Genomic DNA, 144179 nt, shown 5'->3' with positions numbered 1-144179 from the left:
TAAATAACCCCCAAAGGAGTGAGGCAATAAGTCCCACAACAGCCAGGTCAACCCTAAAATCAGAACTTGGCAGAGAGCTCTGTAGGTTCCAAAGAGCTTTCACAAAAATGTTCTCCCTTCGTCCTCATAACAAGCTCATGAGGTAGATTGGGTAACTATCAACATTCCATTTTACAAATGGAGAAATCTAACTTCGGAGGGATGAAGTGGCCTACCGAAGCTCAGAACAAAAAAGTGACAGAGTTAAAAGCTAAGAACTGAAGCCAGAGCTTCACCTCAGCACGACGTAGCCACTCCAGGGTGAGAGGCCCAGGAGTACCCCAACCTGTGAAAGTTATCCGTCTGTTCCCCTCCTCAGAGCACATCTGTCATTTCACTTTCCAGTAGCAAAGAATGTATGCAGAAATGTTTTAAAAGGGGGTTCGATTATATGACTCAATAGAGTTCAGCATAGTTTTCTGCAAAAAAATTTCTTTTGTGTTACATCTATAAAGAGTTTGTTGTTCTAGTAAAAAGATTAGGCTATGTGTAAGGTGGAACAACCATACATAAAGAAAAATAAATCGCTTTTCCAGTCACATGCAAAGTTGTTTATAGCCAACTATTTTAAGGCATCCTGATGTTTTCACCTTTGAGATGGGCCTTTCTATTCCAGCACTTATCACAGTTTGGTGGATCATAAAACACACAAGTAGGTTAAATGCTGGCTATTTGAGAGTTCATTGAGTGGCCTTTATAATGGCTATAAGTTCAAGATGAAAAATTTTCCCAGTAAGATACCACTTCAACAGGTGTATAGTATATTCACATAATAATGTTAAGTGCTTTTTCTTCATGGTAGATTCACATGGCCAAACTTAAAACTAGACTGCTGGCCGGGCGCGGTGGCTCACGCCTGTAATCCTAGCACTCTGGGAGGCCGAGGCGGGTGGATCGCTCAAGGTCAGGAGTTCGAGACCAGCCTGAGCAAGAGCGAGACCCCATCTCTACTAAAAATAGAAAGAAATTATATGGACAACTAAAATATACATAGAAAAAATTAGCCGGGCATGGTGGCGCATGCCTGTAGTCCCAGCTACTCGGGAGGCTGAGACAGGAGGATCGCTTAAGCCCAGGAGTTTGAGGTTGCTGTGAGCTAGGCTGACGCCACGGCACTCACTCTAGCCAGGGCAACAAAGCAAGACTCTGTATCAAAAAAAAAAAAAAAAAAAAAAAAAAACTAGACTGCTAATATCAAACTCATTGCCAATCTGTGCAGTTACTTTCTTCAAACACATTGCCTGAGATGGTATTCGTGGCTTTGTGGACACCTACATTTGAAGGAAATGTAATTATAAGCAGCAATCTATCGACTGCCACTTTTAATTCAGATGCCACCTATTAAATAAAGTTTTGTCATGAGGTATCCAAAGCACCGTTCAGAAGCTGTAACATTTATCTGAAAGGCATCTAAATAATCAAAATAATGGAAAACCATCTGTAGCACTAATCATTTTCCAGGAGCTGCAAAGTTAAGAGTTCCATATATTGGAGTGGGAATTCTGAAGACAATTCTACTTTTTATCTAACGTTTATTCAGTCCTCCCCAATGTAAATGTATCTGATACAAAATACAATACTATGCAATACAATAAGATACAATAAAATAAAATAGTGTAGCTGTTAAAATTTTGCAACCATGTTATTCCTCAGTCTAATGAGGTGCATGAATGGAAGAGTCTCATGATCTATCTACACGGTGGAGGTATTTTAGGAAGAGAAGAAAAAAAATTATATTTTGCTATTGGGAAGATGAGTAAACATGGTAACATATGCTCTTTGATTTTATGATTTAAGTAATCACAAAGCACATTACCTGAAAAAAAATCAGGAGAGGGACCCCCCAAACTGTACAGGAAACTGTGGAAACACCCCAGTGAAGCGGTAAGGAGAGCTTATGGAAGGAACTCTTTCCAAGGGTGAGGGCAGGATTAATAGAAACAATAAGAATGGGGGAGTTACTGTGGAACTAGCAATGGAAGTGTGATAATAAATATATTTCTGGTCTTTGTCCCTAGTTTCTGACACAGAACTTCTAAAACTCTTGTAAGTTCCTGAGAGATAGGGGTGAGCAGTGCATTTGTTGTTAATTATAATAAGACCTTTTCAATCATCCTGACTTTATGCTGGGGAGGTGACTCTTGGTGGGCCCCTAGGTAGCTTCAGGATGGGGACTGGTTGCCAGAAGAATAAACAACCATGTGATTAAAGGCTTAGAACTTTCAGTCCCACCACCTGACCACCAGGGGAGGGGAGGAGCAGGAGATTGAGCTTATAATTGATCTTGCCAATAAGATAAAACTTCTATAAAATCCCTCAAACAATGACGTTTGGAGATCGTCCAGCCTGGTGAACAGATCAAGGTATTGGGTGCTGGAAGCACTCAGAGAGGGCGTCGGAGCTTAGCACCACTCTCCCACCCCTTGCCCTGTGCATCCTTTCCTTCTAGCCGGTCCTGAGTTGTATCCTATAAAGGATATATCCTAAAAGTAATAATAAGTAAAATGTTTTTCTGAGTTCTCTGAGCTGTTCTAATAAATTATTGAATCCAAGGAGTGAGTTGTGGGAACCCCTGACATTTTAGCCAGTTGGTCAGAAGGATGAGAGTTCTGAGACTTCAAATGGGCATCTGAAGTGGGACCATTCTTGTGGAACTGAGCCCTTAGCCAGTGGGGCTATGCTAATTCCGGGTAATTAATGTCATCATTGAATTGAATTGTAGGATACCCAGTTGGTATCTGGAGAGTTGGAGAATTGGTTAGGACAAGGAAAAAAGTCTACACACTGGGTGTCAGAAGTGTTGTGGTTAAAAACAGCTCAGAGGCAGGATCTACTATTCCAGATATTAAATTTGTTTATTGAATTATTTTTAATAAAACATTATATAGAAAGCACCCTTTTTTAAAAACCAATTATTTATTTATTTATTTTTTTAGAGACAGGGTCTCTGTCACTCAGGCTGGAGTGTAAACAAATTATTTAATTAATGGGAACAGTATGGCATTTCCTCCCCATGCCAACAAATTGCTTCTCCTCTATACATTACCTCATTACTCTGTTTACATTACTAGGATAGCAATTGCCAACTTGATAGGCTATTTTAAAAGTAAACATTTCCTCCTCTTCTAGATTGTGTGTTTCCTGAAGAGGGGATTATTTCTTTCCCAGAGCTAGAACTGAACTACACACAGGGTGGAGGTTACATTGATTTGAATATCAATATGAGTTCAATTTTGTGAACACATGTGTGTGGGCATGCATGTGTGGAAAAACACAAAGAAGAAGCATGACATTGAATGTGTCACATCTGACTCCCAGACTTCCATCTGGGGGTGGGGAAGAGGAGGACAATTATTAAAAGTATAGCAAAATTGACAAAAATAGGAACTCAAGTTATGTATTTAAATAGAAACGTGTCATGTGATAGTTCTACTTTGATACTTTTCACCCTTTCTCTGTTTCTTTTGCTTGGGGTCTAGACATACCCGGAGCATCCCATTTTCTTCCCAGCTCCAATTATCACCAGCCAGTTACTACAAAATAATTGTCAAATGGTCCCTTAACCCTACACTGCTTATTCATGTATTTTAGTCCCCTCCTGTTCCCTTCTCAATTACACTACCCACACCTCATTACCTTCCTACATCTTCTCCCAGTAAGATCCTCCAAGAGCCCCGGGACTCCATGGTTTTCATTCTCTAAGCGTCTCTCTGCTCCTGCCTTCCTCTGATTAAATTTCTTGGCAACTCTAACTGAGGATTTACACTCCAGCTAGTTTCTCTCTAGCTTTGATTTTCCATGTCCTTTCCTACCCAGTACCTGCTGCTGTTATTTTCTCCCAGATCCCCTGTCCTGGTATTTATGCTTCATACGTGATTTTGTCTGCTGTGTCATAACGAAGTTTCCTACCATTGCAGTGTTTCAAATTCTAGTTCACTCCTGTCTTCTCTTCATTTCCCTTACTTCTTTGCAGAGGCTTTCTTCCTCGCCTCACCTCTATTCATGTTAACTCCATCACTCTCACTGATTAATACCCTTTTTTTTTACAATGGTTGACCCAGGAGTGTTCTTTTATTTCCATGAAGATCATATCTTTCATTCTGTCCAGTTTCCCTCATTTCCTCCTGCGCCTCTCTGGCTATTTACTGACAACTCTCTCTGCCCTGTCGATGTCTTTTATCTGTTTGATTCTCTAAGCACTTCTTCCTCTCCACTGGCTACATATTTCATTGACACGCAGAGCAGAAGTAGTAGATTAAAGTGCCATTTTCATTGGGTCTTAAATTGATAGGATCACTTTTGTCCCCAGGAATTTTATAAAAGCATGATGCATATTTTGTTGTTTTGTTGGTGACAGGCAGATAGCTGCTATAGTGGATGTTGAATCTGAGAAAGTAGTAGCACTTTTTTTTCCCCAAAAAAAGTGGAGTTCTGCAAAAAAAAAATGAAGATTGAAGGAAAAAAGGAATATGTCAACTTATGTTTGGGAAATTTTTTATAATCTGGCTATAGGTCAATTTTTACCCATCTCTTTTAATATATAGATATATGTTTGTGTGTATGTATGTATAAGAATTCATGATAAAATCAATTATTTATAATATATATATACATATATATATATTTCTTTTTTAAGCTTCTGAGGCTTTTGCTCTCATGGTTTGCTTTGGCAGAGACAGTGTCAATGGCGCCGGGAGAGAATTTACTCATCCTCTGCAAACTCTCCACTTTTCTGCCAATATTTGATATCCCATCTTCTGTCTTGTTTGTTTGTGGTAAATTATCATTTTGGCGATGTGCCCTTGAAACAGATTTCATTGATACAAAAATGTGTCTGATCTGGCCAGCAGGAAAAGAAAGATGTATAATTCCTCCTAACAATGATTCTGGGGGGAATTCGGTAAAGGGCTTGGTTTGGATAATGAGATAGTCTTAACTCCAAAACCAATGCATATTCAATAGTCTTTGCAGTTTTGTCTCAAATTGTTTAAAAATCAGTAATCATTGAAAAAAAAAAAAGGTGCTGTGCTCACACTCATGAAGGGATTTGCACTAAAAACCCAAATAATGCTCAGCTGAAATGGGCTTCAGTATAAACTCATTTGGTCTGAAGAGTCTACAGTTCTCGTATAGGAAATCCCACCTCCAGTTATGGATGGAGTCATCTCAGAAATGTACCTAAAACAGTGGTGTGCACTTGACTAGGCACTCTGCAACATCTCATTGAGGAGGAACATTTAGAGCGCTCTTTTAAAACCGGGGTGTAGGGACATAGTGCCAGCATCAAGTGTTTTATGTATCTGAACAAAATGTTTTCAAATAGCAGAAGCAGCATACTTTGTTGCTTATATAAAACAGCCAAATTGGTAACAATTTGTCACCTGTCTTTATAATTACCATGTAGAAATAAGTAATGTCAACTGTGGCACACTGGCTTAACCAATGAAATGTTCAGCAATGTTGGATCAGCTCAGGTATGACGATCTAAATGTCTTCTTTTTTCAAAGCTGATATTTCAAACAGTGTAAAAACCTTATTATTTCTGCTTACCAAAAGATAAAAAATAAAATGAAGTATACATGCATTGTGAGTTTGAGGACTAAATTGCAAGCTGAAAACCACATATACTGAATTATGATTCCAGTTTTGATTATAATTTACTGAAACTTAATTCAAATAAAGGGAAAATAGTAGATTGGGTTGAATATTGATGTATATAATGCATTTATACCTCTAGCTTTCAAAATATCAACATACATCTAACCCTACAACTATATCTATTTTTCTATACTGGTATACATTTTAATTATATATCTGTTTCCATGAATAATCAGGCACTAAACAAAGCACATTGATATTTAGATTCAGAATATTTTATAACATTTGAATTTTTACCACATTCAAACTATAATTTGGGGAAGGGGAATTACAAGAAGTTAAAATCCCAAGATATTTCAAGTTGGTAAGTGTGTGGTGTGAAAGATGTTGATCCCAAGAGCACTGAGTGGAAAGCGGAAACCAACTTTGGATTTTAAATTTCCCTCAGTTGACCATAGAGTAACACACACATACACACACACATGCACTCACTCAATTTTCTTAGGGGTAACCAAATAAAAATCCTGTGGAACAGGTTACGTAGATTTCTTTTTTTGTTTCCAAATTATATCTGAGATTTAGTAAATTCCAGTAAAAAATAATAATTTCTGCCCTATGTTGTATAATTCAAGAAGCTGCTAAAAATAAACACATAGGACAAGACTTATGAGAAGCAATTTGGAGACCACATTTGAAATGAAGTTGAGATTCACTAATCAGGGATGCTTTTGCTTATCTTCTTTCTGTGAGTTCTCTGCTATGGTTCCAGTCACCATATTCCAATTCACTGATGAAAGAGAACATAAGAACAAAGCCACAAAGGAAATCTTCTTGACCTTTTACTATTATCTAATATTAGTATGCACCCCACTGTCTAAGACACTATTTATAGGGCCACTCTAAGAATGCGTTTCTTTTTCATTTCTAGTGCAAATAGTATTTGGAGACATAACATGTGAGATTATAAACATAGGATATAATAGCAAATAAGCATTTCAGGTAAATTTCATTTTATCATAAAATAAACAATGAACTACTGTTTATCAAAAATATAATTTATAAAAATTATTTTGTAACAAATTTAAAACTAACCATTTTCAAATTTTGTAATTATTATTTTTTAGAATAAGTAGCTTTTTGCTTTTAGCTTCCATATTTGATTTAGTGAAATTCATTTATTCATTTGAACAGCAGGTAGCATGCTTGGCACTGGAGATACAGCACTGACTAGGATGGATAAGATGTGCATAAGATCCAGCTCTCATGAAACGTACAGTCTAAAAATATATATATAATCAACAAACCATTGTCATAATTAAAGATGTTATATAAGATTGTGATAAGGGCTTTATAAAAAGAGTACAATGCATATTAAGAGGGAATAATAGAGATATATTACTTAGTTTGGGGATTATGTAAGGCTTCCCTGAAGATGTGACAATTAAGCTGGAATTTGAGTGGCTACTAAGAATTAACAGGGAAAAGAATGAGGGAAAGTTGCATCAATGGAAGCTTTGGAAGCCATTATCAGAATTTTTGGATGTTTTCTCTCTATCTATTGGAAGGTCTTTGAAGGGTTTTGCACAAGAATAGTTTTTATCAGATTTTTAAAAAATCATTACAATTATCATATAGTATATATAGTAAATTGATGGGTCAAGAATTGTCCTGTCAAATATGGTAGTCACTCTTGACATGAGATTACTGAGTACATGAAATAAGACTAGTATGAATTGAGAGGAGTTGTCTGTGTAAGAGGTGCATTACATTTTAAATACATTGTGGAAAAAAGAATGTAAATTACCTCAATTTTTGTAATGATTATGTGTTGAAATAATAGTTTGAATATATTTGATTAAATAAATATAAATATTTGATTAAATAAATATAATTTATTTCACCTGTTTATCTATTGATGTTACTATTAGACATTTAAAATTACATGTGTGAAGATTTCTGCTCTGGGAAAGATGGCACACACAATATTTTTCCTGCTTCACTCCATTTAGGACACCTTTAAACCCTTGAAAGAATGCAGGATGTAACCAAGTAGAGTTCTGAAGGAAAGAAAGAGTAGGGGTAATATTAGGGACTCCAACACTGGTAGTACAAAATAGTGGCAGGGTATGATAGAGACCCCATTCCACAGAATAAAGTGACACAGGCCCAACATTTTCTGAACCCCCAACCTACAATTATATGGTAGCCCAGAGACGTTCACTTCTCCCCACAATTGAATGGAGGACCAAGTGACAAAATCAAGGAATCTTAGCAGCACTACCCATGGACATTGATTGGGAGCCCTGCTGGCAATAAAAGACTAAGGGAAGAGTTCTCCTTTTCCACTGGACTTAAGACTATCCTCCGCCACCAAGAGACATTGGAAGCCTGAAGACAAAGGCAAACTAAGCTGGGAAGGCTTATGGTTCAGAGACTTTCTCCTTTTACTTAGAAGCACCAGGTGCCTCACCTAGCAAATCTCTGGCTTCCTGGGAAGCACCAGGAGCAACTGGTGAGAGCCTGAGTGGCAACCAATAAACCTACCAGACCAAAATAGCATCACAAGTTTCTAAAAATTAAATTTTCGCTAGAACCACAACTTAGAAAAGCAGGTTAATTTCTGAGGGCTAAACATAACAGGGTGACTGTTCAAGAGACTTCAATAGGGCCCATAGACTCTTTACATGATAGCCAAAGATGTCCAGAATAAAACTGAAAATCACCCATAATACCAAGAACCACAAAAATCACAACATTTGTGAGAAAAGGCAATCAATAGATACCAACACTCAGATGAATCAGATGTAATTGTCTAATAAGGGTTTTAAAGCAGCCATCATAAAAATGCATCTACAATCAATGATAAAGCTTCTTGAAACAGATTAAAAATTAGAAAATCTCAGCAAAGAAATAGAAAAGGAAGATATGATAGAGCAACATGGGGAATCGTGGTGATGATGTAACTATTCTGTATCTTGACTGTGGTGGTAGATACAAGAACCTACATGAGATACAATTTCATAGAACTAAACACACTTACGTACACATGCAGAAAAGAGTACAAGTAAAATTGGAAAACTATGAATAGGATTGGTGGATTACAATGCAATATAAATATCTTGGTTGTGCTAGGGTACTACAGTTTTTCAGAATGTTACAACTAGGAAAAACTGAGTACAGAGTGCATGAAATTATGAATCTATAGTCATTTCAAAACAAAACATTCAATATAAATATTACATATGTGGTTAACATTGTATTTCTGCTAGTCATTGCCAGTCTACAACAGTTAACAGAACAGTTTGATGGCTTTAGCAGGGGCCTGGATGAGAGGTGATGATGGAAAGTAAATGGATTTGGAAGAGAGAGAAAAGATTGAAGACTGACAGAAGTCAGTGATAACATAGAACTCTTTGAACAGTGATGCTACATTTTGCTGTATCAGGGTCTTCAAATGAAAGTGTCTTCAAAATTGAAAAAAAAAATCAAATGAGAGTAGAAACTCCTATTTCTACTCCTATTTCCTGTCTGGTATATAATAGGTTTTGAATGGTTCATTTCTGAATGGTATGAATTAAAAATGAATAATCCAAATTTATAAAGACAGCTTAGGAATGTAATCATTTGGAAGAATCATTCAGATGTTATTACAGAAAAGCTCTTCAGATGTAATTGTTTTGGAGAATTCTCAGCAGTACATGCTGACTGTCAAGACAACGCAGTATGGAAATCAGAAAAACCATGTCTGCATTTGAGAGAATAATCTTTGTGTATATGTGTTTCTATCTGTGTGTATGTGTATTTAAATTGATGTAAACTGTAAGAGTCCATTATTTATGAAATATTTTTTGAACAAAGTTACCAATAGAACAATGCCATTTTTAGACATTGATGTATGGATTATGAAGATGGAAGAAACTCAAGCTAAAATCTTCCATCCTGGAGATCATTCTCTGCTTGCTTCATCCTTAGTTAAGAAAAAGCAGTATAAGAATTACACTTCTGGAATGGTAGCTTGAGGTGCTGTGTAGACCTGTGACACAGTGAAATAGACATAATAGGCAAAATTATTTTTAAAAATCTACAGAAATTGTCCTAAAAACATACAATAAATGAAGAAACATTTATTCAAGAGAATCTACTACTAAATCTCTGTAAGTACAGCAACAGTCTGTGGTGTTTTAACCATGACCCACTCATTCCAAACTCTCCCTCCAGTTCAGCTTGATAGAAGCTCAACTCTGGGAAGGTGTGGCCAAGAAGATGGGGCTCCCTCTCCCCTTAATTGTCAATCAAGGGATACAATATGTCACCAGGTGAGACAGGCCACCAGCATGTCTCAACCCCTCCTGCTCTAAGATGCGAAGGGTAAATTTCTGGTGAGTGCAGTCAAGGGTTTCCCATCCTCCACCTAGTCACTACAAACAGGTCTGGGGATCAATCTCAAAGATGGAAGGAAAAGAATACTAGGTCCTTGATAGCCCTGACCCCAGCTGGCTTGTAGGATGCATGTTCCACCCCAGGAAAGGTGAGCTAAGAAGCCTCATTTAAAACTTTAAAATCCAAGAGCACTCCTGAAAAATAAGAGATTGTCAGGGTGAGCAATTAAGAAGTTCATAGTTCTATGAGGACAAAAAGCTAAACCATAATACAAGTAGTTTAACAAAGACAACAAGGAAAAGAGACACCTAAAAAGAGCTCTCCTGGGAACAGAACAAACTTGAAAGACTGGCCTCAAACACATCCCTACCATAATTTAGTTAGATCAGACTGTGAGGCAATTTATGTCTCAGGGCATTGTTGAAAATAATAGAGCAATCAGACAGCCATTAATGGGGCATAGTATCTTAGTGTAATGCCAAATAAGGCAAAGAGCTTAATGGAGATATCAGGGAAAGGGACAGTCAAGGAGAGCCCTGCCAAAACTGCTGGAATCCCAGGGTGACTGTGTATATGCCCAACGCTGTACCCTCTGAGGACTGACTTCAGAAGCTTCGTACTGTGGGAGAAATAGACTTCACTATAATAGCACAGCCAAGTCAGTAAACAAATTAAGAATAAAACAGTAACAAAAAAATGTTCTGGAGAGGGGAGTGGGAAAACATTATGCAGAATTACTAAAACACTAGTCAAAATGTCTAGTTTTCAACAGCAAAAAGGAAATGCAAAGAAACTAATTTTTAACCCACACACAGGAAACAGAGCAAGCTGACTTTAGAGAGCTCAAATGTTTTATTTGAAATTAAAAGACTTCAAATCAGTCAATATAAATATGTTCAAATAACTAAAGGAATCCATGCTTAAAGAAGTAAAGGAAGCTATGATGTCAAAGTGTCACCAAATAGATAATATCATAAGGAGACAGAAATTATAAAATGGGCCAAATGGAACCTTTGCAGTTGAAAAGTAAAAGAAACAAAATTAAAAGTTGACAAAACAGGCTAAACAGTAGATTTGAATTAGGAGAGGAAAGAATCAACAATAGAAATTATACAATGCAAAGAACAGATAGAAAATATAAAGAATAATTAACAGTGCCTCAAAGAAATGTGGGGTTTCATTAAGCATGAAAACATGTGTAACAGGAGGACTACAAGGGAAGAAGAAAGAGAAAGGAAAAAAATATATATCCAAATAAATAATGATTGAAACCTTAACACATTCATGAAAAACACTTGTCTGCAATGCAAGAAGCTGAACAAACTCTATGTAGGATAAATATAAAGAAACTCATACACAAACACACCATAGTAAAAATGGTGAAACACAAAGACAAAGAATGTGTATATATATTTTGAGACAGAGTCTCACTCTGTTGCCCAGGCTAGAGTGCCATGGCATCAGCCTAGCTCACAGTAACCTCAAAATCCTGGGCTCAAGCAATCCTCCTCCCTCAGCCTCCCGAGTAGCTGGGACTACAGGCATGCACCACCATGCCCAGCTAATTTTATATATTTTTAGTTGTCCATATAATTTCTTTCTATTTTCAGGAGAGACGGGGTCTTGCTCTTGCTCAGGCTGGTCTCAAACTCCTGAGCTCAAACGATCCACCCACCTTGGCCTCCCAGAGTGCTAGGATTATAGGCGTGAGCCATCACGCCCGGCCAACAAAGAATATTTTGAAAGCAGCAAGAGAAAAACAACATGACATACAGGGAAATCCCAATAAGATTAACAGATGATTACTCATCAGAAACAATGGAAGTCAGAAGGTGGTAGGATGACATATTTAATATCCTGAAACAAACAAAACAACAACAACAAAAACAATTATCCACCAAGGATCTTATATCCAGCTAAATTATTTTTTTAAAATGAAGGAAAAATAAAAGCATTCTCAAAGAAAAACAGAGAGAATCCATTGCTAGCAATCCCACTTTATAGGAACTACATCAAGTAATCTCTTCAGTCTGAAGGCAAGTAACCCAAAGAGTAATTCAAATCCACATGGAAAAATAAGGAGCATAATTAAAGGCAGTTATTCAATTATAAAAGACAGTAGAAATGCACGTTTCTTCTCCTTTTTTTTATATGATTTTAAAAACAACTATATAAAACGATATGTATCAAATAGTCTTGTTGGATCTATAACATTTAGAAATGTAAGATATATTTAAATATAGCACAGAAAAATACATGAGAGCAAAGCTTATTTGAAATAGAAAAATGTCACCTAGAATACAAATACACAAGAACAAATGAATAGAATCTGACATTTTGAATAAGAAGGTTAATATATAAAACTTTACATAAATATATGCTATATCTCTTCTTTCTTACCTCAACTTTTTTAGTAGACATAAAGTTATGCAAAGTAATAATTATAAGAATATATTGTTGATTGTTGAGTTTGTAACCTATATAGGTATAATATGTATAACAATAATAGCCTAGGAAGGAGAAAGAAGCAATATGCTATACAGAAATAACATTTCTATATCTGATTGGAGCAAGTTAGTATAAGTCTGAAGTAGAATCTCATAAGTCAAGATGTATATTATAAGCCCTAAAGCAAGTATTAAGAAAATAACTAAAGCATGTATAATAAAAAAATCATTAAAGGATTAAAATGTTACACTAGAAGATACCCCTTTAATGCAAAAAAGAGAATAGAGTAATAACAAATACATGAGGAACATAGAAAACAAAAAAATAAAATGCATACAAATATTCAAATATATCAATAACATTAAATGTGAATAGATTAAACAATTCAATTAAACGATAATTTTTCAGACTAAATAAAAGAGAGAATCTTATTGTATCCTATCTATAAGGAGATTCAAAGATAGAAATAAGTTGAACCAAAGGAAGACAAAGTTATGTGAATTGTGTGTTTTAGTTTCCTAAGGCTGTTGTAACAAATTATCCCAAACTGGATGGCTTAAAACAACACAAATTTATTCTCTGACAGTTTTGGAGGTCAGATTTTTGCAATCAATTTCACTGAGCCAAAATCAAGGTGTTAGCTAGGCTGTACTCCGGTGTATGTACAAGAAGAGAAACCATTGTTTGCTTCTTCCACTTTCTGTTGGCTGATAGAATTCTTTGACTTGTGACTACATAACTTCTATCTCTGCCTCTTTGGTCACATTGCCTCTTCCTTTTTGTGTGGCAAATCTTCTACTTCTCTTTTATAGGGACACTTGTGATTGGATTTAAGACCTACCTTGATAATCCAGGATAATCTCCTTATATTAAAATTGTTCATTACGTCTGCAAAGACAGTTTTTCCTCATAGAGTAACATTTGCATGTTCCAGATATTAGGTTCTGATATATTTTGATAGCTATTAGTTAGCTATGATCACTTCTCTGGTCCTCAATGATTTACCTCCATCCTACATCCACAATGCTCTCACCTCATCTCAACATTCTCATGCCTCAACCCATTTTATCATAAACTCAAGTCCAAAATCTCATTTAAAAATCATCATGTCAAAAGTCTCAGATTTTATCACCTATATTATTGAAATCAGATATGAGTGAAACACTACGTATTATCTCATAAGGAACAAAAATCCACATGAGAATGTTGGGGTGGGAGGAAGAGTCAGATAGACACCCAAGTTCCTAGCTACAACAGAATGTTGACAGTTGGCTTCTTCCCAACACCAGTATTCTCATTGTACTAATTCCATGGCAAATGATCTGAGTGAAAAACATGCTTATCCTATTTTTCTTCCTCTCCACAAAATGGGTTGAAATTGAGATAGTGTGGCCTCTAGAATTTGGACACAGGACAGGTTTTCTTTTAAAAGTTATGCTTACCTCTTGATTAAAGAGACACCCTCTTTCATCTCTAGCATATTGATTTTAGCCAAAAATTGTTTCAATTGGAAATATTTCCTCTCTTTTCCCTTATATTGTATTTCTCTTTGATGACCTTCTCATCAGTAAAGCTTTTGAATGATTTTATTTTCCTTATAGCTATTGTGAAAGGTTTTGAGTCTTTGATTTGATTCTCAGCTTGACTGTTATTGGTTTATAGGAATGCTACTCATCTGCGTACATTGATATTGTAGCCTGAGACTTTGCTGAATTTATTTATCAATTCCAGGAGTCACTTGGCAGAATCTTTGGGGTTTTCTAGATATAAGATCATATCATCAGCAAAGAACAATTAGTTTCACCTCCTCTTTCCCCATTTGGATACCCTTAACTTCCTTCTCTTTTCTGATTGCTCTGGCTAAGACTCCAGCATTATGCTGAATAGAAGTGGTGACAGTGCACATCATTATCTTGTTACAGTTCTGAGTGGGAATGATTTCAACTTTTCTCCATTCAGTATGATGTTGGCTGTGGGTTTGTCATATATGGCTTTTATAATTTTGAGATATGTTCCACCTATGACTATTTTGTTAAGAGTTTTTATCACAAAATGGTGCTGAATTTTGTTGAGTGCTTTTTCTTCATCTGTTGAGATGATCATATGATCTTTGGTTTTGCTTCTGTTCATGTGGTCAATCACATTTATGGATTTACATATATTGAACCATCCTTTCATCTCTGGGAGGAAGCCCACTTGGTCATGGGGGATTTTTATTTTTTTTTTTATGTGCTGCTGAATTTGTTTTGCTAGAATTTTATTGAGGATTTTTGCATCTATATTCATAAGGCAAATTGCTCTATAGTTTTTTTTTTTTTGTTGTTGTTGTTGTTGTTTCCTTTCCTGGGTTTGGTATCAAGGTGGTGCTGGCTTTGTAGAATGAATTGGAAAGGATTACTTCCTTCTTGATGCTATGAAATGATTTTTGTATTATATGTACCAGTTTTTATTTGTAGGTCTGATAAAATTCAGCTGTGAAACCATCTGGTCCAGGACTTTTTTTTACTGGAAGATTTTTCATTGCTGCTTCAATTTTGTTTCTCAGAATTGTTCTGTTCAGGAGTTCTATTTCTTCCTGATTGAGCCTTTGGAGGTTGTGTGTTTCCACAAATTTGTCCATTTCCTCAACATTTTTGAGTTTATGTGCATAGAGATTTTTGTAGTATTCACAGATGATATTTTGTATTTCTGTGGTATCAGTTATAATATCTCCTTTTTCATTCCTGATTGAGCTTATTTGGATCCTATCTTTTCTATTTTTTAATCTAGCAAGTTGGTTCTTTTCAAAGAACCCACTCTTTGTTTCATTTAATCAGCAAGTATTGTCAGTAATATGCCAATATTATTCTGCACTCTAATTCAAAACATCCTCTTCCCTGGGCTACCCTGGACCTGCCTAGCAACAGAGTCAAGTCTGTTCTCTCTGCTGAGAGTTCTGCTGTGTGTGATATCTCAAAATTTACGTGTTTGCTAAGCTTCTTTAAGGAGGATTGATGGCCTAATGATCTAAGTATATTTATTTCCTGATACCAGCACTTGGTCTGCTCTTACCCTATTCTAAACAAGAAACTACCTTAGTTTGCGTTATGCTGTCTCCACCAACCAATCAAGGACAAAAGTGTCTGTAGGTGGCCTTTACCTTTCTCTTCAGAAACATCAATCAGTTGCTTTAGGTGATCTAGCTGAAAAATCAAAGACAAATTCCACACTATGAGTCTAAAAGATCTATTTCTTCAGAGGACACAATTAAGACAATTTTTTGTAGGGTGAATATAGTGGGAGAGTAACTCATTTATATTCTTGAGGCAAGAAGAACTGATAGATGTATTGCTAACATAACTTTTTAAAAAATTTATATACAAATATTTTGTGAAGTTATTTTTTCAAGTAGTTCATCTGTATTTTTCCAGCTCACTCTCTTTTCCATGGCTAGTTGGAAATAACTGAAGTTTGTGGCAAATTTCTTAGATGTATTAATTAGTCATTTCTGAAAGAATTTGCAAAATTATTATTTGCTTTTTTGTTTGTTAAAATACAGTTTTCACTGAACATTACCTAATGATAATCCTCCATAGTCTATAAACTTGTACACTCCTGGAGCTAACTCCTTATTAAACCAGTGTTTTGATTCTGAATAGTGCATAATTCAAAACAACTGCTATTCCCTATCCAAATAAAATTTCTAATATTCTCAAACAAAATATCAGGAAATCCAAACTGGCTAATTGAAGCTTTTTCTTGTTTGTTTTGGTTCCTTGAACTTTAATTTTAATGAGGTTTTACAAAATTGGTCTTGCATTTTTCTGCCACAGATACAGATACCTCACATATGAATCCCTTTCATTTTTAAGTAATATATTAATAATTTGAATATTGTGCAGATTATCTTATGTTCTGATACAAACACATCTATGCATATACATACATGTATTTAAGCTTACACAATTTTGTAAATTTTAATGCAACATATTAATTTATTATTATAAATGGTTTGAGTCTTAACCAATCAAATCATTTAAGAGAACAGACATCTTCATGGTAGTCTTCATTCAAGAATTCCATGTTTCATTTGTGTAATATCTTGCTTAGGCAGAATTTTGCATATAATAGGTTCAGAGTAAATATTTGTTGGATATGCTAATTAATTCTGGAATGACAATTTGTTATAAGCAAAGTACCAAATTCTCTCCAAAAGACTGTAAAGTAGATGTCCTATGATAAAGATGAATCTTAATCCTAAAACAATGCCAAAAAACATAAGTAAGAAAAATAAAGCAGATCATGGCAAATGCCATATCAGATCCTGACAGAGAGTAAAATGATTATAGGAAAGAGAGAAATTAATTGTGGCTCAGGGAATTTTGAATGGTCATTAGTAAAATTGGTAAATTTTAGTGAAAGCAAAAAGACAAGATATAAAAGCCTATATTTACATTTATTAAACAAAGATAGAAAAAAACAGGTAATAAAGTTTAAGAGTCTACAAACGATTTATATGATGAGAAAAGCTACTAGTGGACATTTTCTGGAGCTTTTAGTTTTACATAACTATGCAAATATGAACTTCTCATGCTTGCTCTTATTCTACTGCAATCTATTCTTTCTTTCCTTTCTTTATTTTAACTGCTTGGCTTTTATTCCCCTTAAAAATGTCTTTTCCATTCTCATCATTCTATCCACAAACCATCCCAGGCAGCACCTGTTACAATCTAAAAGTACTTACTCATATTTTTCCATGCTTATCTGGTTATATAATACATGCATATGTGTAAACACACATAAATATTATGAAAATTAAATTATTTTATATATACATCTGCGTTTTACTTTTCACATTCAATAAATTTATGCTTATTTCTTCTGTAATCTGAAAAAATTAGTTTTATGCTACTGATATACTATAAATTATTGCAGAAACAATGGTATAATAGATTACTATATGCATATAAGTTTTTGACCTCAAGAAATTTTGTTACTACAGTATAAAAACGCTCAACACTGATTTCTGCTTGGCAAAAACATTCTAACACCTTCTCTTTCCACTAGTAATGCCCATACCCCCCAAGTCCCTGATAGCATCAGATGGTTAGTTTTTTTTGTCCCCTTATGTGGGGCAAAATGATATCTCATTTTTTCATTACTATGCGGTTCCATGCCTACTCCTATGGATTTATTCTTCTGTGCATATGAACATATATTTTGCCCATTTTTATATTATGTTGTGTTTTTTGGGGGGTTTGCTTGTTTGTTTTTCATTTTAAGAAGTTTGAATATTATAGATATGAGATATTATATTCAGATATTGAATATTATAGATATAGATAGCCTTTTATCTGTTCTGTTAGTGTTTTTTAACCTATTATCTTTTTAAATTGAATTTTGACAGAGAAATCCAGAGAAACTGGAGCTTTCGGGTTTTCAGCTCCAGTTGGAAGTTCTTTCCACCCACCTATGCCTGGCCCCTGGTTATTCTCTTGGATTTTCTCATAAGAGTTTTCACTTTTTACTTTTCTTACACGTGAGGCTTTAATTAATCTAGAATTTATTTTCACACGATATAATACTTGAGTACAGTTTTATTTCTCAGTTGATTCCAAGTGTGGCAGCTTCATTTACTATATAGTTTTGCTCTATATTCAGTCCCTGCTCCCCTATTTTTACTTGCCTAGAAGAAAGTGTTCCAGGTGTTCTGACTATGGGCCTGGATGTCAGACAAACTGAGTTATAACCCAGCACCTATTCTTTTGAGCTATGCGACATGGAACAGGTTGCTTATCTTCTACAACTTTTGACTTCCTCATTACTGGAATGTGCTTAGTGATACTTCTCAATGTTGTGAAGGTTACGTTGGATAACACATGGGAAAAGTTAGCACACAACCTGCTACATAACAAGTGCTCATTATGTGCCAATTGTAGTCATTTACTCTTTGTCACAATTAAAATCACCAGGTTATGCCTAATAAATACTAATAAGCAGCTAAAATGCTGCCCCAAATAAATGTAACCATTTAATTTAAATATTTAACTAGTGGCAACCTATGATGCACTGTGTGATTGTATCTATTAAATTTAGAGAACAGAATTCCTTTTTGCAAAATGCCCAGCTTCACCCCAAGAAAAAAGTCAAACCACATCATAATCATGATTTTCCTGGCCATGTTGATTTAGGAACAGGTTAAGGCTATCCCAGTGTTCCTAAGGTTATCCCAATGTTTCTAAGGATATTCCACTGTTCCAGAAACTACTCCACTATTCTTAAATCTATCCATATATCTTTAATATTATACCATTGTTACTAAGCCTATCCTAACATTGTAGGTACACACACTTTTTCTTAGTAATGAATATAGATACAGTTTTTGAAAAACTTTCCAAGATACACGTATTACCTCTAAACAATAACAACTGATAACAATGACAAAAAATATTTTAAAATATTGTCCCAACTGAAATTCGACTGACAGATATATTTTCAATTAGCCTCTATAAACATGCTTTTAAAACTTGCAATATCCCTGCAATACAATAACTATGCATGTAATTCTGGTTCCTTATATTCAATGTAGCAGAGGCTCATCATTAGAGCTTTTTTTGTAAAATATCAATTCCTTCTTTCTTACCAGACTATCCGAGAGGTAATTTCATCATAAAGAATCACAGCAGGCCGGGCGCGGTGGCTCACATCTGTAATCCTAGCACTCTGGGAGGCCGAGGTGGGCGAATTGTTTGAGCTCAGGAGTTCGAGACCAGCCTGAGCAAGAGCGAGACCCTATCTCTACTAAAAATAGAAAGAAATTATATGAACAGCTAAAAATATATATAGAAAAATTAGCCAGGCATGGTAGCACATGCCTGTAGTCCCAGCTACTCGGGAGGTTGAGGGAGGAGGATTGCTTGAGCCCAGGAGTTTGAGGTTGCTGTGAGCTAGGCTGATGCCACGGCACTCTAGCCCGGGCAACAGAGCGAGAATCTATCTCAAAAAAAAAAAAAAAAAGAGAATCACAGAAAACTCACAGTTTCCCCTTTGGGTTCTATGTTCATTAACATCTTCCCTCAATGATGACTAGAGCACAGTGTTAGTTAGTTGTCACATAAGGCTTTAGGATTATAGATAGCCAAGCCAAAGAAAGGACATACCCAAAGGATGAGAATGAATTAAAATCTCAGGTTAGGATTTCCAAAGAGGCCATAACTTGCATTTGTTGGCAAAAAGAGCCTGTAAACACTCTCAGGAGGCTTAACATCTGTTTGCTGTGCACACACTCCCGCCAAACTGACAGCTTTTCAGAGTCTATTACAACCCTCACAGCTCTGTTTCATGCTCCTTATTTGGGCAAAATTTCAGTTGATTTTGGAACCCTCTTAGGATCCCTGCTCCTGAATGGAAGTGCAGATTTTCTCTGGATACTTAGATTTGTGGATATTTCCATTTATATGCTTAGATAATAATTGTATCTAGTGTGGGGTGTGGACTCTTGTAAGTAAGTGTGTCACTGGCACAGCAGTTCAAGGACAGCACAAAATAACCACATGGTGAGCTCAAAAGGTTGCTCAAACCATCCATCCGCCTAGCCATGCTGGGAAAATCCTACCATTGCATTAGGCTGATAAAGGTATTTTTCACATTACTACCTAAAAGAATACACACTGAAATCTTACCTTAAAATTGTTCATATCAAACATAATTTTCATTATGAGGAGTATGGTGAATTGAAGATTTACTGGCTTGAACCAAAGGATTCTGGTGAAGTAAAAATGATTGACAGTTCAAATGATTGAATCTTCATACCTGAAATGATAATATGAGATACAATGAACTTTTTTTTTTTTGTATTATAGAAAGCTAGACTCTTTACACTCCCAATTTTGCTAAACACATTTTTGGCCATTCTTAGTGGGTCCCCCAGGTGGCATTTGCGATAAGGGTTTCCATGCAGGGAATTTATTTTGGAAAATGGTCCCAGAGAACAGGAATGGGGGAGCAGGGAGAGTAATACACATAAGGAAGAAAATCCAATGCAAGGATATGGTTTTAAGATATTCACCCCTGTGGGAAACTGGGGCTCAGCCCCACCAGAACCCTTCAAGAAATATATGAGCACCAGACTTGTTGCCTAGAAGGACTGAAGGAGATGCATCTATCTGTCAGTTCAAGGGCTGCCCCATGGGGCACTAATTCATTTGGACCTTCAGGGTGAGCCTTACCCTGGGGTCAAGACAACCAAGAATTAGAGAGTGACAAGTGTGCAGTGCTACATGTTACACACGTATGAGGCTGGTCACAACAGCAAGGGCTGAAGTCACAGGTCAGCAGAAATGATGTGGGGTGGAGTATGAGGTGTCCCCTTCATTGCCATGACTTTGTAAATTTTTATATCAACCATCTCTAAGATAAGCTTTGAAAATATAGTGACCTCCTGGCTGTCCACAACCTTGCCCTTGCATTATGCTGCATGAAATCCCCCTTTCAGAAAAGCAAGCCGGATTATAAATAATGCGATCTCAGCAGTTATTTTCCTCAAAGCGGAAGTCATGGAACATATCAAATCTGGCGATCCGAATTTAGGCTTACTGTTATAGACTAGAAAGGAGGTTTCTGACATTAGAGTGAATACTCTCTGGAGATGAGAGAACACTGGAGATGGGTGCCATCCACTAGACATCACAGGCCTTTGAAAGATAATCTTTCCCTTTCCTCTTGTAGTCTGTCCCTGATGTGGGGTGTTGAGTGGTGGGCGGTGGTTTGGGGAGTTATAAATCTTGGCTCTTCACTTCTCATCTAGATTACTAATATCCAATTTCTGGCAGTAACTTCCAATCCATTGTCATCGGACAATGCCCAGTCATAAAACAAAATAAAAAATTCAGATACAGTCTGTTGTTTCAGAAGGGCAGGAGTAACTAGCTATTCAACATATAAAACAGAGAATTCTACCTAGAAAAACAGAGCAAAAATTTTTCATGGTTCATATTGTGTATTAAAAATCAACACTCATCATATCTTATTTATGCATTAGGAAATGTCCAACGTATGGTGAGCTACAGAGAGCAATCCCATTAAAGAAAATAGCAAGACTTCTACTAGTAATTTAAGGCTCAGAGAAGCTTTCCAAAGTCCTGATAGTGGACTTTACTCTTTGATTTCAATGTTCTCTGTTCTTTAATAGCCTTAAAATTATCCAACTAGTTCCTTAAAAACTCATTTCCATCAAAAAGCATAATAAAATTAACAGCAATATCCTTAAATACATGTTTGGAATTGAATTCTGGAAATCTCATTGTTTTAAACATTATCTTCAAGATACTGTAGTATCAACAGTTTGCACAGAATTAAAATGCTTTTTCTAGATGTTTCTCAGAGAACACTCAGTGAAGTAGGAATCTAAGATATAATAGTTTTGTATTAGATATTGCTCTATTGAAGCCTCTCAATGTATTAGGCTTTTGTTTATAAGGGATCAATGAATATTACTCGTGTTTTGCCATTTCCACATGCCTTTATGGGAAATAAAAATTATTAGTTTCTTCACATGACCATATTTAAATACAAGCGACTTACTGTTTGAAGACTTGTGTGTATTACTAAGTTGAAACAAATTCTCTCACTGGCCTCAGTGAAATCTGCAGTCTCAAGTCCCTAGGAAATCATTACAGATAAGGTGAACTCAAATAAAGCAAAGCATAATTATTAGCTTTAATTCCTAAAATAAAATTAATCCATCTAAAAGTAATAAACATAACTCTGATCTAACAGCCTCCTCATCAAACAATTTCTCCTTAGTACATAAATAAAGGTGGCTTTTTATCCTTTTTTGTTCAGCTTTCCTGTTGCCTTGCTGTATTTGAAACCTCACATCAGATATGACCTTAACTTCATGAAGTACCACCTGCATTACAATGCATGAATTCATCAGTTTCTGTCTAAGACTCCTTTGACTTCAGACTTTCGAACAGGATGTGGAAGGATGAAGAAGTGAATTTGGAAACAGTGCATATTAGGACAAGTCCACATGATACTTTAAAAAGGTCATTCTTAAAAGTTTGCGAACAGATTTGTGCAAATGGAGCACTCCCGCTGCTGAATGGAACCTACTGCATGAAATGCTTTTTCTCACTGCAGGTGCATAGAGGCCTAGACATCAAATTCCTTTAGAGTTAGATTTTGCAGAGTTAAATTTTTCAGATATGGTATTTGCATTTTCTTCTATGACTCACCCTGCTTTTAAAACTTTAGCAGATTTCTAGTTCAAGATGGCAAAATGCATTTTCATCTACCCCTCCTCCTTCCAGAGTCAAGTTGAAAGGATAGAAAATTGCACACACACACACAAATGTATTTGTATATATGTGTGTGCATGTGTATATCTATATCCATACTGTGTATATACACACATACACTAAGACACGTATATACTGCCATAAATATCCATACTATAATGTATGTTCTCCTATATAATGCAAAACTACTCAAAAATAAGAAGTCTTTTAGCAAAATGAAAAGTCTAAGGAATTTTTAAAAACAAGATACATTCAGATTTGTCAAAAGTACAGAGCTATGAAATCCAAAGCACTAAAGGCAGGACTTTTTTTGCAGTGGAGGCTCAGAGAAGAACCAATCCCACAGCCAAGGCATGAGCCTCGGGGACATCATCAGCACAGTTATTGGGCCCTTCTCTTTCCCTGCCTGTCAGCTATAACTTTTATACTTAGGACAAAGGCCAGAGAGGAACATTTAAACCAAGAGAAGGATCACTATGAAAGTGCACTGATATGAAAGACTCAAAAATAAAGGAGTAACAGAAATAGAAGAAACTCAAGATTTCCCAATATGTATGGACGGAATGTGGTGGAGGAAAGGGAAGTAATGCAAAGGTAAAGGCAGCTCTACATAGGAGTGAAATTTAGTAGAAAGTTCTACTTTCTGCAAATGTATTCCTTAATTTGGTGACGTTGGGAATTCCTGGCTGGCTAGCATACACCCGCTGGCTGCACTACCCGAAACAGAATCCGTGGTTAACCTTGCATTCTGGAAAAGGCTTATGAGGAAAAAAATACCTCTAACTGCAAAGAAAACTCAACCTTATACTCAGTCCTGTGGATAAAGAGTGAAATGCAGAGTAAATAGGAATAATTAAGGAAACAGAAAAGAACAAGAAAAGGGTCAAATAAATGTTTTCAGAAATTCAAGGTTAATAAAATAAGATGCAGCTTTTAAAAGGGAAAAATTTTAGAACATTTACGGGATGTTTGGGTGTGGAAATAATGTGTTTTGCATGTGACAAGAACATGAATTTGGGGATGCCAGGGATGGAATGTCATGATCTGAATATTTGTGCTCCCTCCCCCAATTTATTTGTTGAAATTCTCACTCTCAATGTGATAACATAAGGAGATGGGAAATTTGGAGGTAAGTAGGTCCTGAGAGTGGAGACTTCTTGCATGAGATTAGTGCCATTATTAAAAGACCAAGAGAGCTGTCTGGCTTTCTTTCCAACATGTGAATGTATAGCAGGAAGATGGCTGTCTATGATCAAGAAAGTGGGTCCTCACCAGACACCACATCCGCCAGTGCCTTGATCTCAGACTTCTCAGTTTCCAGAACTGTGAAAAATAAACGTTTGTTGTTTAAGTCACCCAGTTTATGGTATTTTTGTCATAGCAGTCCAAACAAACTAAAACATCTTCCTTAGAGAAGAATTGCACATAATTTATTTAGATGCTTCCCACTTCAGGAGGGAGAGCTTAACCCTGGCACCTTATCCTTGACCATGAGGTGGACTCACTGAATCATTTCCAAAGACTACACTAGTGACAGAAAAAAAAAAAAATAGAAACTTTACAGTGGAGAAAGCTGTACACATCACTCTAGCCAAGTGTTTAGATGACACCAGTCATGCCACAAAATGATGTAATCAAAAAGGAACTTCACCTATGTGGCATTCTTTCAAAAAGTTCATAACCTCAGTCTAATCATGCGAAGAACATCAGACAAATCCAGATTGTAGGACATTCTGCAAGATACCTGGCCAGTATTCTTCAGTATTTTCTATGTTGAAAAACAAGGAAAGACTGGAAAACTCTCACAAACTAGAGGAGACTAGGAAAATATAACACTTAAATACAATATAGTATCCTGGAATGAATTCTGAAACAGAGAGATATTAATTTTAAAATTGGTGAAATACAAAGTCTCAAGTTTGCTTAATAGTAATATAGCAAAAATCAGTTTTATTTTAATTTAGACAAATGCACATGGTAATGCAGTTGTTATCAATGAGGGAAAAAATTGGTGACAGCCACACAGGAAGTCTTTTTACTATCTTTCAACTTTTCCTTAAATCTAAAATAATTCCAAAATAAAAATTTTATCAAAAATTGTGGTTGCCAAATAGAATTTAGTAAATTGACCAAACAATAGGAAGGACACAGAGTAGCTGAGACATTGAATATAGATCCAAAACAGTTATTACATATTTATTAGGAAATCTAAAAATAGAAAAATAAATCAATAGACAGGAGAAAACAGTCATAAGTAAAAAAAAGGTACCAATCTTCAGAATAAAATTGACATCAGGAAAAAAGAAAAAAATAAATAAACACTCAAAGACATTGATCTCTGTCATTTCTAAACTCAAGAATATAGTAAAAATCCCCCTGAGTGGAACTGCAGTAATGTTGACTAGGAACAGAATGAAAATCAAACGGAAGCCAGGCTTACAATGATCTGCAGTGATGACAACAGAGCAATGCTTTAATCATTTTAATTTCTGAATTCTATACCCAGCCAAACTCTCAATTAAGTGTGAGAAAAAAATAGATGAATTTGTAGATGTTTAAAGGGTGTATCAAGTTTAAAAACCAGAGAAACCTTGTGAAAGAATTCCTGAAGTATATGCCAGTAAAACTGAAAACAAAAGCCAAGAAAGTACAATATTTTTTTAAGAAATAATTACTTTAAAAAATATTTCAAGGAAAAATAGAGAGAATCAGAAAAGAAATAAACAGATAATTCATGTGAATTTGCCATGTCGGAAATTCTTATTTCAGCAACAGACTTGATGGCAAAGTTTTTATTTCCTTCTCTTCTGTCTAAGTACAGTAATGTAATACACAATAAATAAGTAATATGTTCTTAGCTGAAGAATGGAAGGTTTGTTTATTGATTTAAGAAATATTAGTACTAATTTACAGTTGATACATTGAAGACTTAGTTGCATTTAGAGCACAGAATGAAATGTTTATGTATCTTAAAAATATAAAAGTAAGAATGTGACAGAGAATTAAAGACTTAAAGAGTTCTGTTTTCCAGAAATTGTGTGTTTGGTTGAAGAGGATGGTCTTCCCTAACAGAGGAGGACTGTTCTGTTAAAGGTAGATGAGTAGTTTCATTATCCTGTTACAAACTCCAAGCAGGTACTCAAGGTCTATTCTTTTTTTTTTTTTTTTTTTGTTGAGACAGAGTCTCACTTTGTTGCCCAGGCTAGAGTGAGTGCCGTGGCGTCAGCTTAGCTCACAGCAACCTCAGACTCCTGGGCTTAAGCGATCCTACTGCCTCAGCCTCCCGAGTAGCTGGGACTACAGGCATGCACCACTATGCCCGGCTAATTTTTTCTATATAGATTTTTAGTTGTCCATATAATGTCTTTCTATTTTTAGTAGAGACGGGGTCTCGCTCAGGCTGGTCTCGAACTCCTGACCTTGAGCAATCCACCCGCCTCGGCCTCCCAGAGTGCTAGGATTACAGGCGTGAGCCACCGCGCCCGGCCTCAAGGTCTATTCTTAAGGCTTCTGATGTTTTCATTAATAACTTTATTAATCTTGAAAACCAAACTTCTTTTTCTTGATTAAACTAATTATTTAAGTATATATTACTGATGTTTTTCTTTAAAAGATGAGGATTAGGTACATTTATACTATTTCCCATCTCTGATTCACTTTTAACTCTTGGTTTTTATTAGATACAATGTGTTTAATCACATTTGCTTATATATAATATATTATAATATCTATTTCATACTTTATGAATTTTAAAAATATCTTTTATTTCCCTACTATGAAAGGTAAGTCAATTAACACTGTGCCATTTTTTTCCTTCTGCTTTCTGTTCTCTACCTATTTGTTTTTTTTTTAATTTTTTATTGATACATAATTATACATATTCATGGAGTACATGTTGTATTTTGATACAAGCATATAACATATAATGATCAATCAGGGTAATTGGGACATGATTCACCTGAAACATTTATCATTGCTTTATGTTGGGAACATTTGAAAACTTCTAGCTATTCTGAAATATAATAAATTATTGTTAACTATAATTGCTCTATTGCACTATTGAACACTAGAACTTTTTCCTTCTGTTTAACAGAATTACCCCTTCACCAACACCTCTTCATTATCCCTTCCCACCATCCTTACCAATCTCTAGTATAATCTACCTACTTATTTTGAATAGTTAACAACAATAGGTAAACTATAACAAAGTACTGAGTGCATTCTATGTTTCCTGATACAGGATCTCCTCAATCTATATAACTAATAATTCTATGCTATAGGTCTTCTATCCCCCTCCACCACTTTATAAATAGACAAATAGGGGCTTAGAAAGGCTAAATAACTCAATCAAAGTCTCAAAGAGTAGTCAGAGATGAAGCCTAGGTGCTGCTGTAGAAAACAGTAGCATGGTTCTTCAAAAATTAAAAATATAACTATCATATGATGCAGCAATGCCACTTTTGGGTATATAGCCAAAAAAATGAAGTCAGTATCTTGAAGAGCTATATGTACCCCCATTTTTATTGTAGCACTATTCACAATAGCCTAACTGTCCATCAATGGATGAATGGATAAATAATATACATATAAATATATTTACACACACATAAATATATACACACATACAATGGAATACTATTCATCTTCAAAAAAGGAAGGAAATCCTTTCATTTGTGACAACATAGAACCTGGAGGGCATTATGCTAAATGAAATAAAGCAAGGGGAAAATATCACATGATTTCACTTATATGCAGAATCTAAAAAAGTCAAATTCATAGAAGCAGAGAATAGAATATAGTTACCAGAAGCTGGAGGTGGAGGGAATTGAGAAGTTATAGTTAATAACAATGTATTGTATGCCTGAAAACTGCTAGGAGTAGATTTTAAGTGTTCTCACCACAAAAAAGTAAGTGTATGAGGTAATGCGTATGTTAATTTGGTTGATTTAGCTCTTCCACAATGTATACATACATCACATATATCATAAATATATATAATTTCATTTTTAAATTAAAAATATAATTAATAATCATAAAAAATAAAAGAATGCCTAAAAAAGTAAAATGTTAAAATATTAATAATTACTTCTGGAAAAAAGAAAATCAAGTAGAAAATTATTTTCTTTTTTACTTTTTTTTTAATGCTTTCCCTTTTTTCATTGGGTTTGTTAGTTTTATATTAATATGCATTTAAAAATATATCTAAGCTATGTCTAAAACTACTGTCTGAACTGGGAAAGAAATGTAATACAGCACTCCAAACATCCAGTCCATACAAAGGAATATATTGTGCCATTCGTGTATCTTTATTTTTTTCGTGTTCTAGCCTTTCTCATTAACTTAGGAGTTACAGAGAATGTAACCTGGTTGATAATATTCAATAGAGTATTTTTATTAATGGAATTAAAAAATTGCAAACACATCACAAATAACCTCTCCCAACTTGGCTCCACACTCTGTCTCCAAACTTTCCCCTCAAACTTATTTCTTGCTTCTCCTTAAAATGGGCAGTGTATCATTCATTCATTCTTTCACTTCATTAACATTGAATGTTGCAGATTTAAAATTTATGATAAACTTAGAGTAGAAGAAAAATACGCATGCAGAAATACCACTTACATAAAAATATACATGTGTTTTAATAACACAATGAAAAAGTATTATGTGACTAGGGAGCAGGGGCATCTAACTTCCTGTATAGTCAGGAAAAGCTCTGTAGAGAATATATGCTTGAGTTCAACTTAAAGGAGAAGAAGGAACTCCCGGTTCATTTCAGAGTTGGAATTGTTCAGGCTTAGTGTGAGAGTCAGCCCTTGCCCATCTCATCCAGCCAGTAAGTGACAGAATTAGGATTTGAATCCAGTTCATCCTTCACCACCATGCCTCACCGTCTGTGACCATCTGCCGGTTGTATAGTCATATATTTAGAAACAAAGCCAGAAAGATCATAATAATCAGAGTTAGACACAACTACATTTTTTTCAATACTATTCAATAGGTAATAATGATGATGGCATTACTAAGAAACTGGCAAACACTCGAGTCTTCATTTACAAAATTGGATGAGATAATGAGGAGAACTATGACCTCATCACATGCTTTCGCCAACAAGCCCACTTTATTCTACCGATCAAACCAGACAAACAACATGTTGCAAAGCTGAATCTGTTCCAGTACTTAAATCTGCTATTCATTTTAATGATGATCACATGTAAGTCACCTGCTCCATTTTTGAAACTATGTCATGGGGCTGTGGTTTCAATGTTACCTTATTGCACTTCTAGAGGTAAAACGAACAAATGCCAGTATTAGCCCATAGCTGCTAAACAGAAGCCTATAAATTCAGATGCATCTTTGGGACCAGCACAATGCTCCTTAATCACTTTATTCATTATCGCTTTAGCAGAGCACTCAAGGCAAAATAGACTGCAAAGGGTGGACTCTGTTTTGAGTAACTGGCATTGTGTAAACATGTGCAGCCGCAGACAGTCCCTGAGATATGACCCCTCAATATCAGATGTGCACACATGAATTAGGTAGAAGTCATGTGCAATATAAAAATATTTACATGCCTATTTTTACTTATTTTATGGGATTATGAAAACAAAGTAATATGCCCTTTCAAATCTAATATTTCAAGAATCAGTTTTAAATATGATTTAAAGACGTGGATATCCTTCATAACAAGAGCAAATCATTCACTTATTCATTAATTAATATACATATGTATAAACAATTGTGCTTGTGTACATGCGATTGTGTGAATATCTACTGAATGACAGGCATTATATTCCACACATCATGGAGTGATGAATTATACAGTGCCCTGGGGTAGCTCTCCAATCAGTAAGAGAGAAAAAGAAGTAAGTGGATAACTATAAAATGTCACGAAAGACCTGACCCTAAGGGACCCCAGGCTTGGCTTTAGGAGGAAGGGCCTCCAGAATTCAAGTACAGCTTTAACAATATCTATCGTGGGCCAGTGCAACTCAGTATTTACACCTCACCTTCTCTCGGTAGACCCCGGGTCTCACTTCTGCTTTGATGAATGGGCTTTCTGTTTGCTTGTGCCTTTGTGTGGTTTGGATCTTGATTTACCTGTATCTCTAACCTTGTGGATTCACTGCATTGTCTTCTTATTCACAGCTTGTCTTCTTGCTCCAAGTCTCTCAGCCAATTAAGAATGATGACATTGTGAATTGACATCCAGCCCGGCCCTACTGTGAATGGAAAGGGTAGAGAGTAGAGAGACAGAATTAGGTCCATATTAGATAAGGGCATGGTGTGTGTGTGTGTGTGTGTGTGTGTGTGTTTAGGGGAACACAGAAAATTGGAATGAGAGAGAACAAGAGAGCCCCAGAATATGCACACATTTATAATTTAGGAAATTTTCTTGGTGATAGTGATACAAAATAAGTTGAAGTGTTAAGCAGTGTTAAAAGAAAAATGTGTTTTATGTAGGTAAATATGTAGATACATGTAAACATAGATTCCTACTTTCCACAACATCAGTTTAAAACAAATAAAAGACGATTATAAATAGTTACTTTATGAATTTTAAAAATGAAGTTCATTATTCTCAGAATCCCTAAAATTAACTGAGGAAGGGCTATCCTTCTCTGCCTGTTCATGCAATGGGTCCAATTTATATTCCTGATGCAAGACATGTCCCTTTATTGGGGTTCAATCATTCACTCAATAAATATTTTTAACACCTACTACTATGCTAAGGAACTGTAAAGAAATAAAAGCAAGCAAATAAACAGTAAATACAACAAGTGGCAATATGTGCGGTGAAGGCAAGGTGAAAGAGTTTGGTGGGGTTGGGGTTGTATTTAGTTATGGTGGTCAAAGAAGTCCTCTCCGATGAGGTGACTATAGATATAAATCACATAAAGTCAGGAAGAAAGCCAGGTGGATATATACATATAGCAAAAGATAAGGACCCTGAGATGTAAGCATGCGAGATATGTTAGAAGAATAGCAAGGAAGCTGGAGGGGAGTAAGAAAGGACGACAATAACAAAAGTAGGGAAGGAGACTTTTGAGTAAAGACTTGAAATAGTTGAGGAGGTCCAATGTGGAGGGAAAGGGTTCCAGGCAGAAAGAATAGAAAGAGCTTCCTTCTGCGTGAAAACTCCTTGAGGTTGAGGAAGCGAAATGTTGGCTGAACAACTCAGGGTGAATAAGAGGGAACGGGCCAGAGTGGGGACAGGCAGAAGAGGGTGCTACTGAAGATCCCCATTTGGCAGGAGGTTCCAAGGTTGAGCCTGGCTACTGACTAGCTGTGTCACCTTGAAAAATGTAGCCCTTATGGAACTCAGCTTCTCTACTGATGAAACGAGTACAGTAAAAATGTATCCCTCAGAGGGTTGTTGTGAGGGTGAAATGAATGTATCCACATCAGCCAGCCTTCTTAATATTCCAACAGGAGCTTGGTGCAGTAAACAAGGCAGATCTCTAATGTCCCACTAAAGAGGCAGGATTGGGGAGGAAGGAGCCACATCTGGCACATTAAAGAGTATTTTCTGTAAAGAGGAGAAAAGAACCATAAGTTGAGGCGGGGCGGGGAAGGATACAGGGAGATACGAGGTCAAGAAATGTATTGCTTGTGTTTGTTGGACATGGGATAGATGATGATGTGTTGGTGTCCTGTTGGGAAAGATATAGTGAGGAGGGGACACCAGAAGCCAGAGGCGAGGTAGGAGACAACCACAGCCTGAAGATGTGAGTAGGTGAGAGGTGCGGCTCCGAGGCATGTGTGAAGGAAACCAGTTCTATTGGAATGACTGAGTGGTGAGAGTATATGGAAGAGCTCTTCTGGGTCTTTGGGTATTTTGAGCTACCAGCAATTATTTCTCTTCCTCTAGCAAAGCAACAAAAACATAATTTAGGCTTTCTGTGGTTTGTATTGTAAGGAATCTTTTATTTATTTATTTATTTTAATTTCTCAGCATCCTGAGAGCACAGTGAGTCCCTATCTAAATGATTATCATCTTTATCCTACTCAGGGAAAATCTTAGGACACTTTCTCCTATCCAAAGTCACCACTGGTCTCACATTTCATTTACTCTCCTTTGAATATCAGGTGTGCCAACCAGTCTCTATCCTCATCAGTATTTCTGGAGACCTGCAGCCATGTTGAGCTTGCATTATAATCAGCAGTACTTTGACAATCTGGTGAGGTCCCTGCAAAACTTCCTTTTAGGCCAGTGGTTTTCCAAGTATGGTCCTCAGAGCAGCGGCAGTGCTGGACACGTTTTTTAGAAACACAAATTCTCAGATGCATCCCAGAACTGCTGAATCAGAAACTCTGGATGTGGAGAACAGCACTTTGTGTTCTAACAAGCTCTCCAGGTGACTCAGAACTGAGTTCAAGGGTAAGAATCACTGTTTGGGGCTGAAGGAGAGAGAGAAGAATACATGTAAGGAGAGGAAATAAAAGCCACCTTTCATGCTACTGACACCTCCCTCTACTAAACACTAACTCAGAAAACATACGTAGCACATACAGACTCATATTAGAAAATTTGGAGACAGAGAAAATTAGAAAAGATTTTAAAGGTCAGTCAGGGTCCCATCACTCAGAGACAACCAGCATTAATCCTTTGTTCTTTTATTCCTAAAGTCAACAAAGTGTTCTTCGTATTTATCTGCTTGCAGCTGAGGTTAGCTACTTTCACTGGTGAGCTGAAGGCACTTACCGTATTGGAATTAACTTGAAGCTTCAGAACCATTCATATTTTTGTTTAGCGAAATGTGCTTTGCTTATGGCTTGCTTTTCTTGAAGATGTGTATCTCTCTGTGGCCAGGCATACGCTAGTTCCCTGTTTTCTATGGGCATCCACGAATTATTTATGCAGTCAATAAACATCTCATAAGTAACTACTCATTCAGGCTGAATTGATGTTTGTGCTAACTAGAAAAGAATGTTGGTTCTGGCACTTTGTTACCTTTGCACCTTATAAATAGAGGGGATTTAGTAAAGAAGCAAGGATGTTAGGGACTCCCTGAAGCTTTTTGCAAGAGAGGTATGAAGGGGAGGGAACCCAGAGCCAGGGACTAATTAGCACATCGACTGCCAATTCAGACACTCGGGCCTGGCTGGAAGGTGGGAGGTGGCTTGGGCAGAGACTTGCAAATGCGTCTATCCTGTTAGCCATCTCACTTGTTTATTAATTCTTGCCAATGCATTTCTTCCTTTCCATTCTTCCATTTCTCAGCAGTAATTGCTTCAGCACTTCTCTGTTCTCTCCAGTTTCCCTTTCCGCATCCCTCACTCTTCTGTAACTATGTCATCTCTCCAATGCAGAAAACACGATAAATATCTCTGCACCATCTCTCTTCTTTGCACTAAGAAAAAATACCCTATTTTGCATTTACATCTTTGTTCTCTTTTTCCCTCCTTGTAGGGAAAGACTGCATGCTTTTAGATTAGCTTGTGCAAAGGATTTTTCTAAAAATCCTTTAGAATTTTCATAACAGAACACACAATCAATTTTCTTTTATGTTAGTGATTTTGCCAAGTAAGATTTATAAAAGACTGAAAAAGAATAGAGAAAAAATCTTTTATAAAGATGTAGAAGAAATAAGTTTTCACAGCTAGTGCATAAACAAAATATATTTTTAAAAAATTTGCATCTCTAAATTTAAACATGCTTCTACCTACTCACCTGAGGTAGACACAAGGTAAGAAAGCAAACATAGAGCAAAAGAACCTAAGAAGAGTGAACAACAATATTTGTTACTGCATATTTTACTATACTATTCAGTAACAATAGGTAAATATATATGCATACTTTTTAAAACTGTCTTTTTTTAAATTTCAGAATATTATGGAGGTACAAACGTTTTGGTTACATAAATCGCTTTTGTACCATTTGAGTCAAAGTTATAAATGTGCCCATCCCCCAGATAGTGTGCGTTGTACCTGTTAGGTGTGAATTTTTAAATCCTGTTAATTACTGAATGTGAATTGAATGCAATACGTTTTATCTCAATTGCTTATTGATCCAGCTTCATTGGCTTTTCTATGATTTTAGAGACTTACTTATTATCCTTAATTTTCGTGAAATGGTGCTGTAGGTCCAGTAGTTGTAACAGCAATGTAATTTTCCAATCTAAATTTTGTCTACATTTAAGAAATAAAATATTTATATTTGTTTAAATATAGAACCAACAATTATTTTTCTAGTAGATTCAAAGTCAAGATACTAATAGTATCAGGTGGGTAAAATAAATTTCATCAGGCACCCTTTGCTGTTTTCACTGTACTCATTCTTCCTCTTCTCAGATGAAATGTCCTAAAATTAGTCATTTTAATCTAATATCAATAAAATTATGCTGAAATTAATGTCAGAAAATTGTATTAATTCATGGTGTCACATGAGTGCTTTCTGGTATTCACTTCAGCCCAGCCAATGCAGCCGGTGGTCTACCTGGCTGTTTCCCTGGTTGTCACCTTTCCCTCTGGTCCCAGATCAGGCTAATCAAAGTCAAATGCTTTGATATCCTAGTTCTGGCTTTCTTTTATTTACTAAGGGTACGGCAGACCGTGGCAGTGTGGAAGGGCTATGTGCTGTGCTCTGGACACAGTTTAAGAGTTCTCAATTTGTGGTCCTGTCAGAAGTATATTTTTGCTAGCCATGTATTTTTGTTTAAATATATTTATAATTATTATAATGTTCTACCCATATGATTTTTAAAATTTTGTGCTAACATATTTTGATTGGTATTACAATTTGGTGATACTAATGTGTATATGTCACAAAAGGTTCTTGTGACACATCTGCATGCCCTATATAGTGTATGTGCGTGCATGTATGTGTGTATTGGGGGACCGATACAATACTGGAAACTTGAAACAATGCGTAAGGAATTCAATGGTCTGGCAGCAAATTGGGACACTCAGGGGAGCAATTTGGAAGAGGTACTTAAGATTAAACACTTAGTACTTAACACGACTGCTTTACTGACTAACAGATCATTACCTCCTGGTTGACAAAGTATTTTTACAGCGATACCTGTCAATCAAGTCTACCAGCTCACTTTTTAATTAGAAAATCTTGAAACCACAACCACTTACTAGAGGGGCAGAGAGAATATGGTTAATTCTATCAATTCTATTTTGTTCTTTTCATTGTTCTCAAAGTATTCTACAGTGTATTTCTTCAGAAAAGTATTCTACAGTATATTTTTAAGAAAATGATAAATAAGAGAATAACTATTTTGTTTAGAAAATTGATTCACAATTTACTTGGTCACTAACAAATACAGAAACACATTTATGTGTGTGTAGCCATGCCATTTATTCTTGTTATCAGAGTGGAATATTTTTCCATGGCAAAAGAAGGTTAAAGGGTCAGAAAAATTTGAGGGATAGGTATTATGGCTAATGAATGTAACCAGAATGAGGTCTTGTTTTTTCCTCTTCTAAAATGATAATAATATTATTAATGAGCTTTTTATTTTTGTAGTACTTCCCTAAGTTTCCTTTAGTGCTCCTTGCTTAATGTATAGGTGCATACCTAAAATCATGGGTAAAAATTCTAATTTATGCTTATCTTAAAGCAAGTTTGGAAAAAGATGGGAAATAAAGCATTGCTACACATTCAAAATTCTAATTTCTGGCGGTGTCATCTACTCTCTTGGTGGATGTATCTTTGATCATGACTGAGATCCTGAATCGATTTCTCTAAACTATGGATACAAGGAATCGTTAGCTGAATGGTCAACTATGAATGAGAAAGTACAATGCTTGTCTCAGAACAAGCAGGTCTGAGTGTCACAGCATGCATAAATCTAGTCAGCCACCTAGATTTATATATGAGAGGACTCCTTTAGAAACACTGCATTTCCAAATCTCAGATAGATATATGGCATGATCTTGCACTATTGCTAGGTGGGTATAATGGCAAAATTTGGGTTGGATGCAAGTCTAGTTTGATAACTTTATAACTAATAAACTATTTCCATCATAACAGTGTTTAAAAATCTATTTCAACTAGGAACTTGGGAGGCCTTACCACTTGATTCTAGGCTGCTGAATATGTTTTAGCAATAATTTCTCTAGAGATGAAAATGCATGCTTATCTAATAAAATTTGGAATGATACAAAAGGACAACTAATATGTAGAAAAACAGATTTAAAAAAAAAACTTTAAAGATCCAGCATGATTCATTTTTAAATGCTAAAATGCAATGTCTTAACTTATATAGGGAAAAAAAAACTGTATGTTACTTGAGGACAGACAGTATCTTCTCTGATAACAACTGATGATACATCATCAGAGTTTCCAGAATTGTAGCTTTGATAGCTACCTCTGCAGTAGTCCTAGACATGCAGCAGCCAGTGAGATGGATTTGGCCTCCACAGAAGAAATTTCCCTCTGAGATAAGAAATGGGGAGAGGGGGAAAATCAAGTTACATGGAGATGTTGAGAAGAATAGGAGAATGTTAAAGGTGCTCATATCAGGTGGCATCTGTTGCCTTAGTGAGATAAGAGTGTAATTAATCTAATGGCTATCGAATAAAAGTGTATTTACTGTTTTTAAAATGAATCTTTCTATTTTATACCAAGAAAGAAATATAAAATGGGAGGTAATAATAGAGAGCCCTCATTTTTGAAATTTACTTTTCAAATATTGAGATGGTTTATTTCAACTCCTTCTTTACGGTCATTGGTTATTTCTTCTTATATTTCCATAAGATAATGTGGGTAGATTTGTAATATAGGTGAGAAAATATGCAGAAAGAACTCTTATTCTTATCTTATCAGCCAAATCCAAGTTTGGTTAACAATCTATTCAGTTCAATTGTAGGATTTCTATTTACCCCATTTGTTTCCTACTCTCACAAGCAGGATCCCAAATTTCCTCTGGTCTGCAGTGTAACTATGTCAGATCGTGGGAGGAGGGAGGATATCACTACTGATGAGTATCTTTACATCTCTGTTTCTAAAGGATTAATCCATAATTCTTATGATAAATCCCCAAAAGGAATTATGTTCTTATAAAAATATCTTTGATGAAATAGCCCATAAAAAGAATAAAAATAAATATAATTGGTCTAAGAACAGTTTCTTGATCGATTTAAAATCAAATTTTTCCAAAATACATAGCACAAATAAGCTGGTTATTAACTTTTTCCTCAACTCAGAGTAATCATAGGGCTGCTGCTGGTGGTGGTGCTTTTTTTAGGTTCAAAGGTTGTTCTGTGGGCAATGATTTCCAATGTGGATAAATACAGCTGAAGAGACTGATGTGTGACCTTTACTTTCCAAATCAAGTGCATGTGTAATCTGCCCACAGTTAATGCCTGCATCCATATTCAGGAGAGACATTGACTCCCCTTGGCCCTGGCCCTGGGCCTAAGTGTTTCTATGAATACTGAGCTGAAGATCCACAAAGGCTCTGAAACAGGCACGCTCACAGAGCTGCACTCGACTTCCCCAGTAAAAACACAATCTGTGAACTTGCTTTAAAAACACTTTATGTTGCCTTCTTCAGATCATCATGGCTCTGGGTTGGACAGCAGCATTTCAAGCAATGTGTTCTTTTTTTTTTTTTTTTCTCTTTCGAATGATAATACCCACTGCAAATGCTTATCAATTATTGACTGCCTTTATTATATTCTTAGAAGTAACGTGACAATAAGCAGTGTTACTAACTTATGACATCCCTTTTCATTATGAATGATTGAACGATTCCCACACATTTTCAACTCCAAATAAGGAGGTGGGGAAGGAGGCTGAAAAAAGAAAGGCAACCCACATACAGATTTCACCTCACTAACGACTTAATTGGCATCACCCCTGGGGTGAAATGTTGTAACACCCTACAACCCTTTATGACAGGAAGTGAAAATTCCATATCCAATTGGAGCTACAGGGATAATTTAGGGAGGCAGAATGCAATTATCCAATTAGGAATTTAGCCAGAACAGAAAGGTTAATCCCCCTTAGTCCTTTCAAAAGAGCCCATGGGATCTTTAATGACGACAAGGGGTCAGGACCTGTGTTTTACAACTCAAGCCAAAAAATTATTCAAACTTCTCTCTCACTTTCTCAAAAACAGTGAGGCTCAAATCCACCAAACTTCAGGAGAAATCTTCCACAATATCAGAACTTTTCAGAATTTGCAGATTTCCCATATTCTCTACTCTGGGTTATGAAACCACAACGTGAAAGTTGGTTTAGCTTAAAAAAGGAAGTTTAGTATTTGGCTAACAATGATTCGGTGGCTTGGGATGCTTTCCCGCACAGAAGACAGAGAATGGCATGGAGTTGGATGCTGACTCAGAGGTTTGGAATGCGCCATTGATGCCTGGCTGGGCTCCAGCTTTTGGCTTAGAATCTGCCAACTTGGCAGGCTGGGGAATTTGCTGTGGCAATTTTTCAAAATGGGAAGAATCAGTCCAAGGAGAGATTGTTTCTACATTTTAACTATCAGGACAAGTGACAGGGTCCTCTCTAACAAACAGTCTGGCCCAGGACAGAAAGAGAGGTTGTACTCAAAGGAGAACCGACGGCATATTTTCAAGAACCTCTTGTACAAGTAATATACCTTTTGGGCATTCATTCCAAAGTTCCGGCCAAAGGAAATATGAATTACAAATTTCAGTCTGGGAGGCACAGAACACAGACCTGCTGGATGCAACAACAAATGGTACATTGCAGGTCTTCCTATTAGACAGACAGTTATGTCACAGATATTTAGAAGTGAAGCAATTTTTCTTTGGATGCCAGCCAATATAGGATCATTAAACAGAGCTTTTTGGATTCTCAAATCTAATATGTCTAGAGAGAGAGAGAAGAAAAAGTTCTCAGCCAGTAACCAAGTATAGTTTTGCCATCTTACTCTTTTTAAATTCTTTAGCCTTTACTTGTCTTGATAAATTCCAAGTGACACTAGTATTTTGATGAAACTTGTAGAATGTCCCTGAATATTGTTTAATTTTCTAAAAATTCCAATTTGTCCCAATGCCCTTCAGAATTATTTTTTATAAGGCTTAAGAAGATACATGGAAAAAATTTAATATATCAAATATATATCTAATATGTCAAAGTATATATTAGAGGATTTGATTAGGTTTTGTGCGTCAATATAAATTAATACAATCATCTCAATGTGTAACTTGATAAGGTTACAGCATTACTACTTACAAATTAGATTGAAATTGATATTGAATTAGCATTGGAAAATCCTTCAAACTCTGTCTTATTCAGAACATTTAAATATTGTAACAGTATAAAATCAAATACATACAAATTTTATGTCACATTATAGATATTACTGTTGATTTTAGCTTTTTATTAAATTTTTCAGGAAGACAAACATTTTGTATATGGGAATTTGAAAATAATAAAAGTCTTTTTCTAGGAAATGAAAAAAGATTCTGTATACATAAGAAGGAAAGTTTTTACGTCTTGTACAATATTACATATTACATAAATTTACATTGAAAATAAAATGATACAAATTATTAACTGAAAGACATACAATGAATAAGCAACCTGAGATGCCCAATAGAATTAAAATTTCCTCTAGTGTACTTTTGTTCTCTCTTAAAATATTTAATTTTTAATTTTAATTTACTTTAATGTTAATTTTTCAAGCATAATGATATCTGAGGAGACAAAATCTAAAATCCACATATGTGTGCACAATTTATAGATTTTCTACTTATGTAGGCAAACTAAAAAAAAAAAATAGGTCATTGCATTATCCACTTTTAAGGTATTGTTTATTCCACTTTTACTCTCTTCAGGTAAATAGACATCTAAATCACCTTATGATTTCAGGACAAATGTTTGCCCTTTTTTCAATTCTGTTGGATTAGGGAGAAGATAGTTTTCTAATGAAAAAGATGTCCGAGAAGTCCAGGATTCGTCAGATATGGTGAGGCCAACGGATTGGGATATGATTGCCACTGAAAATATAATTCTTTCCTCACAGCTTCCAGGACAGGACACACCGTGCAGGTCCACATGAGGGAGCACCAGGATCCATCAGGGTCAGAAGGCGTGAAGACCAAATGTGGGTAAGAACCTTTATTGTAGTTTCTGTGGAAAGGAATGGATGAGGCAGTGTGAGCAGACTTATGAGTGGACAGTTTGAGTAACTGCTGCAAGCTCTGGCTAATAAGAGTGTCCCTAGTTGTCTAGTACCTGGCCTGGGGTGGTCAGGGCAGGGAATAGAGGCCCAGAGTGTGAAAGCCCAACACAGGAGGTGGTTGGTGATATGGATGCCGGATTAATCAGTTTGCATTCAAAAGGCACAGTCACAGGTGAGCCACTTACTGTCTCTAGGAGTTGACTAGCCCTGGGAGGGGCACTCTCTTCAGGTTGACAAGGTTCCAGATGCCAAAGCATCAGAAATACAGAAAATGAAAAAGCAAGACTAGCACAATAGGCTTTTCATTTTGTTTTAAGGCAATATGGCAATGAAAAAGCTTTCAGATTGCCCAATAAACACTTACTTTGTTTAACATATATCCATTTTCTGTGAATTTCACCGTAACCATAAAGAATTGTTTAACTTCTACTTGTGTAATGAAGTGACCCCTTCATTGGAATCTCTTTGCTGGGCTAAACACTATTATTTCCTCTGGAGTTAGACCCAAAATCAAATCCCCCCTTTGCCTACTTTCAGTTAAGTGATCATGCACAACTCACCTCTCCAAGCCTCACTTTCCTCATTGGTTTAAAAACAAAACATTCTTTTATTTCTTAATTTGAAGATAAAATGCAAAAATAAATTGAAAATGCCTATATAATGCCCAGAATTTAGAAAGTGCTCAATGAATGGAAACTCTTATTCTAATTATTACTTACAAAATTGATAAACTGGAGCCAATAAGATTCTGACTAGCCAATAAGATTACTTTTTGCTTATTCCTATCCATTTCTTTATATTTCCCTAGAGTTGCATCATGTAACCTCAATGAGTGTCAGTTCTTCAGCCATAAAATGGGGCTATTCTCACCTGCCTCTTAAAGATGAAACACCTAGCATGGCTTGTGGTAGGTAGCGAGTGTTTCATATATGGTATTATTGTGGCTATTAAGTCATTTTTATCATTTTAAAAGAGAGGTAAATTATACAGAAAGGTTTATTTCTATGTGGGGGGTATAAAGCAAATATTCAGAATTTTTTTGCTTGGGTATTCTAAATATTTACAGCAGAACACCATCAGGGTGTTAACCACTATTACCACTATCACAGCTCACAGAAGGAACCCTCCATACTCACTCTTCTATGCATTTTACACTATACAATATTTCTCCATGTATTTAGTAGTCTTTTCCCCCTTATTTTACACTTGTTTCTGAATTTAAGCTTGCCTTTGTATGGTTGTTTCCCATTTATCAAGAACATTTAAGATTTTTTTCTGCTTTCCAAGTAATTAGACAAGCCACATGACTTAATGTTTCATAATAAATAATATGATGAACCTGGTCTTGCTTATGCATCTCAGGCATCAATATCAATGACGATATCAAAGTTGGTGCCCAAGAGTTTAGGTGACTCTCAACCAATTCACAGCTCTTTCCAAGGCTTCAGAGGCATGACAGCCTAGTTTAAAGCTAAAGCATAGTAGCTTCTTTTTGTACACTTATTAAATCAAATAGGATTAGTTCACAAATTTGCAAAACTCTCTTGATAGTATCATTTTTTTATTTTCTCAAACATAATTATGCCTGCATATTAAAAACATGTATTTTAAAAAGCATGCTTTTATAAGAAAAATTTTAAAAGTTGAAATGTGATTTTCTTTTTTACTTCCTCCTTTACTTAAAGAAAAGAAGCTTCACATAACGAAATACAATTATGTCTTTTAGAATTGGGATATGTAGAAGATCTTATTCTCAACTGTTTCATATAGAATTACAGCACTCAGATTCTTAATTAGTTTTCTCAACATTCCATATTCTTCCCTGATCCTGAATTGATCCATATCTGATTTCAGCATTTCATCACAGGTCACATCAAGGTTCCTGCTGTGTAAAACTCTCTGTTCTCTCAGAGAAGGAGAGGTCCTAGCTGTAACTATGTTTCTCAGATTTCTCTGAGAATACCATCTCTAGAAAGAAAAATCATCAATTTTTTTTTTCTAAGTCTCTGAAACTCTACAATACCATGAAAGAGGACCTTTGACAGTTGGAAATGAAGATTTGGTTTTTCTGGTACTGTAGCTCAATGAATGCCTGGCTCTAATGACAGACCATAACTATCCAAACTTCTTAACTGTAGACATGAAGTAAATATTTACTGAATGGATTCTGTCATTCATAGTTTTTTTGCATGAAATAGTTATGTTTTTAAGATACAGTTTTTCAAACTGTAAAGAATGATCTAGTGAATGTCAAGTGATTAATATTTGTTGAAATTCTCATGCGCCTGAAGACTTTTTCATTTTCTTAAAATTTTGTTGACTCTACAAGTCAAGTTTATCCACAAGAAGTTTTATTTAACAGAACATGTACAATCTTGTATAGAGTTAATTACATGGTTGAAAGGACTAAGTGTTACATCAGCAGTCCCTAACATTTCTGGCACCAGGGACTGATTTCATGGAAGACAATTTTTCCAAGGGCTGGGGAAAAGTGAGAGTGGTTTCAGGACGATTCAAGCACATTACATCTATTGTGTACTTTATTTCTATCGTTATTACATTGTAATACATAATGAAATACTTACACAACTCACCATACTGCAGAATCAGTGGGAGCCTTGAGGTTGTTATCCTGCAACTAGATGGTCCCATCTTGGGGTGATGGGAAAGAGCAACACCCAAAGTGTGTCAAAAATCTCTGCTAATGATAATTATATTTGTGGCCACTCCCCAGCACTAGCATCACCGCCTCAGCTCCACCTCAGGTCATCAGGCATTAGATTCTCATAAGGAGCTGGCAACCTAGATGCCTCGTATGCAAAGTTTACAGTAGGGTTCGAGATCCTGATTCAACCACTGATCTGACGTGAGGTGGAGCTCAGACAGTGATGCGAGCGATGAGGAGCAGCTGTAAATGCAGATGAAGCTTCACTCCACTCACCCACTGCTCCCCTCCTGCTATGTCGCCCAGTTCCTAACATGCCATGGACGGGTACTTGTCCATGGCTTGGGGATTGGGGACCATAGTGCTACACAACCCTTCCACACAGGCAGGTGCTAACCTCAGGGATCCCAGACTTCCTTTCTCTTTCCTCTTCCATTGTTTAACAATGTTTGTGATTTCTCACCTGTCTTTTCCACCCCCTCTTTTTCTTCCTTAAATGCAGTCTGTAAGTTTCCAATATATTCTATATAACAAAAAGACTACTAGTTGATCCAGGGAAGGGTCTGAGGTGGTCTCAGGTTAGCAATGGCAGACATGAAGGTAATGAAGAAAAATGGAAGGGAATACTCTCTCACACCCTTTCACACTTTCCAGGACCCTGCACTTAGGAAGGTCCATGTAACCAGCTCTTTGACATGTGTCACTTCCTAATCAAGTCAATAATCAACTCTAAATGGTTCTCCATGCTCGCTGTTCCTCTGCTGGAATGATTCTGAAAATCACATGTTGAAGTGGTACAGCCACAAATCTTGAAAAGATTCCCACATCACTGTTTGAAAGGAAACTGCTGCAGAAAAACAGTTTGTTCAGGTACTTTGTGAGAATGGAAAGGGGTGTTTGTTTACAGAGATAAACTCAGTTATTTAAACCAAGATAATGCTCCATTCTCATTTGTCATCAGTGGGTATGAAGTATAAATATCTTCCATCTGTCTGGCACCACAAATTGAAGTTCTGGACATCTTTGTCCACAGAGTACACCAATACTATTTCCTTCACATATACAGAGGTGGACAAAAGCCTTGTTCTCTATTAAATCCCCAGCACCCAGACAAGAACCCTAAATGTTCACTAAACAAAATGAATGAATCTAACCATTCTGTTTTTACTGCAAAATGTACGTCAGTTTTCCAAACACATCAAATAAATACTGGCATCAGTGAGCTGCAACCATGCTGGAGAATGGATACAGTCACATGCCCTGGGGGTACACTTTCCCTGAATACCTGATGGAATTAAAAACTGAAGCCATTTGCCCATGACTATTTCTTTGTTAGTAAATGTTTAACTATAGATTCAAATTCTTTCATGCACATAAGATTATTCCAATTTTTTATTTCCTCTTACGTCAGTTTTGATAAGTTGTCTTTGTCTATGATTATTTTAGATACATTTACAAATCCAGTGTTATAAAGTTATGCAAAATATTTTAACAATCTTTTAATAACGGTGGGATTACTGTTATGTCCACTTTTTTATTACTGATGTAACTATTTCTTCTTCCTTTTTTCTTGCTAGGAGTTGATCAAATTTTTTGACAGTATTGAATCTCTATAAAATATGATGGTTTGTCCATTTTATTAAATTCTGTTTTTAATTATTATTTTTATTTTATACTTTATGTGTTTAATTTGCTGTTCTTATTCTTAGTTCTCAGGATGGATGTTTTCAGTGTTTCTCCTTTGTAACATATTCCTATATAAATATGGCTTAAGCTGAGCACAAGGTATATTATAATAGAGAAGTGGAATTGAAGAGATATGAGGAAGAATTTTGGCCAGGGAGGATGTTTTGGTATAAGTATGGCTAAAAGATTTTTATGGACAGAGATATCTAATATAATTTTTTTTCTTTCTTTTTTTTTTTTTTTTTTTGAGACAAAGTATTGTTTTTTTCTCCCAGGCTAGAGTGCAGTCCTGTGATCATAGCTCACTGCTTTCTGAATCTGAAGCTTAAAGATTTCACTATTTCTGGAAATTAGCCATTATAGACTCAAATACTTTTTGGCTCCATTCTCTTCTTGTTCTGGAACCCAAATTATACGTGTGTAAGGGCCACTGACCATATCTCAATATGTCTATTGTGTATTTTAATAAAAGTCTTTAATTTTATTATTTATTCTATGTACTTTCTGACCTAGCTGCCAGCTAACTAATTCTTACTTCAGCTCTTGCTAGTTAATAATTTTAGTTATTGTATTTTTTAGTTCTAGAATTTCAATTTTCTTCTTTTTATAATTTATACTCTGTCAAAATGTTTGATGTTTTTCTTCAATTTCATTTATGTATTAATTTTAGTTGTTTTAAGGTTTCTGATCTCATTCCATATTCCTTAGCTCTATGTCTGTTTCAATGGTTTGTTGTTTTACTTTGCTTTAAGGCATGTCTTCTCTTATGCATGGTGATTTTTTTTATTGAGAGGTAGGCATCACATGTGATAATTTGTAGAGCTGATTCAAGGCTTTGCATGATGCTGCTACCTTTGTCCAGAAAGGATTGACCTTTGCTTATGAGAGACATCAAGGCTAAAAATCTCGGATCACTTTAATCCAAGTAGGGATTGAGATTATTAGTAGCCAGACTTCCTTCAATGTATTTTGTAGTCTTTTTCTGGGTTAGCCTTACTCTTAGGGAGCAGCGATTTGGGGTTCTACCTGAAAGCCTTGGGTATTTACAGAACCAACACACACTGGCAGGCCTTGCTCTCTCTTTTGCTTTTTTTAAGCTCTGTCAGTTTGTTTAAAGATCTCGGCCTTTCTGTCTGAGGATTGTTGCATTGGCAGCTGTGTGGAGCATGAAGGTAGCTGCAATGGAGGGCTGGACTCTCTTGGCCACCTTCATCTCCTGGAGCTTGGCCTTGTAGTTCCTCGATACTTTGATATTCTTTTATGTCTTAAAAACTACTTTAAAACATTGCTCAAATTTCCTGGTTGCTTTCCGCATCAGATTTGGTCTGAATCTATTTAGTCTGCCATTCTTGTAAGCAGAATTCAAGGGGTTACATTTTAGAATAAACTTTCCTACCCCTCCCTGAATCTTGCCCTTGTCTTTTATCCAGCAGCTATTTGCTTCTTTCTGTTCCAAGCTGACCCAGGCATGTAACAGAATTCTAAAAAAATAACCACAAGCGATATACACGTGGAAACACCTTATTGAATGAAATTTGGTTTGGATGGAACTAAGATCACAGCACCACGCAGAAACTAACTTAAATATTATCACCAGGTGCAGTGGCTCATGCCTGTAATCCCAGCACTTTGGGACACTGAGGAGGGAGGATTACTAGAAGCCAGGCATTCGAGGTCACAGTGAGCTATGATCACAGGACTGCACTCTAGCCTGGGTGAAAGAACAATAACTCATCTCAAAAAAATAAATTAATTAATCAATAAATAAAAGATTGTATTAGATATCTCTGTCTATAAAAGTTTTTAGCCTTACTTGTACCGAAACATTCTCCCTGGCCAAAATTCTTCCTCATATCTCTTCAATCCCACTGCCCTATTGTAATATAACATGTACTGCAGATGCCCAGCTTTTCAAACACTGTAAAGTTTTGTAAATATTTGTCGCCAAAACCATATTACATCTTACAGATTCTATACTTTTTGGCATCTATTCTTCACTCATCCCTCCTGTGAAAGAGCTCTGCAGTAAACTATGCTATTCCAGATAATTGGTGCATAAGTTTATTTTTGTAAGGGAAATCATGAAATATAAATCAAATCATGAAATATAAAAACATTCATATGCTACCTTGCATTTAATCACAATAAAAATGCTTTTACCATGTGAGGTGGAAAATGTTTATTATCAAAAAAGAGATGATACACATTTTTCAGTAAAGACTGTTCATGAAAAAATTACCCCTTCCATATTGCCACTAAAGTTTTAATATCTAGGACATGTTTGAAGCTGGCAACAGGGAAGCAGCTTCCTAATTTTGCTCAGGACTAAGAGCGTGAAGAAGAGGCTCTCAGGCCTTCACAGGGAGATGGCATTTTAGCTGAGTCATGTGATAGAATTGAAAGAGAATATAATAGGCCTTGACAATTTCCTCTAAATATTCAAAAAATAAATTATCAGATGGTTAAATTTCAGTAATAATTTAAAGATAAAATAGTGAACTTTGAAAATCCATGGTAGCTATGTAAAACAAAGGAATAATACGTTTTATCGAATTTGTATTCAATAAAGGCTTTCTGTTATATACTTTACACAATTATTATATTTAATCTTCACTGCAATCTCTAAAAACTCACACCAGAATATAGAAAGACAAACTTCCTCGGTATTGAGTTGAACAAGCATATTAAGCAAAGTTCCAAATTTGACGCAGAAAGAGCATGGTAGCAATTGGATTTCTGGGTTAGACTTATTCCCAATATAAAGGTACTTGGGTGCTGATGATTAACCTCTTGTCTCTAAGCCTTGCTTGCATCCTTTCCTTCCTGCTCAGTAAGGCAGGTTTTTCAGCCTCCATTAAAAGCTTGCTTCTATTTATGTATAGACAATAAGAGGCACTAGTGCAACATCAGAAGCCTGGGGGAAAAGAGAAAACTTTCTTCTCTCTCTATCTTTCTCCACATGTGGTAGGTTCTCTGGAAGTGGTTTCATTCCATCATGAACTAGGCCTTGCTCAGGATCCTCCCTTGATCTTCTTGCTCGTTGTAGTGAAGGTTGCATAGCTGCTCCTCTGTGATTCTAGGCCAGCCCTGGCTGCACCTGCTCCACTGTCTTGTCGCTGCCCTTGGTGGCCAAGCGTCAATTGCAGGGCTCCTCCTTCAAGATATAAGCTGCACTTTTATCATATTCTGTGACTGGTCTTAGTTGCACCAGCCCTGCTTCCTGGTTTCTGGAAATATCACCTGCCCATATTGTTCTATTTGCTCTAGACATCCTGCTGCTACTAATATCTGAGCTACCACACCTTTTCCTCTCAGCCCTTCCAACACGCAGTGGCTACTATAGTTTATATTTTCTGGACAGAACCTGAATGATCCACCTGGAAATATACTACAGAGCCAATAGTTATGGGACAAGACTTGGAGCTTTATTGCTTAGACCACAAAAGTATGAATTCTGTTTCTCTCTTTAGGCAATAACAATGAATGTACTTTCCTAAATACAGACAATGAATAGAAATAACTCATGCTCAGAATAGTGATACCCAGGGCAGTATTTACACAGGAATGGCTTGGAGATTATTCCATACTTCTACACATCTTATCCAGGTTCCTGACCAGCCTACTGGTTTTCAGCTGATATTCTTGCTTTATAATATGTTAAAATAAAAATTGAGACCAATAGGAATAAAATACCTCAATGCCTGTCTCAATCAAATTACTCTACTTCGTTATGTATCCTTCATTCCAAGCCAGGCTCACGTCTCTTCCTGATTCTTTCTCCCCTCAAGCATGTTGGAAAGTTTGCTTAATTGGTTCTTCTCCCCTATATGTATATCTCAGTGACAGGCAGAATGGCCCTCCAAAGAAGTCCACACCCTAATGCTTGGAACCTGTGAATATACCTTACATGGCAAAAAAGACTTTGCAGATGGAATTGTGGTTACGGAGTTTAAAATAGGGAAATTATCCTGGATTAATCAGGTGGGCCAAATCTAATCACATGAGCTCTGAAAAGCAGGCGATAACAAGCAGGAAGGGAAAGTCAGAGAGATCTGAAGCATGAGAAAGACTCAATGTTCCTTTTCTGGTTTGAAGACAGAAGGGACAACCTGACAAGAAAAACACGTGACTTTTAGGAGCTGAGAGAGACTCCCAGCTGTCAGCAGCAAGGAAAAAGAAACAGGAGCCCTATAGCCACCAGAAATTGAATTCTGCCAACAACTTGAATGAGCTTGGATGCAGATTCTTCCCTGGAGGCTCCAAAAAGCAGCAAGGTCCCACCAACACTTTGATTTGGATCTTGTTGAGACAACCTAAGCAGAGGAATCTGAGCACTGCAGGGTGAGATTTTTAACTATAAGTTTGACGTAATTTGTTATGGCAGCAATGCATGGCATGATCAGGTAATTATTATAAATAATTTCCACTTTTTATAAAGAAACAAAGTGATGCATTAGAAATATTTTGGTCCCAACAATGGTCAATGAAATATCCAGAACAAGGACAATCATTCTACTATAGACTGTAGCCCCTCTGCAGGGAATGAGCATCTCTTCTACAGGCAGTCTTCTTGATGAGGAGCCTGAGAAATGAACTGAAATGGCCACATTACGCTTGTAATCTGATGTGGCCAATCGATCTTTGCCATTTTGGGCTTTGGGAAGAGGGGGAAAGTGATCGATATTTAGTGAGGGCAGCACCATTGTTCTGATCCCATGACACTAAAGTTTAGTCAGTCAAGGTTCAGGTAGCTGAGGGTGGGAGGTGCTTGGAAAACTAAACAAACGGGGCATAAAATGATCCCTACCTTAACTGTAATGAAGTAAGCTTAAAAAGGTTTTGTCTATGCTTTCTATTAAAGAAAATAACAAAATTAGGGATTGTTAAATAAATTAGGGCATTTGTCAGAGTTCTCTGGAGAAAAAGAACCAACGGGATATAGAGAGATTTATTTTAAGGGATTTCTCATCAATCGTTGGGGCTGACAAGTACCAATTTGCAGGGCAGCCTGGCAGGCTAGAGACCTAAGCAAGACTTGCAGTTCAAGTCCAAAGGCCATTCACTGGTAGAATATTTTCTTGCTTGGAGAGGTCAGGTCTTTTTATATTAAAGTCTTCAACTGATTAGATGAGGCCCACCCACATTATGAAGAGTCATCTGCTTTACTCAAAGTCTACTGATTCAGATGTTAATCTCACAATCTCACCTAAAAAAAAAAAAAAAAAGGAACTTTACAGAAACATATCAAATAATGTTTGACCAAATAGTTCGGTACCATGGCCTAGCCAAGTTGATACATACGATTAACCATCACAATCAGTTAGCTTTTTCTATGCCACAAACCACCAAAAAATACAGTGGTTTAAAACAGTAAACACATTGTACAATTGAGGCTGAGCTCTGACGGGGCCGTGATTCTGCTCTCGGTTTAGCGCACGGATACTTCCGCAGGCAGCTGCCAGCTTGGCTGCGGACTGGCTGATCCAGGATGGCCTTGGGAATTGGTTCTCTCCCTTCCATGTGGTCCCCCATTAAGCAACACATTAGCCCATACTTGGTCACGTGTCAGTGTCAGCCAGGCGGGGTTCGAGAGCCGGCAAGCTGAAGGGCAAGCGCCTGTGCCGGCCATGGCTCAGAACTGGCCCAACAGCCCGCAGCCTTTTGGACAGCGCGAGTGACAAGGCCAGCCAGGATTCAAGGGGCAGGGAAATAGACTCTGCCTCTTGGTCAAAAAAATAGAATGGTTTGAAGGAGAAGGACATAGAAAGGAGGAAAAGAGACCGTGAAAAAGTTTGTGACTCATCAGAAGTTGAAAAATGGGTTTCAAACTAGGAAAAGATTTAAAGAAATTCTAAATCTTTCTATCAAGTACTAAGTGTGTTTGGGGTGCTTGAGTTGGCCAGTCACGTATTACTGGTGCTCTAAAAATAAATAGAAAGGAGAGAAGGAAGGGAGGATGCAGGGAAGGGAGGAAGAGAGGAAAGGAAGGAGAGCGGGAGGAAGGAATAAAAAAGAAAGAAAAGAAAGGGAGTAAACAAAAAAAATAAACCAAAGTGATATGTTTAGTTATTCAATACCATTTCAAGGAATGTTTAATTAGAAATCTGAAAATACAGATATATTGTTTTTTTAAATTGTAGAAAATCTGAGAAAGAAGTTTACCCTGGATGGGAAAGACCACAGAAGGTAATTTCTCTCCCGCATGCGTTTTCAAAGGGCAAACAATTTGTGGACTTGGCTGCCCAAGTTTCCCTTCAGTCATTAACTCTGTGCAAATATTTATCCCGAGTTTGGGTACTAAGAAGCAGCACCCCTTACTCGGCAGTTGATTTTATGAAGTCCACTCCCTACCCCTACTCCACTCCTTAAATTTAGGTCTGCTTTCTTCTTATCTTCTTATATTTCACACCAGGAGAGTTGGAAGAAATAGGCATACAAAAGCCAAAGAATTAAATACTTTGAGAGAAGACAAAGGGTATAGTAATCAATTCTGAAAAAGTCCCAAGGGAATCACCAACTCGTTCGCTAACTCTGGACGTTTTGTTGAAGGCCGTATAAGCCATGCTGTGAAACTTGGCATCCGGATGACACGCTGCCCTCAGAGCAGCGCGGGGAGGCAATGGTTAAAGCTTTTAGTGCGGCAGGCCTTGGCCAGTCTGCAAACCTGCCATCATGTAGTCTCAGAGCATAGAAGTTGGCTGGTTCACAGCGGAGCATCCCGATATGAGGCTACCTAAAAGGCCAATCCATCACCTCTGGCTGGTGTGTGCTGAGCACGACAGGTGGGGAGCAAGAAGGGTTCCATCAGCCTCCTGCACTTTGCGCTCTGCACAGCTTATATCCCTCTCCAGGCTGAATTTATGACCTTTCTGTCAACTGCTTCTTTAATGCATAAGGCTAAATATCAGGAACATGATTCAGACACTCAAACGCTTAAATGCCTACTACCACTAGGACCATGCTGGGTGGCTGACAGTCAGCGTGAGATATTATAATTTACAGTCTAACATTCCGGGTGTCAGGTACCTCACTGAGCAGCTGGCATGCTTCATGCCATCTTTCCCTCTTATATTATATGTAAAAAAGTAAGGTGCAATGTGTCAGATCCCAAGAGAAGCATGGTGTGAGATAAGCAGTACTTTATATATATATATATATATATATATATATTTAATGAATGACTTTTCCTTTTCCATTTTTTGTGGGAATTCTTTTGTTCATCAAATATTAATCTATTACATAAAAGGAACTGTTGCAAAAATTTTTCAGGATCTTCATGTAATCAGGAATGTTAAAAGTTTTGCTATTAGGAAGATATAAAACCTAAAATTCCCCAGACCTTGCAGCCTTTAGGAAAACAGTTTGTGTCTACCGGTAGAAATGCAGATTGCAGCAGCGCCCGTTCCCCACTGCAGGTGGAAGGATCGTAGCAGCCGCACACTCCTCCTGAGATTTGGAGTGCAGGGGGTGTCTCAAATGTGGGCCTGAACTGTTCTTTCATGCTTTTAGATCCAGACCCCTTGTGGACATCTGCTGCCAGAAGCTGCTGCAGAAGGTGCTTCCCACTGTCACAGTTGACAACACTCCCTGGGCGCCCACTCAAGGTTTCTGCAGGGGCGCGTTGCCTGGGCTTGTCGCAGCACCACACCATCTCATTGCTAGAGCCCGGCGGGTTCTTGCCTCCTTGGCGGTGCTGAAACCAGGCTGCGGTCTGAGCAATGAGGAAAGAAGCATCTTCTCCCCCATCTTGCCTTACTTTCTCCCTGGACACCAAAGGAGAGATGCAGCCACGTCTATGGTTTGTGGGAGTCCCTTGTGAAAACAATTTCTTCAAGTTCTAAGCTGACTCCTCACTTTGAGGATTCAGACCAAAGTGCATGGGAGTGGTCAGAAGACCACTGATCTTATACAGATGTTGGTCCCATTTTGTTGTTCTCCCAACCTTCACCTCATGCCTTCCTCTACCCATGCTATTAAAACTTTGCCTTACTTCTCTTTCAGTGGAGAAAATGCTCAACCAACTGATGCACTATATAAATACAGAGAATCCCAAAGCGTGGATCTCATATGCACTCAAGGTTCAGTTAAAGTGCAATTTAAGACCACAGTTGCACCCACATGCATTTATAAATTACACAAAATTTCCGCTGGGCACCATATTTCAAAAAGTATGATTTATTAAAAGAAATACTCCTTGATTAAATAAATTTGGAACATGCTGCATTATAAATGACCTTTTGGGGATTTATAATGCACAAGACACACCTGGGGCGTAGAACTGATGCATAAAGAAAATCATTTGGCATCGCCTAAACTGGCTTTTAAACTTATTTGACAATAGGAATCCTTTTTATTTTATTTTTAATAATGTCTAGTTCCTGAGGAACCTACATTCCACAGAACAGAATTTGATAAACAGTAAGTACCTGAAGAAATTCTACACCCCTATTGTTAACAAAAACTTCTTACCATTACTTACTGAATTAACGCAAAGAAAGTCTAGTTCAGCCTTTGGAGTCGTTCATTTTCTTTCTAAATTAGCATCCAACCAGTTTCCACAGTATGATGCAGTGTGAGGCTACGGCTGCCAGAGCAGTCAGGGGCTCCAGCAAAGCCTCTAGCAGGGCTGGTGTGGAGCCAGGGTCCCGGCCCCCTACAAAGGGTGCCCCTGCCATGATTGCAGTATGTGGAGAAAGGTGTAATGTTGCAAGATCATGCCACTTCCAAGGGAAACTGATAGGCCTGGTGCGGTGGCTCATCTGTAATCCTAGCATTCTGGGAGACCCAAGTGGGAGGATCGCTTGAGCTCAGGAGTTCGAGACCAGCCTGAGCAAGAGCGAGACCATGTCTCTACTAAAAGTAAGCTGGGCATTTTGGCGTGTGCCTGTAGTCCCAGATACTCAGGAGGCTGAGGCAGGGGGCTCACTTGAGTCCAGGAGTTTAAGGGTGCAGTGAACTATCATGATGCCACGACACTCAAGCCCGGGCAACAGAGAGAGACTCTTGTCTCCAAAAAAAAGGCTGATAGACCAGTTTTTGGTGAAATCCCCTAATTTTTAAATGTTGACAATCATATTTTATTTTTAAAAAGGAGAAAGGAAGACATCTTACATGGATGTATCCCACCACTACCAGAAATACATTTTGAAAAAGCTTTTGGGTGGAATCTCACCCATGGGTTACTAGTTGCATTCTCCTATCTAGGCTCAAGGGATTGGGAATCCAGAGGGATGGGTAGAGGAGAAAAGAAAATTAAAGTTGTGTTCTTAAATTCTGTTCACTTTTAACTGTTGCATGTAGCCTCCTTATTAAAGTAAATGACATAGTGCTCGTCATTATTTTATTACATGCATCAGTTTATAATTTATCTCCAGTGAAAGGAAGACTTATGAAGTAGTTGTTCACAGGCACTTTGACTCCCATGTGAAATGTTTTTATCCTGTTAAGGTTAAATAATCAATGTTTTAGAGTATACTCCCTCTGGGGATATTAAAGATTAATTTTGGAGGGACCAAAATTTTAAAGAAATAGAATTTAGTGATAAACTCAGCAATCATGTTATTATTTTAAATGGCTGAATCCTAATACATTGTCATCAAGGATAAAAAGATCTTATTTTAGAGAATTGTACAATTCAAGGAAGGTTCCAATATTGGTTTGAGTCACCCGGGAATTATTTAAAGCCCTGGCAGAAAATGTGCATCAAAGGCAATTACCTCTCAATGGTCCATATGGGGCTATGCTTGACAATATTTTCACTGTGGATTGTTTGTTTCCACTCTGCCATTCAGCTCTGTACTCTGCCCCCAGAGAGTTCAGCCAATCTATATGTATATGTATGTGTGTGCATATGTATACACAAACACGCATGTATGCATACTCAGATGTGTTATATACATGCATATGTATGTATATTTATGTGTTACATATAATACATATATTTCATAAAAGTAATTTTATTTGACTATGACATGAGTTATGTATCAAATCATAGGACCCGTGCTAATGTCAATATGACATCCTAGATTAATTGCCATTTTTCATTAGCATACAGCTTACAATAGACTCTGATAACCTGTGTAATGTATCTATGCTTTACTTTTTTCTTCTAGAGAAAGTCAATAAAAAAAATCCTTTAAAAAACTAACTTTTATTAAGGTAGCTTGTTTTATATGATAGGCCGATTTTGCTACATTTTATTTGTTATCCTATTTTATAAAAGATGTAAGCCTGACAAGCTAACTATAATTTTATATTTTATAAATTGCATTATAGTTTTTGAGATTGTGGTGGTTAATTTTAGAGAAATGGTTTCCTTGTAACGAGAATAAATACACTCTGAATATATCTGTTTTAAGAGGCTGGATTTCACAAAATGAATTTATTGAAGTGGGACACAAAGGTATTAGATAAATACTTGAACTATTGTGGTAATTTTCGCCCTTGATTTAATGATTCTTCAATTTATTCTCTGTTTTCTCTACAATTTAAGGAAAAAGATTTTTGAAAGAGCAACAATCATCAACATTCCCTATCTTCTCTTCGGGGGAATAAAGAGTTTTGTTTTGTTTTTGTTTTTGTTTTTTTCAATCTAGAAGACATCAAAGAAGCAGTCAGGCAAGGGGAAGAGAAGGGCTGGCACAGTTAAGAAAGGATGGGAAGAGGCAGATTTTTGGCAGAACTGAATGTGTTAATCTGCAGTGAAATTAGCGATTTAAAAAAGTATTTCTCAGCTGCACATCTGAAAAAAAATTTATGGGTCTAATTTTCCTTTGGAAATTTAAAATGTTACAAACTCGTAAGATATAACTATCCAAGTTTTTCCACCCCACACTCACCATGCCCATAGAAAGGAGTGGGAATTATGTATGGATGTAAATGGGATGACTACTGCAAAGAATTTAGAAACATTTCAATAAACATACTTGCAAATATTTTCGGTATTTTAAAAAAGTAGGACACATATGTTAAACTCAAGGGAAGAGGGCCTAAAAGGGAATCTCCAAGTGCACAGTTTGCTTCTATATTTGTGTGAACCATTTGGTTAAGTATTTTACAAAATATCTACACTTTATTTTCCAGTCCTTCTGGAATTTTCAAAATACTGTATATCCTACAATAGACTTTTCAACATATGTGTAAGCTGTAGTGTGAAAATAATTGTGGAAATAATTCTAGATCTATATAATTCCACAACCTACTTGCCTTGAATTGGCTGCATGTGTTTTTCATGTAAGTATGCATAGAAAATGTTGAAGTGTTTCACACAAAACTCGTTTAGATCTAAAAGCATCTCTGCGATTGGTGAGGCTTTGCCAACCCCCAGGAAATTAGCAAAGATAACATTTAATAACAGCAACCAAAAGAACTCTTACTTTGTCAGATTTCTCTAAAATGATTAAAAAATTGGGTGAAATATAGAGTTGTTTAGTTCAAACACTCATCCTTTAAGATATTTGATAGTAGGGAATGCTCCGCATATTTGGGTTTTTAAAAAATTAATCAGTTAATGATCTTTCTAGAAAAAACAGAAAGATTGCCAGGGAGTGGCTCTTTTCCATTCCACCCTCTGTTAGGAAAAGTCTTTCTCAGTTTCTGAGGTCCTCTTCTACCTCTGTTCCCAAAAGTTGCTAAGAATAGTATTTAAAATAGCCAAGGCTTCTTTTTTTTAGCCTTCTTTTCCCTAAATCTCCTCCTCCTCTAGCTTTTTTTTTTTTTTTACCCATTTAAGATGTTACAAAAATTATTAAAGAAAAAACTAGCACTCAGCAGAACTATACACATGTGGGTGCTAAATAAATACTTTTGATGATGACGAATGTTGGCAATTCTCCATGGAAGAAAGACCTTACACAAAAGATGTTATAATTATTATGTTTAAATGATTATGCTGTAATTATTATGTTAAAAATCTCCCATGCTCTCAAAGCTGCTCAGCGGTGGCAGGGCTGTGACATCCCCATTAAACCTCATCTATTGCTAAGGCACTTGCCACCTTTGCACACCATATAAAGACAGGGGCCTGGGCTAAGCTAGAGCAAACCTGAGCAAGGGAGAGATTTCCTTGGGGGCTCTGCCCTCTCCTTTTTCCTTTCCCCACTCTGGGAGGCTCCCAACCCCTAAAGATACCATTTTCTAAATCTGCTCCAAGGTTTTATTTTTTTCTTAACCACTTGCTATAAAAGATCTTGGCAAATTCATTCACTCCAAGTTTAAATGAGACTCAAAATGTTGCCTACCTTTCCTGGGTTAACTAATTTTTTACAGAAAAGATGATAAAAGTTAAATAAATGTGATTTTTACCATTAGATGAGGTTTCCCTGGGGAAAAGCTTGGGTTTCTGGGCCGGATATTTGGTGATTTCCCGCGGTTCAGAGATGCAAACACCTACAAGCAAACATAATATTCCACCGAGGTATTTTTTCTTATTTTGCTTTTTTGGGACCCTCTATTGCTTCCTAGATTGAGAATGACAGGCAGGCTGGATGACTTTCATGGACTCTTGCATGCACATTTTACCATCCTCAGAGTCTTCTCCAGAACTGCGGCAAAGGCTGAGCTCAGCCAGGTTTTCAGTTTTAACTAAGGCAGCAAATACTTGAGAGTGAACCCTCCTCTCTTTGCAGACATATGGCAGGATTTCCAAAATGTGTCTGGATGAGGGCGCTTTGAGGTTATCTAGGATACATCAAAGTGTCATTTTGTTCTTGAGAATTAAAAATTCATTAATAGCCTTAATTTTTATTCATGTTAATATGATTTCGAAGAGAACACAAGAAGAGCTTCAATTTTGAACAATGCTCACTCACTGCCTTTATTTCTGACCTCAACCAGGATAATGCAGTTGTGGGCCCCGCAGGTTTAGAGTCATGGCTGATAGACCCCCATTCAAACACAACTCAGACCTACCCTGGTGGAATACGAAGACCGCATCACACTTCCTGGCATGTGGATGGTGCCTAATAGTAAATACTCCTACCAATGATCACCTTTAATAGTCACCATCAAATTTATGAAATTCTTTCCTGAAGACAGGAGTAAAGGGGGATCAGGGAGTAGGGTGATGTTGAGGGTGGCACAACAATAACCTGTTGCGAGGACTTTTAGTGAGCATGTTCCAACAGAAGGGAGTGACACAAGAGCAAAAAGACAAGTTCACAAACCAAAGTTGGAGGATTTGGGATTAATTGAAATCCTCAAGTGGCGCATGGTAAGTGACTGCCTATTTAGAGCCAACAGATAGTTTTCCGTGAGGGTAAGGAAGCGAAAAATCCCATACGAAGGTAGTGAGATGTTAAATTCTAATTAGAAGTGTTAATTAAAAAAAAAATTCCAATTTCATCAGTGAGAGTGCTTTTGTTGTTCCAATTCTCTTTGCTACAGTGAATCCTAAGTATCCTGACTCACTTTGTTCCAATATTATTTACCACTTCTATAAGGTAGAGAAAAGTTGACTCTGGCTGTAGGAGCATGGAAAATCAGAGTTCCCTCCCCAGTGCCGCCATGATAAGAAGCCTATTGGCATTTTCAAGGAAAAGTCCTATTTTTCAGGGCTTCATTCTCAGGCATAGGAATTCGGTGTGTCTCAAAATGTAGCAAAACCAGTATGGGACTCCCAGGAAGAAAAGTATTTGTGTAATTCTTCTTCATGACATCCCTTTGCCAATGTTTTCTGCTTTTTATGCCTTCAAAAAATCCAATAAATTTCCCAAATTGAGATTATTTTGTAGTGTGTATAAAGTTAACTATGAAGTGATAATATCATTTAACATAATATTTTTCAGACCATTAATCCAGAAGAAGGGTTAAACTCTTCAAATGAGCATACAAATATGAGCTGCCTGAAATTGTGTTTAAAATTAAACATTAAATTAAATATAATCCTAAATGTTTTCTATTATGCTTTCCATTTAGCTTGGATAGTTTCAAATTTCACATTAAACATTTTAGAAGACTTTGTAATATACACTATTTAAAGGGTGTCTCAAATAAAAACCTCAAGCATAGGAGGGCTTATTTAGTAAAATGTACAGTATCACGTTTTTACATCAAATACTTATTTATCCATAATAGTTATTTAAAACCATTGTAGTCAATATGACATATTTTTAGGAAATATCGATATGCCTCTATTTATTTAACTGCATGACTTTTCCATAATACATAATGTCCTTTCATCCATTTTTAGAGTGGTTCTTTCAACACTAATATATTGTAAAAAGAGAGGCTATAGTTAAAAGGGTCAAAGATACTATGTTTAAATCCCTAAAAGCCACCATTTCTACAGTGCAGCTCTTTAAAATCATCTTGCTATTCTGTACAATATGTAAAAAAAAAAAAAAAAAAACGTGAAATTTTATTTGCAAATTATTATGGAGTATATATAAAGTAACCCAAAGAAAACAGAAGCTAGGTACCATTTGTTCCAGCTCTTTGTTGTGTCCTACAAGCATATTCCCACCTTTACCATGATTCTTGGTGGGAGAGAAACCCCTCTCATTCTTCCATGCTGTCTCTTGTCTACTCAAAGCCCCCAGTTACACCAACTCGTTCCACCCTGCCAGCCCCACCCCAACCAAAGGACAAGAGTAGGCACTTCCATTTCCAGATTCAACACCAAAATATAACTGCCCTAGATTCCATTTTTCTTTTTTAGTTATTTTTTCTGTAATAGACCAGAAAAAGTCCAAATTTAGTTTCTTTTTGATTTTGTGGAAGTAGAATTTTCAGGGATCAGGACAGATCAGTGAGGCCCTAGACTTGCACAGTTTCAGAACATCTCAACCTATATCATATAGGGTAGATTCCATATGCTAGAAAATAAGACAATTAATTCTGTCATTAATTTCTGTTTGTTTTTATTCATCATTAATCATCATCTTTCAAATATATTTTGGAAGCCTCTCAGACTCTAAGATTGTTAATATACCTCTTTATTCAGGATTAAAATCATCAACATTTTAATTGTTGAAACTCAAATGCCTCTAGGAACAAAGATGGGAACTACTTTTTTGATCAGAATCCCTGGGTGCAGGAGGCTCCCTGCCACTGTGGCTGTTGGCAGGTGCCAGGGCTTGGTGGGTGATGGGCAGGCTGATTTACATGCTATAGGAAGATGGTTTGCTGGTCTTGCTTCCAAAACAGAAGAAAAATTAAGAGGAGGGAGAAAGAAGAAGATAGAGCAAAGAGTTAGGAAAAATAAATGGCAAGAGGCTCGAATTTGGTATAGAAACAGTGGAAATCCCCTTGTAGAAATGTGACCAGAAATTATAACTGTGCTAATTGTTTCCTGCAAAATTTCCTGTACATCGAGGATATCAATGTCTTCCACACAGGCCCCAGTAGAGCTTACTAGACTCCTAGAAGTTTTACCTGCAGGAGGATGTGGTGGGACTCAGAAGGGGGGGTTCTGTGTTTAAACGGGTGTGGGGTGCAGTACAGAACAGGAATTGAGCACCAAAGGGTAATAAGGAATCCGGTACCCAGGAAGAAAGGAAAGCTACATTGATGTAACCCCCTTACACATTTACAGAAGTCTAGAGGACACTGGCACAGACCATACTACTGGGAAGTAGAATTCAAGCCAATGTTCCATTACTATTAAGAAATAAATGTCTCCAGATTATATTTCTTATTGGAAAAAAATGATCATTATATATAAAGAAATTTTGATGAAGGTAATTTTACAAACATCACATATATTGATTTTATCATAGTGTTTGACAAGGTATTATAAATGTGTACATATGTATATGTGTGTACATATATAGAGTGTATACATATGTGTGTGTGTATATGTATAGATAGAGAGAGAGAGAGAGATTTGGATAAAGATGGATAATAAGAGATAACACGTTAGAAAATGAGAAAAATTCTGATGATTTTTCAGAGGGGCCAGGGAAAGCAAAGGGAAAAGATTTGCAAAGAATTCAAATACAGAGAGAGAGAGAGAAGGGAAGGAAGGAAAAATACTTAAGGCTGGTAGCCTTAGCTGGATTTGAATTTGGCAGACTTAACTTAGTAAGTTAAGTCTCTTAGAAGGATTTTATTGGGCAACTCACACCTGGACTTCAATCTAGGGAATATTATCTAGTCAATAACACTCTGAGGGGAGCAACTAACCAATAACTAAATAATAAGTAACATTTATTGAGCATTTTCAATAGGCCGCATACAAGTTCATTTTATTCTCATCAGAGACCTCTTAGGCAGGTACTGTGAGTATTACCACACTCAAATTAGGAAACTAAAGAACAAAGAAGTTAAACAATTTGCCCAATATCACACAGCTAGTAAGTGGTGAAGCTGGGATTTGAACCCCAATTATGTTCAGATTCCACTTTCTTAATCAATATGCAATATTGTCTCCCTAACAAGAACAATAAATGTCTACTAAGGCATGGCTTATGAGAAAGTATTGAGGGACCTAAAACTGTTTAGCTTGGAAAATAAAAGACTGAGGGAAAAGAAGGAAAATAGAATACGAGTAAAAACTAATATTTTTTGACACTGGAAATCAGACCTTCTGAGGATTAGCACAGGATTAGCTCCTTACTATTGATGTGATGCTCAAATTGTGTAACACCTTTGAACTTGAAACGCTCTGAAAAGTCTTAACCAACAGCAAAATGCCTGAGCCCTAAAACATAGAAAAGGAGAGAAAGCAATGTAAGACCTCACAGGTACCATCCTCAAGAATTGTAGGAGAGAACTTCTCCTAATGGGAAAATAAAACTAAGTTTAAATGGTTGCATACATCATCTAAAACCTGAAAAGTGGCATTGTGTTTATATGATTTGCTCTTCCAAGTACTCAAAATGTGTGTGGGAATCCAAAAAGTTAAGGCACTTCTGGATGATTTGCAGGATTTCTGAGCATCTGGGACTGAGGGTGATTGTCCTTGGTGTATTGGCCAAGGTGATAGTGGCCTAGCAGCTTCTAGCTACATGCTGACCTTGACGAGCTGTATCAGTTTTACCTATTACTATCAATCCACCCTATGCAAAACCGCCCAGAAAGCATTATTGCTTACAGCTTCCTAGTTCTGATCCTGTCCTCTCAGAAGGAGAGGATGATACATTCCCTATTTTGGCTACCATATTGTCAAACCCTCTTTCCTCATCTCTTAAGAAAACTGCTTTTATGAGAGTCTGATGTCTAATAGAAATACCTACAGCTTAGTGAGAATGCAAGAACATTTGTTACTTTTCTCATTAATGATCACACTTTACAAAGAATCTTAAATAGCTGTGGAATGAAAACATTTTAAGTGGAAGAAATATCTTAAGCAGGGATTTCTAAATCAAAGTGACCATGTGTGTGTTTGCACAGGCATACAAGAGAAGTGCTTTAGTTTACCATTCATAATTTTGAACATATGTATATTTTCATTCCATTTTTATTTTAATTCAGGTTTAGCCATTAAAGCAGATGTTTAGAAAAGCAAATATATACTGCAAAGTTTTCTGGTGGTGTTAGGAGCAGGATTCACATCAGAAGTGAAAGGATCTTGAGGAATACTAGGCACAGTCTTTGGACAACCCAAATGTGGAAGGACCACACAAAGCCATGCTAAACCACCAACTAAACATGGTAGATTGAACACATTCGTTTATCAATGCTCCTTTCCCCAGATCACTGTAATGACATTAAAGGAAGTAGAAATAAAAAGGTAGAAAGCAACAGGACCAAAGACAGCAATAGTTTTAAGACGTTAACAATAGGAATGCAATTGGAAAAGAGAAAAATAGAGACAGGTGAAATGTAAATGCCTGCAGAGGGCATTACTAATGAGAAGCCCATTCTTGTTGTGGAAACCTGGAGTTTTGGTATTAAGAATTTCAGGGCCGGGCGCGGTGGCTCATGCCTGTAATCCTAGCACTCTGGGAGGCCGAGGTGGGCGGATCGTTTGAGCTCAGGAGTTCAAGACCAGCCTGAGCAAGAGCGAGACCCCATCTCTACTAAAAATAGAAAGAAATTATATGGACAGCTAAAAATATATATAGAAAAAATTAGCCGGGCATGGTGGCTCATGCCTGTAGTCCCAGCTACTCGGGAGGCTGAGACAGGAGGATTGCTTGAGCTCAGGAGTTTGAGGTTGCTGTGAGCTAGGCTGACGCCACGGCACTCACTCTAGCCTGGGCAACAGAGTGAGACTCTGTCTCAAAAAAAAAAAAAAAAAAAAGAATTTCAGAAAGGATTCTGAGGATTGTCTGAAAATGCAATTTTAAAGCAGCCAGAGAGCAGATCTTCTTCTTTAACCAGGGTAGTGAGCCGCCACCTGGGAGAAGGGAGTTAATTCCCCCAAGAAATTCACTTGAAGAACATCTGGACTTGGGTACCATGGAGAACAAGCAAAGGTCAAGATGAGGCACAGGCCTGGACAAAAGAGATGAAGTGAGTCTATGTATCTGTCAGTTTGCTGATCTTTCCCAACCCAGCTCCTAACACCCTGGGTCCAGTCACCCTCTCCCTCAAGGCAGAGGTTAGGGGACTCTCCTGCATAGAGTCTGAATGTCCCCAGAGAAAAGTCCCACAGATATCAATCATTGTGTGTTCTTCCAAAAATGGCCCATCCAGTCACGTAAGTGAAACACCAATAGACCAGCCCATCATAAAGACAGTGTGTCCAGTTATCATTTCAATACCTTATTTCTGAACATTAATAACTAGCCAGGGATCTTTGAGAAAACCTTCAAAGTGAAAGGCCAAAAATAAAGGAGTAAAATTCAGAAAAAGAGATAAATGTAAATCAGGAAAAAAATAGACACTGTCTTGGATAGGAAACAATGCCTTAAAAAACTACAATATTCTAACAGTAACAGGAAAAGATATATCCATGAAATATGAACAAGGGGTAATAGAAATTTGGAATGAGCTCATGGGAATAAACATCATAAGTTTTACAAAGCAAGAGAATAATTTGAAGAGTAATTCACTTAAACAGAAGGCAGAACAAAATAAAAAGTAAAGATTGATAATGGGAGATATAACATGTCAGAAAATGAGAAAAATTCTGATGGTTTTTGAGAGAGACCAGAGAAACCAAAGGGAAAAGATTTGTAAAAAATTATATCAAGAATATTTCAAACTACACGTTTCTGGATTGAAAGTGACCACTGAGTTGCCAGCATCATGTAAGAAAAATATTTAAAAGGCATACTTATTGTTAAATTTAAGAATCTATTAATATGACACACACACACAAAATCCTAAAAGATTTCAAAGCAAAAATAAATATCATATATGAAAGACAAGGAAACATAAGAGCAATGAATTAAATAGCAACACAAGAATCCATAAAACTGACTAAAGTATCTTTAAAATTTTGGAGAAAATGAATTTCACCCTATAATTTTATCATCATTCCAAGTGCTATTTAATTGTGAGGGCAGAATAAAGTCCTCTTGAGACTACAGTCTCACATATATATGTATACCGCCGTAAATTCTTTCTTGCCAAACAATTGGGATATGTCCTTCACCAGAGTAAATTAAAAAATAGAAAAAACATGAGATCCATTCAACACAAGAAAGAGGAGAAAGGATTTTCCAGAATGTAAATAAAGGAAAGCTACAATGGTTGGTAACAGGCCAAGAGAGCATCCAGGTCAATTTGGAGCAGGAGGATGAAAAGCTGTGAGAGACAGTGTTCCAGGCAATAATAACAAAAACAAAGGGGGGAGGGAGGGAATGGGAAAGAGTGAATTATTACATGATGTGTTGAATATAAATGAGAAGAGTTTTACAGAGCTGCAGAATTTGTGCAAATTCATGATTAAGCGGTAAAAAACATAAGCAAATGAAAAATCTAGGCATTGTTAATTATAGGAAAAGAAAACATTTGCAAAAAAAAGAAGAAATGTAGTAAGTGTATATTACTTAGCTAAGCAATGAAAATACATATTCATAATAAGGTCAAAACTGAATATAGTTTTAAACAGAAATTTTATTGTAGCTATTATGCTTTTGAGGGTAAGAGGAGGTAGAGTAGTGTTATGTAAAATCCTCACTGTTTTACATAATAGGAAGATTTGTCTCCTCCCCACATCAGAAGAAAAAATACTGGACTAAGTCACATGACCACGTTTTTGCATCACTCATGCAAATATAACATGCATGTGCAACCATTTCAACATTATTTTAGAGAAAGACATTTCAGGTTTGAACTCTGTTTCTAAAGATTTTGTTGAAATAAGTAATACTGGTGACAATATTATGTATTATGGAAAATAAATTTAAAAGCACACATACATGCAACATTTTCTGTTGATACCCACACTCTGTATGAGATACGTTTATGCAGTCAGCCATCGGAATACTAGATGAATCCTATAGAAAAGCTTCAAGGAGCAATTTATCAGCAACATGATCCTGGGTGCACCTAGCAACCTGCAGTTGTAACCATCTTCCTCAGGTGTTTTTCATACTTAGAGCCACCTTTGTGTACCTTGGATTCATGCCAAGATAATTCCATGAGGTGGTTTTAAAACCTTTCCCAGTGAAGCCTGCTGGGCTGTCTGCAGAAAATGATTCATAGGTCATTTGCACTCTTTATGTGTAGACGGAACAACTTTCTTTTAAAGGCATTTGCTTATATTTATCCTTTTGGAAGTTCATATGCCAATTTTCTGCCCACTGACACAGGCCTTTGAAATATTTCTGCAGCTGGCATTTCACTGTCTGGCATTTCAGTCACTGTGAACTCACTCACCAGATCATTTATAACACTTTAAAATGAGGCCAGTACCCACACCAAGCTTTGGAAAAATTCACTACTTAATAACAATAAAGAAATACTGTCCTGCACCTACCCCCTGCTTACTGTCTCTAAACTAGGTCCCTATGCATGCCAAATGAGACTGCCCAAGCCTATGGTGGTGCTTTGATCAATTTAAAATAAGTTTATAGATTCAAATCATGTTCATGTTTTGGGCAATCCTTTATTTTTCAATACAGACTGCAGTAGGCCATCTTAGTAGTATTATTTATTACCGTAACTCTGGTTTGCATGTGACAGAAACTCAACCCAAACTGCTTGAATAAAAAGGTGGAACTATCGCATGGATTTAAAAGTATTGCATAGAAACCAAAAGCAGGAGTGAAGCCTGTACTCGAAAATGACCGGAACAGACAATCTTTACCCCATTGCTTCCATTTTCTTTTGTGTGCCGTTTTTATTTTTCTCTTGAGAAAATCATTTTGGCTTTTCTGGGCCATACCGCAGAATTTCTTTTCATTTCTTTTTCAAGTTGGTCAAACTCGTAGGCGAAAAATATAACATCACATTTTGATTGGTATTTTTGTTAATAATGAAGGTGAGCCTATCTGTTCACTCATCTTTATTTTTGCTATTCATAGTTATTTGTAAATTGCCCCTTCTCTTACTTAGGCTATTTTTTCAGCAGGGGTATTCATAATTTTAATACCTTTTTAAAAAAGTTATTTATGTTTCCAGGATATTAACCCCTTTCTGTGATACATATTCGTAGCTTGCTATTTGTCTCTTTAGCATTCTATGTGGTATTCTTTATAAAATTTTTTTTCAATGTTTCAATTTTTTTAAGTTGCCAACTTTTGCATCATTTTCAGAAAGTTCAGTGATTGTACAGATATTATTCTATATTGTACTTTAATAATTCTGATTTTTACAAATATTTAAATAGAAGATGTGTCTAGAATTTACATTGTAAGATAGGAGGTAGATAGAGATCTCTTTCTCAGTTATTTTGCTACTTGTATTGAGTACTTGCTCCTTTGAGAAGCAACTTTAGCATATTTACATACACACATGAACATGCACACACAGAGGCAGAATTTAGTCTGGGGTGCTACATGAAATAACTACCCAAAAGCTTAGTGGCACAAAATAAGCATTCCTCATGATGCCGTGGGTCAGAAATTCAGAACAGGCTCAGCTGGGTGGTTTGTCGCCACTCCTTGGGGCCTGAGCATGGTGGTTGGTGCTGGAGCACCCAATGCCAAGAGGTCGTCTTCTCTCCTTGCCTGGTGCCTCCATGTTCCTGGCACTCATTTCCTTTCACAAAACATGGCATCTCTCCCTGCAGAGTTTCTCCATGTGGCTCAAGTGTCTCATCAGAGGACAGTCTCAGGGCAGTTCCAGTGCTCCAAGAGGCAGGAAAAGGAGGCCGTGGGCCCAGGACTGGCTGGTACTGCTCCCTCCATATCTTACTGGGCAAAGCAATCATACAACCCACCTTTCTTCCCCACCCCCCAGATTCAAGACGACGGGGAAATAGATGACATTTCACTCTGGAGATGGAGACTAGGCAATGTCCCATTACTAAAAAACTGTGTGTAATAGAATATTTCGTGGCAACCATCTGTGGAAAATACTTTTGGGCACACACACAAACATACACACGCATACTCACACAAACTGAACTTTATTCAGGAACAGGAATATAGTATGTTCTTCCTTTCATTTTAAGTATTTACTTGAAATAGCAACTATTGGATGTGTATCATATGAGACCTCCTACCAGAGACAGCGGATAGAGTGGCAAACCTCACAGAGCACAGCCTTTTGGAGCTGGAGGATTTCTGCAGTGTTCCTCAGTAAAACTTTTATTCCTGTGCTGTTATACTATAATTCTTATATTAATGTACTTTTATTTCTATAAAAACAAAAATGTTCTTGTAGAAGTAAATATGTATTACCTTGTAAGGGCTATCCTGATTGCTGCTGTTGCGAATTGTCTGTCTTCTCCATTAAACTCAAATTGTTATTAATATATGAGACACTTTTGCAATCAATCATCGTATCACTCAGGGTTCCAGCCAAAAAGAGAGGGCATATTCAAAGGGTTTAGGGAGGGCAGTTTGATGGAATGACTATTTATAAAGGTGTGAGCTGGGTTAAGGGAAGCAGCAAAAGGTGTTGGGGGACCCAGGGATCAGAGAATTGGGGAAACCATTACCACTGCTAAGTCCGAAGGGATAAGGAGAGAACAAATCCAGAGAAAACTTGGGTCCATGAACAAAGATTTGCCTTTCAAGAGTGTTACCACAGCAGCAACTACAGCTAGAACCATAGCAGAGGGAGTAGGAGACATACTCCCGCCTCTCTTCCTTCTGACTGTCTCATGCCAGCACCTCCTATTAGTAATTCTAACCAGAAGCCAGAGGGCAGCGTTGCCTAGGTGGTCGAATGGATTGCTTTTAGTCACAGGCGTACAGCTGATTGGAGAATGCCCTGAGTTGATCTGGGGAATGCAAGAGATGGAGAAACACCACCCAATACCCATATAAAATTCATATTATTCCTAAATGTGTTAAAATCCACCCTCTATCATTTTCCAGGTAGACAGATGCAAACAATAAAAATTTTGCTTCTTCCATTTGTCATAATAAAGATTAAAATAAATTGAAATAGTAATTATTCTAATAATAAACATGCATGCTTTTTAGTTTTGGGGTTACCATCAATTCTTTGAGTTAAATTTACATTTTATCTCTATTTTATAGACTAGGTGCTACACAGTTCAGAGATGTTAAGTGACTAACCCAAGATTCTACTAGTTAGTAAAAGTTGGAGCAAGGAAATTAGTCTGGGTGTAGCTAATTCTAGAACCTCTTCTTAACCACTTTTCTATATGGCCTATTCTCAATTATTCCTGTCTAGTTGCATTCGATCAACTCTTAAATAATTGTAGTGAGAATGAGAGCAGGAAGTCTGTTTTGTTACTCATTTAATAGTAGAGTCTTGAATGTTTCACAGTAGACCATGATATGTGGGTTGAGAAAGACATGTTTGAAAATATTTAAGATAAACAATTCTATTTTTATGTATATTACTAACCTTTTTAAATATTAGGGTAAAATTCTTTGTCAAATTTGAAATTTACAGAATCCATCAACCTCAATATGCATGTGATTCTCTCTTTTCCTTATTAAGTGACTAGGCGTTCTTCCAATATCTGTTTTATCAGGCACTGTGCTAGGCATCAGGTCTCATGTAACAAATTATAGCAGTGGAATACATAGAATTCACATCCTATTTTGAGCTTAGGAAATTATTTAATCTTTCCTGGTCTCAGTTTGCTTGGGTGAGAGATGAAGTTACCTTAAGGGACATTTTAGGTCCAACACCCTTTATTACTTTAGGGGTCTATGCATGTAAAAAAGTGACCAGTGAATTGATTTTTGGATAGCTCTCAACTAAAATTTGGAGGCCCTGATCTTTAGATGCATTCCAGACACCTCTCCTGTACCCTATTCTTGTTAGTACTTAGCCTCTGAAATTTCATTTTGCTTACCCAGAAAATAAGGGAAAGAGACTTGATTTTATCATATGTTCTTTTTAATTATGTATATATGAACATCTATCTTATATGCATATATATATATACACACACATACACACACATACCATAGTTGACTATTATTCCAATATCTGTTTTTGTATTAACTAAACATCTAGTTTTTAAGGGCTGAAGTTATTACCACTCCCTGGGAATTACATTCAATTTCAAAAGGGACTCTGGGACTCATAAAACTCCTAAATATGGCAAGTAGTGATGTTTCAATGCATGAATAGCTACCATGGGGATTCCAGACTATGCACACGGAAGCTGCATTTGCTCCACCATTTTTATATTTATCAAGAATTTTGTCAACAGAAAGGTTTTTAATTCCTGTAACTATTCAATACAATAACCTACTCTCCTATCTGGTTGTACAATGTGATGTCATCATTTTAACTGTACCCTATGTTTGTGGTCTTCTGGAGGATGTGATATTCTCATAAGGAGAAAAAACATATTTAATTGCATATACATTAATTTTAATTTTTTGATTCCAGAAGAACCAACACATCATCTCCTAGTCTATTTCCCTGGAATGAGATAATTACATGGGAATCTATTTCATTTTTTAAACTCATGCATTCTCTATACCTTCTGTGAAAAATGGGAAGAGTAAAAGCTGCTGATATTATAATAATCAGCATCTTTTAAACAAAGTGTTATATATATATGACTAGGATGTGGGTGGGCTTTTTCTTTTTTTTAAATGCAGATTATGATCTGGTTCACTTGATTTAGAGTTAACCTTGTTTTAGACTTTTGCTACATATTAAATTGAAAGTAATGTGAAACCTGAAAACAATGAAAGTTCATCTTGTAGTGATAAAGAGCATCACTGATGTTTCAATTGCTTCTCTCCCACCGTTAGGGAAATAGGGTTGGGGACCTACTTTTCTGTCTCTGGTGTGAGTAACTGAAAGCATAGAATTATTTAGCTTACAGAACCTTAATGGTGCAGTTCAGAATTTATTATGTAAAATGCTATTTTAAAATACTATAGAGTGGTTTATTTTAACAGGTGAAAAAAATCATTAAGCTTTAAAAGTATTTTGTTTGAAAATACACAAGTCTTTTTGTCTCAGCCACAAGTGGCTTTTTAAAATTTCCTTTCAAAAGGTGAAACTTAAAATATTATCCAATAGAATTTCCTTTTGAACTGTCATATCAGAAAAGCAAAATGAGGAAACATAATATGGCTTAATCCTTTTTCTTTTCTAAGGCACTGTGTTAGTTCATTCAGCCTGTTACAACAAAATGCCATAGACTGGTCAGCTTATAAACAACAGAAATTTATTTCTCACAGAGCCGAAGGCTAGAAGTCCAAGATCAAGATGCTGGCAGATTTAGTGTCTGGTGAGGACCTGTTTCCTGGTTCTTAGACAGCATTTCTCTTCTCACCGAGTCCTCCCATGGCAGAATGACAAGGCAGCTCTCAGGGTGTCTTTTATAAGGACGCTAATCCCATTAGTACCCTCATGATCTAATCACCTCATTGCTTGGTGCTTAGGTTTCAATATATGAATTTTGGAGGGACACAGACATTCAGACCAGAGCAGCATTACCACATCTGTCTAATTTTCAGGATGCTTCATTTATTTTTAACATTATATTGTCCCCTTTCTCATCTCTAAGCAATCCTAGGGGATCCAAGTGACATTAGTCTTTAGGAAGCTTGCATAATCTAGATGTAGTTGCTTTTGAAGCAAGTGTTGTATTTTTCTACATTTGATTTTGATGGAAATGCCAGGCATTGTTCTCATGTGCTTTGTAATTATAATTTGTTTAATTATGATAACAAACCTAAAAGGTAAGACCTATGATTATCCCGGTTTTACAGACAACAAAACTGAGACTCAGAAGCAAAGTGACTCATCCAAGGTTAAAACAATTAATAGGTAATAGGACCTCATTTGAATGCAGGCCGTCCAGCTTCAGCAACTGAGTGAGCTCTCTGGCAACCTGTAGGGCAAGTCTTGTCACTAAGTGCAATTACTATCCTCCCCACTAATATGCACTATCAATTTTCTCTTTTCTTCCACTAGACAAGCAAATATATTTCTCGTAGACAATTAAATTGCTTTTCCTTTTCTGTGATTTTTTTTAAACTTCATAGTATAATTATAGATAATACTTTTCATTTCTTAAGCATACCTGAGTTTGAGGCTTAGACCATGTCCTGAGTCATAGGTCTGCTGACTCTCCTTGTGGTTGAACGGCTCTAGGCCTTCCTGGAGCTCCATTTTTCCTTGGCATCGTATGCCTACCCAACCTGTTGTTCCTCTAAGTCACTTTCTTTCTGAATTCCACCCTTGCCTCAGTCAATGTCCCTGTAATTAACTTTTACTCAAATGTTTTCTTGAGGCCATTCATTTCTTCTAGTCACTGTAAGAAAATATAAAGTTTTAGAGTAACTTTCATGGGAGTAGGCATCAGGGGAGAGTGTGGATTCATAAGTCAAACCTCGGGTACTTTTCTGATTTGTGCGTCAGAAATCAGAAAAGTACTCTAAAGTCCACTTTTGCCAAGAGTGGGTGCGCAATATGGGTTTAATAAATTTTTAAATTAAAATATTAGCCCTTCCAAGGGAAGCCATATTTAATTATATAAGATTAAAATTAATGTAATATTCAGTTGTAGAGCACAAAAGAAGAAGAAAAGAATTAAGAAAGTTCTATTTTACAATAAATATAGGGCAACCTCATATGCTAATGTGAATTGTGCAGAACAGAAATATTAGGGAGAGGAATGCTGACACCCAGAAGGACTAGAATGATAGGATAGTAGAATGATGGGGTAGTAGAATGATGGAATAATAGAATGATGGGATAGTAGAATGATGGGATAGAAAAATGACGAGACAGTAGAACAATGGAATGGTAGAATAACAAGGTAGTAGCATGATGAAGTAGAAGAACGACGGAGTAGTGGAATGATGGGGTAGTTGAATAATGGGGAAGGTAAAATGAGGAAGTAGTAGAATGATGGGGTAGTAAAATCATGGGCATAGTAGAATGATGGGGATGGTAGAATGATGGGATAATAGATAATGAGGTAGTAAAATGATGGGGTAGTAGAACAATGGGGTAGTGGAACTATGGGGTAGTAGAATGACATGATAGTAGAATGTGGATTACAGTGTTGGATACAGGCCTACACTCATATATATAAAATAGACCTGGATAATAGCCAACACTTGGCTCACAAGCCTGAGCTGTTATTTAGACCATATTAAAAGTCTCAAATTCAAGTGTATAGAGTATCAGAAGAGGGAAAAGTTAGTGAATCTTTGCTATGAGCTTATGAGTTATACAATACTCCACAACTATCTTTTAGAAATAGCCCAGTCACAGTAGGCAAAGGTTATCAGGAATCATGATATCACACAAGTTCTGGATTATAAGAAGTGCTGACAGAAAAAGGCCTAGCCAGCAGCTGTGAATCCCAAAGACAAAGATACCAATGAGCAGGTCTTTTACTTGAAAGAGCTAAGGTTGGGGAGACAACAGGGAGCCAGGGTCTATAGAATCTATAGAATAATAACTGGGCAGGTTTGGGGACCAGGAGAAGGAGGACAAGCACCCAGGAGATGATGGGGGCAGGGTAATCTTTGTGGGCACCAACAGTCTGGCTATCAGAATCCCAACATATCAGAGATGGTAAGTTACCTGACTGGGGCCACAGCAATGTCACGCTGATGGCACAGTAAGAAGGAAAGTGGAGTCCACAGGGGAATAAATTTTGCCTCAAGCCTGGGCCCTGCCACTTGGGGCTGTGTGCCCTTAGGCAGGTCACTTGATTCCCTTCTGTAAAATGGGAATGTAAGAGAAGAGTTTTATGAGAAATAGCGAAAGAGTACACGTCATTATGCTTAGAATCGTGCCTGGAGTATAAATACATAAGAGAATATGTATCTTCATTATTATAAATAATAATGGGAAAGGTTGGCACAGTTTAAATGTAGTTTAAACATAGGAAGTGGAGGCAGCTGATTAGCTTAAGATGTCAGCATTCCTTGGACAAATGCAAGAGGGAAGGAATGAGCAAGATATTTAGAAGGTGAAGGATAGGGGACATAACAAGTAGGACAAAGGCAGGGCCCTATATAATTATTACAGCCAATAAGAAATTCACAGTTGTCACTTTATTTAGAAATAAGGGTACTGTATAAGACTTTCTTGTCATTGAAGTCATTTAATGCAATTCCGCTAATATTATATCAAATAGTTAGCAAAGCCTTATAGTCACACAAAGGCCTTCAAGCTGTGTGTGTGTGTGTGCGTGTGTGTGTAACTATGTGTCTGTATGCCTGGGTATAAACCAAAGAAAGAGGGTGACTCCACATATGGGTAGATGGGATACATTGCACACCAGAGAGTGAGAAGGGAAAAAACAAAACTAAACTAATTTCTCTCTGTCAACAGCTTAGAGAGAGCAAAGAGTTTGGGATTCTATCATCCCAAGGGATGAGCAGAAAATTTGGAAAAGGTATTATACATCAATATTATCTAGATCTAGGAAAAAACAATCAAGGTGAGTCTAGCTAATATCTAACATTAGCTAATCTAATAATATCTAATATCTAGCTAATATCTGGGCTATAATTAATTCAACAAATATTTATTAAGAGCATTCTCTGTGCTAGAAATTTTGTTGATTTTTTTAATTTTTAAGTTTTTAAAAAATGTATATGTTGACAAATTATAGTTGTATATATTTATGGAGTACAAAGTGATGTTATGATTTTTAATGTAATGCAGAATGATTAAATCAAGCTAATTAACCTATCCATCACCTCAAATATTTGACACATTTTTGTGATGAAAACATTTGAGATTTACTGTCTTAGTGATACTAAAATGTACAGTACTCAATTATTAGCCATATTCACCATGTTGTGCAATAGATCTCAAAAAAAATCAAACATTTTTTCTATCTAACTAAAGTTTTGTACCTTTTGATTATTATCTTCCCATTCCCCCACCTCTGGTAACCGCCATTCTACTCACTGCTTCTATGATTTTGATTGTTTTATATTCCACATACAAGTGAAAACAGGCTGAAACTGGTGGGTTGACTTTATTACTTAATTTTTTTTCTGCTATTAGGTTTTATTCTTTAATAATGTTACTTATTTCTAAATTATAGCATATATTTTCATTAATTCTGAAATCAGTCATTTCATTTGCTGTTAATTTCTCCCCCATATCATGAATTTTTCTTAAATGTACACAAATTTGCATCATATTTTTTTCTCATAGATTTTGTAGTTAATAAATTCTGAACTTGAAAATGTGATATCAATCAATAATAGAGGTGTCATTGGAGGATTATTTAATTTTGTATTTTCTTAATTTTAGTCCTAGCTACTAAAGGTTGTAAGCCTTAAAGTTTTAAACTTTTTCTTGAATTAGCTGTATCTACAAATGTTTTCATTCATTTTCATGAAGCGGAAGGAGACAGGTCATTGTGTCTGTTTTTTCTTAATTTCTGTATTCTGAAGGGGTGCAGATTTAGAGTATGTTAATCAAGTGAGCAAGGCAGGATATGTAAAATATAAAGAGGAGCTGTATAAATCACAATATAGAATTATTAAGTTTGGGAACTGTAAAATGTACTGAATTTATATGGAACGCTCATTCTAGAAGTTGTCACACAGGCTGAATTGGAAGCTTCATGTCTGCATGAAAATTCCTATATTTTTAATGTGTATGACAGACTTAATTTTTCTTGAATATTAAAGTCTGCTGATTGCTAAAAAAAAAAAATGGATGAAAGAGTATTTTAGTCTGCCTAACGAAGGCAAGTTGACCAGATGATAAAATGCTTGAACTTTTACCTGAAACATAGATGTGCATCTCTAAGATGAGTAAGAGAGTAAAGGGGTATTCCACACTGAAGCAAAGGTGATTGAAAAGTTGCTATTCTAGAAATAGCAAAGATGCAAAGATGGCGAGAAGGTGGAAAGTATTTGTGGTAAGAATAGCAAGAAATATTTTAGATTGTAAAATCTCTTGTTACATGGTGAGGAATTTAAACCAAATTTCTTTGACCATGGTTAACCTTGAAGAGTGCAGAGCAGGACAATATCTGATTATGCTACTGGATGAACTGTTGTTCTAGGAGATTGGGCTTTCATTGGTCAGGAAACTTCAAGTTATAATGTTTTAAAAAATTAGTTCATTTTCTGGAGTCTTAGTCTGCTGTAGATTCCTAGCTCCACCCCAAACCTTCCAAAGGATATTTTCTGGGAGCTGAACCTGAAATTCTGCACTCTTGGCAAATATGACAATTGTTTCTCCTGCAAGATAAAGCTTGAGAATCATAGTCTTAGTACCATTCCACAGGAGCAACTCCACAGACATCAGTAACTGGGCTGTTGGGAAAATGAGAGCAACAGAAGTTGCAAAGCTGAGATGTGAACATGTGACATGATCAGATTTACCTACTGGAAGGATCACTGGAAGGTTAAAATGACGTCAGCCTGGAGCTAGGGAGCAGAGTGGGTGATAGAAATTGTCCATTATGAGGGCTTGAGTGAGAAGGACATGTAAGTGTTTTACTTAAACATTCAAGACATTTCATTAATGATTATTCCATGCTAGATGTTTTTAGAATGGAAAGAAAAGTTTATTTTACATCATTTAAAAAAATTTTTAAAGTCATCCTGTTATTTATTAATTCAATACTGATTTATTTATAATTTTCTTAACTCTCATTTCAAAGCTTATAAAATATAATAAAGGAGAGATTTTTCTTAAGGCTTCAATAATCCTGGAGAATAATTTCTAGTTATTTTTATTAAAAACAATATGTTTATGTGTAATAGTGGCCAACCTTTAGTGAACTCTAACAAATTATGTTTCAAGGAATAAGCTAAACAGTTCAATAATTAACATTAGTTCCTATTTTCTGCTATTTCCATGTAATAAGCCTCAATATTTTTAGGAAAATATGATTGTTAACTTTAACATGCTACTAAGACAATAGATCATAAATAGCAATTCTGGAATTAACATTTAAAAAATCAACATTTAAGGAATGATTGGATGTTTCTAACAATTTTGCATTCTCAGAAGGAAAATATCCTTCAAGAAAAGCTAAACATCAATTCAAGAAAAGCTAAGGTATTTTTAAAACAAGGATTGCTAAAATCATAAGAGCACAGGAATCCATAGTGGGAAACCAGCCATGGCGTGGGTGTGGGTTGGAGGGCACCCACTGACAGCACTACAATGTGAATAGCTGGACAGTCTGAATGTCTGGAGACAGGAGACCAACCCTGAGACTCCGCACAGTGAAAGGTCAGAGAGGAAGCACCCTTCTCCCATAATGCTGCAGCCAAAAGAATAAAATCTTCGGTGGATAAACTACAGGGGGATGGGAAACAGATCACACATATATTGAAGTTTCACATATGAGAAAAGTAGAATTCATTATGTGGAAAAAGGATGGACAGTTTAATGAATTGAGGTGAGATAATTAGCTGTATATTAAAAATAAAAATAAAGTAAAACTAGATCCCCAGTTCATATGACACAAATAAATAAAGATGGAATAAAGTAAATGTGAAAAGCTAATTTGTAAAGTTTTAGAAGTTTATATAAAAATAGCTCTATAGTGACATAGGGAATGATTTTTTTCAATAAGAAACAGTAAAGCAAAATCAATGTAAGAATAATATCAAATAAGGTGACCACATTAAAAACAAAAAATGGTTGCCATCATCGAAGTATGCAGAAAATTAAAAAAAAAAGAAACTGAGAAACTGTATCTGCAACATATAACCTACAGAGGGTTCATTAGTTCAGTGATCAGAATATATACATATATTTTTTTAAGACTACAATTCAATAAGAAAAATTCTTTGCAGTAAATAGATGGCACAGGAATAGTCATTTCAGAAAAAAAAGAAACATAAACAGCTAATAAACACATACAAACAAATTTAGTCTTATTAGTAATCAAGTAAATTCACATTAAATACAAGTGGAGATAAAATTTTCCACCAATCAAGTCGGCAAAAATTGCAAAATTGTACAATACTCAGTGGAAAAACTGTGGAGAAACAGAAACTTTTATACAGAACTAGAGAGAAGTCCCCTTGAGACAACCACTTTGAAAACTGTGGTATTAACTATAAAGTTGAACACATATTGATACAAACCCTATGACCCAACAGCTTTATGCCTAGGTATACTTATACTCTAGAAAACTACATCAGTACACCTGGCCCTATAATAAAATATTAAAATCTTGCTATTACTTAAATTTCATCCCCTATAACTGCTATTTTTAAGCTATAGTTTTTGGCTCTCAGAGAATGTAGTTTACAATATTTAATTTTATTTTTTGCCACTTATTACTTTAATGAATTTTTTCAGGATTGGTTTGATTAATTTAAGCACAAGAAGAAACCTTGAGCTTTAATCACATCAGTTTTGGTTTAACCATGTACCATGGTATGCACTAGTAAAATTTATTTAAATTATTCATGTGTATTTATTTTTCCAAAACAAATTTTCTTCCTTTCCTCTTTTTACACTCAAAGGTGAATTTTAGTCAGAGTAAATTTATGGAAATTCATTATTATTTCCTCTTTATGAGGACTTCATAATTTTCACAGAGATGTCAAAAAATGATTTCATTGTAATCAAATTATCATGTAAGAACACTTATGAAAACGCAGTTACACATCAGTTCTTAAGAATGAAGGCAGAGAGTTAAAGGCAGTTCTAAGGAAGCTTGCTAGCAGAGTAAAAATATGATGCTGATGTACTTTCATTCAACAACCAGTATTAGTTCTCATTTCATAATATTTACCTTAGAGATCTAAGTCACAATATTTTCTTTGAGTGAGATATCATTGTTAAACACACCGTAATGCGAAGTGTTGACATTTTATTGAAAACCACTCTATATTGCTAATCTGCTATGAAGATTGCTATGGCAGTAGGGAAAATCTGTCAAAATGTGTTGGACTATGTTCTGTCTTGGTAAAAAGGAATAACTTCTCATAGTTCAGGCTCTTATTTAATTGCCAAATTGCCATTCCTACTTAACAGTAAAAAATAAGTTATCTGTTTTATCCTTGGCCTTCTCCTACTTGACTCCTATTTATCCTGTAGATTTCAGCTGGAATGTTCCTTCCTCTGAGAGGCCTTCTTTTTGCCCAAAGTTAACGTCAGACTTCTGATGTGTGCTCACTTCATTGTCTGCCCTCTTTCTGCATACAGTTTTCACAGTTGGTGATTATGTTTTACCTTCCCAGTAGTCTATATTCTAAAATGTAAGTGGGTCCAAGTTTGTTTGTTTTTTGACTTTTCTATATCTATATATGTTGAATTTGCAATTGTCACCTGTATGAGATTGAGTTAATCACTTAAAATCATAATGTGCATTTTTTTATGAAAACTTGGGCAGTTGAATGGGACAAAGTATGAGACCTCATAAAACTTAAATCCATTAACTATTTTTGAACAGTTTCCTAATTCTATGTAGACTTTAAGAAATTGAAAAGCTGGAATGAATTATTTATCTGGGAAGCACAGGTAAATTATATCAGGTTTGCAAATAGTTTTCTATATTCAGTGCAGCCAATAAATGTATTCATTCACCTGTGCATTTCACTGCGTACAATTGGAACAATTCTTGCCCTGAGAATTTACCGCTGAGAAAGGCATAAAAAGCTACAAACACAAATAACTTCAAGTTTGTTAAGTGAAACATCTAATTTGTTAAAAGACATACTGAGTATTTTATCCAAAGGTGGTGCTGTTGCTTTCTGCTGGAGTTATGCCGAGTTCCATGAAGAAGTATCTGCAATATGTTTGGAAGAACAGGGAGAATAAAAAATAGTCAAAGAAGACACAAGATGGCATTAAAAGTAGAGGAAATAGCACTGTCAAAGCCAGTGGAAATGTGCTTAGGTATTCACTAGTGGGCCAGTTGGAATGGCTAGGGATGAAAGCACAGGGCAGAAAAGGACTCTAATGGTGGGGCAATCATTTCATCTCCAACATCCTATCCTAGGTGGTGAGCCTCCACAACCTACAAAGAAGGAAAGAAAGTTTTTATTTTCCAAATCCATACCACACTCTTCATTTCTCCTCATGCGCCCACTCCATGGAGCATGCCTCCTCTTAAGTCCTACTGAGTACAGTGTGTTCTGTCTGAGTTATACGGTAGTGCAAAGGAAGGGAGGGAGGATTGAGTAACACTAGTCAATGCAGTTAATGTTGCTAAATGTTGCTATTAATACTTTGTATTCCACACAATAAAAATTAATGAGTTCTATATAAGTATCCAGAAAAGGAGAGCTATTAATAAAAATGTTAAAAATCAAAACACAGGTGAAAACTTTCACCAGAAATCAACAACAATAACAACAACAACAACAACTCAAGAAACTCCCAGTCTCCTGGAAAAAATAGCTCTGTACACATGATCATGATGCACGTGGCAAGTACTCTAACTAACACTGTGAGTACAAGGGTATACAGGTAAAATAACCATTGGAAACCCAAAGAAATTATAATCTTTAAATAAATTTTAAATTCTGGTTTATGATTTAGTCTCTAAAAACCTGTTTACAACGTGGATTTTCATTTCATAAAAATCTGGCCAAAACAACCTTTGTCTCAGAAGTGGCCATTACTTAAATACAAAAAAAAAAAAAAAAAAAGACCTAGTCCTTTAAAACTGCATCCCCACTCCCAGGGTGCAGACCAGTGCCTTCGTCCACCACCTGGCCACAGAACTCCGCACCCACTCCCATCCCCACTCCAGTTCGTGGAAAAATTGTCTTCCATGAAACTTAGGAAGGCGGAGTGGGTGGCACACAGCAGGAGGTGAACTGTGGGTAAGCAAAGCTTCATCTATTTATAGCCGCTCCCCATCGCTGGCACCAGAGCCTAAGCTTGACCACAATCCCCACCCTGCCCCACATCCATAGAAAATTGTCTTCCCTGAAACCGTGGGGACCACTGCTTTAAAAAAGTCAAGTTAAAGTATGTCACAATCATTTGTCAATACAAGAGTGAAATTTACCTCATTTTTAGGACAGCGTTCTTTTATAGAAAAAGTCATATTTCTGATGTTTACTCTGTTTCACCAACAAAACTGAAGGAAATTTTTGTGTTTATTTCCACTGATTTGAGCATTTCTGTATTCATCCATTCCCCAAACATACTGAATATCTGCTGTGTGTACAATGCACCATCTTTTCTACTAAGCTTAATGAAACAGTGTATGGACGGTGTATATTTAAGAATATCGGAACTTTAATATGAAATATTAAACAAAATTTTAGTTGACTTAAAATATTTATTAGAACAATTCAAGAAAAAAAAATCCCAAAGCTGTTCTAATCATTGACATGTTTTGCATAAAATCACATAAAATCACATGAGATAATTGCTTCCTTCCTCTTCCTCTTACAAATACATGTCTCCATAGGATTTAAAATAATAGTACTAGTAACAATAAACAACATATTGAGTGTTATGTGCTAATGTTCTAGGTACTTTTCATATTTAGACTCTCTTAATACTCAAATTCTCTTTGAAGTAGGTTCTATTGTCATCAGTATTTTACAGATGAAGAAAGTAGACTTATAAGCATTTAGTTAGCTTGTCCCATACAATACAGCTGATCAGTGGTTAAGCTGTGCTAAACCCCAGCCATTCTGAACTGGAGGCAGCTCCTTAGACTGCTGTACTCCCTCTCAAAAATATTTAGCAGTGCACTCCTTGTTCCCAACATGTCTCTCAGTGAAAGAGGTATTTATTAAATTCCTAATATGTGGCCAGCTCGATGCTAAGCCTGTCACAAAAACTCAGTGCAGCTCTTACATCCGGCTTCCCCAAGTGTAGTGAGCTAAATTTGGATTGCTCCAGGGCTGTGAGTTTTGACTCTCCAAGCAAAAGTTCAGCTCCTAAGATCTCTTGTTTTGACATTTTGTGTCTCTGTTCACTATATATAGTAAAATAAAAATCCACAATATTGCAGTTTCTTTCTGATTTTTATTTTATTTTATTTTTTAATGAGCGTATAGTCTTAAAATTTTGTCTTTATTTTAAAACTGCCCTAATGCAACTTCTGTACTAGGCTGCATGATATATATGTATATGTGTGTGCGTGTGCACATGTGTGTGTGTGTGTGTGTGTGTGTACTGAAGGTTATTTTTCTTGGAGAGAGACAAATAAGAATAATTAGAAATTAGAAATAAGGTCAACTAAATTGTGGTCTGTGAAACATGAAATCTTCTATGTTTTTTTTCCTCCCTAACAAAATACTACTCAAAATGCAAGTATGTCTGTAACCTCAGAGATTAATAATTTTTTTTCTTTGATTGTTTGTTGTGGTTGCTTTCATTCAAGTAATGAAAACAGAACAAAGCTGCCTATGTTCAAACACCAATGATTCTGTAGTCTTTACAGATATTGTCTGAATCTAATTGGATTTTAATGAAATGATATTTCCTTTGTGATAAGTACATAAAAATTATGTTTTTAATTAACATCACAAGGTATAAGCTATAGATACCAAGTTTCAATAGAAGTAATATTACTTTAATGTTTTCTTCATTTAGAAAAGACAGAAGTAGTAACAACTTGGTAGGAGAAGTGAATAAATTAAATGGACAATGATTAGAATGATTAGTGCCTGGGCCTTCTCATCCTCGAGTTTTGCCAGACTGGCGATATCTATTTCTTTTTGCATTTAAGAACTTACTAGTAGGTTTTGTTTTTAAAGACTTTCTGAAATTTTTCTTTAATCACTGTTATTGACGTGTTTGCATAAGATTGCAAATAAGCTAAGTTCAGTTCACATTGTAAAAATCATTTTAAGCAATATCCATTATATGTACAGAACCCTAAATATAAGAAAGCTAAACTAATTTGTAACACAGGAAAGTATGTTTGTGAAATGCACCCCATTTTTCAAATGAGATTGCTATGTATTTGACTCAGAGAAGAATATTTGATTCTTAGGAAATAAATGTGAATAGGGAGTAAGATTTAGAAGATTCAGGAGTAAGTAGGAAAAGAGATTTTTCTGTATAGTTTCAAAAATGACATAAAAATACACTGGGAAGGGAACAAAGGACAACTTACAGTAAATCAAACTCAGTCAGTCCTATTGACCTGTCAGGTTGAGGTAGAGTGTCTTGCTCCTGTTAGTTATTAATTATATTTCCGTTACCTACCAGTGACTTGTATTAGTGATCTATAGAGTGATCACAGGTGCATTCAGTCACCTACAAATTAACAAAATTATTCTGCTGCTTTATTTAATGATTAATTACGGATTTTTTTTTCAAATTTTACCTCTGTGCATTGTATTTATGGACATTTTATAAATATTTTAAAAGTAGATTCTCTGATTTAAGTTAAGCATTACTGCCCATTGAAACATGAAAGTGCTTTTCACGGAAGCGCATATCAAACTTTGCAGTTTCCTCATAGAAATTAGATGAAAAGTGTGCCCCCTATGCTACAGCCCCAAACAGATGGTATTCTGATTAACTCTTCTTGGTTTAACAATTCTTCTCACCCAGTGTCTAAACCATTTTAGGAAAACTAAGTGAACATGTGGAATCAGAACTTATCATGAGCCTCCATAAGGCTAAAACTCTCAAATTTTCAATTAAAGGAGACTTTCCAAATTTCTGAATCCAATGAGAATATTTGTGTTCTTTCACTTTCTGTACAGCTGAAATAGCTGAAATAATCACGTTTTAAAACATTTTCAAATGTGAAGGAAGAATAAAATGGTACAGACACATGATTCATATTCAAACAATGCAGATCAGTGAAGGGCAAAGAGTTTTCTCACTGGATATTTCAACTAAACATTTATTTGCAAATACATAGATTTTTGCTTCACATTTTTCTTTAACGTTCTTAACTAAATATTTGACATTTTATACACTTTCCCATGTGCTATAAGTGATTCTGTTTGTTTGCTATTTGGTTATAGTTTTTTTTTGTTGTTGTTATTAAGGAATAATATACCTGGGTAAATTACATAAATCTTAAGGTAACAGCTTGATGAATTTTAACATACATCTATACCTGTGTTACCATTTACCAGATCAAGACAGAGAATGTTTCCAGTAACACCGAAGGCTTCTTATCACCTATTCCTGATCAGTAAACTCCAAGGATAACAAGTATTCTGACCATTGTCATCGTGGATTCTTTTTGCCTTACATGAAATATCCTATAAATGGACTAATACAATAAAATACTCTTTGGGTTTCTAAATTCTCTCACTCAGCATTCTATCTCTGAGATTCGTGCATCAATAATTTACTATTTTTCATTGCTATGCAGAATTCCATTCTATGAATATACCACCATTAATTTATCCATTCTACTTTTAATGAACATTTAGAGTATTCAAAGATTTTGCCTATTATTAATAAAGTTGCTTTTAACATTCCCATATAAGTCCTTTGGTAGCGAAGAACATTCACATACGCAAGTGGAATCGTTGGTTGTGGAGTCACAGGGAGTCTCTCCAAGGGCCAGAGAAAGAAGAACGAAAAGAAAGAAGAAAAGAGAGAAGGGGAGGAGGAAGAACAAAAGTAGAAGTAAGAGAAAGAGGAAGAGTAGCAAGGAAAAAGAGGAGGATGAAGAGGAAGAATGGGAAGCAGGCAGCAGCTACAACAGCTGACTGAGCTGAAGGTGATTCAGTATGTGCTTCCCTGCGGGGAGCCGAGAGCAGCATTCTGAGATTTGTGCGCTAAGAGTGGGGCATCAATGCAGGTGAAGCAGAAACTCAAACTGCCTGTGAAGTGAACACTCTGGGAGTGTGTGCTAAGTACAAACCTGCATTCCTGGCGAATGGAAACTCTCTGGGGAAGAAAGCAATCCCAACTTAAGCCCTTGCAAATTCTCACAGAATAATAAAAAGTGAACCTACAATTTTCAAAAGTATAACAGCAATACCAAACCCTACAAATAAATAAGTGAGCAGAAGTAAGAATCAGGAAAAACAAAAATGACAAAAATAGACCCTTGGGGAGTTCAGGTATCAAAATCACCCAATATAAAGGATAAAATAACTCTATATGAAATGTTTAAAATGTGGAACCATGTAAGTTTTCTATAACCTTTTGTAGCAAAAATATGGTATTTAGAAAAAAAATGTATTTACAGTATATGGGACTATATTGCTGGTCGGAATGTTAAATGGCAGCTTGATGGTGTATAGAGTTAAATGCACACCCACCTTTAGACCCAGTCATGCCAATTCTCAATCTTTACCCCTGAGAATCGAAAACAGACATTCACACAAACTCCTGTATTCCAATGTGCATAACAGTTTCATAAAATTGCCCAAAACTGGAAAAGACAAATTATCTACCAACTGGTGTATGGATAATAAAATAAATGATGTACATCCAGCCAATGGAACACTATCCAGAAATATACAAGAAATAGAAATTAATGATTCAAAATGGATCTATTTCAAAAGCATTACTCTAAGTGAAGAAAAGTTTCTCTCAAAAAAACGTATTTATTTATTTTTTGAATGAGCCCATAAAATGATTTCATATGAAAAGCTAGGAAAGGCAAAGTTATAGGGACTAGGGACACCACACAGATTGGCATTGCTGGGGTTGGGATTGAGGGGAGGGTATTCACTACAAAGGGGCATGAGGAAATTTCTTTGGAGAATTACGAAAATATTTTATATTTTTATTGCAGTGGTGATTTCAAGTCTGTATATGTTTGTCAAAACTCATAAAAATGAATATCTAAAAAGAGTAAATTTATGTTTCAATAAACCAGAATAAAAATATAAAAATAGAAAATGACAGGCAAATCTCCTGTCAAATGAGAAAGTGGCAGTTACCTAAAGCAAACAGTGACAAAAAGAAGGCAATAAATCCTAATAAGTTTAAAATTACTCTGAGAATGCAATTTGTGTATTTTAAAATGAAATAATATAGATTTTAACATTGAAGAATTAAAACAAAAATATAATCTTTTTAATAGATATAACCAAATCATTTGATACTTTTCTACATATATGTTTATATCATATATTCATTATGTAAACACTTATCATGAAAGAACAGAACAAAACTTCCTTAACTTGGTGAAAGTATCTCATAAAAAAGAAAATAAATAAAATCATATGCAATAATGACTGTAGATGTGGAAACATTTTAGAAACATTCCCTTTAAAAATCTCTTTAAAAGGCAAACCACAGACTGGGAGAAATATTTGCAAAAGACTTACCCAATAAAGCATTATTATCCAAAATATAAAGAACTCTTAAAATTCAACAATAAAAAAACAAATAGCCTAATTTAAAAATGGTCCAAAGATTTTAACAGACACCTCATCAGAGAATATATCCAAATGGCAAATATGCATTTGAAAAGATATTCCACACCATATGTCATCAGGGAAATACAAACTGAAACAATGAGATACCATTACACACCTATTAGAATGATCAAAATCTGAAATGCTGACACCACCCAATGCTGGGAGGATGTGGAGCATCAGGAACTCTCATCCATTGCAGGTGAGAATGTAAAATGGTATAGTCACTTTGGGAAACAGTTTGGCAGTTTCTTACAAAAGTAAACATACTCTAAATAGGCAACCTGGCAACTGGAATCCTTAGCATTTACCTAAAAGAGTTGAAAATTTATGGCCACACAAATGTTTACAGTAGCTTTATTTACAGCTGCTAAAACTTGAAGGCAACCAAGATGACCTTCACTAGGTGAATGGATAAATGGTGGCACATCCAGGCAATGCACTATTCTTCACTACTAAAAAGAAATGAGCTATCAAACTGCTGAAAGACAGGGAGGAAACTTACGTGCATATTACTGAAAGACACCAATCTGAAAAGGCCACATAACGTATGATTCCAACTGTATGATATTCTGGAAAAAGCAAAACTATGGAGACAGTGAAAAGATCAGCTGTTGGCAGGGATTTGGGGCAGGGATGGAGAAATAGAGGAGCACAGAGGATTTTTAGAGCAGTGAAACTACTGTAAGGGTGGATTCATGTCATTACACATTTGCCCAAACCCATTGAATATATTAATACACTACCAGGAGTAAACCCTAAGGTAAACTCTGTACTTTGGGTGATAATGTTATGCCAATGCAGGTTCATCAATTGTAAAATATGTCCCACTCTGGTGGGGGATGTTGATCATGGGGGAGGCTGTGTTATGTGTGGGGTCGGGGGTATATGAAAAACCTCTGTACCTTCTGCTCAGTTGTTCAGTGCACCTAAAATTTCTCTTAAAAATATATAAAAAACAGTAATAAAAGAATAAGAAATGGGCAAACACTTCTATTTAACATAGAAATGTTAAGTCCTAGACAGTGAACTGAGAAACAAAAAGGAATAAGATGTACAAGGATGGGAAGGAATTGGGAAAAAAAAATCATTATTCAAAGATCATATGGTTATCTGCACAGATAAATCCAAATAATATATAGATTATTAGACTTAATAAGACAATGTGGTTTGTGAGTCAAGTATATGATCTGTACAAAAGTGCATCGCCTTGTTGCATGTTCATATGAGGAAGAAGCATGACTTTTGTAACTTACTTCTTTAGAAATACTGTTAATAAAATAGGTACACGATTTCAAGATGAAAAAGCAATGATAATCAGAAATCATATTCAGTTAATTGGGAGAGTCATCTATTTATGAATATCATTCAGACCTAAATATCTGGAAGTAAACTTTTATGAATATATCTTATAAAAATGGCAATAAAAGTAGGTCTTCATGTCATTCAGTTTCACTGTGAAACATGCAGACTGTGAAGCCAGGTCCATCTGTGATTGGTAGAAGCCGCAGAGCATTTATGGAGAGGATAGAAGGAGACAAGTGCTTATAGACTCTCAGCCAGTACAGCCAATGCTTTCACAAATTAAATTAAATAGCTGTAAGCCTCACTTTAATATCCCCTTAAGAGTCAGACATACAGAAGCCTAATTTTTATACGACTGTTTTCTCAAATAAAATTTTAGTCTATTATGAATACTCATTTCTTCCTTGACAAACATTTTAACAAACTGGAGAAGTAGCATTTCTTGTGCATAGTGTTTTCAAAGCAAAAGAGAGTTATAAAAAATGAAAAATAGCTTTGGTCAATAAAGCATATCCAAAGCCTTGAAACATTATAAGTAAACCTATTCCCCAAAGTGTTCATAAAACAAGGCAGATACACATAATTAGAACCATGTAGTGAAATACCTTCCCTGTCTTGCTAATGATAGTGATGACTAGCAACAAATACCTTTGCTTAATCGGATAACATAATGCAGAGAGCAAGAACTGGTGTCAAGAAATAGACTTCTAAATGAAAACACAGGTCTTTGGAAAACAGACAACTGTGCAACAGAACATACTGGAGGAATGCTTCTGGCATCTTAGAGACCTAAGAGACAATGTCATCACACATAAAATACCACGAACAGGCAAAAAGTTAAAGGAATATCTTCACTAACAGAATGAAAACATATGATTGTAGACTCCTAATACTCATTTGTTATATGCATTGCAGAAGTGTGCAACACCAGGAAAACCTTAATGCTGAGAAATCTTTTGCCTTTATAAGAAGAATAATTTAAATTTGAAAAAGCTGCTTTTTGAGGATTTTGGAATTGGCTTCATGGCTTACTTAGAATCATCGCTCATGGTTTGTGACTTTGAAAGAGGCCCTGAAACTTCTCAGCTTGGCATCCATGGTTTTCCATTGCCAAATTCAGCTCGAACTATTTGTTCTGCCTCCCACTGTTCCCCGCAGTTAGCTCTTATTCCTCATTTGTTGTGTCAATTTTTCTCCTTTGTGCCTGGCTCAGAGCAAGGCCTCAGTCAAGGTCTAGTCCTACTCCTTGTTGCCCTTTCACTTATGTTTAATGTCCTTCCTACATGCAAAATATGTTGATGGTCTACTATACACAAAGCACTGTTCCAGACACTGGGGAGACAGCCATAGTTAAAAGAAACAAAACTCCTATTTTTAGGGGTGTACCCTCTACTGGAGGTGTCAGCAAACAAATAAAAAATTATCATATAATAGGTCAGTTGAGAAGAGTATGGAAAAAAAAATAAAGCAGGAGGTGGGATCTGAGATGTGAGAAGCTCTGCCATGTAGGATCTTTCAGGCCATTTTAAGGACTTTGGTCTTCAGATGAGATGAGGGAGCCATTGCACATTCATTGTAATACATTTGGAAAATTGCTTACAGAATTTCTCATAAGTCAATTACTTAATTTACCTTATTTCCCCCTAATATTTTAAAAGCCTCAAATAGCCAGAGCTATAATTGTATTTTCCAATATCGCACATGTGTGGTGCACAGCAGATCCGTGAGCTGCACTGAATCCCTGAGATAACTCCGAAAGTATTGCAAAGGATAAATAAAGACTTCAGAACATGTTTGACCTTTCAGAAATTCAAGCCAAAATTATAAGATATAATTTCTCCAATTTTTCTTCCATAAACATGAACTAATTGATAAATCTAAAACTAAATACATTAAGTCAGCACAATATCAGGATACCTGTATAGAAACAATAGAATCCAAAGTAAGGAAGGTTACTCAAAATTTTGAGTATCATGCTTGTTTCTGGGCTTAAGATTTAAAAAATAAATTGGCCAAATAGAGTTTCATTTGGCCAAAGCAACCAAAAAATTAAGGATTATATATCATAATTCAATATCATGTGAGATGTTTATAAAGGAATTTGGGGTTCTTTTATCTGAAAGTATAAGAAAAAAGGAAGGAAAGACATACCTATTTTTCTTAAGGATTGAAAAGTTTTACATGAAAAGGAAATAGGTATGTTTTAAATAGCACCAATGCCCCAAATCAGATCAACGGTAAGATACTATGATGCAGAAGACAAGTCAAATAAGGAAAAAAAGAAAGAACATTTGCATTGCTCAGCTTCCCAGAAATGGCATGTCTTGCCCCAAAAGAAAGCAAGGGATGGGTCAAAGGAAGTGGGCACAAAGAGATGGATTGCTTGACCACGGCAATTCTGCACTTGGTAGACCACGTAATAGGCTGTGTTTCCTCAGGAGATTTCTGTATATTTCAGTTCTGAGATCCTCTGGCTACATTAGCTGAGAGTGTATTTTGGACTATTTAAGGAAGTATCATCTGGGGTGCTCCCTTATTGATTTGAGTATATAAACAATAAAGCTTATTGGTCTGATTTCATTGGTTACACTGGCAGACTTTTAAGATAACTTTGCCATTAAACAACCCGTTTCATAGAGATGATTTTATAAAAACCTAGACACTGTATTGCCTTGGACAATATAGGTAATTCTAAACCAAAGTCTCTACTGTACACAGGAACATTTCACTATTTCTCCCTGCTCTATAAAAATCTACTTAATACATACAGTAAGTCCTCACTTAACATCATTGATAGGTTCTTGGAAATTGTAACTTGAAGTGAAAGGCTATATAGCAAAACTAACTTTACCATAGGCTAACTGATCTACATAAGATCTAAATAAGATCTAGATAAGAGTTACGTTCCTATTTCTGGTCATGAAACACCATAAAACTTTTAAATTAAGGCCAAAAACTTGTGATATTAAACATTGAAATGAATGTGAGCTCTATATATATTTAAGCAAGAATAATAATAAGCACAGTGATTGTTTACCCTTATTCCAGTTCAGGGTCGTGGGGGCCAGAGCCTCTTCCAGCAGCTCAGGGTGGGAGGCAGGAGCCAACCGTGGACAGGACTCTGTCCCCTCACGGGGTACACTCACAAACGCCCCCACACTCACTCAGATGGGGCCAATGTAGACACACTAACTCACCTAACATGCACATCTCTGGGCTGTGGGAGAAAGCTAGAGTGCCCAGAGAAAACCCACACAGACATGGGAGATGATGCAAAGTCCACACACATAGGGCCCCAGCTGGGAATTGATTTTTTTTCCTAACTGCATTATGACAAAACGATGTTGAATGGAACAATGTTACTCCAGGATCTGCTGTAACTACTAAAAAATAAAAGTGGCAATGCAGTCACAGAGGCCCGGTGGCTTATTATCTCAGATAATCACTTGTCCCCATAAGAGCAGGGCTCTATCCATTTTACCATTGCTTGACACCTCCCTCCCCAGTTCTGGCATGCATTTGGCCACGGGGAAATATTTATCCGTGGAGACCCGCTTCAGTTCATTCCTGTAGATGGACGGAAGTACCAAGGCCTCAGGACTTGCCTCTGGACGTCACAGTTTCCCCGACAAGTGGGTGCAACTTCCAACCCTCACACCTCATAACTTCTCCCGAACTCTCCAGCTTGCTCTGGAATTGATATGAACGCAGAAGAATTGCAATGGCCAAAGATAATAATTCTAAAGTTGAGGATAAAAAAAGGGCTAAGAACTGAGGAAGCAGCCGGATGAAGTAGGTTGTGCCTCTCTGCTGGAAGGACTGTTAAAGAAAGAGGGTGGGGATCCAGCAGTCCCCTGAGAGCCTCTCAACAGAGGCAGGAACAGACAAGCCTGGTGAACCCTGCCCCAGACGGAGAGCGGAAGCCCGCATTTTTATGGGCACACACACTGAGGCAGTGCCATTGCCAGCTCAGTCGCCAGCTGTCTCGTGAGGTTCTTTGGGGGAGAATGGCTCATCACCCCAACTGGCTACACACCACGGAGACAACTGCCCTCTGCTAATTGCCAGAAGTGCTGAAACGACACTTTGGTTCTGGGCAGGTGCTGGCGAATGTAATTTCCTCGTGGAGTGTCTACCGCGTAATTGGATCCTCGCAAATGCTTCCGCTGGCGCTGGTGTCCAAGCTGCTGCTGCTGAGACTGGCGATGATGAGTTAGGCACCGTCTCGGTGGGAACCGGGGCACACAGGATAACGCCGCAATCCGCAGAACTCAGCCCTATGTTGTGCCTTATAACATGGTCCATTTTTTCTCCCCCTGCTGAGCAGAAGCTGTTAGGAAGAGATTAGAAAGCCTATAACCATAATGGAATACAAGAGGTCACACAGATAAGGGGAAAGTAAGACCTAAAAGAAATAAGAAAGGGAAGATAGTAGAATCTTTGGGGAAAGTTTTATTACGAGTGGGTCCTTCATTTAAATTTACTTTTTGTTGAAGAAGCACGTCTCAAGGCCAAAGCTGGATGTAGTCTCTGCAAGGGTATCCCAGGGAGGGTCAGAATAGAGCTGCGGAAGCTCTGAGCACAGAGACCAGCTGAAACCCCTCGGCCCGCGGACCTGGTGGCAGGAGGTGTCTGGGCCTGGCTCCTGTGCTGGTCCAGAGACGGATGCGAGATTGGCACACGATTCTCCTTGTGATGTCTACGGGTCAACAGCATCAAGTAGACTGGAGATTCCTCTCAATGCCCCAAATGCCTCACAGGCTGCAGGAGCCAGTAATCTGACGTTAAAAGTCTTACTTTTTAGACATGATAGTTATTCAGTGAGAGAATGCAAAGTAAGGATGTCAAAAGAGGAGTAGGATGGCATTCATAGGGAATTTGAGTAATCCAAACCATTTCTTCCCTACGTTGGGATGTTTTAATAAGCTATTAATGAGAAAATGAAACCTTCCCTAACTCAGAGGGAAGTGGAACCTCTGTGGTTTGGTTTACCTCACACCCGAGGAGCTTGGCTGGCCTCATCTCTGGATGTGCAACACACAGGTCCCAGGTTTTGGCATCTGAGAGTCTAGGCATGCAGATTTGGTTTGGTGCTATTTGACATTTAAATATCCAGTTTCTTGAGAGACATAGGAAAGATAATTCTTTATTTTCATCACCGTGTGTTTCAATTGTCCCAGAATTCTGCTTTTGGTGGTGGGGAAGAGTGATGTGGAGAAAACAGCAAGGAGCTTAACATTTAAATTTAAACTTTTAGAAAAGATAGCCCCCAAATGGGCTTTCCCATTACTGCAGTGATTTTTGGTGACCTTTATGCTGAATCAGATGCTCAAATTGTATTTTATTAAAGTGATTGTATTCAACAAGTACAGTGCTAAGCAAAGCCCTCATCATCATTGGCCAAAGCATGGGCTCCTCAGTCCAGCAACACCACTGTGTGAATTAATCACAGCTAATGGCACTTTGTAACCCCATTGTGGATGGCAGTAGGCTGGAGCATGTTTGCTAATGGTATGTACTTGGACTCCTTGTTTCTGCTCTTTCATGGAAGCCAAAAGATACTGTGAGTCAGAGGGAGATGATGTTAAGCTTTCCATCTGTGGCCACATTTGTCAACAGGAATCAAAACCACCTTCCATTATGGCTCCAAGGGTGCCGTGCCATTTGGGTATGAATCACATATTAACAGATTGGCCATAACACCTCAAAGAATAAGTTTTAACTGCTTTAAAAGGCAAAAGCTCTGGGTCATGCCAGATTCACCCCATTTACAAAGCACATTAAGGCTGACTGCGTGTGGGTGTAACACCTTTGGCACTAGATGCCAGAGTTGGAAGCTCAGTGCCTTGAACTTGGATAAGTTCTGTGACAGATGGTTGTCACTCACAGCTGCTTGTGTCTTCAAAACTGCTGATAAATAATTGCAAGACATTCATCTCTGCAGTTCTGAAGAATTGTGTGTTTTGTATCCTCTAGTCATATCCTTTAAGGGGCTCATTTGTATTTGAGCCAAACTTTTGGGTGGGGTGTGGGGCTCATTCTGCACAAAAGTATATAAAAAGTAACTTAAAATGGGAAATAATCGAGTGGAATCAGGTTAGTTGTTCTGGATCCTTGCTTAAGGGCAAATGCACAGTTTATAAATAATTCCCCATTTTCCTACCCTTACATACACACACACGCACACACACACACACTGTTACACAAACACACACATATACTTTAGACCCACAACCTACAGCTCTCTTCCATATTACATCAATTAATGTCTTAATCTATTAGAGTCACAAAATGATTATGCATACAATATATACACATGTAAATGTATATATAAAGATACAGTGTGTGTATATATGTATTATCTTTTTTGGTATTCACCTCTGCTCTAGTTGTATTAGTCTCATAAGGCTGCCATAATAAATTACCACAAACCAGATGGCTTAGAAATAAGAGAAATGTATTCTCTCACAGCTCTGGAGGCTATCATTTAGAATTCAAGGTGTTGGTAGGGCCATGTTCCCTCTGAAGGCTCTAGGGGAGATGTCCCCCTTGGCATTTCCTGTGTCTCCTGGCTCCAGGCTTTGCTTCACTGGTGACAGCACAAATCCCATCTCTGCGTCTGGCTGCAGATGGATTTCTTCTCTGTGTACACTTCTGTGTGTTCTTTCCTCTTCTTATAATGACACCAGTCATTAGGCCCACTCTAATCTAGTATGACCTCATCTTATCTTAATTAATTACATCTGCAAAGACACTATTTCTTAATAAAATCACATTATGAAGTTCCAAGTCAACATGAATCTTTGTGGGACACTATTCAACCCACTACAGGAGTTGATATATAAAGGAGTTACCTAATTGGGACATTCATCTGTTCAATTATTGTAAGAGATGTAGGGAAATAAAAATGATTCCTTGCTGCTATGATGTTTTAGTTTTTGCTAGAATCTGAAAATCAAAACATGTCAGAAGCTCACACAGAGACATTTGAGTGCAGATGAGGAGAAGCATGAGGACAATGATGTACCACCAGTCCCCCAGCTCCTTAGTCATGTGAAATGGCGCTGGAAGGTCTGAACATGAAGGGTAATCATAACATTGAAAGATATTATTTCTTCAAGCTATTAACTTCTAGTTCAAGTTGTGTCCCGTGGAGACCAGCCACAAGTGTAGCACTGAAGAATTCCCATGTGGCCTACTGACTTCACTGTGGAGGGATGTCAGTAGGCCACACACACACACACACAAACTCTCAAGTTGCTGGAAGCCAAGTTGATCTTTTTCTTGCACTACTCCATTATTACCAGGGATAGTAGTCTCCAGATATGAGTTTCTGTACCAATAACCAAATCAGTGCAGCCAAACTCCTATATTAAAAATCCACAAACAAAAAACAGAGATCAGAAATATGAAAATGTATTTAACTCATGTGACTAATGTAGTTAATTATAGATTATGGCAAGTTATGATAATTACAGGAGAATTGGGAAGTTATTAAAAAGAAAGCAGAAGAAAGAAAGCTTGATGAGAGAGAGAAAAGAGCAAAAGAAGAAAGATGGAGAGAAAAATGCTTCAAACATTGATATAAGCAGGGAGAACTTTAGCTGAAAAACAAAATAAATTACCATATTATCATAAAACATAATAAAATATCACTAGATGAGTCAAATTTTGTCTGCGAATAATAATAAGTGATACTTGCATAGCAGTCACTAAATGTCAGGCATTGTTCTTGGCAACAAAACACATTCTCTCTCTCTCTCTCCCTCTCTCTCTCTCATTTAATTCTCACAGCAACCTGTAATCTAATTTATATATCCAGGAACTGAAGCACAGAGTTTAGTAAATTGCTCAGGGAACCCAAGCAGATCTTTTGGCCCCAGATTCTAAGCTCTTTCGTTAATTACAAAGTGCTGGTGGGGAGGTAGAACATCTGATATTCAGTATACAACCAGTAGTTGTATGTTGTACAAGAACTTTGAAACAGAGTTTGGCACTATCTAGTAAAGTTAAACATATACAGCTCCCTGGTGATCCAACAATTCCACTCCCAAAAATAGCCTCCAGCAAATCCCTTGTAAACATAGACCAGGTAGCACATACCTGAACGCTCATAGCAGCCTGGTTCATAACTGCACACTAAGGGGAAACAATCCATATGGTCATTGACAGTCAACTAGATAATTGAAGTGTGATTCTTTCTCACAGAATGATTCTGGTCAACAGTGAAAAATGAATGAACTACATTTACTTGCATGAGAATGGATGAATCAGAAATATTAGATTGAAGAAAAAAAGGTAAGAGATTTTTTTTAAAGATCAAATAGGAGCCACAATTAATAGCATATTTTTTGAGAAACATGCACTGGTAAAACTCTGAAAGAATAAAGCAAATAAGCAAGAAAAGGAAGAAAAAAAATCAAAATTCAGGAATTGGTTTCTCTGTAATGGGAAGCCAAGAGGTGGAATTGTGGAGATACAGTGAAATTAGCTTTGAGATAAAGAGTGGGCTCCTGTGTACACTATACTTTCCTTCTTTCAGACATAAAAATTTTGCTTGACAGGTGGTTAATCACCATCATTTTTATAATAAGAAAATGAATAAAAGATAACAGAGCAAAACTGGCTTCAAGGGGGAGACCACTCAGGCTGCGGGTATAGCTAAGTCAGAATTTGGTGAATAAATATTTCAGAAATAAATTATGGAGTGGTATGTGTTACATTATTTTTCTGGCTGTTTCAGTTTCAAATTATATGTTCGATTCAGAAGAACTTCTGAATATTCACTTTTGGCTTCAATACCTCGTGAGAATGAAATGTTCTAATCCACAAGGGGAGAAAAGGAACAATAAATACAAATGGAATGAACTAGAACAAATCAAAATTTAAATTATGGATAGGAATGTAAATATCATATCTATCAGAAAATGATTTTGGCTATAAGTTTGGCTATAAAGTTAATAGAGACTTGTATTCTCAATAACAACTGCAATTTGTAAAGTTGAAGTTCTCTGCAGAGGGTAAGTAAAAATCACATACAGGGAGTTAATGCATCTTGTAGCTTTTATTTAATATTGTATGGAATTAACAATGGGCCAAACATTCCAGGGAGGCTTTGAGAATTTATTTCAACATATTTTCTAGCTATTTTGGAAGAAAAATTCAATGAATATTAATCTCTTGCTTAATTTTAGTACTTGATGATGCTGAGATAATCTCAAAAATTTCTACCTCTACATTTTAACCTGATTTTCAATAACTATACATTAAGATGTCTATTCCAGAGTTATTACCCAGGGTGAGGCACAAGAGTAACTCAATATATATTTGTTGAATAAATGTATTACACAAATAAGGGGTCTATGAATGTGGGGTAGCTCTATTATACTCTGGGAATCTTTGATCTGTGTATTTGTCCTTTTTTGTTTATTCTAATAAGATTTGAATGCTATTTAGGGCCTAAAATTCATACACTTACTTCTCTAAACCTTCAAAATATAGTGTTCTCTCCTATATACCTGTTTATACCTAGTTTTCAAATTTATAGATCTTCCAAGGATTCTCTGGTTAACTGGAAAACACTGACAAGGACAAAGGAAGGAAGAAATCTGAACAGAGACTCTCTTTTTGGAAGGTCAATGTTCTCCTTTCCATGAATATAAAGTCATATATTTTGCTTATTTATTATAAAGGTAAACAGTATTAATTAGCTCCCACTCATCACATTGAAATAAGAAATAAGGTATCTGTGTAACTTGTCAAGACATGGTAATACTATAACTGCCTTTGTGTCCATATTGGAAAAGAAGCATGCTTTTTCAATTATTTAAATTTTATTTATTTAAATTGTATTTATTTGCAATGAAAATGAAATTTAAAATGAAATATAACAATTTAAATTTGCTATTTAATAATGTCATGGCTCATTATTTTAAAATTACTTTACCTAAATCCTTTTGAAGTCATAATTACCAATGTAAGAATAGATCTTGTGTCAAAGCACAAGATTTTATTAAGAATGAACAAAGAGGAAGGGAAACTTGCATTTTTTGAGCATAAGATATATGTCAGTGGTTCTCAAATGGATTATTTCATGAATTATACCAACAGGTCTCTGAAGTGTATATTATCCTTACCTAAAAGATCAGCAACGTGAGATTCAGAAAAGCTAACTAACTTGCTCACAGTCACACAATCAGATACCAGCAGAACCAAGATTCAAATGCTCTCCTTCTGGCACAAACCATGACTCTTTTGCTTTGTGACAAACATTTGGCCTCTATAACTTAAGCTATAAAGGAAAATGGCATTTTGACATCCTTTCTATGCAAAAAGACATTCATGTAAACCTTTTCATTATCGATTTTTCTCACAATTGGTAATTGAAGCTAGAGAGTTAAAGAGAGAGAATCCAAGAATGATACCATAGACAACAGAGAAGTATATTAATCATCATCATAAAATATTAATATAAAAAGCATAATCAATATAGTTTACAGTTAAATACAAAATAAGCATATAAATGCATACAAATTATGATTCTGTCACCTTGCTGAATGTCCCATATCTGTACAATATAGCTAGAAATCCATGACATGGTCTTAAAGAGAGATCAAGTTAAAATAATAATGATAAATAAACTAATGGTAAATAAAATAAAGTTCAAAAAAGTAGCACACACAAAAACCCCCTCAGCTACATCCAATTAAAAAATTGTTAAGGAAAATGAAATGAACAAAGATATGCAGGTGGAGCATCATGCTTTGATATCAAGATAAGCATTTGTTTCAGTTTGCCTAGAATATTGAGGCAGAGCTTAGAGGTAGACCAGGAGGCTGGAATACAGTGAGAAAGACTTAGACCAGCCAAACTTAGACAGGACAGACTTAGCACCATGGGAGAGCTCAATAGAACCAAGAAAAGGAACACTGATTTATGCACCTGGTGACATTAAACTGCAGGGTTATGTGATTTACTATGATTTCTTTCAGTTTTGGGATTGAAGGAGTAGAACAGTGCATGTATGTGTTGATCCAGGAGTGGGCATTTGGAGGGCAAGAAAGTAAGAGAGTAGGGCATACTGGCAGGAGTGGTTAAACTAGCAAACCACGCACTAGAGAGGGAACTGAAGGCAGCCAACAGTATATAAGTTCCATGTTGTCAGTGACCTTGCTAACTGTACATTTCTTTCTAGATGTGGACTTCACACAGTGCCTAGCACATGTTTGGCACTTAGTAAGTACATGTTGTGCTAAAAGAGAAAAATAAATCATAAAATGGAGGAGCTATAGGACTGCATACAGCTGTTGGTGAAAAGTTGTTAGTACTGTATATGATTCCTAAAAAGATCCTAACATGGAAGAATACTTCATGAACGGTAAAATTATCATGATGGACAAGATGATAACTAGGTTCAACTCTGCTCCTAATTTTTACATTTGCACTTTATGGTGTTACGTGTAACTGGTCAGACATATCCATAAGTATAGGGACTACAATAATACTATTCTAATAAAATATATTTGATTAACATTTTTTAATATGAACTTTCACTGAACATTTACCTTAAATAGCAAATCATCTGGACTTTTGTTTTGTATTTAGTTGATTCTTTTACCAAATATTTTATTTATGGTTGAATATTAAAATAATTGTGATTTTTACTTAAATTACTTCATTGTTTTATTTGCAGTTTGATGCTGGTGTGTTTCTTTAGCAATGTTAAGATGGTTAATAATTTCACTAGGTAATATACCCCATCTGTGTCTCTAAAACTAATTATGTTTACCATTGAATGATTTCTTACTAAAGCTCTAGTACTCTGCTAAGTCCTTCATTTAACAAATGTCTAATTCTCAGGACACCTCTATCATATAGGATATTTTCTCCAATTTACAGATGTGGAAACTAAGGTTCACTTAGGTTGTATAAATAACTGCCCTAATGTTCCGTGGCAAATAATGCATAAAATATATCAAATCCCATCAATCTAAGCCTATTCCCCTTACAGAGTCTATTTTTTTTTAATTCTAAAATATTTTGAGGTAATGGGCAATTGTTTGAAAAAGTTTATTATTGTTTTGTGATTATGCATGTTAACACTAGCTTTGAATCTATATATATTAAAAAGTATTAACTTTAACTTCAAAGTTTATTACTGATTAACAATATTTATAATCCCCTGGTGCACACTGAGATATAAGACTCTGGAGTCCTTTCAGTTTTAACGTGAGAAAAAAACTGATGGCTACTCTTCTAAACGGCTGGGATCTCAGGAAAATTTCTTTACATTTGGCCTCCTTCCTGGTTTTCTGAAAAGATGGACAGTTAGTAAATGCTGATCTCTTGACCATTTTGGCAATGCACTAAAACATCTATCTAGGAGTTCACTATTCACTATTCGAGTGGCCCCTAGAATAGGATTGCCAGACTTAGCAGATAAACACAAAATGCTCACTTAAATTTGAATTTCAGATCAAGAATAGATTTTTTTAGTATGAGTATATATCACTTAATACTTGGGATATACTCATACTAAAATAGTATTCATTGTTGATCTGAAATTCTATTTGCACTGAGAGTCCTACATTTTATCTGACAAACCTACCCTTGCAGCTCTGTTTGCCAGGATCAGAAAGAGCAGGAAGCATAATTACAGATTAGCAGACTTCTCCTGAAAACTGCCCTGGGAAAGCATATTTTTAAACAGACATGAAATTCTTTCAAATTCTTAGGTGAAATGCTTCTGATTCCACTTGGGCAGAAGCAGGGGGAAGATTCTGTTTCATAGGCTTAGAGGAAACAAATTCTTGATGAATGGTTATTGGCCAAAGGCGGTACAAGAGAGGTTGGGAGAAGGCCAAATGAAAACTTAACGAATCCTTAAATGAAGAAAGGGTTAGGGGAAAGCGAGTTGGCAACTTGTCCATGAAGGAACCATGCAACAGGAAACTGAAACATCTTTTCCTTCAGCCTCTTGTCACTGGAGTTTCCTACAGTACACTCTCACTGTTGTCAGAAAGAGCTACCTTGGTTAACATCTTATTGTTGGGATTCTCAGCAGTGTTCTATTACACGGTTCCTGGGGACCTTTTAAATGAATACTTTAAATGTAAGTATAGGGTTTTCTCAATAGGCTGATAATATTAATAATAATAATACCATTGAATTAGCCCACAGTAATAATTTAGCCTTACATTTTGTACATCACAGTGAGCTCCTTCACTTCAGCTCAAAACAGATCATTTTCCTTTCAACACCCTCAGTCCAAATTGCAAAGTGTAAATGCAATATACCTCTAAAGACTCATACAGGGACAGGGAATGTTACATACTGCTTCTGTCTTTCTAAAAATAGATCTATCTGACTTTAGCATGTACTAAAAGAAAATCACTCGAAAAGGTCTCAGTTAGGGAAGAAAGGGTGCTTGTAACTGTAGCTGAGTATCTGCTCCCCAAAATATAAGGGGATTAAAATGATAGCAAAAATAACAAATGTCAGTCTGAAAAAGAAGATGAGCTTCATTTGAATTTTACCTGGCCACTGCTCAATAACGCAGACATTTCAATTGTTCCATCTGGTTGGTGAAACACATGTTTTATTGAGGTCAGTGGAGTGGGTGGTATGTAAAGGATATTTCACTCTGCTCATTTGATATTCTGCTGCAAACTGGTAGAGGTAATTAAGGAGAAAGGCACTTTGAATTTTTTCGATGAGGCTCCTGATAGCATAATGTAGATATATATTTTTGTCAGTAAATGCAATACACTGAAAAAAAATCCTATTTAAAAATGGGCAATGTTTGAAACTGCATAATGAGATTACCTATTTTTGCTGCATCACACATGCTTTGCCGTGGGCCCGCTCCTTCTGCCTGTTGCCCTGCTCCTGCTACACCCATTGAGTGGAGCATGGCCAGTCTTGGGCTCTGTTGCTTGGCATTTAACAAGTCCTCAGCATGTCGCCCAAGATGCTAGGAGTTCTGTAAGTGTTTGTTGAGTGAATGAATACATGAATTATTAATTAAATCAATTATATGCTGACTGTGCTCCTTTGCCAATACTGACGGTGTTTTCCAGACTCACTCACAGAGAGTTAAAAAGCAACTAGACACATGACAAACTTTTACAATTTTCAGCACCCTTAGTTTCTCAGTAGTGGTTTTCAGATCACACCTTGGCCAAAATAAATACTTAACAGATCCATTTATTATTAACAAGTAGTTGGGTACAAATGACTTGCTGAGTATTTATGTTCTGCAGTAGGCTGAATTGTGGCCCCCCAAAACATCCAGATCGAAATCCCTAGAATCTGTTCATATGTTACCTTAAATGACAAAAGAGACATTACAGACATGATTAATTTAAGGATCTTGAAATAGGCAGATTATTCTAGATTAACTGGATAAACCACTCTAATCACAGAGGTCCTTAGAAGAAGGAAGAAAGAGAGTCAAAGGAGACAGAAGGTGATGGAATGATGGAAACAGAGCTACTTGAAGATGCTGCACTGCTCGTTTGGAAGAGGAAGGAAGGGTCCATGAGTCATAGAGGACGAGCAATGCAGCTCTGGAAGCTGGAAAAGGCAAGGAAACAGATTCTCCCCTGGAGCTTCTGGGGAGGTGAGGCCCTGAAAACATCTTGGCTTCAGCCCAGTGAAACCATTTCAGACTTCTGACTTCCAGAATTGTAAGAGAATGATTTTATATTGTGTTAAGTCACTAATGTTGTGACAATTTGTTAATAGCTATAGGAAACTAATACCTGTCCTAATACCTTCATAGTTATATTAAAATTCAAACATTTGAAAGAAAAAATAACACTATGCATAGTTTTTTATTAATGTAATCCATGCGCCTGTTGGACACTGCACTGTTTCTCATAGCCCAAAATCCGATTGGTCACGACCACCCTCACTTCCTGTTCCACATTGATTTTCATGCAATACATGCCTTTTTATCACAGTTCACAGAAATATGATGTCAATGTAAGGAAAGTGGTTCAATCTAATGTTGAAACCGTAAGCTCCCAAGGCCTAGTATTTCAGGTGCTGGCCCACCAATAGCAAGTGTCAGCATTTTTCTCTCAAAAATGTCATGTATCCTGCAGTGCTCCTGGCACACATTTTGGTCCCAAATTTTTAAATACTCTACAGATTACCCATTGTTTGTTTCCAACAATAATCACTCTCTTAAGCCCTCAACTTGTGCATCCAGCCACCTAGCCATCATCTCCATTTAGATATCTAAAGGGCATCTCCAGTGAAATATGCCCATGGCAGAGCTGCTCTCACTTGCAAATGGCTGCTCTTGCGGCACTGACTCCCACACCCAACAACCTTCCACTAAAGAGATTCTCGTCTCAATCAATGGCATTATCATCCTCCAGTTAATTCTGCCCCAAATTGGAGTTTTATTTACAGTCTCTCTTTCCCTCACTTCCTTCATCCCATCCATCAGTTCCCCTGTCAGTGATGGCTACAGCCCCAAGCCTGGTTGTGTCTCACCTGGATCTCCACCACTGTGTCCTCACTGACCCACTAACCTCCCTTCTCACCCTCATGTCTGTGGTGGTCCTCATGTCCTTTGGATCCTGAGACTCTCTAGCTCAAAGACTAATTATTTGAGAAAACTCATAGAATAAACACTAAGCCCTTTTCATGATCTACACTAGTGGTTCTCAACCAGGGGCAAGTCCACCTCCCAGGTGACATTTGCCAAAGTCTAGAGACAGTTTCGGCTGTGACAATGGGGAGGGAGAGCTACTGTCATCTAATGAGCAGAGGCCAGGAATGTTGCTCAACACCCTGTGATGCACAGGACAGTCCCCCCAACAACAAAAAAAGAATTATCCAGCCCAAATATCATAGTGCTGAGGTTGAGAAACCCTGGGTTACATGGGCCAATGTGCTGTAGAACTCTTACTTGATTTTCCAGCACTTCTGCTCTTCTGCCAGACGGACTTTCCTATTTTTCCTATGTATCAAGCACTTGCCGACCTCAGGGATATTGTCTTTGTTTCCCTTGCCTAGAATTCTCCCACCCTGGGAATGCACATTTTATTTTGTTTGGGCTGCCTGAATGTCACATCCTCAGAAAGGCCATTCCTGGTCTCCCTATGTAAAAGAACTGGGAATTTAGAACCTCATTCAGAAATCTATTCACAGGAGGAAGTATGGAGATTCGAGAATAAACTCAGTCCTAATGAAGAGAGATCTGGGCGAATGAGTCTGACTTCCTGGTCAAGGGCTCTGAGGAATTAGATTTATTCTGAAGGTAGCAGGGGTCTGTACTAGTTTACTTGAGGGGCCATAACAAAATACCATAGACTGAAGGGCTTAAACAACAGAAATTTATTTTTCACAGTTCTGGAGGCTGAGAAGTTCAAGATCAAGGTGCTGCCAGATTTGGTTCCTGGTGAGGGCTCTCTTTCTGGCCTGCAGACAGCCACCTTCTCCCTGCGTCCTCACACAGTGAGCTCTGCTCTCTCTTGCTATCTTACAAGGACACTAATTTCATCATGGGTACCTCACCCTTACAATCTCATCTTACCTTCCAAAAACCCACCCTTGAATACTATCACTTTAGGGGTTATAGTTTCAACAAAGGAATTTGGGGGGACACAGAATTTAATTCATAACAAGATTTTTAAAGATTTTAAGACATCACATTGGACTTACTAATGTTTCATGACTTCTGTGTGTGTATGTACAGAAAGGATGAATAAACTATAGGGTAATTATGGTGTTCTTATAGGGAAATCTATGAGTAAAATCATTAAACTATGGAATCTATGAGTAAAATCATTAAAAAAAATTCCACCTCACTGCCATCTCTGTACACACCTATGTTTTTTAGTGTTTTATTGATAATGATTTTGCTGGAAAAGGCCCAATAAAAATTTTTATTACCAATTGTCTTTAATTATTAGATGTAATAAATATATAAAATTCCTATCTAATACTCCAAGGCAACAACGTTATACAGTACTTTCTTTAATGATTTCTCCTAAATTTTGTCTCTGGTTTGTAAACTTCTGTAGTTCCTTCTTTAGAAAAAATTATATGTATTATCAAGAAAATACTATAAAAAACATACGTTTCTGAAGCAACTTTAAATGTAGTCCCTAAAGTCAGATCAGCATTTGAATCCTGCCTCTTCTAGTTACAAGCTATGTGACTGTGGTTTAGTTATTTAATCTCTCTGTACCTCAGTTTAGTCATCTATAAAAGGGGAATAATAATAGTATTTACTCCACAGGATAAAATGAAGAATAAATATGTTGATAGGGGTGAAACAGCTTCCAGTAAGGGCTGAAGTGATCTAGGGTGACTATCCCTCCAGACTACCTGAGACAGTCCTGCTTTGTATCTGTTTTCCAGCTATGTAAGAGCACTTTCTTCATTTCCTAGAATGAAATGTTTGGAAGATAAATTATAATTATCAATTATATGGCACCCTAGCTATATAAATATCATGCCCTCCTCCCATTCATTGTCCTCTGTAGAAAGCTCCAGATCAGATCTTAAAAAAAGACCAAATAAAACCAAGTGAGCAAGTACATTTTGAGTTGCGCATGTGCCTAGTATAGGACTAGAAAATACAGCGAATACCTAAATATGGCAAGAAATTCTAGCAAGAATATATGACTCATATGAAATAAAGGAACACATTATAGAGGGAAGAACTAATGAGATTCAGGCAGTAAGTGCTGAGGATTCTGGAAAGAAAGAAAACTTCATGGACTGGTGAAGACTGGAAACACTTCGTTACAGTCAGGGCCGGCAAGATACAGAGGGGAAAGTTAAGAGAAATCATAGCAATGACATCGATCTGTTCCCCTTAAGGGAGAATTTTGCAAAAATCCTCATTAATTGATTAAATGACTTACTTGCCAAGACAAGATGAGCATTTCCTTCTTCTCCTTTAGTGAGAATGCTCACTTTTTTGATAAGAAGCAAGAAACATAAAATGCAAAATGGGAAAGCCGCTAATAATATTGGGTAAATAATAGACGAGTCCTTTCTAAGGACGCTGTATTACTTTTGCCAAAGGAGGGTGGTTAGACTGTTGAAGATAGCATTTATTTCAAATGTCAGCATTGGCAAACTACGATGATGTTTACCTTCATTCAATTAGCAATTATTGTTTACATTTGCCCATTACACCACTAATGATGTGGCCTTATTACTAAACTGAAATTCCTTTGTGAAATGCTACAGAATTTGAACTTTCTGATAAAAGGAATAACATAATAAAAATAAAATCCTATTTATCAGAATACCACCTTGGTCTGTAACTCATAGCTTGCTGGATAAATTCACACATTTGATTTAACACAGTATTTGTGGTCCCAGAATATCCTAGAAATGAAAAACTGTACTTAGCTCACCTCAGCAGGCTGTGTTAGTTATCTTTAAGTCAATGTATTGATTTGGGAATTGCTTGTTTTTAAGATGTTCGGGAGTTGTCTAGAGACTACTGATTCATGTTCATATTTTTTGTTTCTTCTATCCTGGCCAATCGCAATGGGCCTAAGATATGCCATTATAAACTTTTTTTTTTCCTTCTTAAAAACTGAAAACCACAGATGGCCTCAGACATCAGATTTGCCTTTTCAGAATGTATCAATAGGCTTCTTTGTTTTAGAAGCAGGAGAATGCTTTCCTGGTGAAAAGACGAAGTGAGTCATATCGTGATGGTAACACATTTTTTGTTCCTACATGGTGAAGATGCCTGGCTATTCTAGGAGTCAATGTCATGACACTGGGGATTTCAGTCCATGAGCTGTCTGGCTGTCAATGTCTTGAGTCTCAGTAGCTGTACTGAAGAGGAAGGCTAAAATTAGGATAGGCTGCATTGGAGTTTTAATTTCATAGTTGATTCACTGTGTGGCTTAATGTGACTTTCTATCTTTTCATTTTCCATTGGTTTCTACACTTTTTGAGATATTTGTGCCCACTTGTTTGATTCACCACCATAGAATTATGCTAAAAATGAAGGGGACATAGGACACATTTTTAAAAAAATTAGTTATGTTCTCATGTGGGATACAATTTAGAAATGTATTTTTCAGAATGTACATTTTGAATGGAAGCCTGACATTTGGGCCTCATTTGCTCAACCCCTCGGTAGATTCTACATCTTCTGTATGGTTGGGGTAATTCTGCCAAAGCCTTTCCTTCCTCCGTCTGCTAACCTAATCAAACATTTGCTCTCCTAAAACAAAGATGGAGCCAGGAATGTTTTTCTTATATTTCCATTACCACTTGAAACTGAAGACTCCGTCTCTCTTGGATCATTTCAATACCTCGTTTATGGTTAGCATTTACCCAAATTCATGGATTGTGAACACTTTAAAAATTATACTGAGTCCTTATGGAGATCAGGGGTTTCAGTTTCTCAAACGGAGGCTACAAATGTGCTCAACACGGTTCATGGTATACACCAAGTCTAGTTTATAATGGGTCAGGTTGGCACCATTTAGGTATGGCACAGATGCAAACTGTTCCTGAAGCCCCCCATCAAGGATACAATTGTTTCTAAGTTTCAGAGTTGAACGCTTCATTAAATGCTGGAGCATGTGCCATAATGGGGTTCCCAATTGCTAACTTAATATTTAGCTTCCAAAATTCTGAGACAAACACCTTGATGCCCCCTCAGGTCTCCACAATTAGCCACATTTGCTAATCTTTCCCAATACGTCTCAGTAGACAGAGAAGAATGCAAAGTTTTAATTTGCTAATCACCCAGTTGGAGAGGGGCTGTGGGGGGAGATGCTAATCGTCTGCAGACATCTGTAATGACCCTTGGACAAAACCGAGGAAAACTAAATCAAAGCTTTGACAAGGGCAGGAGAGCGGAAACAGAAGCCCTAATTGTGGCCATGTGAAGTGCACTTTCCCCTTTTGTAGCTTTTGTAGTAGAATTGCACAATACTTTATAAAGTAACTTTTATGGACAAAACCAAAAATGACTTTTTCCATCTTTGGAGATAAATGGTCAGACTTGATCTGTGAAATATGTGAAGAAGGACCGACATTATGGTGCAAATGTAGCAGACAAAAGGGTTTGGGCGAGCTTTTGCCAGTTAAATTTGGCTAACCTGCAGAAAGCCTATTGTCAAGCCAGCCATGCTTCACTGAGCTCTCTTCCCTCTTTATGGTTAAGTGAACCTCAAAACAATGACAAAGAAATATGCACTGAGTCACATAATCTAAGAAATAGACTGTACTCTCCTCAAATCGAAATAACGGCACTTTAATTCTTGGATTTTTCACATTTTCGTTGCTAAAGCTCCTATTTGCTTTCTCTGAATCTGTATCAGTTCATGCAGTTCTGCCAAGTGGGGAAGCTTTGCAGGACACTGCCACTGTAGCACTTGAAATAGTAAGATGAACAGAACAAGCGAAAGGTAAGCTTGCTTCCTTGCAGTGTTTTGAGTGTCTGTTTCTTTGCTTGCAAAAGTTTACGTTTTCTTGGTTGAGAGAAGTTTTGTTTAATACCCATCCTGTGTCAAATAAACTACTCTTGTTACGGTTTTTAACGGTTGAAGTATAAGAGGGAAAAAACGGAAAAGAAAATGTGATGTCAATTCACTTACAAAACAAAGTAAAAATCCATGGACTTTGCACTTAAATATAGACACACACTGACATAATTGTCAGTGGTGAGTTATGTTCTCAAAAAGGAAAACTGACTGACAAAAAGGTTCATGATTTTCCTAGCTTCAGAAGTTAATTTTTAGATATCTTTTAGTGAACTTGTTTTTGAAGATGAAACTGTTAATGTAATTTGATAGTGGAAAAATACAAGTATGGTTTAAAATTAAAAGAGCTGCCAATTATGTGAATATTTTTCCGTTCTTCTCTGCTGTACTTTCTTGTGATTAAAATAAACTTTTATAAATGGACATTTTAAAGATTTTTTAACTTTAGAATGGCCTCCAAATCCAGCCAAACTTCAGAGATCTTGAATTTTTTATCAGTACCAGTTACTAACTAAGTCAACTCAGGAGGATGGCTGACATTTAAGGGGTCTAATTATTGCTCTTCCCAGAGTTGTGTCCTTGAGAAAGGATCTAATGGAGGGGTGAATCTTTTTACTGTCTCTTCCCACAGCAAGTTTTCTGGTTTCAGTGTTCCAAGTTCTCTAGTATTGAGTTTTTCTTACTAGAGTAAAGGCAACCAACTTTCTCTAAAACGCTGTCTAAAAGCTCTCAGTCAATAATTCAGTGCTGCTCCCTACATGGTCTTGACAGCTCCTCACACTGTTCCTTGCTGTTTCTCAGCCTCAGTTTTCTCAGCAGGGTTCTATCAACACACATCCTGATTTAGTAGTCTTTTACCATCTCCAGGAAATGCAATACCTCATTGATTTCTCCTGCTCTCTTTGTGTTTTCTACCTTCTTACATAGGAATAAATGGACTTCTTAGACGAACAAACCTCATGTTCAAAACCTTTCACCCTTATAGGAGCTCCATACACCCAACTTTTTTGATGAACAAAAAATAGGAAGAGTCTATTTATGATAGGAGAGTTTCTGTAATAGGAAAAGAAAGCCTTAAAAAAAAAAAAAAAGAAAGAAAGAAACTTCTTAAAGATAAGTAAAAGCTGCCAGATTCTGATTTTATAGCAAGCTACTTTGCTTTTCTGGGAGTATATGCATTGTGAAAATTGATACAGAACTGGAAAAAGAGTTCTGAGATCAGCATCCCAAAAAAGTGTGGTGGCACCCATGTGACCAACGTCATCCATTTTTGAGAGTGAAGAATCCAAACATAACATTCAGCATTACCATGTTGATATATGATCAGTAAAGGGTCTTTCAGTAAGTTAAATATAATTCAGAGAAAACTTATTATAAAACAGGGAATTATGTGGTTAAAATTATGTCTTTCAATTTCACTTGCTAATCTCCCATAGGAAAGAAGTAGATTTATGGTGAAGTATAAAGGGCTGATGACTTGCTGATGTCATGTTTGAACTCACAAGACTTTGCCACAGAATGGCACTTCAAAACCTGTTCAAATACAGACTGTAAAAGTAAATAATGCTCGTGATATAATTGTTTGGGAAGAATTGATGGGACTACAGGTATTCACAAACATGTAACAAATATATATTTTTAATGAACTTACTGTGGATATATATCATTTTTATAAAGAATAGAGAGTTCTCTGATCCTTGAATGTGAATAAGCAGCTATGAGGGAAAGTTCACAAAAATGATTTATGATTTCTCTGTGTGGAATTAGAAATCCAAGAACTAGTCTAGTTAACTTAGTAGATTTTCTCATAATTATTTACTTTGAAGTTTCGAATTCTGTTTGTTGATAATAAAAAATGCAGTTAAAATAGTACTTCAGCTAAAAATATTTGATAAAGTTCTTTTATTTCTTTCATTGTTCCCAATAATATCTGACAGTGATATAAAGGGAACGTTCCAAAAAGGTACTATAAAAAGAATGTTAGGAAAGACTTGTAACTCTCTGAAATATGTAATTTTCCACAAACTTCAATTACTTCAAAATTTAATTAATACAGTCTTTATACTTTAGAAACGTAGGTTTATATTTCCTTTTCCATATCTGTATATCCAATGCCCCACTGTAATTTTGTAAGTGTCCTTAAGTTCCCATGTGGGGGTTAATCATATCTAGAATGGAAGGAGTTGACAAGGAAATGACAAAAAAAAAAATGTCACTTTTACATTTCAGTTGGATACATCATTAGTTTCTAATGAGACAAAGTATTAAAAAATTAGTGGAAATAAAAATAATGTGATGACTGTGGTGCTGTCCTGGGCCTGTTCCAGCACCATCTATTGCTCCTAAGACCTCAAGTGTGATTCAGTCCCAGTCCAATCTCACTGCACGCCCTCTGATGTTACAATATGTTACCAGTTATGAAGGATCACTTTACTTTTTTTCACTAAATTTTCAGATTTTGATTTTGATTGTTTAATAAGTGACCTAAAATAATAACATTTAATTTCTAAAGTATTCTCTTAAATACAAACAACTCCTACTAGAAAATCAAATTGTTTTATTTTTTTTTTTGAATTGTCTAAATTATGTTGGAACTTAAAGAAGAAAGAATGAATATTATTTAGATATTTAACATTTTATGGGTACATATGTGTGTGGGGATACATAATATTTTATATAACACTTTTTATAGGAAATTATTATATAATGTGCCTACATGTATGTGGCCATATGCATTTGCTGACACTGGTATCTTTTGAAGTTCCCCATACAAGTTTCCTAAGGTTTTCATAATGGTAAAACACAAAGTAAATGATCCAGACAAGACCACTATTCAATTTATTTGGTAGGAAATGAATGGATCAGCTTGTATTCAATAATTATCATTGGGATTAATTTAAACTAGGATGAACAGAGTACATTATTTTATTTTATAACTTGTATATAATTTCTCATGGATTTTATTCACCAGTCTCCTTTTATAAATTATATGGCTATATCTTTATTAATGACAGTTTATGCTTATATTTTTACATATCAGAAAAATATATATAAAATATTTATATTAATGTAATTTAATCAAGATATGGATTAAATACCTGGATCGATACCTAACATAAAGATGAAAGCCTTTCAAGGCTCTCATTTTAAAAACTGTGTATTTTGTTTAAAAATTTTGTTATTTATAATCTTGTTAACACACTCCAATTATACATATGCTTAAATTGCCTTAATTAATGAAGGAGTAAAGATTAAGATTCTTCAAAGCTTTAATTTGTCTATTATGGTTTAATTTGTGTTATTGATGTGATAACAGTAGAAAAGCCACATTGTTTATATTTTTGATTTTGAATATTCACTTTAGTAAAACATTGAAAAATAATCAGGACACCCATCTTTCCCCACCATATACATAGGTATCGATAACTATGTGCCCATGCCTTTCAATTAGTCAAATGTAATACAGAGAAAACTTATTACGGAACAGGGAATTATGTGGTTAAAATTAACTGAAAAGTAATTTTTGTTTCATGGAAGCTGACTTTCCTTACTTTTAACTTTCCTATGTATTTTGTCTTTCAAAGAAGTCTTATTGTATGTAGTATTTAAATGGTCTCATTCATCTTCCTTTAGCCTATTGTTCATTTATTTTATTCAATTTATTTTTATAATTATTTTATAATTAAAAGTATTCTTGCTCTATGTGAGAGTGTTATAACTTGAGTAAAGCAAACACTAACTCAAAGAACAACATTAACTTTGGACTGAAACTAATCATAGAACATTATAATCTTGAAGCATGATTCCTAAGGAGGTTATTACAGAATGAATAAGTTGATTATGATGGAAATTTTCCTGCTGGTGTCGTTTCTGGTCCTCACTTGCATACACTGCAATAGAACTTCACTAGCACTCATGTTCTTCAATATTTGCTGGTGTAACAATTCACAATTGAAGTCTCAACAGTGATAGTAACATTTAAATGAAATTGTTCTACATAATTTCATGATATATGAAAGAGATTAAAATAATTAAATTACTTTAATATATCCCATTAGGGTTCGAGATATCTTGATTCACGCTTTCTTTTTAAGCCATAGAAAGGGGAATTTCTGTTCTAGCAAAGCAGCATTTCATGAAGTTGGGGGTGGGGTGGAGAGTGACTCCAGATGCCGAGAGAGGGTGATGGGAGAGAGCTCAGAAGTTGAGGTGGAATAGAGGGAAAAGCAGGACACTGACAGTGCCTATGGTTTTATATGCATCTGTGGGTATGAGTTAAGCAAAGTCTTACTTGCAAAACTTTAATTTTATATTCAACTATTGATCAAAACCTGAAGAGGTAATTTTAAGGAAAAAAATGCTTGTTTTACTTCTTAATTTCTATGTTTGAGAATTAAAAATTCAAGGAAAACATACACAAACTACTCCTCAACAATTTTTTGAGATTAATTGACAATCCCTGGGGTATTGGCTAGTATACCGTACACCTGAACAATGCTTGGAGTTGGAACAATAGGGGCTTTTCATTTGAAAAGGGGGTCCATGGTGGTAGGTTATTTCCTTTTTTATATGGATATATTACAATTCCAGTGGCTTCTTGCTGCTACTGTAATGTAGATTTATAATCAAACCACTGCACCAATATTAGGGTGCAATTAATCACATGATATCAAAAGGAGACTGAGTATAAGAGGGAAATTGAAAAAGAGGTAAGTTGTGAGTCTTGTTTAATGTGGGGAGAAAGTAAGAAACAGGATGGGGCTCTATTCTGTGAGTCTAGCTTTACCTAAGAATGTAAAAATTGATATGGTCATTCGCTGGCAGGATTCTGTCCCTTTTGCAACACCAAGGAGTCTGTCTTGGGAGACTTTGCCAATCTATCCTGCCCAAAACTTCAAAGGCGAGGAACATATTTCCAATCACAGTCAATAGCATTAATAACCACCCCCCCACCAAATCATTATGCATAAATGCACCCGATTCTCTTCTGAAGACATTTCTATTTCTAATTCTATTCATTACTCACATGGCAAAAAGCAAAGTTATTTTAAAATCCAGCCTCTGTATAGCAGAAATTGATGAGGCACACAATTTTCCAAGTGGATATATTTTTGACATTAAAATGATTTCTTTAGTTAAGAAACATTTATAAGAAAAAATGGACTCAGTTAGGTGAACTCAATTTAGGTGAGGAAAACTTGATGAGCTTTGCTCTGAAAGATTATTCAGCATTTGACCGTGATGGGTGCCTGTTCTCAGCAAGGCTTTCTATGTTTGCAGGATGCTCTTTCTAGGAATATGAGCAAGAAAGACGTTCCACACATCCTTCATTCCCTTCCTTGGACAATAGCACATTTCCATGCTACTTTCAAACATTTAGTTTTTGACTACTACCACAGCAGGGTTTTTTTTTAAATAAAATTAGATTTGTAAAAAACAGGGTATAAAGGGCTCAACATGTGCAAGCTATACAGCAAATAAAGTAATTTCCTCTAAGTCTGTGAAATTGCCACTTACCTTAGCAGTCTTGATGCTCCTTCATGGATGGCAGTTGCTTAGGACTTAGAGCCACAGAAAATATAAAATACCTATGGGACATATTCCAGTACTGTACATTAAATTTGAGGATTTTACATGTGATAAAGTATGTCAGTGTTGCTTACAGGGAATTCCAGTGATACCTCAGCTTTCTTGGACTTATTATAAATCCTTTGTTGGAATTATTGTGGCTGGTTCAATAATTCAGATTAGCCCTCATGTTTATTAATGCACTACATCTGTGCAAACAACATGTCAAGCAGAGAGTTTATTGTAATTGCCTGAGCAAACAGAACCTGAAAGAAGCAATTTCCAGTTACAATGTGCTATGACAAGTAATGAGGTAATTGGCATTCTGTCCTGATTACTTCCACCTTCTTTTTCATCAGGTCTATATTGTGTGTGATAGATAGTTTTATAAGAAATGAAGGTGTTTGATAATATGGTTCGATGCTGCTTAAGGTTAGTGATTAAAGACAATCATCATTTTCTCTCAGAGATCTTATTAGCTTTAACATTATTTATTCATATGTGTAAGGATGTGCCCAGGACCCATCTCCTCAGTGCTCTGCATGCTGTTAAAATGTAAACGCAACTGCCACCGAGCGAATGCAGAGCATGTTCTAGGTTTCCAAGCGTGATGGGACACAGCGACTTTCCGCAAATGAAATCTATGCACTAACAGTGTGGGTTAGAATAATGGCTTCGAGCCTGCATCTGTAGCTAACATTCACCTGCTTTAGAATAACAGAAGCAGCATGATATTTAAGGGCAAGATGGTAATTTGGTGCTGAATCCTCATTTCCACGATTTTATAACTTTCTGCAGACATTACCCTTTGCTTGCAGCCTGCAGTGAGGAAAAAGGTGAAATGCATCACGTTTCTAGACCCATCCTTAATGGTTTAGAAAGTTTAGGAGTCCCAGACTTAGAAAAAGAAAGAAATCGGGAAGTAAGCAGAAGTTATTTTAGGGAGAAGGAAGAAAAAAGGTTCCATTTTTATTCCCAAGGAATTATTTCCCCTCAACTTACACCCTTTGTTCTTGGCATTTTTCAAATCTATAAAGAAATTTAAAAAAATACGTTACTCTCACATGAAGGAAATGGCTGGAGAACTATGCACATTCCCTCGTTGCTCCATTTCTTTTAATGCTATCTTTAGATGTGTGTTTTCCCAGCTAACTAACCTCTCATCATTTTCTAGGTTCCAACCCAAGTGCCCCTCCCTGAGCACCCTGATTCTATGGTCTCAAAGCCTCCCCATCCTCTATGTCACAGGTCAATACTTGTTTACATATCTGTCTTTCCTGCTAGACACTGAACTACATAAGGATACAATTCTGTCTGTTTACTTGGGGGCAGTGTAGCCTATCCACAGCAGCCTCAACTTTGAGACTGTGCCATCTACATTGGAATTCCAGCTGTGCCACTAACAAGTGACGTGACCATAGACAAGTCACAAAATTTTCTAAGGTTTATTGCTGCATTTGAAAAATGGGTATAAGTCTACTTCTTTCATAATACTGTTAATAGGATCCAACACTAAGGGTCCTAGAACAGTACCTGGCATGTGTAGACACTCAGTCAATATTTCAGATGTGGATAAATGCAGATTTCAGAAAATTCATCTCCCAGGCATTGCTTTCTAGAATGACCCCGTTTCCCCCTGATATTAATAAGTCAAGAAAAGTCAAACAGGAAATGACAATTTATTCACTGATACTTTACGTTCTAAATACACTCAATTCTAGAAGTTTGCTAATAAGAGGTAGAATGAAAGTGGGAGAGTGGGTACACGTTGAGAAAAGCAGTAGCACTTTTATGGTTTATTTCCTTAAAAAGGTCCAGAAAGACATCCGAGCTCTCAGAGCATACAGGTGGAACATATAGCCACAGTTGAGAAGCAGAAGAAATTTTCAGAAGCTCATGACCTTCTCCTGACAAGATTATGAGCTGCATCCCCATGTTCCAGTCTTCTGACTGGAGACAGAATCTCAGATCCATACCTGGCACAAAGGTGGGATAACATGACTATTTTTTAGGAATGAATGAGGATCTGCATAGAAATTCCTATTCAAATATCCTCGTAGTCAAAAACAGACCCGCATCTTCTGACATAAGAGGCCAATAAAGTCATTAATAAGGAAAATTTTTCCGGTAATTTATTTGCAGATTCCAGTACCAACCTATGTGCTTCAGTCTTTTTGCAAGCATTTTTACTTATGTTAAAATATGGATAATTTTGTAAAATATATATTCAGGGCAATTACTCGTGCCTCAGAAGGTGGAGAGGAACAATCATGCTGGCACACGGGAAGAGCCTGAGTCTGGCACAAAACTATAAGGAAGACAGGCCATGGGAAGCCAAAGCAGAATAGCACACCTAGACACAGCTTCTTTCTTTCTTTCTTTTATCAATGGTTTTTGACAGCTTACTATGTGCCAAGCACAGAGCCTGGCAACGGTAGCTACCTACCAAGAAATTGTTCAAAGAATGGCTAGATGGATGGATAACTAGATGCAGGCAGTGTCAGACATCCAGACCCGGATATCTTAGTAGGTTACAAAGACACTCAGGGAGAAGTCCTGAGCTATATCCAGAGGCACCAACCACCATCTCTTAAAATGCCATGTCCCCTTTTATTAGTGTCCACCTTTTCTGATGCAAAATAAAAATGACCACCTAATTTGGAGATGGCAAATCCGCAAAGGAGTCTTTACCTCACTATTGCAGGGGTGGTGGCTGAAAGAGAACTTGGCCTTTCTACCCACTCCCAACCCCCCATACACACACACTACTAAAGAGGACACCCGACTGCATGTTCCCAATCTAGAAACGGAACAGCAAACACCCAGCATGGACTCTTGCCTGAGAAACTGCGGGGAGTGTCCCTAGAATCGAGTCTTACCTCATGCTCCAGTTTTCAAAATCTTTGAGAACGTGTGATGCAGAAGGTAGCAGGGCCAATGGAACGTCCAGAAAACTTTGCAAACTTAGACAGATATAGTTACGATTAGTAAAGAGTTGTATTAACTAATTTAATGAGATGCAACTTTTATCTTTTCTAGATAAGCCCAAGTTATGAACTTAATACTAAGTGCATCCCAGAGAAGGGATCAAAAGAGAAAGAGGGGTAAAATTTAATCATTTAATTAGTTACTTAATTTAATAACTGGAAAAGGAAATAATACAATGTGCAAAAGCTCCAGGTATTTACATTGAGTGGGGCTTGCCCTGAGCAGCAGCAGCATCTAGCACTTATTTGCCACTTATTTTGTATCAGACTTTTATGTTTACACTTGGTATTTATTGTTCACTTTATACCCTGGGGAAAAAATGAAGCTTATGAGGTCACAGAGGTGGACAAAGACTTTGTTCATCCCCAATGTCCATGCATTTTCTAATATTCCGCATTTCCACTCAGGAGACTTGTTAGAAAACTAGAGGACTAGCCAAACTGTACATAAAGGATTAGGAGATGGAAAAGCAACAACACATTCATTTCTGCAGAGGTTTTGCCTACAATCAATCCTTCGTGGGGGTCTGAGAAGAAACCGCTATGGTACAGGTATGAAGGTGAGCCCTGGTGGGGCCTTTGCTGTCAAGCAGCTGTGACTCTGGAGTGCAGGGAGCTCGAAAGCAAAGTCTCAAATATCCTGAAAGAAAGGAAATGAGGAGGAGCCAGGAGCACAAAGAAGTGACCTCACCTAGAAGTAGCTCTGTAGCAAGAAAGGGCACAGACTCGACCTCACAGATCCTGAGGCTGGTATTGATCAGGAAAAGGTCTGCAGCCTCAAGAGTGGGCTGCCCTTTGAGCTCAGTTGGCTCCTAAGTGCAGGAATGAGCCCGAAAGGACATGGACTGCCATTGATTACAGGAAGCACACTGCACTGGCATTGCAAATGTGTTAGGATTTCAGTTAATTCATGTGAAAATGGCAATTTAAAAAGGGGTTGTACCTTTCTTTCCCACACACAGCAAAATTGCATGAAGGAAAATGTTATATATATATAAATACTTTTTTTAGCTCAAATTTACAGGTACTTGATCCAGCTAAAGAATTAGTAAAAGCCTGAGCACTGGCTAATATCTCCAATAATTAGAATCATTAGTGAAATCATCAACTAAAATTGTGTTTATACCTTGATATTCTTTCATTAAAGCTATCAGTGCCCTGTGACTAAGTAAAAAGTAGTTTTAAATACATTTTAAGTGCATATTAAGATCCAATAAATACTTCCAATACTAAAGCCTTCAATCAAAATATTTTTTTGAAAATAATTAGCTTTGGTCATAAACTTACAGAATCAGGTTCATGAATGTGCTAAAAATTCTGTTCTAATAGATACTACCTTTTGTTAAACATAACAATTTTTAAGGTGGCTGCATATTGATTTGCCTAAAAAGGATACAGCAAAAAAAAGAAAAAACAACAACAAAACAAAACAAAAACCTATAAAGATAACCAGACTTGACTTAAAATAAATGGCCAAGGAAATGAATTGCCAAAATCAAAGAGCTGCCTATATTATTGCCTATTTTTTCATTCATTCTCATTCGTTCAGTCTCTTTCTCACTCATTCTTGTATGTCTACTTAGCCCACAAATCCTTACAAAATCTGTTTCCTTCATAATTCTCAAATGATCTTCTTATTATATTTCCATGTCCACCAACTTAGGAAGGCATCATTTCTTGTCTGGAATTGCAGCAGCCTCCTAAATAAATTACCACCCTTATAGAAGAAGAAAGGCATAGGATTAAGAGATGGCATGGCACATTTGAACAACAAGCAATTCAGTACCTCTGTGTAGAAGCAGAAAATGTGTGACCCTTTTCCTCACCCATCATAAGGGTCATGACGGATGCTCCTAAAGCAAAAGACAGGTTAACAAAAGAAAGCTTTACAAATGTATTTCACCGAGGTTTTGCATGGCACAGGAGGCTTTAGAAATGAAGGCCCCAAGAACCAGGGAAAATTGTCTATTTTTGTGCTTACATTTGATGAAGAATGGGCAGCCATGTCGAAACGTCATTGGACAGAGGTCTAATGGTAATAGCCTGAGAGGAGAAACCCAGCAAGGTATGTCTGTTCCGATTCTTCCTGGCCTCTCTGGTTAGATTCCTTCCTCCCAAGTTTAAGGCAAGAGCTCTTTGAAATGAAGGTCTTCAAGGGAGAAGGGAGAAGGGAGAGAATGACCTTTCTAGATTTTATAGCTTGCTTTGGCAGAGGGAGGTTCTAGTTTCTATGACCCCTCTTAAGGAAGAGGAATTCTGATTCTATGAATATTTTGGAGGAGGAGGGGCAGGAGAAAAGAGGGTGGGAGAAGGTCAGGGAGAGACTGCTTCTGAGGCTGCTTCTCAGGCCTTTCAATCTCTTTAGTTCAAAGTACTTAGCACACCAACACACCTTACTTTGGGGTATCATTTTCTGAGCCCCAACAACTGGAAAGAGGTAGACAAAAGCGTCTAGTGGGTATAGAAATATCTGGAGACCTAAAAAGGGGCTAAATTTAGTATCATGTTGGCTAAGCTAAGGAGTTTAAATTCTAGGTTTTAAACAAGGGGGTGGCATTATGTGATTTGCATTTAGAAAGTTTACATGGGTGGATCTTTGGTTATATGAAGAGCTGTTTAATTTGCGAAGTGCCATACAAATTCAAAGTATGACTAGTATTAACTTATTTTTTCTCATTATTCTAACTCTCTTAAGGTTAGGCATACTGTCCTTTGTATTATTTCATTCTGCTTCATTACATTTTATTTTTGTGTTCCTGGTATGAGTTATAGCACATAGCACGTATTAGGTGGACAAAATAAAGAATGAAAATTGGTTAAATATGACTTAAAATTAAATGTAAAGGGAAAAACATTACAACTTCTATAAGGAAGTATAGCATATCCTTAGATACTCAGGGCAAGGGAGTTTACATAGAAAGTACAAGAAGCACTAACTTAAAGGAAAAGTTTGATAATCAATTACACTAAAATCAAGAACCACTATCCATCAAAAATCTGCTATAAAGAAAGAAAAAAGAAAAGGTACAAATTGACAGTGGATATTAGCCACATATATAACCAACTAATATACAGATTATATTAAGAACTCTCATGAATCCACATTAAAAAATCCATAAAAAATAAGCAAAGAAAATACTCGACATTTCACAGAGGAGGAAGCATGAAGAATCAATAAATATATGTAAAGTCATTTGATCTCTGTAATAATCAGGCAAATTAAATCATAATAAGATACCATTTACAACCACTAGGTTGTCAAGAAAACAAGGTAAACGTTTAACAAAGCTAAATATTGACAAGGATATGGAAAAAAACAGAATCTCTCAATGCTGCTAGTGGGATTATAAATCGGCATAACCTCAATCAACTTGGCATTATCTAGTTAACTTCACATTCATGTGTCCTATGTCCCTGCAATTTCACTGCTGGAGAATTCTCGCACAGATACTAGTCAACATGTAAGAAACTGTTTATGGTGACATTGTTTGTGAGAACAAAACAACTAACTCACTCACTACATAAATAAATGCAAACATATTTTTATAATTACATAATGAAATACCATATACTGGTGAAAATGAATAAACTAGGGCTACATGCACCAAGTATGAATCTATTTTTTCAATAAAGTTGAAAAAATTACCAGGCTACAATTTATATTTTATTACAAAAGGTAATTGGATATTTCTATAAAGGTCAGAAAAGAAATAAATACATTGCTTAAGAATATATCCAGGTATGATAAACCCACAAATTAAAGTGATATTTTCTTTTCTTTTTGAATTCAGGATAGCATTTACCTTTAAAGGAGAAATAAAATTTTGAGATTTGGTAGGCAATATCAATGGTAATGTTAAGATTTGTTAAAGAAAAAATTACTTAATGATACTTGTTAAAGACAGTAAGACTTTATTCAATAGAGGCCATCACAATAAGTGTGGGGACCACTTCAGTGGGGTCTTGCAATGGGGGAGAGAGATTGGATTCAACGCTGAACATGCTGAATCCAGCTTGCGTGGGCAAGTGGGAATTTATAGCCAAGGAGCAGGGTGGAGGTCAGCGGATAGAATATTACTAAAAGGAAACATCACCAGTAAGGGGAGAGCCTGGCTAAACCAACCTAACTATTTTCTCTGAAGATAGGCCAGGGTGATCAAACATCACCTAAGGGTTACTGGGGATGAGAAATTTGATTAGATATTGAGGGTGATCAGGTATGAAGGATGAAATATTTTGTCTTAAAACTGACTTAGCAGGATTCTTGCTAAAATTGAACAATGCAAAACTGAACAGGAAAGTCCAAAAGTCAAATCCTACTGGGAAAAAATTTAGGGGAACTTGAGTAGAATTTGTTTGAAAAGACAATCTTAGATCCAATTTCTGAAGTTGAGTGTTTGTTTCAGAGGGACATATTTATAGAACATAACATTATTATGTTCTATAAATCATATATATGGCACCTATAGCTTTTGCATATATCAAATACTTCCCAGTAAAATATATAAGAATAATTTATAATGTAGAAAAAAGTGAATAAATGTTCAATATTAATATCAAATAAAGAAAGTAAACAATGTACAAATATTATCATAATGTGATCTGAGATACAGAAACACATGCATTAGGTTATGTTTCAAATTATGAGCAAATTCTCTGTGATCTATCCCACCATATCCTCCTTCAGATCACTGTCTTGGTTTGGGGTGTCATGTCTTGTTGAGGACCTTGCTACAATTCCTCCTCTTCTACTACTTGCCTGCAATTCCAACAACACCTTGAATCACATCAGAGCCAAATTCATCTCTCTATTGTGAAACTGATCATAAAACCCTCCTTAAAACCTTTCAGTGAACGCTTGTCTCTCAGAAGGAAGTTCATACCCCATAAAATGCCATGATCCTTATTTCCTTCCATGGTCTACTTCCCACTGGGTCTTCCAGCCTCATTTCTCTTCCATTCCCTTGCTACTATCCACTGCCATCGAGGTGTCAGGTACAGCAAAAACATTAACAAAACTTACGCAACCCTTTCTATGTCCCTGATGCCCTTCCAAGCACTTCACATATATTAACTCATTTAATATTCACAGTGAAATATGTACTGCTATGGTTTGAATATGTCCCCTCCAAAACTCACACTGAAATTTAATCTTCAGTGTGGCAGTAGTGAGAGATAGGTCCTTTAAGAGGTGATTGGTTTACAAGGGATCTGCCCTCATAGATGAATTAATCCATTCATTGATTAATGGGTTAATGAATTGATGGGTTACCATGGGAGTGGGACTGGTGACTTTATAAGAAAAGGAAGAGAGACCTGAGTCAGCACATTCAGCCCCCTCACCATGTGATGCCCTGTACTGCCCCAGGATTCTGCAGAGAGTCCCCATCATCTAGAAAGCCTTTACCAGATGTGGCCCCCCCAACCTTGGACTTCTCAGCCTCCATAATCCTAAGAAATAAATTTATTTTCTTTATAAATTACCCAGTTTCAGTTATTCTATTATAAACAACAGAAAATGGACTAAGGCAAGTACTATTATCATATTTATTTTACATTGAGGAAACAGATCCTGAGAAGTAAATTATCCAAGCTGTATCAGCTAAACAGAAGGAATTGGAATGGCACTTTATCCACCTCATTCTTGCTTGTTCATCCAGAACCATATCAGTTGCCCTATCCTCTGTGAAATCTTTCCTAATGCAACCCCCAACCGCACCCCTTCTCTAAGATTGGGGTTGAGCTGACATCTGCCTGCTCCTCTGTCACCTCGTACATAGCTCCACCACGACACCATTAGTAATTTCCCCCAGGTATTTCACTGTCACCATCATTAGAACATTGTCAATTCCTGGCACATAATGCATATTGATTAAATTCATGAATGAAAAGTCAATTGGCTAAATAGTGATCCAAATCCAAATTTTAAAGAGTATATCTTTTATCTCTTTATAAATACTATTTTCTGTATTTCCCCTAACTAATCAATTTTTAATAGTATTGCTCTTATTAAAATAAGGAGTAAAGCATTTAGAAGCCATGCAAACAAGTAACATTCAAACATGTTTGTGATTCACTATGTTTATATCAAATTATGAGTTTATACAATCACAATAAATGAAACTTATAATAATTTTTAAAAATGAGCTCTTAAAGGGTCTCTTGAATTTTGGTAGAGTCTGTAGGCAAGTACAGTTCTAAATAATTTAATTTTTTAACTATGGTAAATTTAACCCTTTTAGAGAAATAGCTGCTCACCTCCAGCTGTAAACAAAGGTTTATGATCACAGCACCAGGGGATGAAGAATCTTACTAGTTTACTCAAGTGTGGATCACTTTGATTGCAGAGCTTGGCTGGTTCCATGATCCAGAGGCTTGGCTGAATCTAGTTCATACGTGGTGCCACCAGGAACTGGGCTGAGGGAACTTCAGAACAGGCAACTCTGACAGAAGTCAGGGGTAATAAAAATCATGAATAAAGAGACAGAAGTCTGCAGTGAAAGTCACATAGCTTTAGACCTGATTCATTTGCAATTACTTTCTACAATTCTGAGCAGAACTATCATTTCAATTGTAGAATTCATTGATGTTAATATTTCCTGAACCAAGGACTTAGTACTTTTATGATCCCGGTCAATTCCATCAAGCCTGGAGGATACAATAGGCTGAGTGTCAACTGTGAGATACAGCCCAGTCTTCTTGTGCAGGGGGCACAAAAGATTACCATGGAGATCATGAAGACCAGGCAATTCCCTAAAGTAATCTTTCTGGTAATTATAGGTACCCTATAAATACTTTCTTCAGGCAAGTGTATGGGTTGTCACAAGCTTTTTGTGAAATCACTGAAACATTAAAAAATAAAACAAAAAAGAATGAAAATCAATCTCTTGAGCCTTTTACTTACTGTTGGATGTCAATAAGGTGATGGAATAGCTTTTTTCTCTTCCTCTCCTCTGCCCCTTCATTTCTTCCTCCTCCTCCTCTTTCTCCCTCTTTTTTGTCAAGAAATTTAATTGCTTAGTTTTGTTGTGGCATGTTCACATTGCCTGGTGTGATGGTATAGAAAGCAATAGAAAAAAAGAGATGAAGAGGAGAATGAAGGGGTATTGGTAAATATACAAGATTTTTGTAGAAAATATCTGGGATAAAATATAGTTTAAATGAGTTGTGAAAAAGAGGAGTATGGCCATTCACTTAAAAGTGTCTACGGGAAGAAGTCAGGCAGGTGGGGGAGGCAGGCAAGTGGCAATGGACCCTCGTCTGTGCTCACATGTGCACCCACAGCTGGGCTAGAGCAAGATCAAGAGAACACATGATTGCAGAAAGAATCCAAGCAAGTGCATCAACATGACCTGCAGACCCCTGAGCCCCATTTGAAGAAACTCATTTGCAAATCCCTCAATAGTTTCATGCCTTCATAAGGCGCTAAAATGCTCCATCCAGGATACAAAGGTCAAGGGGAGAACCCAGGTGGAAAGCATGTGTCAGGAACTTCTGATCGTGTCTGATACAGAAATAAGAATCACTGGTGATTCTGTCAAAAACACTAAAACTATATCAGAGCTCCAAATATTCTTTTTCTAAAAGTGTAGGTTACTGCAGTGAGTTAAAATAAATACTTTTTATATGTTAAGTATTTTTCCTGTTTTAGGATTTCTGCATTTTTACAATGTGGGGTATATACTAAGTCCTTTGGCAATCTTTATGCTTTCTTTAACATTTGTAGACATGTGACTCTATTAAAATTAGGATAACATCATCAAAAAAATCTTTATTGCATACCTACCAGGTGTGTGACACTTTGCTGAGGCAGAATTTATAACTATTTATAGTGTAATACTGCATATAATATATTTTTAAAGTCCAAAGATAGCTGTGCTTCCTGCCTGTGTTGTCAATAATAGAAGTTCATGACATTTGATTTGAGTCTTTGTGAGAGGCAATGTTATTCTGATTTAATAGCTTCCATCTGCTCTTCCCATTTTCATTGCTCCTTTTACAGTTTCCAAATTCCACCCTGTACCCTCCAGGGAAATTTTCTCAAGCATTGATTCTATTCATCTATGAATTGGAGGAGGGGGAGTGTTCTTCTGCCGAGTTATGGTTTTGTTTATTGATCTTGATTGTTAGGCAACTTGTTGACATGCACACACTTGCTTTTTTATTTCATAGATGTGCATTTGTGTGTGCGTATATGTGCATATATATGTATATATATATGTGTATGTGTGTATATACACACACACACATAGTTGGTGATGGTAAGTGCTTGGTAATGTTAAAGACTTAACTCATGAACAAAATTTGGTGTTGAAACCTTCCTTTACAAAGTAAAATAGGGAAACATTCCATGAATAAAGATGCATAGAAAAGAGATCCCTTCTATATTGTTAATCCATCGCTGAGCAATTTTTGTCTGTTTTATGAAAAAGGAAAAATATATGTTAAAATTTACTTTTTGAAATAAATTAATATGAATCTAAATCTTTATTTATAATTACTGCAATGTATTGTAGAATTAGTTCAACATTAACACAACAGTAACACAGATATAACACACTTGGGGAATTTCATAGGCATACTAGCTACATGTGGCATTATTTTTAACCTTTTTGTTTTAAAAGTAGGTATTATATTCAAGTGGATAAAAATAAGTTTAACTCTGTCTTGACATTATACACCATCTAATTTCATCCTAGATCTCTGAAGTCAAAAACTGAATGTAAAATATTTTTTACTCTACTATAGCCAAGGCTTTAAAAATGTGTTTATCTTCAGACAGTTAAAGAAGAATACAAAATAAGATAACAAATATTATTGCAAACACTCATCATGTGCATGATGCAAAATTAATAACATATGCTCTATCATTATTTTTGAGAAGTTGTGTTTTGTATCTTGGCACTGAAATGCTTTCATTTTCAATATAAAAATCTCAGATGGAGAGACATATATGAGAGATATAGTTCAAACTAATAATGAAAAGTGCCAGTAATCTATACCTTTAGTATGGCAATTTACATACTCATTGGCCATAGAGAGGGATAAATATTTTTAGACACACAGTTTGGGGAAATTCACACTAGTCCCTGAAGGAAATGTGAAACACATTAAAATGAATGAAATTGACTAGGGTTGGAGTGGTGGGAGCTGCCTTTACAGAAACATGGAAGACCCCTAAACATTTATAAGAAAAGCTGGATTTTAAATTTTCCTCGGGGCTTCCCCAAATGCCATTTTCATTTTCTGAGTGGCCTGAAGGGCTTTCACCCCAGCTCTCTGCACTCTCATAATAAATAGTCGAATAACCTTACACAAGTCAATATATCAGTGTTTCACATTCTCCATCTAGACACTCCCCTCTAATGGAGAATTTCTAAATGGAAAACCAAATTCATGTTTTCCCCTTTACGTTGCTGTCGTGTCCACTTTTTATTTCACATGCTTCTTCTCTAGATAGCTAGATAACAAAAATAAACCTCCTATTAAACCATTGAGGCCATTTCTAATCCATCTGCTCCACAACGTCCCCTACTTATATTCCCATTGCACTTGCTGTATGTCTAATGACTGTATCAACCACACTTTGCCATATTTTGAACGTACTTCTATCGTTGTCACCTACTTAACTAAATTTTATGCCTTTTGGTGGCAGAAAACTTGTCTTTTTATGCTCTGTAGCACAAGACACAGTGCCTTATCCACAGTAAGTTCTAAATACCTGCTTATCAGAACAGAGCTCTAAAATAGCCACTCATGTCTATATTCATCAATTCACTCACTCACTCATTCATTCCACAAACAGGTAACAAAGACCTGATGTGCTAACCATTGTAAAAGATGCTTGAGATATAAATATACATGACCCTAAATCCAGAGAATCTAATGATCCTTGACAGTATTCCTAGGTTTGAGATTATATTAATACCTCCTGAAACAATGAATATATTGTTTCAAATAAAAGCTGTAGTAGATTCCATATGAATGGATATTCTTAACAGTAATGAAATTTAGATATCTAGATCATCCCAAATCAATTTCACACTTCAGCAGTTCCTAGAGTTTGGCCCTGATTAATTACTTAGCTGTATCCTCTATTAACCAGCTATTTCTCACATTTTCAACTTTTTACAATAATTCAAATAAGAGTTTCTCTAGATAATTTAAATAGTTTCCTTAAATAGTTTCTTGAAGACATTTTGTTCAATACCACTAACATCATGTTAATTCTTTTTTTCCTTTTGTTTGCTTTCTTAGCCATTGTTTTGGTCAATTTTTAACTCGTTAATTTCTTTGCCTTTCTTTCCCTTAAAGCAACCTTTCTTTTCCTCTGCTGTAGATGTTTTAGATGCTCTTGTTTGAGCTAATTGATTTTTTTTCCTCTTGGTATTCTTGAGTCATTAATTAAAATATTGAAGTCTATTTTACCCCCAAACAACAAAACAAATTATACAAATTATAAATCTTTTACCTTCAAAATTAGCTTGGTGTATGTACCAAGAGTACAAATCTAGCATATTGAGGTAATTTACTGCATAGCAATCATAACAATTTCTGTCTAATATTGACCATAACTCTCAAAGTTTCATTAATTTTCCAGATTATTCACACTTAATTTCCTTTTTCTAGGTTTGCATTTTCTGAGTTTAAATATAATTTCATTCCTTTATACGTATTTTTAATATATTTAATTCCATTGTATTTTTACTCCTTGTTTATGCCAGTATTAGTAATACCACTCAAATTTCAAATTCTAGTACATAGCACTTTACATGTAATCATTCTCACATTTTTTCAAACATGCAATATATAATCATTTTCATGAAATATCAATTGCTTTACCTTTCTACTAGTAGCTATACTCTCTACATTTATGATCAAAATAAAATAATATAAACAAGTATAAGCACTAAAAAATACTTGTGCAATGGCCTAATATAAGTTATATAAATATTTCTGACAGTTTAGTCTAGAAAATTTGGCATTTACAGGGTATCCCATAGTGAAAAGAATATGATATGCAAAACTTGAGCTAAATTTTATAAGACCAGCCTTCTCAAAAGTATTGGCAAAGTAGTTAATATTAATATTACACAAATGCTAATGGCTACTACAGAACATTCCAGGAGAGTCCCAATGTCTATGATGTTAAGTTTTATGAAGAGCAAATTACCTTTGTTTCTTTTCCTACTTTCAGTGCCAGTAACCATAATCCATAAGCAAACACCTCAGTATCTGACCTGGACTGTCTGTGGTTGTCCAACCTTGAATTAAAAGAACAAATTTCCCTATGTGTTTGGTGATGACAAGATGGCAACTGATTGGTTAGTGACTTGACACACTTAATAATGATAAATGTTTTAAAAATCTCAACTATTCAAATGCACTAAGAATGTGGCATGTGTTCTGCTGAATTGGCTGAATGGAATAGAATGGGAAGATTCTTGCAGATAAACCTGCCTTTACAAAATGATTACTAAGAAGATGGGCATTGTGAAGTCACTCACCTATGGTGATCAATATTGACCTGGACATTTTCTGTATCTCTACTGTTTCCCAGTTGAATTTCCATGCCATTTCTAAGAGATAGAACTTTACATTTTAATATGTCAACCTGAAATGTGACATTTTGTTTTTCAGTTGGATTTAAAGATCACCTACTCAACAGTTCTTTCAGGGATCCATGTATTCTGTGAGCTCTCTTGTTCTCTCTCTCTCTCTCTCTCTCTCTCCTTCTCATCCTCAATAAATCATCTGCATCTGTTACTTTCTAGAAACCTTTTACATATCTCAGTCACTTTTGCTAGGCTTTTGTGTTTCTTAGTTGCCACAATTTCCCCTTCTTTCAGCCACAACCCCAGGCAATTCCTACTAAAGAATGACACCAAACAACATGTCAAGAGCCTTTCCAAATTGCTGCCAGACTTCAGTGACATTCTTACAGCATATGGAGTACTGATGTGCTGAAAATATGGCAGAAAACTACCTGATGCTTACTGTGTCAGGAAGTTCCAGTCTGATGGACTGCTCTGGTTCAGATTTGCAGCGTAAACAGGACTTTCACTGTTTTTTAACAAAAAACAGCTAAGCAAAAGTTACTAAAAATGTCTTTTCCAATCAATTGTTTCATCCAGCCCCCCACTCTCCAAGTTCTGCCAATAAAGGAGGAAATATTAAGATTAAACAAAGACTAAAATTATGCCTAAGCATGACATGTGATCCTTACTAATAGAATAATTTAGTTATAATTTAAATGTGTTATATGTTGTCTAGATCATCCAGACCATGTCACATGAGGGTTATGGGATTACTATTCTCTTATAGAAAATGTAAACCTCTTATAAACTATGAAACTAAAAAATTTTGTAAATATCCATTATTTATAATAAGCACATGCTTAATTGGGATACATCTTTTAATTTGTTAATGAATTAGTTATTGCTTTAAGAAATTAGATTACATCTATGCAAATATATGTGAATTCATATACACGTGTGTATCACTTTAACAATTTTTTTCTTATTATACGAAAAATTATCTTAATATTAATTCTAGTTTAGAATTATACATTAGAAAACAGTTTCAGGTTGGTGTGATATTACATGCTTTCCCGATAAACATAAATTTTTCTGACCGATTCTATATTCCTAAATTAAACTATATTCTCTTTTATGATGAAAAAGCATAAAAATTGAAATAAATAATGTTAGAGAATGACACAAGTGCCTAGAACTGGTCCTTTAAATTCAGTTTTATTATAGATTAAAATCAATAACCCTTAATGAATGGCTGATAATATTCATATACTCATTATTGAATTTTAATAAATATTTCTGACAAATTTTTGTGTGTAGATATTTCGGATATAAAAAGCAGACCATTTTACTAAACTTTGAATCCCTTGCGTAAGTCACTAAAATTCATAAAGCCTCACTTTTCACAATATGCATAATCATAGGAGTGTTCTTGCAAGCTAAATATGATCTTGTATATACATTTGATAGCATAACGTCTGGCATGTGGTGAGTGCGCAACAAATGTGTCAGCAATTGTATTTAAATTTGTCACTTTTTATTGATACGGTTTTTTCTTAAACATATTTTGAAATGGACATTAACCTTTCTGTATTTCCAGAGTAAATAATTATTGGACAGATTATTGGGATGTTACCTTTTCTCTCCTTCATGTTTGGTTATCCTTGAATCTTACTGAAAATTCTCAGATGTCATCTCTCGGATCTGCCCATACCAGTCTCTGTCCTCATTCCCAATACCTAATTAAGCAAAATAATTAAAATAATTTATTACATAAACAAGTCAAAAATAATTATACCCACAGATATTTCAAAGATATGAAAATCTATTTCAAATTTTAAAAATTAAGAATGAAATATGGAAATATTACCTACACCAGCACTAGAAGGACACTTTCTTAATATGAAAAAGGAAAACTATTTAAAACTAGCACATTGTGTATATGCAAAGTAGAGAGAGAAAAGGAGTGTGAGGAGAGAGAGAGAACCATTAAATTCAGGAACTAAAGATAAACGTCCATTATCAATTCTTATAATTGCAATGTAAGACAATTGCAATTGCAATGATATATAAACTAATAAGAAATATAACCATTGTAAAGGAGAAGGAAAATTTTTATTACTTATAGACATTTTCCATCAATTTTAAATGCCCAGGAGAATCAACAGCAAAAATATAAAATTAAATTATAATATTAAATTAAATTAGAGTCCAATAAAGAGACTACTGCAAAATAAATGAAAAGTACTAAAATTAATAGGATACATAATGGAGGAAAACTTTATTCACACCTACTACTAAGTATAAAAGCTTGGGAATAAAAACAAGATAAATATTTACATGAAAAGTCTTTGAATATTTTTCTGAGAGATATTAGAATATAATGACTAAATGGAGACATAAAACTATTCATAAGAATAGTTACGGCACGATCACTCAAAGTTATCCATTTTTTTCCAAATTGATGAATCTGTCTGCTACTTGACATAGAGAGATAGAAACATCCTAGTTCCCCATATCCAATCAATCTCTTATCGGTACCTTTCATTGGCCAAATTGTCCAAATGTAACCAGATTTGGCAGGGCAATGTACATGCGGAGGGTGGCCCCTCCACGTGGAAAGGAGAAGAATAGATCTGAGAGCAAACAAGTGAGCACATGCACATTCATTTTTCTCTCTCACTCTTTGCTAGCCTTATGCTGTAGTTTTGCTACTTACTCTTTGCTATTCTTACACTTCTAGCTATATTTAATTCCCACAAGTTTATGTTTTCTCTTAACATGATGCAACTGTAAATAATACAAAGATGCTCTCAAAATCTTGCAAAAAAAAGTGGGGGAGGTATACATCCTATAACTCAGTATATCCACTTCCAGCGATATTAATTCCTCTTTAGCCAATATTCCGCTTGGACATTCTATAATTTAAAAAAACTGATTATGAAATTAAATACCACCCACATTCTTCATAAAAAATAGTAGAGGAAGTAGAAAAAAGAGAATGATTAATTTAAATATCAACAAATACATACACAAAAATATGAGCTTTTGTCTTAATTTCTAGTACTATGAATTAGTCTGTAGTTGGTATTTTTGAATTCCTTTTTCTATGATCATGTTTCCATTCCTTCAGCCAGGCACACTAGAGCTAGAATTTCAAGTAAGTGAACCCTTATTTACAAATTTGGTGGGATCCAGTTTTGCATTCCATCTCTTTAGACTTACATGCTTAGAACTCATTCCACATATTTTTCTTAGATATACAACATAAATTATCAAAATTTTGTAATGTTGCACTTTTTCCCTGGGGAGGCTGATCTCTGATTCTAGTTACAGGTCTGAAGTCAAGAAGAGATAATGATTATGAACCTGGAGGGGTATGGCTTTCTCTTACAAACTACTTAAGATGAGAGGTGCTCCTATCCAAGTCTTTCTCACTCCTCCCAAATCAATATTGTAAACTTTAAGTAGAGGACATGGTGAGGATATGCATTCAACTCGTTTTGTGATTCTGCTACAAGAACACTTAAGTTTTGGGGCTTTATTTTTTATTTTCTAGCTATTTCTGTCCTACAGTTAAAAGAAGTAAGAATTAATTTTAAGTTTTACAAAAACTTTGATAAGATGAGCTCTTCTAAGATAAGGATTAATTCTTAATTTTTCTAATTTAATGTTGCACTGTTGAAACTCCTAAATACTTTTTGAATATTTATAGAATCTCTAATGCTGAACCCTTTGTCATTGCTGATATTTGTTTGTGTTGGCTTTTGTTTAGCTAGGTTAATCTCGCTAGCTGTTTAATAATTTTATTAGTCTTTTCAAAGACTTTTTAAATTCAATCTGTTGGATGATGATTTCTATTTCATTTATGTCCACTCTAAATTTATTATTTATTTTCCCTCTTTCTACTTTTTTTGACTTAAATTGTGGTTTACATTATGACTCCTTGAAATAAATAAGATTATTGATTTTCAGCTTTGTCCTTTTCTAATACATGCATTTAAAGTGACTCGGTAGGCACAATTATAGCTGCAATCATACAAGGTTGATGTGAAGTATTTTCATTATAATCCAGATCATAACTTTTCTTTTTATTTTCATTTCTTTTTTGATCAATGAATATTCTCTAATTTCTAAAAATTTTAGAGTTTTTAAAATAGCTTTTTTATTGATAACTAGCTTAATTCTACTGTAGTTAGAGAACACAACTTACATAGTTTCTATCCTCTTGCATTTTTTGTTTTATGGGCCCTGCATATGGTCAATTTGGGTAGATGTTCCATACATACCATGTGTTTCTTGTGACAAGATGTTTTCAATATGTCAATAAGGTAACCTTTATAGCACTGTTCAAATCTACATTCTTACTTTTAAACTGCTTTTTAACCCTATTACTAAGAAAAATTTGTTAAAAAATCATCCACTCTGGTGTTCGTTTGTACATATTTCTCCTTTTATTTTGGCAATGATTTCGTTAGTATATTTTGATAATATGTGTTTAATTACATGTAACTTTAGAATAAGCTCATCTCTGGTATATTGAAACTTTAATAATTATTAAACATGCCACTTTAAAATTATATACCTTGACTTACATTCCATTTTGTTTGAAATTATAATATCTACACAAGTGCTCTCTCTCTCTCTCTCTCTCTAATATTTGGTGATAAAATTTTTCTGTCACTTCACTCTATAAAGCATTTTTAATATTTGTATTTAGAATATATCTTTTAAGCAAGATAAACTTGTTTTCTTTTTCATCCAGTCTGACAATTTTATTTCTAATTTTATTTGTGTTAATATTTAATGTAATTAATATTATATTGAGGTGTTAATCTGCCATCTTTGTATTTGTCTTATATTAGGTTGTAATCTTATTTTCTCTCCTTTTTGATCTTTTACTGAGTGAAATAAGTATTTTATTTCACTTTTTTCTTGCTATATTTTCCTGGTAGTGTTACATTGTTTTATTATTCTTTAATAGGTCTCCTTCAGATTAAAACATGATTACTTATCTTAATTCTAATATATAGTAGTGAATTTATTCTATCTGTACAGAGCAATGACTTTTCTTTTTTTTTTTTTTTTTTTTTTGAGACAGAGTCTCGCTTTGTTGCCCAGGCTAGAGTGCCGTGGTGTCAGCCTAGCTCACAGCAACCTCAAACTCCTGGGCTTAAGCGATCCTACTGCCTCAGCCTCCTGGGTAGCTAGGACTACAGGCATGCGCCACCATGCCCGGCTAATTTTTTCTATATATATTTTTTAGTTGGCCAGATAATTTCTTTCTATTTTTAGTAGAGACGGGGTCTCGCTCTTGCTCAGGCTGGTCTCGAACTCCTGACCTCGAGCGATCCACCCGCATCGGCCTCCCAGAGTGCTAGGATTACAGGCGTGAGCCACCGCGCCCAGCCAGGAATGACTTTAAAATACTTTCATCCTTTTATTCCACCAATACATGATTATTAATATTGCTATTGTTTTATGTAGTCCATCTTTAGTTAGATTTGCTGAAATAGTTACTCTTTTGTTGCTTTCTGTCTTTCCTGAATTTCAGAGCTTCATTTTGGCATCATTTCCTTTCTTCAACTTTCTTTAGTATTTATTTCCTTTAGTGCAAGACAGGATAAATGATGGATTTTTCTTTTTGTGAAAATGCTTTTATTTACCTTCACCTCTGAAGGATATAGTCGTTGGATATGTATTTCAACCCTTACCAGTTTTGGAAAATTCTTAATCATTACATCTTTATAAACTGCTTATCTCTCTCATTCCTGCCTCCTTTTCTTCCTGGACTGCAATTATATTTCCCACATGATAAGCTCATATCTGTGTTTTCTGTCATTTTTTTCCGTATGTGATTTCTGTTGATGCACAAACTTAGTGCACTAAAATCCAACTATTTATTAGCTCACCATTCTGTAGGACGAAACTCCAGGTAGGTTTCTGCTTTGGGTCTCATAGTGTCAAAATCAAGGTGTTGCCCATACAGGGCTCTTATCTGCAGGCTCCAGGGAAGAATATTATTCCAAATTTATTTAGCTTGTTAGCCGAACTCACCTCCTTGCAGTTGTAGGACAGGGGTCCTCATATCCTTTGTGGCTGTCAGGGAGGGGCTTTCAGCTCCTAAACCACTTGCATTATTTGACACATGGCCCCTTCCAACTGCAGAGCCTCCACCAAGGTTTGAATCTTTTACTTCCTCTTCTGCCACTGACCAGAGAAATCTCTCTGCTTTTAAACTGTCCGTGTGATTTGGTTAATTCCACCTGGATAATCTCCCTGTCTCAAGACCAACTAACTGGTCATCTCAATTACATCTGAAAAACCCCTTTTGCCGTGAAAACTAACATAATCACAGAAATAATACAAGAATGCAAAGGTCAAGGGGCTATATAGAATTCTGCCTACCATAATAAATCTCAATTAGAGAATCTCCATTTGCTTGTTTATTTTTTCAGTTTTTGATAAAATTCTGCAACTTTTTGTTTTATTTCTTAAACATATTAATCATAGTTATTTAAAGAATAAGACGGGTAATTCCAAAATCTAGACTACCTTGTGCAACTGTTTCTTTCTTTTTTTTTTTTTTTTCCTCTTGATTTTTGGTCAATTGTTTTCTTTTTTGTTATACCCGATTAATTTTGATTGAATAGCTGATAGAGTATATGAAAAATTATAGTTTTTGTTTGAGACACTGCCTGACGTTATCTTCTGCCACAGAAGATTTATTTTTAATTTTGGCAGACATTCCAGCTAGAAAAAGATCATCTGCGATTGAACTGATATGACAAAGGATTTCAATCTTTAAAAGGGCTGCTCTAGTATGATTCATCATAACTTCTGTTTTAGGATCACATCTTAAGGCCTGTGATATTTATCAGCCACTTCTTACTTGGTGTGACCTAAAAGTCAAATCTTGTCCCCTTCACTAGAGACTGTCCAAAGCCCTAGTCTGCTCTGCCAGTTGCTCTTAAGCTATCTTATGTTATGCTTTACCATCTTTTATGCACCATTTTAGAGTTATTAATAGTAAACGCATCAAGGGGTATTAGACTCAGCTCTCCTAGCTGATTTTCTCTCCATGATTTGGGTGTCTCTAGTATTCTTTATTTTGGTAGCTATCCATTGTCTCAAATAGTTGGGCTTAAAAAAAATCCACATAATGGTTCAAATTCAGTTTTTTCATGACGTCATTGAGTTATCTAGTACCATTGGTTTAAAAGACAATGTTTTTCCTCATTGGATTATTAGCATCATATGAGAAATCACTATGTGTAGACTTATGGGTTTATTTCTGTACTCACTATTCTATTTATTAATAGATATGTCTATCTTTACACCAATATCACACACTTACTTAAGGTTTGTAGTAAGCCTTGATTAGGTGTTGTTGGTCCTCCAATTTTTTTTTTTTTCTTGTCAAAATTACTTTGGCCATTCTATGTCTTTTGCATTGCCTTAAAAGTTGCAGAATCAATTTTTAAATTTCAACAATTAACAAAAAGGTCCTCTGGCATTTTGATCAAAATTGCTTTGAATTTACAGATGAATTTTAGGAGAATGCTTGCTTGACAATAGCAATCCTTCTAATCCATTAGTTTTGTATATTTCTCCATTATTTAGGTATTCTTTAATTTCCCTTTGCAGTGTTTTCTATTTTCACTGTAATATTGTATATTTTTAAATGAAATCTTATCTAACAGTCCTCCTCTGACAATTTACACTAAAATAACACCCTATTTATCATATCGTTGTTCTGTTTTATTTTTCTTCATAGTATTTACCATTATATCTTATGTCAGTTTGTTCATTTTTTAATGCTCATCTCACTTGAGAAGAGCAATGTCCATGAGGGTAGAGCTAATACCTCTACTGCTGACTGCTTTATCATTAGCGCTTAGGAAAGTTCACGGCTCCTATTTGACACTGAACAAATATTCACTAAAGAAGTAAAATAGGATTCTCACCCCAGCTATGCTACAGTTTGCTGACAGAAAAACTTCCTTATTTCCTATCTTGCATGTAAGACTTATTTTATGTTCCCACTTGATCTTGGTTCTCTCATTTCTGCCTTATACCTGTGTATCTTTATAATCTTTCTTTAACAGATACTTTTGGAGAATTAAGCTTTCCAGGGAAACATACTCTAAATTTTCTATTAAAGGCTGATTTTATTATTTTTTATCACCAAAAAGTGGGAAAAATAGGGTTTGATTTCTATTATTCATATTACTTCTGATTATTACACATATGCACTTTTGTTTTTTACAGGGGTGAATTGGAGTTTTTAAGCTTCTCAATCTGTGTAAAAAAGATCTCTTCTCTGTATCCTCTTAAATGAGGTCTTTAGAGCTCACTTCTGAAGATAGTGTGCTACGAGTTGGTGTACTGCATAGGTTTGTCGCATCGGACCTAGACTAATACATTTGTTTTATACACACACACACAAACACAAACACACACACCACCTAGAGGAGTATCTGATGTAAGTTTTCAGGACTTTCTGTTAATCATTTTATTTTTCATATTATTAATTGTATACCTATACTAAATGCAAAATCTACACAAATACTGCTTCTCTCAGAAAATTTGGTTATATAAATATTATTTGTCAAATTTAGAAGTATTTTTGGCAGCCACAAAATTATCCCAGGATTATCTTATATTTCTCCTTATACAATAGGCTCCCTCACAATGCCCACTACTCAAAAAAAAAAGAAAAAACCAACCAACATAAATTGCTAAAATATTTTTCTTTTTTTTAAAGACTTAATTTTTAGACCAATATTAGTTTCACAGCAAAATTAAGAGGAAGGTACAGAAAGTTCCCATATCCTCCCTGCCCCAACACATACACAGCCTCCACTGTTATCAGCAATCCCACTGGAGTGGGACATTTGCTACAATTAACAAACCTACATTGTCACTTCATCAACACCCAAAGTCCATAGTTTACATTAAGGTTCACTCTTGGTGTTGTACATTCAATGGGCTTGGAGAAATATATAATCACATCCATCATTATAGTATCTTACAGAATAGTTTCACTATCTCCAAAATCCTACGTGCTTCTGTACAACTCTCTCCATCCCCACCCACTGCCAACCACTGATCTTTTTACTGTCTCCATTGCCTTTTCCAGAATGTCATATAGTTGGAATCATACAATATGTAGCCTTTTCAGATTGGCTCCTTTCATTCAGGAATATGCATTTAAGTTTCCTCAATGTCTTTTTATGGCTTGAAAGCTCTTATTTTTTTTTAAGCACTCAATAATATTCCTTTGCTTGGATTTACCACAGTTCATCCATTTACCTACTGAAGGTCAATTACTTCTTTCATGTATTGTGCATTTGGTGTTGTATCTGAAAAGTCATCACCATTACCAAAGTCATCGAGGTTCTTTCCCATGTTATTTTCTAAAAATTTTAAAGTTTTGTGTTTCCACTTAGGTCCATGATCCATTTTCAGTTAATTTTTCTAACGAGTGTAAGGTCTGAGTCTAGACTTTTTAGCAGGTGGATGTGTAGTTGTTCCTGCACCATTTATTGAAAAGAGTATCTTTACTGCTTTCTCAAAGATTAGTTAACTATGCTTACCTGGGTCAATTTATGGCTTTTCTATTCTGTTCCATTGATATATTTGTCTGTTTCTTTGCCAAGAACACACCGTCTTTATCACTGTAGCTCTATAGCAAGCCTGAAAGTCAGGCAATGCCAGTCCTCTGACTTTGTTCACTTCCTTCAATATCGCGTTGGCTATTCTACATCTTCTGCCTCTCCATATGAAGTTTAGGATCAAATTGTCAATTTTCAAAAAAAATACTTTTAGTGACTTTGGTTGGAATTGTATGGAATCTATAAATTGATTTGGAAAGAACTGACATCTTGATGATATTGAGTCTTATTATCCATGAACATAAAATATCTTCTTTGATAACATTCATCAGCATTTTGTAGTTTTCTGCATATACATCTTGTGCATATGATGTTTTATTTATACCCAAGTATTTTATTTTGGGGTGTGCTAATGTTATTGGTATTGTATTTTTATATTATTATCATTATTGGGGGTATTTTTTTCATTTCAGAATATTACAGTGGTATACATGCTTTGGTTATGTAAATTGCTTTTGTACCGTTCGGGTCAAAGTTCTACGTGTGCTGATCCCCCAGATAATGTGCATTGTACCCGTTAGGTGTGAATTTATCCATCCACTCCTCCCCTCTCCCACCTGTTTGATTTCCAATGAATATTATTTCCATATGTGCACCTAAATATTGATTGATTAGTTCCAATTTAATGGTGAATACATGTGGTGTTTGTTTTTCCATTCTTGTGATACTTCATTTAGAGGAATGGTGTCCAGCTCAATCTAGCTTAATACAGGAGGTACAAGTTCACCATTTTTTATGGCTGAGTAATACTCCATGGTATACATATACCACATTTTATTAAGCCACTCATGTACTGATGGGTACTTGGGTCATTTCCACATCTATGCAATTGTGAATTGTTCTGCTATAAACATTCAAGTGCAGATGTCTTTTTTATAGAATGTCTTTTTTTCCTTTGGGTAGATGCCCACTAGTGGGATTGCTGAATCAAATAGTAGTTCTACTTGTATCTCTTTTAGGTATCTCCATATTATTTTCCATAGAGGTTGTACTAGTTTGCAGTCCCACCAGCAGTGTATGAGTGTTCCTACCTCTCTGTATCCATGCCAACATTTGTTGTTTTGGGACTTTTTGATAAAGGCCATTCTCACTGGAGTGAAGTGATATCTCGTTGTGGTTTTGATTTGCCTTTCCCTGATGATTAGAGATGTTAAGGATGTTTTCATATGTTTTTTGGCCATTAGTTTATCTTTTGAAAAGTTTCTGTTATTTCAAATTCTGCTTGTGCATTACTGACATATAGAAAACCAATTGATTTTTGCATATTAATCTCATATCCTACAAACTTCCTATCATTGCTTATTAGTTCCAGCAGTTTTTTGTTGATTCTCTCATATTTTCTATATAGATGATTATTTCATCTATAATTCTTCCTTCCCAATTTGTATCCTTTTTATTTCACTTTCTTGTCTTAGTGCATTTGCTAGTTCTTCCAGTACAATGTTGGAAAGTAATGGTGAGAGGGGTCATACTTACATTATTCCTGATCTTAGTGAGAAAGCTTTAAATTTGTTATAATTAAGTATGATGTTAGCTGTAGAGTTTTTTAAACTAGATATTCTTTATCAAATTCAAGAAGTCCCCATCTATCCCTAGTTTACTGAGAGTTTTTGTCATGAATGGATGTCCAATACCTTATCTGCATCTATTGAAGATTATGTAATTTTTTCTTTTTTAGTCTGTTAATGTGATGAGTTATATTAATTGATTTTTGAATGTTGATCCAGCCTTGCATATTTGGGTTAAATCCTACTGGATCATGGCTTATATTTAATAATAATTTTTATAAATTATTGAATTCAATTTGTTCAATTTGCTAATATTTTGTCGATAATTTTGCATCTATGCACATGGGAGATTTTGGTCTATAGTTTTCTTTTATTATAAAGTCTTTCTCTAGTACTGGTGTTAAGGTAGTGTTGACTTCATAGAATGAGTTAGAAGGTACTTTCTCTGTTTCTATCCTCTGAGAGACATTATAAAGATTTTGTATAATTTCTTTGTCAAATATTTGGTAGAATTTGCAAGTTAGCCCATCTGAGCCAGAGTCTTTCTGTTTTGGAAGGTTATTAATTATTGATTAATTTATGTTAACATAAATATTTATATATTATCTATAGATATAAAAAATATCTACCAAATTTTTCAATAGATATAGACTTATTCAGAGTGTCTATTTTTCATTTGTGAGTTTCAACACATTCTGTCTTTTAAGAAATTGGTCTATTTCACCTTGGTTATCACAGATATAGAGTTGTTCATGGTATTACTTCATTATCCTTTTAATGCTCATGGGATCTGTAATGCTGACCATCTTTCATTTCTAATATTAGCAATTTTTGTCCTTTCTCTTTCTCTTAGATAGTTTGGCTATAGGCTTATTGATTTTATTGAACTTTTCAAAAACCAGCTTAGGGTTTTATTCATTCTCTCTACTGATTTCCTGTTTTAAATTTCATTGATTTCTGCTCTTATTTTTATTATTTCTTTTCTCCTGCTTATTTTGGATTAAATTTGCTCTTCTTTTTCTAGTTTTATAAGATGGAAATTTAGATTATTGGTTTCATACCTTTTCTCTTTTCTAATATATGCACTCAATGGTAGAAATTTCCTTCTAAGCACTATTTTTGCTACATTCCTCAAATTTTGATAAGCTGTGCTTTCATTTCATTTCATTTGAAAAATTAATAATTTCTCTTGAGATTTCTTCTTTGCTCCATGTGTAATTTAGAAATGTATTGCTTAATTTCCATGAATTTGGGGATTTTCCAGTTATTCTGTTAATGATTTCTAGTTTAGTTTCATTATGGTCTGAGAGCAGACATTTTGTGATTTTTATTATTTAAATTTTTAAGGTGTGTTTTATGGCCCAGAATGTGGTCAATTGTGGTGATGTTCCAGGTGAGTTTGAGAAGAAAGTGAACTGTCCTGTTGCTGGATGAAGTAGTCTATAAATATTGACTATATCTAGTTGATTGATGGTATTATTGACTTAAACTACATCCGTACTGATTTTTGCCTGCTGGATCTATCCATTTCTGTTAAAAGGATGTTGAATTCTCCAACTGTGATACCACATTCATCTATTTCTTCTTGCAGTTCTATTGGTTTTTGCCTCACATAGTTTTACGCTCTGTCATTAGGTACATACATGTTAGGGATTGCTATATTCTTCTGAGAGAATTGACCCTTTTGTTATCATGTAGTGCCCTTATTTATCTCTAATAACTTTTTTACTTGGAAGTCTGCTCTTTCTGAAATTAACCTAGCTACTCTTACTTTCTTTTGATTAGTATTAGCATGGTATATGTTTCTCTATCCATTTAGTTTTAATCTGTATGTTTCTTTGTATTTAAAGTGGGCTTCTTATGGACAAGATATATAGTTGGATTAGTTTTTTGATCTAATCTTAAATTTTCTTTTAATTTGTGAATTTAGACCATAGAAATTCAATGTGATTATTAATATAGTTGGATTATTCCCTGCCATATTTGCTACTTCTTCCTAGTTATTTCTGTTCTTTGTTCCTATTTTTGCCTTTCACTCTTTTTCTGGCTTTTTTGGTTTTAATTGAGAATTTTATATGATTCCACTTTATCTCCCTTCTTATTATAGCATATCAATTATACTACTATTTTGTTTTTTACTTTTTTAGTGATCAGCCTATAGTTTGCAATATGCATATATAACTAATCCAAGTCTACTTTCAGATAACACTGTACCACTTCAGTGGTAGTTTGAGTATATTAATAATAAAACAAAAATCCTAATTCCTCTCCCCCATCCCTCATATCATTGATGTCATTTATTTCACTGACATATATGCATACATAAATATATATAATATATACACAAGCATAGATAATAGAATATAATGTTGCCATTATTATTTTAAGCAAACTGTTATCTGTTAGATCAATTAAGAAAAATAAAAATAAAAGTTTTATTTTATGTTTACTTATTCCTTCTCTGATACTTTTCCTTTCTTTATATAGATCTGAATTTCTGACATATCATTTTCCTTTGCTCTAAAAAACTTCTTTAACATTTCTTGCAAAGCAGGACTATTGACAACAAATTCCCTGAATTTTTGTTTCTCTGAGAAAGTATTTCTTCTTCACTTTTGGAGGATAATTTTGCAATGTACAAAATTCTAGATTTTTGGGGTTTTTTTCTCAACAATGAATATTTCACTCTATTCTCTTATTGCTTGCATTTTTTTTTAGGACAAGTCTTATCTAAAGCTAAGGTGTGTTTTTCCTCTGGCTTCTTTCAATATATATTTTTTTAAATTTTGATTTTCTGGAGATTGAGAATAACATGCTTAGATATAGGATTTTTTTATATTCTGTTTGATGTTTTTTGAGCTGCTGGATCTGCGATTTGGTCTCTGACATTGATTTGGGGAAATTTTCAGTTGTTATTGTTTCAAACATTTCTTTTGTTCCTTTCTATCTTTCTTCTTCTTCTGGTATTCCCATTACCTGTATGTTACATGTTTTACAGTTGTCCCACAGTCCTTGCTTAGTCTTTCTGGTTTTTTTTTTTTCAGACTTTGTTCTATTTCTTTTTTGTTTTTTTTAAGTTTTGATTGATATATCCTCAAGCTCACAGACTCCTTCATTGGTCATGTCCAGTCTACTATTAATAATAAGACTGCAGAGGGCAGCCTTCATTTCTGTCACAGTGTTTTTGATCACAGGCCTTTCTTTTTGGTTCTTTCTTAGCATTTTCATCTCTCTGGTGACATTGCACATCTGTTTGTGCATGTTGTTGACTTTATCCGTGAGACCCCTTAGTATATAACTATAATTGTTTTGAATTTCCAATCTGATAATTCCAACATCCCTGTCATATTTTGTTCTCATTTTTGCTCTGTCTCTTCAAATTGTGTGTTCTGCCTTTGATATGCCTTGTGATTTTTTCTTGATAGCCAGATATGTTGTACTGGGTAAAAGAAACTTCTGTAAATAGCCCTTTTGTAACATAGTAAAGTGTGGGGGGAGGTAAGCATTCTCTAGTCCCATGATTAGGTCTTAGTGTTTTTGTGAACTTATACCTCTAGATTGTGAACCTTATAATTGTTTCTTAGTTTTTTTCTCATCTCCTAGGTGAAATAGGATGTCCATATTGGACTGGAGTTGGGTATTTCTTTTTCCCCATGTTGATTAGGCTCTGATAAGGCCCCAACAGTTTAAGCTCTGCTTAAATAACTCCTCCTGACAGCAGGGCTTATTAAGAAGAACAGAGTACTCTGGCACATTTTAAAATAGTTCCTTTTCCCTCTCTTCTGGAAGCATGAGGGGATTTTTCTATGATATTTATTGTGGGAACCTGGTTAAGCTCTTGGAGGTAAAACTCATGATATTGTGGGGCCCCCTTGCAACTGGTTCCCCTGGAGGTTTTAACTCTCAGACTTGTCTGTGCTGAGCCCCCAGCAACTTGTCAATTACAGTTCAGGTTTCTCTACCCCAGCAATGGTTCTCACAGAAGTTCCCACTCACAAGTCTCTGCTCTGATTAGCTGTGACTTTCTGTATTCACCTGTCTGTCTTTCCAATCTTTGGAGCCATAGGCTGCCCTATGTCCTCACTTCTATTATAGATACAGGAAGAATTGATTTTTCAGTCTGTTTAGGTTTTCACTTGTTATTAGAATAGGGAGGTGACTTCCAAACTCCTTACATGCAGAATTGGAAATCAGATATCTTTGTATTTTTATTTTTATAAAAATACAATAGGCAAGAGGATAAAATATAAAATTCGGTCATATAATAAAGAGGTGATCCAATGACAACTATGTATAATTTTGTGTATATATATTTTAGAGTCATACAGAAAAGATTTAGAATAAATGTTAAAGGACTTACTATTATCTCTTAACATTAGTGATGTTATCCATGTATTTGTAAAACTAATAACATTTAGAGAAAATACAATATGGAGGACAAAGGCAATATGTCTAGCTTCTGACACTGACTTCCTCTTAAGCTCCATTCTCTTTCTTTTATAAAATTTGAGTTTAAATAGTTTCAAAGCATATTTCTGTGTTAAAATTTTATGTTAAGCATTAGTCATCCCCATGAAAAAGACTTTTTGGAAGAGAGTTCATTATTTCACTATCCACCTAACATTAATTGAAAACTATATGCAAATTCTACCTGGATAGGCATTTTTGTCTATTTTGTTTAATTCCATACCACCAAAGCCTAGCACAGACCCTGACATCTAATAAATAATAAATATGTATTAAATGAAGAATGAATGAACTGAACTAATAAGATTCAAATATTAAAGGAGGAAATCAACAAAATAAAAATTGGCACTATTATAGGGCCTGTGTACTCTAAAAATTTGGTGGCTGCTGATTTCTACTATTACAAGATCTATATAGACCTCTGGAAAATTACTTCTTGGCCAAACATATATATATATATATATATACACACACACACACACACACACACACACATATATATATATAAAACTTCAAACCTAGGTTGTAAAGAAAAAAAAAATTTACAGATGATTTGAAGTATTTTTTTCTCAGTACCTAAAAACAAAAGTATGCTTCTGGCATTTGACAACAATTCTGAGATTGCATAAATTGGAACTTAATCACATGTGGTCATTAGGGCTTGATGTTTGCTCATCTGTGTTGAGACTGATATCAATCAAACGAACTAACCTCTGTGCAAAATGTCAGTTGATTCTGGGCTTACAAACAATAAAGCTAATGCAATTACTTTTATTGAGTTCAGATATTATTAAATTAATAAGATACATCAGGAAGGGTTTTAAAAAATTAATTTTATTTCAATACTCATTTTTTAAAAAACTAAATAAAATTAACTTCAGGCTTTGTTGTTTTGTTTTGTTTTTCTGTTTGTTTTGTTGTTCACCTTGATACACTGATATTCCTACTGCTTGATCTATTGCAATAACCTTTAACAGTTTTCCCTGTTTTGAGCATCTCATCCATCCAATTTATCTCAAATGGATGGCACTGCTCCTGGCTCCTCTGATCACAAACCTTCAGGGACTCCACATTACATAAAGAACAAAATCCAAACTCCTCTCCCTTCAAGAAATGATCCCTGCTGTTTCTACCTTCCTCTTAAATATATTTCAAACATGAGTATTTCTCTCCATCCCCACTGCTAATGTCTTAGTTCAGCCTACCTCCTCTATTACCTGGGTCATTGCACGGGAAACCTCCATAGTCCTGCTCCACTCCTGCCCTTCTCTGCTTGCGGTGTCATATGGACACCAGAGTGATACTTTAAATTAAATCTGATCACCTCTTCACAAAACTGTTGCTTATTACTGTGTTGGTTGCATGTCTGTTTGTGCTTAGATTTATTTGCAACCTTTTCTGTGCCACTCTTTATCACAGGGAGCTGTTTCCTAAACGTCCTTGTTCCTGCCTGCTTTCACAGTAGGTTGCAAAGGTGGGAGGGCAGTAGCTTTAGCTGTAATTTCAATTTTCAAATGATAGTCACTTCTTCTGTAGCCCTGGCTATCACCACGAATGCTGACCACATTTCTGTCTTGCATCGGAAGCTCTGTCATACCACCTCCTCCCTAAATCCTTTCTGCCACAGGTAAATAGTGTCTTCCAGTGGTAGTAAATTTACAGGTTGCCTCACTATCCCTTGCTTGGTTTCTCAACTCTTCCATCACCCTTGTAATTGGTGCCAGTATAAAATTCCTTTTGTCTGAAATACCTGCAGTGGTTTCTGGT

The sequence above is a fragment of the Eulemur rufifrons genome, chromosome 19 (genome assembly GCF_041146395.1).
Source record: "Eulemur rufifrons isolate Redbay chromosome 19, OSU_ERuf_1, whole genome shotgun sequence".
In the NCBI taxonomy this organism is placed as follows: domain Eukaryota; kingdom Metazoa; phylum Chordata; class Mammalia; order Primates; family Lemuridae; genus Eulemur; species Eulemur rufifrons.
The sequence above is the reverse complement of the archived record's forward strand: the minus strand, read 5'-3'. Positions refer to the sequence as shown.